This window comes from Plutella xylostella, chromosome 6 (assembly GCF_932276165.1).
Source record: "Plutella xylostella chromosome 6, ilPluXylo3.1, whole genome shotgun sequence".
Lineage (NCBI taxonomy): Eukaryota > Metazoa > Arthropoda > Insecta > Lepidoptera > Plutellidae > Plutella > Plutella xylostella.
In genome coordinates this window covers 3592334-3736512 of record NC_063986.1, presented here as the reverse complement: position 1 = coordinate 3736512, position 144179 = coordinate 3592334, and the positions used below count along the sequence as shown (strand labels likewise).

At 38.4% G+C, this 144179-nt stretch overlaps 8 protein-coding genes and 1 long non-coding RNA gene across 11 annotated transcripts; 5 read left to right on the top strand and 4 right to left on the bottom strand.

Moving 5' to 3' along the window:
- The first annotated feature begins 31462 nt into the window (after positions 1–31462).
- Positions 31463–33901, top strand: LOC105389540 (UDP-glucosyltransferase 2). The gene is made up of 4 exons (XM_011560670.3): positions 31463–32516; positions 32783–33005; positions 33109–33328; positions 33546–33901. The coding sequence occupies exons 1-4, from the start codon at positions 31680–31682 to the stop codon at positions 33823–33825; spliced, it is 1560 nt and encodes a 519-aa protein (XP_011558972.3). The 5' UTR covers positions 31463–31679; the 3' UTR covers positions 33826–33901.
- A 33478-nt stretch (positions 33902–67379) lies between these two features.
- On the bottom strand, positions 67380–80730 carry LOC105389541 (WD repeat-containing protein 36). The gene is made up of 8 exons (XM_048621616.1): positions 79646–80730; positions 79276–79445; positions 78722–78958; positions 71033–71215; positions 70492–70690; positions 70087–70165; positions 69233–69395; positions 67380–68105 (listed from the first exon to the last, which is right to left on the bottom strand). Exons 1-8 carry the CDS (start codon positions 80587–80589, stop codon positions 67402–67404), a joined length of 2679 nt encoding a protein of 892 aa, XP_048477573.1. The 5' UTR covers positions 80590–80730; the 3' UTR covers positions 67380–67401.
- On the top strand, positions 72292–78693 carry LOC125488611. The gene is made up of 3 exons (XR_007266343.1): positions 72292–73309; positions 73517–73518; positions 78499–78693. It is a non-coding gene; the product is annotated as an uncharacterized LOC125488611 (long non-coding RNA).
- Positions 80731–81121: 391 nt separating the features above from the next.
- Positions 81122–85905, bottom strand: LOC105389542 (splicing factor 3A subunit 3). The gene is made up of 12 exons (XM_048621666.1): positions 85670–85905; positions 85335–85382; positions 84975–85133; positions 84678–84750; positions 84416–84507; positions 83958–84179; positions 83485–83645; positions 83057–83185; positions 82593–82785; positions 82130–82210; positions 81756–81876; positions 81122–81322 (listed from the first exon to the last, which is right to left on the bottom strand). The coding sequence occupies exons 1-12, from the start codon at positions 85763–85765 to the stop codon at positions 81189–81191; spliced, it is 1509 nt and encodes a 502-aa protein (XP_048477623.1). The 5' UTR covers positions 85766–85905; the 3' UTR covers positions 81122–81188.
- Positions 85906–88257: 2352 nt separating this feature from the next.
- Positions 88258–90391, top strand: LOC105389543 (glucosidase 2 subunit beta). The gene has a single exon (XM_011560674.3). The coding sequence runs from the start codon at positions 88347–88349 to the stop codon at positions 89919–89921; it is 1575 nt and encodes a 524-aa protein (XP_011558976.3). The 5' UTR covers positions 88258–88346; the 3' UTR covers positions 89922–90391.
- A 2714-nt stretch (positions 90392–93105) lies between these two features.
- Positions 93106–96763, top strand: LOC105389545 (ATP-dependent RNA helicase DDX18). The gene is made up of 9 exons (XM_048621557.1): positions 93106–93443; positions 93522–93671; positions 93801–93965; positions 94258–94396; positions 94753–94915; positions 95233–95385; positions 95712–95879; positions 96180–96357; positions 96627–96763. The coding sequence occupies exons 1-9, from the start codon at positions 93194–93196 to the stop codon at positions 96653–96655; spliced, it is 1395 nt and encodes a 464-aa protein (XP_048477514.1). The 5' UTR covers positions 93106–93193; the 3' UTR covers positions 96656–96763.
- Positions 96764–101953: 5190 nt separating this feature from the next.
- LOC105389544 (probable ATP-dependent RNA helicase pitchoune) lies at positions 101954–108578 on the bottom strand. The gene is made up of 11 exons (XM_048621554.1): positions 108377–108578; positions 108083–108169; positions 107769–107912; positions 107119–107379; positions 106591–106740; positions 106154–106318; positions 105422–105563; positions 104416–104575; positions 103872–104024; positions 102940–103110; positions 101954–102425 (listed from the first exon to the last, which is right to left on the bottom strand). The coding sequence occupies exons 1-11, from the start codon at positions 108483–108485 to the stop codon at positions 102096–102098; spliced, it is 1872 nt and encodes a 623-aa protein (XP_048477511.1). The 5' UTR covers positions 108486–108578; the 3' UTR covers positions 101954–102095.
- Positions 108579–108892: 314 nt separating this feature from the next.
- LOC105389546 (probable ATP-dependent RNA helicase pitchoune) lies at positions 108893–112799 on the top strand. Of its 2 annotated transcripts, none has more exons than XM_048621555.1 (9): positions 108893–109219; positions 109331–109483; positions 109626–109787; positions 110018–110159; positions 110505–110667; positions 111135–111287; positions 111677–111844; positions 112271–112448; positions 112699–112799. In XM_048621555.1, exons 1-9 carry the CDS (start codon positions 108976–108978, stop codon positions 112782–112784), a joined length of 1449 nt encoding a protein of 482 aa, XP_048477512.1. In that variant the 5' UTR covers positions 108893–108975; the 3' UTR covers positions 112785–112799. The 2 variants fall into 2 exon arrangements, with proteins under 2 accessions (XP_048477512.1, XP_048477513.1); XM_048621556.1 differs by having other exon boundaries at positions 109073–109212.
- Positions 112800–112918: 119 nt separating this feature from the next.
- LOC105389548 (modifier of mdg4) lies at positions 112919–118211 on the bottom strand. Of its 2 annotated transcripts, none has more exons than XM_038119664.2 (5): positions 118084–118211; positions 117781–118015; positions 117077–117222; positions 116147–116759; positions 112919–114132 (listed from the first exon to the last, which is right to left on the bottom strand). In XM_038119664.2, the coding sequence occupies exons 2-5, from the start codon at positions 117983–117985 to the stop codon at positions 113831–113833; spliced, it is 1266 nt and encodes a 421-aa protein (XP_037975592.2). In that variant the 5' UTR covers positions 117986–118015; positions 118084–118211; the 3' UTR covers positions 112919–113830. The 2 variants fall into 2 exon arrangements, with proteins under 2 accessions (XP_037975592.2, XP_011558981.3); XM_011560679.3 differs by lacking the exon at positions 112919–114132 and adding an exon at positions 114980–115854.
- Positions 118212–144179: the final 25968 nt, after the last annotated feature.

Here is a 144179-nt window from a genome sequence, read left to right as displayed (position 1 = left end):
TCGGCCATATTATCACCTATCATACCATATTACACCACCATATTACCAGAAAATATTATCTAGACCTGGTTTGAACCCACCTCTCACATAATTATATCACAGCATTTTTTTATAATAAGTGGGAATCTACATCCAGCGGCTTCCCGCTACCTTCCGCAGATCATCAGACCAACGGGTTGGGGGGCGACCGACACGCCGTTTGCCGACACGGGGTCTCCACTCCAGAACCTTTGGGTGTTTGGGTTTGGCGGGTGACCGTTTGGGGTGGCGATCGTTAGGAGAGGCCTATGTCCAACAGTGGACTACAGAAGGCTGAGAGAGAGAGAGAGAGAGAAGTGGGAATATCTCACACATACGGTTATTCGACCGCAAGCTAGAACTGAATCGACAGGGTCCATATAGTTCTTAATTTAATATATTTAACACCTGTAAAACTTACTTATGGATGCAATAAAAGATTGAGTATTGAGTATTGAGTATTGAATTATTTAAATAGATAGATACAAATAACTGTATTTAAACAAATATCTGTCCCGGCCGGGGATCGAACCCGGGACCTTCGGACCACTAATCTTTAATATTTAGAAATCAAAACACGGCTTTACTTTTCGGTTTTAAACAGATAATATAACAATCTTCTTGGATACGTTCATTAAAAGTTTATTTAGTTCAGTGTGAGATTTTGTTACAGTAACATGCAATTAAAAGTTTAGTTGATGTTGATGTACACCTTGTGCTCACAATAACGTCCGCGACTTGTTTCCATATAGCCAGCCATGTTAAATCCAGAAGCCTGATGTGTCGGTGTATCATGGCTTCATCACCCAAAGGACAGGGGTTCACCTCCCGGTTGTGATTAATAATTATAGCATGAAGGTTTCTAATCAATGAATTACATTCACGGGCAATGAAAAGATTCCACTGAGAAAAGTACCAAATTACTTCTAAACGGAAAAGGCTAGCTTAATGACGTTTTCTGTAACATTGAAGTACATTTAATAGAGCACCAACTAAAAATAGTAATATTTAGTTCCAATATTAAATTAAATATTAAAAGAAGCGTTCGTAGTCGAGCGGGCCTCAGTGATCGTAACTGATCGCTGAGGTTAAGCAACAACTGACATGGTCAGCCATTGGATGGGTGACCAATTTCAAGTGGTGCTTTTCTGGACGCTTCCGTGCTTCGGACGGCACGTTAAGCCGTGGGTCCCGGTTGCTGCTTCGGCAGCAGTCGTTAAGCCTAGTCAGAGGCCTTCGGGCGGCTTGAAAACATCTGACAGTCGGGTTGCCCACTTACCCGACAACTCTCTCAGCACAAGCTTGCTTGTGTTGGGGTCCACCAACCCGCACTTGGCCAGCGTGGTGGACTAGGCCTAAACCCTTCCTTCATTGGAAGGAGACCCGTGCCCCAGCAGTGGGGACGTAATGGGTCGTGATGTGATGATTAAATTAAATCTTTAAAAAAATTGGGGTCGTTTGGTGTCATTTTGTGAGTGGAACTTTTTCATTGCCCGGGAGTGTATAATACTCGTATCCAATCCGAAAATATTTTATGCCTTTTAAAAGCATAAATCATAATAATTACCTGAAAATTCTGTAATATTTTTTCTAATCACATGGTAACAAGAGTCTTTCAGATAATGTAGTAAAAAAGTAATGTAGTAAATCTCTCTCTGACAACCACGCAGATACTTTAATAAGTAACAACGTAATATCATTCGAAGTAATTACAGCTAATGGCAAAGTAGGGATTAGAATCTTCAAAGTTTTTTTCTCCATTCGATTTTCGTCTGTTATAGAGTTGGGATTCTGGAGCAGCTGTCGGTTCTAAATCGAGGATAATGTGAGAAACCCAGGTGTAGTTCAGGATTTTCAACAATTATACCATTACACAATGATGGTCTTTAGTCATAAGACAACGTTTGGATGGATCAGAGATAAACATTATTTTGACTAGAGTGTTTTTTTTTAGTGCAGGTGTTTTTTAATCACGAAGTGGTCCAGAATAAGGCAGCCGAGAGGCAGTAAACGGTAACTGCTAAGTGTTATGATTATTGGAGGTTTCCTTCAGTTCTCCTCACTCTTATTACTGGTTAGGTGTGTGGGTACATTAAAGATCTAGTCAGAACAGAAAACATTACAGAGGGTGCTGCAAAAATGATCGTGTAATTGAACTTCCAATAGTCGTGGAACAAAAATTGCCCCGAATGCGGTCTTAATTAATAGAACGTGGTCAAAGGTGTTCAATTTAAATTTTGCGACACCCTGTATATATACTGTGCACCCCTATGTCCAGCAGAGAACGCTTAGGGTCTGAAGATGATTATTGAATCTTTTACTGTCCAGGCCGTATTGTTGTGGAATGATTTACCCACAGATATTAGACTTGCACCATCGCTTGCATCATTCAAAACTCTGCTGAATAAACATTATAATAAATTATTATCCTTGCCAGAATAATATTTATTTATTATATATTTAATAGTATGTATATATTCAAGTATATAAGTATGTTTTATGTATTTTATATTACCTATTACTAGGTATAGATTAGGTGTTATAATATTATTTTCCTGTAAGTATAAGTTATGTTTGTAATTTTTTTGCACTTTCCCCTTTTCTTATGTGTAATTTCTCTCCTCCAATGTAGTCTGGAAGAAATTACTCTTAGCAATAAGGCCGCCAATTGTACCATCTATGTTGTGTATTTCCTCGTGTAATTTCTGTGTTTGTGTGCAATAAAGAATGATCTATCTATCTATCTATTGAATGAATATTTTAAATATTTATTTATTTTTTTATTTATTATTGGCCGCCTTGAATGCTAATCATCGATATAATAATATGTCTTTCAAATATTTATACATAACTTTCCGGCATTATCATGATTAATTTTAAATAGACACTTGAAAAAATAAATAAGTACCTATAGGTTCTTATTTTAGAAAGAAAATAACTTTAACTGTAACCTCTTTTAAGTATTATAAACCTCACCTCAGAAACCTCGCTTATTATTTTCCTCACCACCATCTATTAGAGAATTTCTGAACGAACTAATTTGTGTGTTGTCTCTTGCAATATGTAGTCATTGCGATTAACAATCGCCTATTCGTATAAACTTACCTCTGGTGTAACAAAAAAAGTACGCGTAGAATACGGACGGACAGACAAGACAGCATGAATAAAGTAACGGTTATATTAAAAAGTGGACGGGATGCCCTTGTACCTAGTTGTGACAGATTGCCGTGGCGATGGCGGAAGCTACAACGACAAGAGAAAATCTGAAAAATTATTTATTATTTTTTTTATTTACCGAGTCATAGCGAAAAGCAGTAGCTACAGCCATATAGCCGAGATTTACGAGTACATTTATAAGCGGCCATTTGCATAGCACTAAATAACTAGTCTGTCGGTTCGCCACCGCTTATTTAGACGTTATAAGCTGATTACGCACTCGATAAGCCACCCACAAACATATAAACGTCCGTTGGATATACTGCCGCTACCGGAAACAGAGGAACGTTCTGTTTTTGAATTCTGATGAGTGCGTGTTTATGGTCGGATAGATTGATCGAATCTATCTTGTTTATGTTTTATTGAGCCGCTTAAGGCAGGTTTTTAAGGATTTTGACACTGCTCACCTTCTCAGTCCCTGCTATGATACCACTCCCATGATGTTATCCTCTCGACTCTGGCGCGCGCTTTAAATAAATTAATACTACAGACTAACTTACATCGGTACTTCAGTATTAGAAATATAAATTAGCAAGCTGATAGCTATCCGCCACTGGCTGGCTGTGTGCTTGACCATTTTAATTTGCTATTATATTAGCTACTTATATTATCTTAAGTCGAAATGAAATAAATCCACTCAAGAGATCTACTTGTGGGTGCTGACGGTTAGGTTATGTATAGTTAGGTATGTCTCTAAGCGGTATGATACGGGTGCATATCGGCAGATACCTATTCTGTGATTATATCAACACCTTATCTACCTACCCGTGAAACTTGGAGTTTAATACATAATCATAATAGGCAATGTTCAGTACTTACTATGTTAGCTACAGAAATACATAGGATCTGGTTTATGCATATTTCAATGAAGCAACCCCAATGCATCCCCATGACTTTATTGGCCTCATATATTACACATTACATAACACGAGCATAACACATAATATATATGTCAAACCTGTATCCATTGTAATAATGCATAACACATAATATATATGTCAAACCTGTATCAGTATCTATAGATCCCCGTCCTTTAAAAATCCAGACAATTTCCTGAATTCTCTAGACGAAATACTAACCAGCGAAGACTCAAGCCCAAACGTGGTTCTTGCTGGCGATATCAATATTGATATTCTTCCCAACTCACATGATCCTCGGAAGAATGAATATTTATGTTTAATGGCTGAGCACGGTTTAAACCCAGCAATCACCATCCCTACTCGAAGCACTTCCTGCATAGACCACATATTTATTAAGTCTAAATTCAAGGCTGAAGCACTCGTTTGTACAACTTCAATCGCGGATCATGATCTACCCATGGTTTTTATAAACACAGGAATTAAACATAGGCCCACTCAAAAACGACACAAGACCCTGGTGGACTACTCTGGTATATCAAAGGCATTGGAACTTGAAACATGGTCGGATGTGTTATCTACTGATGACCCTAGTGAGGCTTCAGATAAACTAACAACTACCCTAAACCAAATTATAGAGCAACATACGAAAGTCATAACTGTCAGCCGATCTAAGCACAATATTAAACCCTGGATCACTCCAGGCTTGATAAGATGTATGAAACATAGGGACAAATTACACCTAACATGTCGAAAATCACCAAATGATCCTACGGCCAAGCTTGTTTACACCCGCTACAAAAACTTCTGTAACGACCTTCTTCATCAAGTTAAAGCTAATTACGAAAAACGATTGCTACAAGATAATATGAACAACTCAAAAAATCTTTGGAAATCTATAAAAAGTATTTGTGAACTCTCAGCTAAAACAAAATCCCCAAACGAACTTCTTACTTGCGATGATACTCCATTACAATCACTAAATAAATGTAATTCTTACTTCTCGACTGTGGGTGCCTCCCTTGCTAAAGATCTCATGCAGAAAATTAACAAATCTGAATCAGAACTTGCATCATCCATAGCAACAACCCCATCACATGTTTCTTTTTACTTAAACCCAACTGATGAAATCGAAGTAGAATCGTACATACGTCTTCTTAAAACAGACAGTGCTCCCGGTTTGGATGGATTTCGTAACAGTCTCATCAAACATATTTCTAAATACATAGTTCCTCCACTCACTCACATTATAAACTTAAGTTTAAAGACCGGCATATTCCCTGATATATGGAAAACAGCTGTGGTAACTCCAATACATAAGGCGGGAGACAGAAAAACACCTAGCAACTATCGACCTATCTCTCTTCTATCCGTCTTCTCTAAACTACTGGAAAAAATTGTTAATCTGCGACTAGTCAAATATCTTGAAGCTAACAACATACTCTCTCCAGTTCAATATGGATTCAGACAAGGCAAATCCACAGAAGACGCAGCTTCCTCTCTCATTACTTCTATATCTTCCCGTCTAGATGAAGGACTACATTGCATAGGTGTTTTTCTGGATCTCGCGAAAGCATTCGACACGGTGTCCATAAAAATTCTTTTAAAAAAGATGGAATGCTTGGGTATCCGTGGTCACACACTAAACTGGTTTGAGAGCTACCTTACTAACCGTAAACAACGTACTAAATGTAACGAGCTTTTGAGCGATCCTATGCCTGTTAACTTTGGTGTCCCTCAAGGCAGCATACTCGGACCCACCCTTTTTCTCATTTATATTAATGAACTAGGTTCTACTCTACCTCCTTCTTGTAACGCACAAGTAATCTGCTATGCCGATGACACCGCACTTCTATTTTATGAGAAAACTTGGGAAGCTACTATTCTAAGTGCGGAGAGAGGCTTATCCATAGTTTCAAACTGGCTTGACTCTAATCTTCTCACCTTAAATACAACTAAAACTAAATTTCTATCCTTTCACAAAACCTCAGCATCCAAACCCAAATTCATTTTACAGTCCCTTAAAATTCATTCAACTAAGTGCAATAACCTATCCCAACACTGTGACTGCCAATCCATCACAAGAGTTGATTCTCTTCGGTACCTAGGAATTATCATTGACGAGAAGCTATCTTTCTCCCAACACATTACTTCTCTATCAAATAGAGCAAGAAAGCTCATCAACATAATGAGGCTTCTCCGAAATAGTGCTGACATGCAAACACTTAAAAACGTATACACTGCCTTATGCGAGTCCGTCCTAAGTTACTGTATTCCGTGCTGGGGCGGCTCCACAAAATCACAAATGATAACCATAGAACGTGCTCAAAGATCCATACTCAAAGTAATGCATAAAAAACCCCGAAGATACTCAACCTTTAGGCTTTTCCAAGAAAGTGGAGTCCTCTCAATCAGACAATTGTTCATCCTTAAAGTCACTTTATCCCAACATCGTAAATCAATCTCTTCTTCTGACTATTATGACAGACTCTCTCGTCGAACCTTCAAGCTTCCAACTATTCGTACAAATACCAACTTCGCTCACAGATTCAGCAAGTACCTACACCCGCATATTTATAATAAAATCCAGTCACACATTAATTTAAAACTTGACACCATACACGAAGCCAAAAAGAAAACCAAACGATGGCTCTCTAGCCTGAACTATGAAGAAACTGAAAACATATTAAAATCATACTAAACATAATTATAACTTATATATAGGTACTTATCTGCATTGCCTACCTTGCATTATGTATTTCTAATATATACACTTATATTTATATATACATATATTTATTTATAACATAGGTACACATATGATTAGCTTTTATCTTTCAATTAAGTAATTCTTATTTATATTTTTAAATAGTTACCCTGATTAATGTTAAATATTTCCCTTATTTTATATTAAGTAGTACTAAACAAGTAGGTATTACCTACGTAAGATTTTGTTTTTATAGTTTTTAAGCACATTTTTACTCAAATTGAGAAACTGTTTTTATTTTATTTTTGTTTGCTTTATTCATTTTATTATGTTTTAACATTTGCATCCTAAAATGTAAAATTTGTTTTATATAATTTAAATTTCAAATTTTTAAACTGCGCCACCTGTTCTATATTTAAACAAATTGTTAAAAACCTGTTTACTGGCTGTCCACGACACAGGCCTAGCCTAGTGTGGTAGCCCTTGCTACATCACCACCTTTAAATTGTTAACAAACGCTGCAACCTCTATTTTTTGTATCTTCTTAATCTTTATTTTAAATAAATATTTTTTCATTTTTTTCATTTTCATTGTTTTTTTTAATAAATGATTATCACTCCACAGACTTTATGTCCGTGCCTTTTGAAGAGTGGTAATTTTTATGAGATAGTTTTTAATTCTTTTATCTACTTTCTACTCGGTAAGGAAGTTTCGCTTATGTATCCATTGTTAAACATCACCAGCTTAGAAAACACAACAATATTTATCTCTCAAGACGGCGATAAAAACTGTAGCGAAACAAAATGCTCCCCAGTGTCGATTTTGTCACCTTCTCACTACTCACCCGGATTCGCACTTGACAGCCAAAGCCATGTCATGGAATTTGATGTAAGTTAACATTTTTTTTTATGAAATCTCTACCCTAAGAAGACATAAATTAAGTTGTAAGTATAATCGTTTGCAATAGAATCCAACAATCATGTAAACAAACCAAATTGTCACGATTACTCCGTAATCACATACATTTGACGAGCAATTATGAACATAGTCTGATTTCAACGAACGCACCATTGTTTTTACATTATCTTCAACACGGTTTAACTTGTATTTATAAGTTAAATTTGTTAAAACATTTGCAACGTAAAAATTTCGAAGTATTTGACAAGCTGTCATCTTAGTTTTTTACTCATCGAACTCTATAAGTCATTGAAAAGTTAGTGTTGTTCGTAATCTGAAGTTATCTTTTATTTTTAATTTAATAAATTATTTTAATTTAATATTATTTGAATACAATAAAAAAATTTTTTCAAGAGCTTAATATAATTAACCAAAACGAAAAAAGGAAGAGGAAGAAATGAAAAAGCTCGACGGCATTTTAGACACGGCAAGCGATGACACAGTGGTTCCATTTATAATTACAGTCACCGGCGACACTTCTGATAGTGATGATGACGAAGATGAAGATTTAAATTTGTTTTAATAAACACTTTTTATATATAATCAGTTTTATTTTATAGTCTATGGCTTATATATTTAATCTAATTAGAACACTATGACATCACTATGGGCATAAACAATACGCTGTCAATGTCAGCCCGCCATATTTGTTTACATGATTGTTGGATTCTATTGCAAACGATTATATATTAATTTTTTTATCTACTTACAGTACTTAGTAGTATTGGAAAATATTGTTCGGTTTTCAAAGTTGCCTCTTTGATTTAACTTGATTAAGGTAGAGTTTAATAGAAGTTTATTAAGAACTGCAATTTCTTACAGTCATACAATTAATACTAGGTACATAATATGCGATCGATTTTACTAGAACTTCACCAACCACAATCAAGCCACGCAGTAGGTACAGAGTTGTCGTCGAAAGATTTCCGAAGAAGCGAAATTCGACGAAACGGTTTTCGCACTCGAGTAGGAAAGCAAGAAGCCACTCACGAGGCGATAAATCACAGCGCACACTCCACCGTGACGCTGCATTTTATCTGTCACTTGTCACCACCGACTAATTGATGATTACGCGACGAAAAAACACATTATCAGATGTTACCCACTAGCGCCACTTCTGCTGAACTAACAAGCCATTTCAGCACTGAATAGCTCACCAATTTCAAAGAGTTAGCGGTGTATTATGTTGGAGATTCTTTGAAATACATTATGTGATGTAGTTTGATATTATGTTGTATATGTATACTTACGTAGTTACAAGAACGTGTAACGCCTTTCTAAGAATATGTAATTAATCATGGTTTAAATACCTACAGCAAATTAATGAATGTCTGGTACTGGTACTGGTTTAAGGAATTATGTATATGTCTAATTATTGCTTGAACGCGTGCATATCTACTCATATATTCACATAATAAAATCTCTACATATTTATGTCGTGAATAACTTGAAATATTCCTAGACTTTCACAAAGCGACAAGCATAAATGACACAAATGAAAGTCAGACTTTAAAACTCGGCGAGTTTTCAAAGGCGACTTTTATCAACAGTCCTCGGGGACTTAGATTTTATGTTTGAAGCATCCATCTACTTGTTTTTATGCCGGGAAATCTGCGCGAAGCTATTCTCGTTAAAAAGAAATTTAATGTGTTCAAGTGTCGGAGCCACCACGAGTCTTTGGACCTTTTCTTATCTCTCCGGGGTTGCGGAGGCCGAGAATTGCCTGCAAAACGGTTCAGAAGTAAGCCCGGACTGCCCAATTGTGCATTTTGTTTACGCAAGTACCGCCGAGATCATTGTGCCGGCGACGGTACAGTGAACAAGTAAATATATTCGTGCCTTTTGTCCTCGGCCGCGCGGCTACTATCGCCATCTTTACCTCGCCGTTCTTGTTTTAAGTTTATTTCTGCGGCTAGCCTATTTCAGAGGCGACAAATAGTATTTTTGGAGATTCAGTTAAAATTTGACTGGGTTTTTAATTAAAGTTTATTCTGAAACTTTTGCTATATTAAAAAAAAAACACACACGCACTCACGCCTTGTACTAATGTACTCCCTTGCGGGGTAGGCAGAGGTGCATTGCTGCACCCACTTTTCGCCAGAGTGTTATGTTAGTCCCAATGTAATAGGGGGCGGGCCTATTGCCATTTTACGGGCACATCCAAGACCCGAGAACTAATATCTGTGTTTAAACAAATATCTGTCCCAGCCGGGAATCGAACCCGGGACCATCGGCTCAGTAGTCAGGGTCACTAACCACTACGCCATTCGGTCGTCTACCACTACGCCATTCGGTCGTCTACCACTACGCCATTCGGTCGTCTCCACTACGCCATTCGGTCAACTTTTGCTATATTGATTCCATAAATTCGTAGCATTATATTAAATCTATATATCTGAGTCCTATCTACTTAAGGCTGACTCTTAGTGGAAAAATATTGACTTGTCTAGCTAGACAGATAATTTGCATGCCGAGATTGCTATTTATTATAACCATTACTAAGAATCCAATAGTCTGCGTCTAGTTATTTTCTTTTCTCTTTCTGTTTAATTAAGTCAAATGAAATTTTGTACAAATAATAAAACCAATAAACGAACATATTAAAATCGCTTTGGATTTGAAAACCAGTCAGCAAGTTATGTATTCGTATATTGGGGATTATTTTAATACTTACCTAAGTAAACATTATTTTATTAAATGTGTGTTGTACTTGTTTTAGACAGAAAAGCATTTTAAATTGTTTGCTTTAGAATCGGCCTCATTGTCGGATCGCTCGAAGATTCTGCAAAACGCACAACAAAATTATTAAGTAGCGAACTCCATCTGCACAAACATCTTTCACTTGCGCGCTCAAGCTAAAGTTTTTGAATTAATTTGCCAAATAACAACGAAACACAAGATTCGTGCCTCGAGACAATGCTGCCTTCTTCCAACTTTCCTTGTTAAATGTTAATTGTTACTAAACGGAATACACAATTAATTCTTTCAAACTTTCCATTTTGCTCCGACAGCTCCGTCAATCGACTGAATCACGTGGATTAATCAACTATTGTCTTCAAATGTAGTCATTAGGGTTTGATAAAATTGATAAGGAGAATTCAATTTTGGGAAGCGGATTCATGAGACCTCATTTGTTTCAAATGGAAATGGAACGTCGTCGATAACTGCCGCCTTGTTCCGCGCCATTAGCTTTTTAATTCACCACGGACTGGCTGGCTGGGCGGTAATGACGACTCTCCACCCTGCCCAGGCCCTACGTCTGTCTTCTCTATGGTATTTTACTTGAACTGTTTGATTTACTTAACTGTTGTGCAAGTTATGAAATAATCGCTAACACGACTATGATAGCAGTAAGCATAACATAAATAATAATGGCAAATTTCAGGCTCTGACGGATAGGACGAGAATACCTTTTTGTGTCTTTAAAATTATGTTTTAAAAAAGTAGACGGGCGTGCCTAATTTGGGGTTTGTTCCACGCAGTCCCGCGCCGGCCGGATTACGCCTCATAATATGCTCGTTGTTTTAGCTCCAGTTTAATTTCTTGAGAGTGGTATGCGGCGCCCCCCGACAAACGAACCGAGGAAAATAACGTTCCCATGAAATCCCAGATCAGAAATTAAGAACACTTTTGTTTTACTAAACCGACCGGAATAATAGCTGAAGTTTGGCGTTGTTATGCCGACAAATGCTGTGATGAGCTTCATCAAGAGTTTGAAGGGGGATAATGTTCGCTTTGCCTCAGCCGCTTATATATAGCCGTCCCGAGTGGGGACTGGGGACCATCATACATAAGCGGCTAGCTATATCTAACAGTAGCAGTACACGCTCTGATTCCACTGAATTGGGATTAGTATGTTTTTCTTAGTGTAAAGAGGGTTGCAATCTTCTAGTTCCCTTTATAAGTTACATTTTGTCGGGCCTTGAATGGAGGCCAGTCTCTTTGAACGTATTGAAAGAGGAAATACTTATCGCGCCATCGCTCGTAAATAGCTGAGAGGGTGTCGAATTCGTCTACATGCTCCGAAAACACTCACCTTTCTACCTAATGCGAAAAAAGTAGCAATCTCGCTCTTATTATCTTTCACAAAGGATACGGCAAGAGCTAATAAAATACTTCTAAGTATATCGTTATAAGTTTCTCTCCCATCAATATGCGAATAAATCTTTTGTTCATAATAAACTTAGACAGCTTCGTCTATTCCATAATAAAGTTTGTAATTCGATCCCATCTTCCTTTTCTCGTATTACAGAAAAGCATTAAGTTTTAACGTTCATTGTCTCGGGAGCCAATGAACCTCACAATATTTATTTTTAGCCCTGGTAATGTTGTTGAAAATATTATGTAGCATTAAGAATAACATTTGTTTTAAATATATTAAAATAAAAGTTATCTACCACAAATTTACTAGTAGGTACCTACTAAGTTCTTGGACTTCCACATAATCCACATATTCCATTCACTTGTGAGTCACGCTGGACTACTATTTCGGGAATCACAGATGTGTACTTAGTATAATATGAAAAGATGAAGGAAAAATGTTTTTTTTAGGTTTTTTTAGGATTAAAAAATACTGGCGAAGATTAGGTGCAGCAGGTTTATGCTCTTTGACTACTCTGGAACAAGGCATGAGTGTGTGTTTATGTCTGGTTTATGTTCTTACAACCTGTGACAGTACACTCTAGTTCTAGGAGATGTATCACGACCTAATTTGGACGAACGAAGGTAAGGATTAATCTCAACTCCATAATAATAAGATGGTGAAAATACCGATCTCGTCTTTTGAAAAATTTGTTCACAACTTCACACTGAAGACCGATAGCCGCGCCTCTGTACTCAACGTACTATTATTAGAGGCTGTACTCATATTAACTCATATCAATAAATGAGAGATAGTAACTATCGTAAGACTTCACACTGGTGTCGCCAACTGTACAGCGGATTGTGACAGCTAGAAGTGATTGTGTCAGTGTTTGTTGCCAATCACGTAGTCGGCGCAGCACGCGGCGGCGGCGGCGGCGTGTTGACTCGGGTCGGTCCAAGACCCGGCCGGGTACACTAAACCAGGCCCCGGGTACGGCTTATCTACGGGGTCAATCTAGCTTATGAAAAACGAACGAGAGCTGTCACACAATCGGTACATACGTTTGGAACAACGAGCTAGAGACGTGGCCACAAAGCAAAATTTGCTTTGTGGACGTGGCTACCGTGGTTGTGGCGCTCCGAAACTTAGTTTGTGGTAAGCTAGAGTGACCATGGGCTTAAGGCCCGAGGTTGGCGGCTAAGATAATGTTTTTGGAAGCTGCAACGCTTGGTGATGTTGTGAGATTCTGTTAAGTATATGAATTTAGTCTTTGGATTGTTGTGATACCTATTGTTTAATATTTATCAGTCCTAAGTTTAAATTGTTAATGACCATAAAATAGTACAAAACAAAAATTCTACAAAATAATTTTAAAAAAATACACTCCCGGGCAATGAAAAAGTTCCACTCACAGAATGCGGACACCAAAGGACCCCAATTTTTTCAAAGATTAAATTTAATATCGGAATAAAATATTGCCGTTTTAGTTGGTAATATCCTGATGCTATGTTAAATGTACTTCAATGTTGCAGAACACGTCATTTCCGTTTAGAAGTAATTTGGTGCTTTTCTCAGTGGGACCTTTTCATTGCCCGTGAGTGTACTAACGAAAACCTTTCTGTCCATGTCAAATCTTGTAACAAAATATTACTTTACATACTTACATAATTAATTACGATACACAATACACTAATAACTTTAGAAAACCGTTTACAAACACAAGCACTCACCATCAACCATCCGCTCAGAGGAGGCTCAAATAGAGTAATTTATAGAGAATCTAATAAATCAAATCTGAGGAGACGTTTCTCAGGCCTCGGGTAGCAGGTGCATACATCCTAGTTTACATACATACATAATATAGGTACATAAGCTGTGCAATACATAACGTTATTTATAAGGCACACAACCCACAAACAGTCCACTGTTGGCCAAGATCCTCTTCCTAGAGTAGAAGGATTTTGGCACAATATCCTTATCTACGCTTGGCAGGCGTTTGGCGATACCATACAAATATTCAATAACCAGAAGACACGAGAGCTATACTATAGAACCGGAGAAGCGAACTCGCGGCCATTGGTGCAACAAACAAATGTATTTACAGCGGTGCCATGCAGCTTATTTTGTTATAGCGCGGCGCTATTAGCGCCTCAATAACTTAAATCCATATAGTACTATTACTAGATACTTTCTATCTTACCTAATATGACATAATCAGTCACGAATTGTACTAATGCATTATGGAGTAGACAGGATGTGCTTTGCTGCACCCTTGTCCCAGCGACTTTAAAACTCTAGAAGCCCCTGAAGATTTTGTCTAGTCACGCTTTAAGTTATACACTATTCGGTAGTCTTTTTTTATGAAAGAGGGGTCTCAGGTGTGTGTAGGTATTTTGTTAAACCGATTTATGAAGCGGCCTGCCATTCCGGGCACGCATACATAAAACCCGCTCTATCCGTTTAAAATCCTGGACTTTGCACCTCATACATACGTAGTACGGTATCGTCACCCTAAATTTGTAAGCTTTATTTCTATAGTGCCTATAGGGTGATATGTTATACAAAACTGTAGAACCTGTGCCTATTTTAATGAGAAACGGATGACTTATAACGTAGTCCGGGTGTTATAGAAGACCACCACTTTACAATTATTTCTTAAAAAGCTCTGCGGTTATGATTTTGTATAATTGAGTCCGTGAATAGGGGAGGGAACCCTCCTAGTATTGTCTACAAGTAGGTAAGTATTTATAAGAGAATCTTAGCTTTTACGAACAGTATTAAATATGCTAAGTAAGTGAGTACGCGGAACACAGAAATTACAGTAGGTACGTAGGTAAGTCATGGTGCATTTTCGCGTGCCGGCCCGGGCTGGGCGCCGGAAGCTTTTCCCTCGTAAATTCAGAGAAACGTGGCTCGTCCGCCCTCACCCCCACCCCTCACCTCCTGATTAAATTCTCCGACATTAGCGCATTCGCGACTACAGATATATTCAATCTTTTTATTTCACCCCCTGACGGACACGGAATGTGAAATGTGCAGGTTAGAGTTTCCTTGTGAGCTGGTGCAGGTTTGTACTTATGTGGAACGTACTCTATATCTTTTCTTTAAAAGATAGGTTTAGTTAGTTGTGTGTATTTTACGCATAATAATATATTCAATAAATAAATTTACATTTGTACTTATTTAAATGATTTTTTGTAATGTGTAATATCCTTAACAGCCGGTAAATGTGGAGTTAGTGGAGCCCGATGTCCTGTAGTAACTATTTACGGGCTGAGTGTTTACATTTTATAAATCTCCAAGGATGCGGTACTATATTTATAAATACCTAGGTGATTTTATTACGAAAAAACTGATTCTACATCGTGAGGCAACCCACAGCGTGGTGTAAGTTTCATGTAATATTGAATAGCAACAGATTGATGTAGCGTGAGAAGTCCCCATTGTTCCCTGCACCCCACACTTTCAGCTTGTAAAAGTCGTAAAGTTTGTATTAGGCGCTGCCATTCCGCCTGTTTTCATTTAATTTTACGTTCATGGAAATTTCATTATGCACAGCGAATGTAAAACTTGATCTTGATTGGTAAAGATTATAATATCAGTAAGTACATGTATACATTTTTAATAAATCCTAATAATTATTTACACTTACGATTTAATAAAGTAAGTTTTTTTTTCATTCCTCCAAAAAAATGCGTGAGATATTTAAATTCGCATATAACTTTCGTGTAAAATACATTAACACAAGTGATCATTTAAAATATATATTGATTTCAATAGTTATTTTTATCAGTTGTGATGTTATGTAAGTATAACTTTATAATTAACCTGCTTATTATGGCAGTGTTGTCGCAGCCGGAGCGATGCCGCGACGGCCAACAAAGGAGCATCACAAGTAATTATTTATTTAATGACGCAATTTATTAATAAAAGCCCGCAGGTATCGGTGTAATTATACGTTCCGCATTAAATTTACAGCAAAAATAATTTAAAACAATGCCCAAAAAAGCAGCAATCAAGCGAAAATGTAATCGGCTGGTTTCGAACCGCAAATCAGCGTAGAATCGGATTTCGCGCGTCCATTACCGCGACAGGACATTCACTATAACTGGTCCCTTAACGCCTTATTAGCATTGCAGCATTTCAAGCGAAAACCATCTGTATAACTGTAGCATTAGAGTGTAAAACTTTTGTTGACATAGGACAATATAGTTTGTGAACACGGCTGAAGCGACAGCAGCTGGTATGGGACGTCGAAAATGCAATACGCGTTGTATTAATGCGATTATACGATAATATATTGGTTATTTTAATACCTGTGGCTTTTGTTGTGGACTTGTCGGCAAAAAACATTTGTCAAAAGTGAAGCTACATATATATTCTATATAGATTGAAAATTTTATAACATTTCTTACCCATGTTCCAAAACAAAAACTAAACTCGGTCATCCAGGTACTGTAATATTCTAATCCAACGATCTAAGCGTCAATTCAACATCTCTATCTAATCGTTAAAACAAAAGATAAGTTCCAGAAACAAGTCCTTAACATTTAAGGAAATCAAGGCAGGTTCGCTCGCGCAGAAACTCTACTGTAGATAGCCAAGTCTTGGCATAATTAATTCTCCAAGTACTCTGACTGCTCTGATAGTTTAGGTATGTTTAATGGCAGAGCTAATCCTACTATCTCGGAAGTTGCTACTTGGAATCATATAATGCGAATTAGCTAATTGTATCTAATTGAAATTAATATACAGGTTGTCCCATAACTTAACGACCTCTTAACGGTAATCCCGTTAGGAGGTCATGCAAATCGCCATCCTAAACAACTTTTATGTTAGTGAAAATTGGAAAATTCGCGATATGGGACAACCTATACCTAAATGTATATATACCAACGGCTCCAACACAAAAAAAACCAACGGATTTTTATGAATTTTAACACCATCATATACTCGGGAATCATGTAATAAACTTCTAATTTCTATTGAGTATGATGTGTTACATTAAAAACTCTTATTTTAATACCAAATACAAGAACTATGGGCTTAAATTTCTTTTTTACTGAATCCTTTGTGCTGTGTTTCATCATTAACTTTTTCTGAGCTCGCTTTCCGTATTCCGAATTCGTTCTTCACATAGTAAAAGCAAGGAAGTATTTTTGACGAAATACAATATTACCTTCTAGTTTTATCAAACAACGTAGTTTGTTGGAGAAAGAGGAAAGGAACATAAGCAAAAATATGAATAATTTTACCTTGGATATAAAAGCGGAATTATTTCGGCCATGCGTAATATGGCATTTTTTATTAATTATATAAGTACTTATTGATGTCAAATTTTAATTTTAACGCTGTCAAACAAAAAAAAATGCTAGTATAAAATGAGATTTCAGGGATAGTCATAGAGTCGAATTTTAAACAAAGAATTTAAGGTTTTGACAGCATTAAAATTGGAATTTCCGCCTTCAGAATCAACATCATTATTGTACTTAATAAATTGGTAATTACACATAAATATTGTGCATCCTAAATATATATTACGTACGAAAAGCCCCGCTATTCAAGTCTAATCCTCTATAGTTGGTATCAAATGGCTGTCGACTATAATCATACTATATGTGATATGCCCAACAATAACTTTTAGTGCAAATCAAATTTCAGCAGCGCGAATTTGTATGTAACTTAACACTTTCTATAATACAATCGAAGCCACATACAGCATATCATTTGCAGTGCAATTCCATCCCTTACATTCACCGATACAAGAGTTCAAACTAGCGCGCGACCCATCCGCGACGGTACGCGAACCAGTGTGCATTCCAATGCGCATTTTAAACTTGGAAAATAAGATCCCGTGGCGGGCCTGCCCGTAATGGCTTTGTTGTGTACCGCCGCCAATTTCACGTCAGTTCTACAGAGCTCTCGAAGTTTCTCGAATCTCCCCCAGTACTCGTCATACAGTGCGGCATTATGTAATTGGACTAGGAAGAATGTTTGCGGCTTGGTTTTAGGAGGATATAAGAATCTTGGGGAGAAGTTTCGCTGGAACTATTTGTCGGAATGGTGATGGCGCCTCGTTTGTGGCGGCGTGCGGTGTGCTTATCGTTTATGCATTAAGTTTGGGCGCTAATACTTACATAGTATTGTAGGGATTTCTTATTTGTGATATCTAATGAACTTATATAATAGGGTTTTATGTATCATTATTGAAGTATAGCAGTTTAATCCTACATCTACTAGTCACTATCACTACTATTCAACATATTAAAATTTGCCTGCTACCTTAACGCTTTAGAATCTAAAATCCGAAATCATTTTATGAAATATGTTCAAACAAAAATTAAAGTCACCATTCAATCCATAGAGGTATAGCAAAGCAATAATCCGCTCAACGGACACAGTTTAGAAAGCCAATGGAATCGTCCGGTTGTTTCATCAAAATTGGCTCAACACGTAACAAGGCGATGCCGCGGGCCCGGCACAAACGAGGACCGGCCCACTGCCAGCGGCCGACGCAGAACGAAAATATTTACTCACAAATAATAGACTAAATAAATCTTTCTACTAACTTTTTCATTGACTTCTGCACTTTCTGCAGCTTTTGTAGCGAGATAAAAAAACGGATATTTTTCATAAATGCAGGTTGCATATGAAAATTGAGATTCAGAGATTGACCCCTTGAGTCACTCCCTTTCAGCTTAGTATGTCTACCACTTTTGCAACATCTGTATAATAATGTAGATACTATTTTCAGAGCATCCATACTTATCAATGTTATCATTAAGTACCTATATTCTTTCAGCTATTTATCTGTTTATTATAAGTGCTATTGATATTTCCTGTAAACACATAACTATTATAGGATAAGTAACTTTTAATGTCTCGTGCATCTCGAGATTATAAGGCCAACGACAGTCGTAAAGGATACTTAGTATTATGTGGGAATTACCACGAAAGCAAAGCTTCACTAAGTAATTAGTAGAATAAGTAATATAATCATTTGAGTAAGCTGTTTCCTAGTTGACGTTACAGTAGCAGGCAGCAAGTAGGTTCGAATGCCCAATAAGTCCGATAATTGTTTGACAGACGCCCCGAGCCGTGTCTAACTTATTTCGGTCCTCGTCTGTCGATAACACAATCTGTGTAAAGGCTAGCTCACATAATCGTTCCTTTCCCCATAATCAAACTCTGGATAGCTCTGATTCGATTATGGTCACGATCCATGAAGCTGGAAAGGATTACCTTATCTCAATATCAATGCCCTATATTCTGTGTCAGAATAATGGCCTGTATACATCTGTAACTTTGTTAAGTTTATTTTGATTTTGAGGTCCAAATAAGACGCTGTAGACCAACCTTAACAATGTGCTTACTGTTACAGCCAGTTAATGAAGTTATCTTAATGAAGGAGTTCTTCCAGGTGAAACACCGAGCGAAAGTTTATTCTTTTTCTTCCCCCGTCATGTAACCATTCGAAACTTTCGCGCATACAATCACAATCTAATCCAATAAGCCAGTAACACATCAAGCCACCTACAAACAGAGAAGAACAACTGACAAAGCTGACTAACTAACAGCTAACAGGCGATAGTTGCGTTCCACATGTTGTAACACCGGCAAACAGACTAGTTAGCCGCTAGACAAACAAAACAAGTCGTCAAATTAGACGTCAGGTAGGGCGTGACGTCAGCGGCGGAGCGCACGCCACAAATCAGCGGGAATCTGATTTCGAACGCGCCCCTGATTGCAACTGAAATGAATTTGTGTCGTATTGTGTGTTGTGTTGTGTGTCGTGTTGTGATGCGTCGCCTGTGGTCGCTAACTGCGTTTAGACGCAATCGGATCGCTGCGGCTTTGATTTTGGTTAGCTTTTGTAACTGGATTTTACACAGCTTTTAAGCTGTTTTAGGAATAATTTAGGAATCAACACAGCTTAGTTATGATTTGTTATTGATTTTATCTATATAAAATCAATCGACATAAGAGCAAGCCTCCAACACTGGTGCAACCTTGACTTGGCGAGCCCTGGAGGTAAGAAAATTGTAATTTCGTCAACAGAGATATTGGAAACTCTTTATTGGACAGATGAACCAGTCAATATTTTCTCTGCGGGTAAGATGTGGATTGGAGAATAAAATTTAGTTTATACCAGAATTAAGTAGTCGTAATGGAACGTAAACATTAATACAGGGAGAATGGAATAATAAACCCTATTATAAATACCATGAACCGGAAATGTTTAATGCTTATATCGAGAAGCAATATTTTTTTCGAGTTTTCATCATTCATAGAACAAACGCTGTTTATAATAATGATCTGAGTAGCCTTCTTTCGGCTTACTATACCATTTTCAATACCTACAACAACAAAAAACTACAATATAACACAGCACATACAACTGTTAGCTTGCATTTCATTAGTTCGGGTCAACATTACCGACTCCTAATTATCTGCCTCGTGTTTACACTTTTGTGTAAATCTGTTTGTTTGCAGCAAGTTGTTTCGGTCAGCCCGCGGTCTGTTTGTTGGGTTAAACTGCAGTGCCGATTATGTAAAGGTACCAATTGGCCGCTGACGACATTAGGTTGAAGGAGACGACCGACGACACGAAATCTCTATGAGATTTGGCGACATGATTCGCGACGGCACGGAAGTGAAGGTAGATTGAAATCAGTGAAAACGTTACGATCCGTAGTCTGCCCCTGTCTCATGTCGTCTGCCATAGATTGGCACCTGTACTCATTGCAACATAGATAGATGGATAAACTATCATACTTATGTGAATGCATGTATATTGTTGGACGATAGATATAATAGAAGATAATGCTTTTACTAAAATTACTGGATTGTAAAAAATATAGGAATCTATTTGAAAAATATGATGATATTAACCTTTTTTGTCATTTCTATCATCAATATTATTTTGAACATCTATGTACCAAAGTACTTACATGATAATATGCATACGTTATAAAAAAAGTTATTAAAAACCCCTCAACGTGCCAGCGCCAGCCAATTACTCTCGTTCGGAACGCTTGAAAGCAGATACGGGCAGGACCTTTCATCCAATCGCGGCGCTGAAGAGGCAAAGCAACGAAATGCGCTCATTCGCTCATTCACTCACATGGGGGTGCTATTGAAGTCTGCACCTACCGCCAGCGCCTATAGGCATACATTCTATTAGCTAATTGACACTGCGGTGGAATATCAAATAGAGATAATTTATATTTATAAAATAATAATAATTATGTAAACTACGGTACGGAGATTGTAACGGTCAGCACCCATAGCTGACCATTCAGGCTGCAATTATATAGGTTCTTTGATTATTAGATTTTAAATCGTATTTAACAGCCTTTTAATGCAATGTAGAAGGTAGTATTAACAGATTAAATGATATTTTAAATCCGAGGCCTGCACGCAGTTACTTTATAGTCTCCAATCATATAGTAATGACGTCTGTGCATACTAGTAACTTTCGCCCGGATAAGCGCTTTCCATTTAGACTTATCACAAATTCTACTCGCATTCCTCTGTAATTTAAACCGTATATATAAAAATCTGAAACGTTGTCACGTGAACTGAAATGGAAGCAGTAAAAACTATTTTTACGAGCGGATTCTAATTCACGGGGCGCTCCGGATACGGCTGGAGAGCTCGAATCTAATTGTGAAACTTTATAGTGATAAGAGTCGCATTTATGACCCGCAACTAGCCGGCAGCTTCGATGGAACGAGATGGCATTGTTTTTTCGTCCAAACCTGTGCTGCGATAAATTGAATTTATTGATGGACTTCGATCAAAATTTTGTTTCAGCTACCGAGGTAAATATATTATTTATGGTTTACTGTAGCCATCTTTTGAATAAACCAATCTTATTAGAGTAAAAATCTCAATTGTGATGTAGTTTCAAATTCATACACAAATAATTATGTAAGTAAACATTATTTTTTGTGGTAGGTACAGTAGTCGCTACAAAGTTCGTAGGTATTTATGACGGAGGTAATAAAAAAAAATATTGTCATTAGCAGCAGGTGAATCTGCAACCGTTCCCCGACGTTTAACACTCTTCTGCATCATTGGCAAAGAAATTTTGGTTTTCATATACATTTTGTATACCTTCGTAGTTCGCAGGTATAAAATATATGTACATGGTACCTCTAAAGAACCTTTTCAATTAAAGATTTGATGTTCAAGACCTTTATAAAACCCTACAATAAGATTAAATGCTCTTAACAATTTATTTAAAACAACTTTGGAACTCCTCTAACCATCAAGCCATAAAATTTCTAACAAAACTCCGGAGAAATTGGCAGAATTAAATTACCTCTATATTAAATAAAACGACGGGAAACGCAATGTCGTTTTCCTTAAAAGAAAATACATGTTTCTTTTGATGTCTCCGAGAGACAAGTTCTCATATAAACAACTGAAACGGTTGCTATCGTTGTAGTTGTGCCTAGCTGTAGCTGTACCTACTCATTGTAGATGAAAGCTAGTATAGATAGGGTTTTTATTACCTGGACCCCAATTCTCAACTAACCATTTAACTAATAGTAACCATTTTGCAATGAATTCTAACACTAGACATTAAAGACTAGTGGTCGAGAATTGGGGTCCTGGTGTTAAAAAAAGTGGTAAGTATAGTAATCCGAAAAGAAATTTGTTTTTTTACTTGTTCTTTTTTTAACATTCTATGTACTTATATGTTTTAAGTCAAACTGAATTACAGGTTTGTTATACCTAAGTTAAACTTTCAGTTTGGTTTTAAAAAAATTTATTGATTTTTATTATTTATGTAAATAGATATTAAACTTGTACTCACAAGTAGTCTATACTCTATACCGACCTGAGTCTCATTGAAATAAATGCAACTAATTTTCGGGAGGGTTAATTTTGCATTTTCTCACTGAAATTATGGCATGTATTTGTACTATTTGTGGTACGAAATTATACCAGGATGGCGGTTTGTGAGCACACATCCAATCGTCACCGTAAGCGATTACGTCCTCTTTGATCACACACTCAAAGCATAAATTTCCCTTTTCCAGATTCACGCTCAATAAAAATTGAAAAATTATGCCACGAAGATAAATGAGGCGAGTTTTTTGGAGGCGGCAGCTGTTGTCATAATGATTACTTTTGTTCCTCGAACCTTTGAATGAGAGAATAGAAGAGATAAAATTAGAAACTTGGAGGTTTCCTCGTCGTTTTTATCAAAGTCTTAGACAAAGGAGTGTTTAATGGCAGTATTAGTGGAGAGTTCATGATCAATTTCGGGTCTTTAGCGGTTCCTCAACATTGTTGTGCTCTATTCGCTATTTCATTGCTATATTTGTTTATTTTAAAGTGATCTTTGCAATAAACTTAAGAATTTCTGATTATTTGTCTAGAATACCGAATTTTATGGTTGAAATACATGCTACCATAAATCGTCACCATATTAAACGCTACGTGTATCCTGTAAAATTTTACACTTTCATGAACAAATCCAAGGAACATAATATTTCTCTAACAAAGCTCTTAACGTGTGTGTCCATAAATATACGTACTTATCTATGATCAGTACGTATATTTATGGACTAACTAATAATAGCTTTAACATTAATACTATTCCTATCACAGTCTATACAATACTTTATAATGTGATTCATTGCTAATATTAGTATGTCCATAATGATATGTTTTAATAAAAATATTATCTAGCGCAAATTATGTATAAGTACATAGAAGGTATAATAATTAGTTTAAAATGACCACCTTCAATCTTTAGTATAATACTTAGGTTTTCCTGGTTGTATCTGCCTTGCGGTGGATTGCAATGTCATCATGATTGTAACATCTTATAATAATATGTGCAGATACAAACATCTCTCCACTCGAAATATAACACGAACTATTATAATAGTTGGTAATAGTGTTGCATAAAGTCGCTAATCCTTCTTATGTGTGCTTGTATTCTATCCTTGAGTGAAATGAGACACCGTATAACTTTCGACCATTCGCTTATATTCGTACTTTTCGCACTTTTACAATTTTTAACATCAATCGCAAAATCCAAGAATCAATCCATTTCGAGTCCATAGACCAATCTTCCAAACGTCACTTGTTTTTTTTTAAAACCTCCCTTACATTATGGTGTTAAAAATCAATTCTTATTCCAACAATGTTAATGAACCTAACAATCGTCCATCCTGACAACGTGTGCGACCCCGCGCACGACGCCGGTGCGTAACCTAACAATCGGCTGGGAACATTGGTCCATGGCACAGAGCTTACAATCATCAAACCAGAAATAAACTATGTTTTATAAACTACAATTTAGAAACAGTTAACATCAGCAACATGTTTTATAATCATTAAGTTTAACAATAATATAGCTAAGTTTACTAATATTAAATTTAAACAAAATGTAATCACAATGCTTTTTTAAAGTAAATTTAAACATAATTAAATGAATTAAAGTTTATAAAAACTGAACGTTCAAGAGTAACCCAACTTGGAAGAAACAATAAATGCATTTAACAATAACAAATGAATGGGAATGTTCTTCGGTTAACACTAATTATACAAAACAATCCAACTTAATAATATATACCCAACATTTATCATTAACTAAGGAGTATAGGAAACGAACTTTCTCAGTAACCTAACTTACAACCATATTCATAATTTACCGAAACCTTATCAGTAATATAGAGTATAGGAATCTAACTTTATCAGTAACCTATCTTACAAACATTTTCATAATGTATTAAACTTTATCACTAATATAAATAGTATATGAATCTAATTTTATCAGTAATCTAACTTACAAACATATTCATAATGTACCGAACTTTATCAGTAATATATAAAGTATAGGAACCGAACTTTATCAGTAACCTTACTTACAAACATATTCATAATGTATTGAACTTTATCACTAATATATAGTATGTAAATCTTACCTTATCAGTAACCAACTTACAAACATATTCATCATGTACCAAACATAATCAGTAACATAGATTTTAGGAACCGAACTTTATCAGTAACCTAACTAACAAACATATACATAATGTACCGAACTTTATCAGTAGCCTAACTCACAAACATATTCCTTATGTATCGAACTTTAACAGTACTATAAAGTATAGGAACCGAACTTTATCAGTAACCCAACTCACAATCATCTTCCTAATATACCGAACTTTATCAGTACTGAGTATAGGAACCGAACTTTATCAGTAACCCAACTCACAATCATCTTCCTAATGTACCGAACTTTATCAGTACTGAGTATAGGAACCGAACTTTATCAGTAACCCAACTCACAATCATCTGCCTAATGTACCGAACTTTATCAGTACTGAGTATAGGAACCGAACTTTATCAGTAACCCAACTCACAATCATCTTCCTAATGTACCGAACTTTATCAGTACTGAGTATAGGAACCGAACTTTATCAGTAACCCAACTCACAATCATCTGCCTAATGTACCGAACTTTATCAGTACTGAGTATAGGAACCGAACTTTATCAGTAACCCAACTCACAATCATCTTACTAATGTACCGAACTTTATCAGTACTGAGTATAGGTACCGAACTTTATCAGTAACCCAACTCACAAACATATAATCTGAAATAAATGGATTATTATCATTATTATCATAAACAATGTACTGAACTTTATCAGTAACCAATCTGAAATAAATGGATTATTATTATTATCATCATAAACAATGTACTGAACTTTATCAGTAACCAAACTCATAAACATATTATACAATCTTTAGCAAGCAGCCTTTCAATAATAATGCCAAAATTGTTTTTACAAAATTACAATGTTTTGGGTGCTGAAAATGCCAGGCAAAGGAGCTACTTCTCTTCCTAAGACTCTTGCAACCCTAAATAGATCTATGTACGGCGATAAGAGCTTCTAGTTCTGTCCCTCATCGACAGAACAAGTCCTTGTGCATAAGTTATTATTGTTACCTTCCATTTATTTCTGAAACTGAATAATTTAAATGATAATTTGATATGGAGAGCGAGATCTCCTGGCACAGGTATTTTTATGCTTAATAGGAGGTATTTACCTTGTATTAGTTATAAGTGAAAAGTTTTTGAAATAAACAATTTTTATTTTTTTTTTTAATTAAAATTTTCTTTTACAAGTTCTGCTCATACGTTCGAAGCATACTCGACTACGCCTCACAAGTGTGGAATCCTAGGTACCATGAATGTATAAACTGGGTTAACAAATACAAAAGATTTTTAGAATACCTGCCCTCCAGGACCGGTATAGCTGTTCCCAGCTAATGATGACAGCTGCAAGCGTCATCACCTCCTCCATTATCCAACCGTAAAATAGCTGACATCATATTTTTCATTATTATTATTCACGGCTTAGTAGACAGCCCTACGTGGCCCCTTTTTTTAAATTAACTTTGTCATTCCGATCACACATATTTTTATTTTATTTTTAATAATACTTATTTTACGTGACTCTGACTATAAAGCCATGGTCATTCCTATCACTAGCACTAGCTGTTGCCTATGATCATCGCTTCGCCTTAAAATGTTTTCCCGTGGACGACTCCCGAACTACCCACCCAACAACTTGCCATGATGGTATTAAACTACTTACATGAGAATTGACAAATACTTCACTAAAAATGATTTACCAGACTTCATACGGCAAAGACTTGTATGGCAAATGGCAATGGCAAAATACTCATTTCAATTAATAATCTATGTGTTTCGCATGTAGCCAACTAACGCAATACCAAATAACTTTGCATTCACTAAAGTTGGCATGTGAATTTTCAAGCGTCTAACTTAAACGGTGCTATGCGATATCCCATAATATGACCGGTACAATTCTGATCAATAACTTTGCTCTAAATCGCGTCACGCGGAAATTTTATATTTATGCATTGAATAAAACAATTGACTCTGACCTTGACACCCCCTATTCCCCCTTAGGGGTTGAATATCCCAAAAACCCGTCTTAGTGAGCACCTAAGTTACAAAATGGACCCCATGCAGCACCAGACTCCCAGCACTTGTAGCTTCTAAGTTTTCGTAAAGACTCAGTGTGCACGTCACATTATAGATTATCATTTATTTCCAATAGGCTGATTAGTGATCATTTTGCTTCTCATAAAACTGGTTACTTTAGTTCGTTTTCTTTTTAAGTTTTTATTTTATAATGTCGTTCTCTCCTTTTGTAGGTATTGTTCATAAACAGCGGTTGTTCATAACTCTTACGATTAGATTTAGTTTATTATAGGTATAGTTAAACCTCCCTGTACCATTTAACTAGTCTACCTAGAGTAACAGTAGAGTGGAAACTTGAGTAGCATAATTTACTTTTGCATCGTTACCTATATTAAAATTTAGTTAAGTTTTCTCAGTATTATAAAATAAAATATTAGATATAGATTTGGTATATAACTCTGTAATGTAGAAAATATGTAACTTTTTATATTATTATTTGTTTATAATTATAATTAAATTCTTAAAATGTAAAAGTCTAATTCGGAATTTGTTAATTAAATTTACTGGTTTTGAGTGAACTATGCACCATGTATTTATTAAGTTATAAGTTAAGTTGCAATTGTTTCAGAATGTACATTTACCTACCTATGATAAAAATATTACATACATAATGTAACTATTATCATATGTTTAAAACAATTGTATTTTTATTTTTATTTTCTTCAAGAATTTGCACATTTATTGTTTTAAACTAATTTAATGTTTTATTTGGTTACTAGAGTACCTAACTGTTTAAGTTTAGCTAATTTCATTCCATTTTACAATATTTGGAGAAGTTACTGCTATGTATATTATAGCACAATATGAATATCTTAGGTAAATAGCTACTAGCTAGCTAATTACACTTTTCCACATGTGGTTGTAAGTGTAAGGGTCGCATTCTAGAACCCATATAAAAGATCTGTAGACTCTCAAGGGTAAATGTAGCATCAGAAATTCGCTAGTGCTGAGACTGGTTCTAGAATTCGATTCTTAGTTATTATTCATAAGCGTTTCATGACCCCAGATGTGACACACACTAACACTATACACTATTAGCTGTACTTTAATAAATTCAATCAGATAATAAAACTAGTTGAAAAAATAAACTGATTTAAGTTAAATTGTTCACCAAAGCAACTGTAAGGTATCTATTTGCATCACAATATTTTCCCTACTAAATGTAACAAACTTTGAATAGTTTTTTTTTTTTTGTTGTGTTTGAAATGTGATTAGATAAGGTCAAGGTCAGGGAAAACTATAGATCGCATCCAGTGTTATGCTTTGGGAGAAAAGCCTACGTCCAGCAGTAAAGAGCTATGCTGATGATGAGATTCAACATTAGTATTTTGTAAGCATTTGAGTTTCATCAATATCTAATAATAGAGGTAGGATAAGGGAATACTAAACATCTAATTAATTGTAACTTCATTCACAATTTGACCTATCTAGTAGTTTACATTTACCCCATTACCCTTTAATTTTTAATTTCATCTGTAACTGTAGTTTTACTATTATTGGCTTTACTAAGTCAATCATCAGTTGTGAACCCAACCCTGTTGCATTAAGTGCACTCATAACTGGCTTAGGATACGGTGAAGAAAAAACGGTGCCCCCTTACTTTACAGTCATAACAAGTCTCTAAAAGATAAGTTAAAACAGATCCAAAGTTGAGCTTTGAATAACATCACAATAGTTTTGATTGTTGTTAACATGTCCATCTTGTAACATATAAAAATATAAAGTATGTCATAATTATAAAAGAGCAGGGCCGCCTGTCCTGTAGGGCTGGAATCCCCACTGCTCATCAAGAATTGCAACAACAGGTCTAGATGAAAACAGCGCAAAACCAAATCATCCAATCTAAGTGCCTGTTTACCAAGTCAGTGTATGATATAGTTAGCAGCACACTCTCTCTCTGAACACCACATTGATTGAGGAGAGACAACCTCTCACAAAAACAAACCTCAATTGACCAATCAAGTCTTCTTTTCTGCCAAGCACCTCTTCCAAGATCTGGCCGTAATTTGTTCATACGGAACACACTTAAAAGTTTTCCTTGCCACTCTGGTCTAGTCAAGAGAATAGAGTTAAGACCTTCATACCAAATCTTAGCCAGACCTTGAAGCTTTTGCAGTGCAAAGTGAATGGTAGTGTTGTAAAGCTATCCCTTAAACATTCAAAAATATCTCTTTATCGAGACAAGACCAACCTCTTTACCTCAAACCAGTCCTTTGCTATCTCCAGCTTTCCTCTGCTCCAGCTGTCCTCTGCTACGGCTGTCCTCTCTCCGCTCCGGCTGTCCTCTCTCTGCTCTGGCTGTCCTCTCTCCGCTCCGGCTGTCCTCTCTCCGCTCCGGCTGTCCTCTCTCCGCTCCAGCTGTCCTCTCTCCGCTCCGGCTGTCCTCTCTCCGCTCCGGCTGTCCTCTCTCCGCTCCGGCTGTCCTCTCTCCGCTCTGGCTGTCCTCTCTTCGCTCCGGCTGTCCTCTCTCCACTCCGGCTGTCCTCCTTCCGCTCTGGCAGTCCTCTCTCCGCTCCGGCTGTCCTCTCTCCGCTCCGGCTGTCCTCTCTCCGCTCTGGCTGTCCTCTCTCCGCTCCGGCTGTCCTCTCTTCGCTCCGGCTGTCCTCTCTCCGCTCCAGCTGTCCTCTCTCCGCTCCGGCTGTCCTCTCTCCGCTCCAGCCTCCAGCTGCCTTCTGCTCCTCTGCAGCCTCCGTCTGCTCCGCTCCAGCCTCCAGCTGCCTTCTGCAGCCACCGTCTGCTCTGCTCCAGCCTCCAGCTGTCTTCTGCTCCAGCCTCCAGCTGCCTTCTGCTCCTCTGCAGCCTCCGTCTGCTCCGCTCCAGCCTCCTGCTGCTTTCTGCTCCTCTGCAGCCTCCGTCTGCTCCGCTCCAGCCTCCAGCTGCCTTCTGCAGCCACCGTCTGCTCCGTTCCAGCCTCCAGCTGCCTTCTGCTCCGCAGCAGCCACCGTCTGCTCTGCTCCAGCCTCCAGCTGCCTTCTGCTCCTCTGCAGCCTCCGTCTGCTCCGCTCCAGCCTCCTGCTGCTTTCTGCTCCTCTGCAGCCTCCGTCTGCTCCGCTCCAGCCTCCAGCTGCCTTCTGCAGCCACCGTCTGCTCCGTTCCAGCCTCCAGCTGCCTTCTGCTCCGCAGCAGCCACCGTCTGCTCTGCTCCAGCCTCCAGCTGCCTTCTGCTCCTCTGCAGCCTCCGTTTGCTCCGCTCCAGCCTCCAGCTGCCTTCTGCTCCTCTGCAGCCTCCGTCTGCTCCGCTCCAGCCTCCAGCTGCCTTCTGCTCCTCTGCAGCCTCCGTCTGCTCCGCTCCGGCTGCCTTCTGTTCAAGCACAGACCCTGGCCCGGGCCTCATCCTCCATGGCACCCTGGACTCGGTGATCTCGGCCTTGGGCACCTTGGGCCCTTCTTCTTCTTTTCAAACCATGGTCCTGGGACCATCTTGGTCCCCAATGTGGTGTCTCTGAAACTCGCACACAAAAAAAACATGGTTTGAATCGGCACCAGACATGTACCACCTCTTAGGCAGTATTAACTACTCTGTGTATAAGTTTTGGGACCAAGTATCAATATGTCACTTGTTTCCAAAGGGATGCTTTATGGGTCGCGTAACTAACTATATTGATATAGACTAACAGTAATGTCTAGAAAACTGATTGTACTTGCATTCATAATTAAACACAATTTTTCCTGATTTTCTAACTATTTGAGGTTATGAAAACTTTGGCATTTAAGTTTAACTTCACTCGTGGGTAAAATATCCATTGTTAATTGAAGCTATTAAGTATACTATTGTATTCCACATAAAATCGTAGTATTCACAAGATTAATAAAGTCATTATTAAGATTCATACAACAAAAATGCACGCGGAAACTTACCACTCCTGAAATGTTGCATAAAGTCGCTAATCCTTCTTATGTGTGCTTGTATTCTATCCTTGAGTGAAATGAGACACCGTATAACTTTCGACCATTCGCTTATATTCGTACTTTTCGCACTTTTACAATTTTTAACATCAATCGCAAAATCCAAGAATCAATCCATTCCGAGTCCATAGACCAATCTTCCAAACGTCACTTGTTTTTTTTTAAAACCTCCGTTACATTATGGTGTTAAAAATCAATTCTTATTCCAACAATGTTAATGAACCTAACAATAGTAATTAGTAATTATATATCGATAAGAAGAATGTTGCAAAAGTGATGCAGTAAGCCGAAAGGCGGTGTTTTGCGAATTTCTAAAAGTTGTAGAACTATATTTCATTATAATGCCCGATAATAAGCAATAAGCTGCAATATTGCCTGATAATAAGTACATTGGTTCAACTTGAAAAATGACATACTTAGTCATAGCGTAGCACATAATGTACCCACCTACCTAATCATAAAACATAACATCATAATTTTTGTCACTGGTTTCCAACTGACGCTAACTGCGTATAATCCGACTAAATATTGTATCCCTACACTTCGTACAAATAGGAAAAAAAATAGTTATTTTTATTTATGTGGTTTTTAAACTGATTATTTTAAATTACCTTGACTTTCTGGGTTCAAAGTTACACAGTCATCTAAATAGAGATACGTGATTGTGGCTTATTATCTATACACAGTAGTATAAGTTATGGTTACATCGTAGATAGACGTGTATTATTTATTATTTTGCTGATAACAAATATTGAGTAAATAGTGGCCGTACTCAAGTGGACAAAATCAATTGAGATTATCACACTTCCTTCAAAATTATCTGAAGATTCACTTCAATATAACATGTTTCATTAGCACCGTGAACATTCAAACAATACGCGGCAACAATATGACACCAATCACGAAGTTATTACTCTTATGTGTGTTTACGTGTATCGTGTCGGTGAGTAGCGGCGCGCGGATCCTGTGCGTGTACCCGGTGCCGTTCCACAGCCACCAGGCGGTGTTCAACGCGCTGAGCGAGGCCCTGGCGCGCGCGGGGCACCAGGTCGTGGCCCTCACGCCGCTCCCGCACCCCGCCCCGCCCCCCGGCCTCACCCAGATCGACGTCCACCAGCTCTCCTACCGCCTCTGGGAAGAAGGCTACAAAAAATTCCAACATGACAACGGCGGCTTCGGGGTAGACTTCATCACCACTTGGACGCAGCTAAGTCCGGTGCTGCACAAAATTGTTGAGTCACAAATCGAAACGCCAGAAATGCAAGCCATCATCAAAGACCCTAAGCAACACTTCGATGTGATTCTAGTGGAAGCTGTCATACCGCTGAGCATCATGGTAGCGGCCCGGTTTAAGGCGCCAGTTATTCAGGTCAGCTCGTTCTTCGGAGGAAACGACAACTTCATGGCCATGGGAGTGCCCGTGCATCCTATCATATTCCCAGAGTTCGGAGCTCGGAAAACCTGGAAATTTTCCTTCTGGGATAAAATATCTAGTGTGTATGATTTCATAAGAATGAGAAGATTTGAATCCAGTATTAGGGCTACTGAAAATGCCATAATAAGAAAACACTTTGGTGAGAACGCGCCAACCGTTGAGGAGTTACAGAAGAATATTCACATGTTGTTCCTAAATGTGCACCAGATATGGGACAACAATCGTCCAGTGCCTCCCTCGGTCCTGTACATGGGAGCTTTGCATGTCAAGAAGCCTAAACCAATTCCAGAGGTAAATAATCTAGTCCGTACCTAATGAGTTTGCGGTAAAGCCGTAAATAACGCTATGAATAACGTTTATGCAGCACTGTACTGTATATCAAGGTCATAATACAAAGAATAGAAGGTGCATAATTATTATAACTAGATGTTTCTATAAAATAACGGAAGTATATCACTACAGACATATTATTTCTAATTTGATAGAACGAGCACAAAGCATAATCAAAACAAAAATGTTTCAAGTCATCAACTAATCATATAACCCTTCCTTTTCAGAACTTCAAGAAATATTTGGATGCTTCCAAAAACGGAGTAATTTACGTGAGTTTAGGGTCCAAATTTTTATTCTCTGACCTACCAGACGAAGACGTCAGAGTATTTATGAAGGTATTTGCGGATATTCCTTATGATGTCCTCCTGAAATGGAACGGAGGTGATCTACCCAACAAACCACCAAACGTCCGACTGGAAAAGTGGATTCCTCAAAACGATATACTGCGTAAGTAGACATAATCACCTCAACTATTAGACTTAGGAAATATCGATCATGGTGTTATCAGTTTCTGATAATTAAAACATTAATGTTCTATTATCTTCTTCAGATCATCCTAAGATAAAAGCGTTTGTCACACAAGGTGGCTTGCAGTCTACAGACGAAGCGATAGCAGCCAACGTTCCATTGATTGGGTTCCCAGTCATTGGAGATCAGTGGTACAATGCACAGAAGTACGAGCAATTCGGCATCGGGATAGAACTTGACATCAAAAATGTTCAAGAGGAAAATTTGCGCAATGCCATCTTGTCAGTTGCTAGTGAGAAAAGGTGAGGAAATCATGCTATATTGTTGAACTCATACAGGTATATCCTTTTTCATGTGATGACTTATTTTATATATTCCATCTCAACTAGTCGATCGAATAAATTATTGTTTAATGTCGCGCTTTTTATCGATGGCCTTTCATAACAGCATCTAAAGTAGCTCCACAGAAGACTTTTACCCCATGATTCCTAAGCAGTAAAACAACAATTTTTTTTTCAGCTATCGGGAGAACATAACTCGCCTATCAGAGGTGATGCGGGAGCAGCGACAAGGCGGGCTGGAGAAGGCCGTCTATTGGACAGAATACGTCGCAACGCGCGGCGCACTTCACCTCAGATCCCCATTGGCTGACGCACCTCTCGTTGACTACTTCATGTTGGATGTTATAGCTGCAGCTTTTGCGAGTGTTCTAATAGCAATTACTGTGATATTAGTTTTAATTGGTGGCATATTTAAGAGCTTCAGGAGAGAAACGCATGTAAAAGTTAAGAGAAATTGAACAGTACTTATTTAAGAAATTATATTCAATGTACAAAATCAAAACAATATAAGTAGGTATTCATAATTGTTAACTACTGTTTTTATTCTACAATAGAAATAATTGAATGTTGAACGTTCCATCTACAGAATGCAATTAAGTTCATCATAGTACATTTATAAACAATAATATACCTAATAATTGTACCTATATACAAAATGATTTCTTATTTATAAAGCCCTAGATACCTACTTATTTTTTTTTATGCTCTATGCATAATCAGCAGGCAGATCGTTTTATATAATATTATCAGTCTAAACAAGTTACTTTAAACCAAGCTCAAGTATAGTTAGCAAAGCTAATGATGTTCGCAAGTAGGCACTAGGCATAACATAAAGTTGCAAGCAACACTATCGTGCAAACCCATAGATAAGGGGAGTCCATTAGGCGATATTCCAGTGGCAAAGTAAGTCAGTAATTGGCGCAGTAGGCCGCACATACAGAATCGCGACGCAATCGCCGGATGTAACCGAATTTATTGCCTACGCCGCTTCCACTTGGAGAACTCTGCACTACGCTCGAGTGCACCGCCAGTATTCGATTCACGGATTTATTTTTAAAGTAATTGGGTTTGTTTTGCATTCAGAATGCAGGCCAGATAAGGCAGCTTGACTGGTGGAATGTACGCGATTGAATAGTGGCGTAATTACGGTGGCTCGTTACGGGGCGTGTGTAACTGTGTATGGACGTAATGAGACGTGTTTTGCAGTGAACGGCGTGGATGTCATTTGAGACGTCTACACTATGGTTAAATTTAACGTGGTAGTTTCAGGTTGCATGAAATGGGAGAGGTAAGTTTTCTTCCACATAAAAAACAAATTATTTCAATAACACATTCTTTCACCATTCACTTTCAACACACGTTTTTCACTTATATAGAACTGCTGAATATATTCTGACCGGAATTCAGTTTTTTCCTAACTAAAATATAAAGCGTAATAAAAAGAAACGGTACCACAATTAATTTGTTAAATAAAATCAGTTAGTTCATTCTTATTGTTCGCAGTAAAGTTCTTCTACGTCTACAAGTTCAATCAATAAACTTTAATTTGTTCTTGAAGTGTACGGCTATTGAGGGAAACTTTGAGAGATATTTATTCAAATAAACAGCAGAAAGCGACTATAAAGACAACAAAAAATAAAGTCATTTGTGAGCCAGCGAGCTGTGGTCTTTGTTCTAGAGCTTTCTGTCCGACAACACCTTATTCTGGCTCGTTTTAAGGAAGTTTTTCTGTATGAAATAATAAATCTTTTCTACCAATTTTGTCACTTACAAGCAGCTTAAGGCGTTCATTAACGAACTCTACAAATAGACTACATTCTAGTTTGGAATCATTGCTGCATAAAAAAGTAGACCACGTTTGTAACGCTAATAAAGTTGGATATTATGAGTGGCCGCCCTTGTACCTAGATTAGTTGTTGAAGTAGTAGCCTCTTCATCAATAAATTTTACTCGTCAACGTTTCAATTATATTAATAAAATGATAAAGAGGTGCGATAGAAATTGGATAAGAGCTTTCTTCTCATAACATAAATGTGGGTAACAATCCCACCCGTGATATAAAAGGACTTAATATGTAAGATCATTGAAAAAATCGCCAGGAATCTGCCCATACATTGTAGATTTCAAATAGTTCTGCTACGTTAAAGTACGGAAGGCAGTTTAGACTTTTAAACTGTTTGTGATAGGTGAACCAAATGGTGCACTGATTCGAGATCTAACCGAGGCAGTAACCTTTTCACAGCGGAATGAAAAGAAGTCGAATACAGCCCCTGATCGCGTTCACTCAGCTCTTAAATTAAGAATTTATTTCAAAACTTCATACTTTCTTGTTCTCCATTGTGTTGCATCACAATGAAAATTATTATCAATTGGAAAACTTTACGTTTAAAGAAGTTGTTATGAGTAAGTTTGATTCATTTGGATTTTTTTAATAAAATTACGCTTTTAATTCGTTAGGCTTAATGTCAAGCATATTTCTAGTTCTTTTTTTTTACCTAATTATGTTTTTTATGATGATGAGATTTTGTAAAGAACCAAAAGTTTACTTAATAGCAATAAAGAATTGATCGGCAACCCCATGCCGATAGTAACAAAATATTACCTAGGTATATTATCAGGTTGTAATATACCTATAAAAATGTTGTAATTCTACACTTCGTCTTACTGCCTAATCAATCATTATAATATTAAATACGAAAGATTATTAGTAATTGCGTTATTATTCCTCCATTCAAAATTGTAATAAGTCTCTGAAACTTTATTTTGTCTTACTGAAAAACGGGACACATCTAACTTGAAATGCTATTTAGATGGCGCAAATGTATAAAGTTTTTCTTCATACAAATAATAAGTACACATATTATGAGTAAAGACATTTCGTAAGCATTAGGTTTTATTTTACGAGCAACATAAACGTTTTAATCGACGTAATAGGGCTATTCGTTGTCGTGGCTTTTCTTGCGTGTTTCTTAGTTAGGTACTTTGTAGCGCTATACAGGGTGAGACAGACAAAATACACTCAGTTTTAATATTATAAATGCTTTAAATACCTAAATAAATGCGACATATAGACAAGCGAAACGCTTGAAAGTTATTTAAAGTTAACTATATTTTATAGTTCGAAAAACCAGTAGGTATGCTAAATTGAATATAAAAAAGAAGGTCTTTGTAAGTGTTTTTTATTCACACGGCCTGTAGTAGTTCTAGCTAAGGTGAAGACAAAAAATTAAGTACACCAATTATTATACTACTTATTTATATGATAAATTTTGTAACATTTCAAGTATCTATGTCATCACCCTGTATAGCTCGGTGATTAATTATTTCAGTGTTCAGTTTGTTACAGTTATACCCTAAATATAACCTCTGAACGAAGCAGTACTAGTAACCTAACCTTTATTATCTCTTTTTTTAGTTTCTTTTATTAAGATTGGTAGGCAAAGAGACTAGCTAAGACGAACGTATTATACCAAATTTCGAGTTTGATACGGTTCATCCAAAGTTGGTTGACCCATGAACTTTTAGCCCTGAAAATGTTTCTACAAACTCGTTCGGTCGCTCGGACGAACAATTCCGTGGGCTAACAGTTCATTAGTTAATCGACTGTTGATGAACCGTTACATCCCTATGCTTAGGTATTATGAGGTAACAATAAAATAAGTCTCGTATTTACTCCTCTATTCTATTCTATTCTCTGTGGGGGTGTAAGTACCTGCACCTGGCTCTCTCAAGTGGAACCTTTATGCATATCCCCAAGGTCTAAACTGCCTTCCTAAGCTTGGACCATTTCCCACCAAGCTGGTCCACTGCGGGTTGGTGGGTTCACATATATTATCTAGATGTGCTAAATCTAGATATGCAGGTTTCTTCACGATGTTTTCCTTCACCGTTAGAGCGATGGTACCTATACAGGGTGTTGCAAAAAGGGTAAACTAAGCCGAAACCTACATGTGCAGCATTGGGCTTAGATATAACATGCTGCACATGTAGGTTTCGGCTTAGTATACCAATTTTGCAACACCCTGTATATTGTACTTAAATTCAAAGAACTCATTTATACAGTCAGCGCCGGGATTCGAACCCGCATCCGTGAGAAGCGGGCACTTACCCGACTGAGCTACCACAGCTCCATTTTATTTACTCATCCCTATCATCTATTTCACTACCAATGTAAGTAATTTGTATAAACTAAAGCACGAATTCACAGAAATGGAAACGCAAAAGATGAAGTTGCTTTCACAAACATTCAGTTCATAAACAACTGAAGTGAACCGGCGGAGCAGAAGCCATGCGAGCCTGCGGTCAGGTCCACCCGCTTAGGGTGCCAGTTGGCAGTCCACGACATGGCGTTGTAGCTGACAACGTGTCGCAACGTCACTACTGGTTTGTGTAATATATTTTCATAGCGTGTCGTTGAGCGCCATGTTGCTTACAACCGAAAGCATCACATAGAAATAGATAGAAAACAGGAGTGAAGTGACGTTTTTTCACGTCTTCAGCTGCCAATTGGCACCTTAATATTGAATAATAATAAATACACCTTACTACACTAATGTGATTCTAGTACATGATGTGGAAATCTGAATCATTAGAGCATTTATGTGTATTGTAATATCCTATCACATCATTTTATATTTAAATAATGTTTATATATAAATAATGTTTTTAAGTCTATAATTGCTGGCGGAATGCAACCACGTCTAAAATTATACCCTGAATAGCTAAATACTAAATAACGGTTAAAACAAACGTTCATAGAGAAGACGGATTTCCTGGAAAACGTAAATGAAAATTAATACAATTGGAATTTAATTTTGAACCATTTTGTGGACCGGATGCGATGCGATGGTGCTTAATAACTTCAAACTGCAATACCAAAGACCCACATCGTTTCGACAGTAACAAGTCAAAATGAGAATGATATCGTGTAGGTTTCTATAATTATCTTCATCTCCAGCAGATAGTTTCCTATAGGAAGTGCATAGGAATGTAAATTGCTATGTATATGTCGCAGGCAACTGGTTTAATCTCCTGTTTGATTGAACCACTAGCCCGTTCATTGGATGGCGCTATTCAGTTGTATGACTAAAGGACAACTCGTCAAGTCGTTGATTGTAACGTTCGACGTCTTGACTGAACGTCATTCAGCGAAGTCGTTGAATGTGATTATAGTATAGCAACTTTGTAATGTCTGGTTAGGGTGAACATCACCAGACAAGAGTCAACAAAAATACTTTGTTACAAAGCTCTTATCTCACAAATTAACTAAACAATAACAATAAACGTACCTTCATATTGTTGTTCATAATTATCCAGTTTCACCACTTTTTTTCTTTAAAACTATCCGCCCGCGGCGTAATAATAGGTAAATCCATGTTGTCACCCTATTTTAACACAAATAACGCACTTTAAAGCTAATTTATTTGCAAAAAACTAACAATATAGGTGATTTTAGAGTCAGCTGTTAGCTGTTAGACGCCATATTTGTTTTATTCACCACCTGACTGATTTTAAGTCAGCTAACTAGTTGGACGTTTTGTGACGCTTGTACAATCAACGTTCGGCCTAGTCATACAACTGAACAGCGCCATCCAATGAACGGGCTAGTGGTTCAATCAAACAGGAGATTAAACCAGTTGCCTGCGACATATATACAATGCATGTGTGCACAAACATGTAAGTATTAAAATACACTTTTTTATCTACCTTGTCAGGTCGCCCAATTGACGTGACATTTTAGCATAAGGTGGAGAGTTTTTCCGCCAGTTTCCAAAAGTTGATCAGAATGATAAACTGATTCACCCGCTTTTAAGCATCCTGTTTATAACGTTCTTTTCACAATAGTTCACAACACTCCGCATTGGGAAAAAAAGACTGCCTTATCTCACAAAGAGATGCTAATCAAGAGATACAAATTGACACCTGGCAAAGGACTACTGAAAGCCATTTCAGTATGGAAAACAAGTTGAAATAAAGACAAAAGACTGAATAAGTACTAACTTTGTTTCATATAGAACAGTGACATCTTGCTGGATGCTAAGTTAAGTTTTTTGAAGTAATCATTTATTTCTTTAACAAGGTTCCACTATAATATAGTAGTGTAGTTTCTTCGGGAGAGCCTCACTCCTAGAAGACGCGTCCCCAGGTGGCGGATAGGGGCACGCCCGTCTACTTCTGTAGCAGGGTAGGAATGAAATAAAATAGTTCCCGCGGACCAACAGGCCGGAGAAGGACACTCCGTATGAAACCACTCAGGCTGCCAGAAGCCTTGGGGTACCCCCTAAACAGACTGGCTCTGCGGGCACGGACGCACAGATGGCAGCCCCATCGTCGTGATCGGGGTGCTGTGGGCTAATCACCTGCACACCCTTAAAAACATTTGATTGAGAATTCTCCAATTAACAGTAATAACCGGACCACTTATACGACGACTTTTGGCTTTCGAAAACGGACACGGATTGGATGCTGGAATGTCAGGACCATGGCTCGACCTGAAAGGCTACCCCAAGTAGCCAAAGTCATGAACGACTACGGCATCCACATACTTGGACTAAGCGAGACGAGGTGGAATGGGTTTGGTGAAGATTCAGCAGATTACGGTACCACACTATTGTACAGCGGCAAAGAAGACGAGGACGCGAGCCGTGAATTCGGAGTTGGTCTACTTTTAAGCCGCAGTGCCAAGATGAGCCTGTTGAGTTGGAAGCCAGTTTCGGAACGCATAATCACGGCACGTTTCGACTCCCGCGCTCGTAAAATTAGCATCGTCCAATGCTACGCTCCAACTAACTCTGCTAAAGACGATGCTAAGACGGCGTTCTATGAGCAGCTCGAGCACACCCTCAAAAACATCCCCAGACAGGACATCGTCATCTTGATGGGAGACTTCAACGCAAAACTGGGTAGTGACAATACGAACCGCGAACAGTTTATGGGCTCTGAAGGAGCTACCGGAAACATGAACGAGAACGGAGAACTTTTCGGCGAGCTCTGTTCATCACAGAATTTGGTTGTGGGTGGCACTCTTTTTAAACATAAGGAGTGTCATAAGGTCACATGGGTATCCCCTGATGGTGTTACCCGCAACCAAATAGACCATGTTGCGATCAGCCGTTCCTGGAGATCCTCGTTGCTGGATGTGAGGAACCGACGCGGTGCGGATGTGGATAGCGACCACCACCTTGTAGTAGCAGAAGTGCGCCTCAAGTTGTGCACCCCAATCCGTAAACCTGAGCAGACGTCTAGAAGCTTCGAAGTACGAAAACTCCGAGACCCGGAATGGCGGGAGAAATTCCGCATATCCCTTAGGAATCAGTACAAACTTCTAGAAGAACTCGAGGACGAGGAAATGGATGGATCTTGGACGCGCATAAGGAACGCCTACACAAACGCAGGGGAAGAGGTGCTCGGTTACTCCAAGCCTCAAAGAGAGAACTGGATGTCGCAAGAACTGTGGCAGGCAATTGAGGATCGGCACCAAGTCAAAGGCCAACTACTGTCTGCAGTGGAGCCGGACGCATCTTGCTTAAGAAGCCGATATGCCCACCTACGGTCACAAATAAAGAGGACTGCACGTCGAGACCGCCGCAGAGCCGCAGACGAGTTGGCAGACCGTGCCAACGTAGCCGCTCGCCACAAGGACATGCGTGCGCTATACGACGTGACGCGACGCCTCAGTGGAAGACGCACACGACCTGCGAGGAAGCCACTCAGAGCCAGCGATGGCAGTCTATTGTGCACCCAGAGCGAGCAGCTGCTGCGATGGACAGAGCACTTTTCGAGTCTCCTAGAGCAAGCCCAGGGCACAGACCAACAAGAGCCCATCAGCATGGATAACGACAGCATTCTTCTGGACATACCAACAGCGCCACCCTCTTTCGAAGAAGTAGTTGCAGCTGTGAAATCACTGAAGCCAGGGAAGGCGCCAGGTATCGACAACATCCATGTAGATATGCTGAGGGCTGATGCTCCAATGTCTGCAACTATACTGTTCCCCCTGTTGACCCGTATCTGGGAAGCCGGACAAGTACCCGCCGAGTGGAAACAAGGACTCCTGGTGAAAGTTCCAAAGAAGGGGGACCCATCGCGATGCGACAACTGGCGCGGCATCACACTACTGCCCGCTGCCGCCAAAGTCTTAGCTAAGATCCTGCTAAACCGCATCGCGCCGAAAGTAGCAGTGACCCTCAGAGATGAGCAGGCTGGTTTTCGCCCTGGACGCTCCTGCACTGACCACACCAACACCCTACGGGTCCTTATTGAGCAATGTGTCGAATGGCAGTCGGAGCTATTTCTGGCCTTTGTAGACTTCGAAAAAGCCTTCGACACCGTGAAGTGGACCGCGTTGTGGTCAAGTCTACAACGCAGAGGCATACCAACCTGCATCATCCAAGTTATACGCTCGCTATACGAGGGCAGTACATGTAGGGTCGTACATGAAAAAGAGCTTGGGGCCCCAATACACATTTCAGCTGGCGTCAAGCAGGGATGTCTCCTGTCACCGCTCCTATTTGTTATTCTCCTTGACGATGTGATGAGGAACGTGGTTGCTATCCCGAGAGGCATAAGCTGGGCTTCAGGTGTCTTAGAGGACCTAGACTACGCGGACGACATAGTTTTGATTTCGCCAACTCTCGACCTATTACAAGAGAAACTCGTACACCTGCAGGAGGAAGCCAGAGTAATGGGTCTGCGAATAAACCGACGCAAAACAGTCGATATGCGTATCAAGGCTAAAACCTCGGACGCCTTAATACTCGATAACCAACGCTTGGACTCGGTCGATACATTCACTTACCTCGGAAGCACGGTCACCCGTCAGGGAGGAGCAGATGAGGATATAGAGAGCAGGATCAAGAAGGCGAAGGCTGCGTTTGCCCAGCTCAAACCTGTTTGGGACTCGAATGTGCTCACAAGGCGGATAAAAATCTCCCTCTTCGACTCCATCGTGAAGTCCGTATTGCTCTTTGGTTGCGAAACGTGGAGAGTGACGAAAGGGCTGACGAACAAACTGCAAGTGTTCGTCAATAAGTCCCTAAGATCGATCCTGCGCGTTTTCTGGCCGAAGACAATACGTAACGAAGATCTGTGGAAGCTGTGCCGACAATCTCCCATCGGCAAGGAAATTGCGAAGCGAAAGTGGAGATGGATTGGGCACACTGTACGAAGAGGAGCTACGAATGCCGCAAACGTAGCATTTGACTGGAGGCCACCAAATGGCAAGCGCTCCCGTGGACGCCCTGTCCAGACATGGCGCCGAAGCGTCGAAAACGAGCTGCGAGCCGCTGGACTAAGCTGGAGCGAGGCCAAAAGTACAGCCGAAGATAGGCGGAAGTGGCGGACGTTAGTGGAGACCCTCTGCACCTCTGGGGTGCCATAGGAACAACAACAACAACTATAATATAGTCAGTAGATGGTGTAGTAGTCTGTATTGGTGCTGATAATAAATACTTTATGTTAATTTGTGCAGCCGGAATGGGAACAAAATAAACTAACACAACCCACTAAGGTTATATTCGAGTATGCATACCTGCCTGGTTTAAGTGCCAAGTGCTAACACACAGAAGAGAATAAAGCCTTACTTATTATTTCTGAATTTTCAGGAACTATACTCGTAATTCAATCGCACTCTGTATTTTTAACGTGCACCGGTCGTTTATGTTTTTTTTTATTCATGGTTTATAGGTCACATTGCAACGTTTCACAGAGCTGATTCAAGGAGCTACGATACTGTTATATTGCAGGTCTACGCGGTACTGTTATAGTGCTGAAAGGTTTTATGCTGCATTTTTACTCTTCATAAAATTACTTTTCATACAAGGTAAACAATGTCAAGGAATCTTTTTATTTGAATTTATTAAAAAAAACAGATTTTACCTAAAACATAGGAATACCAATCAGAGTACCAAAAAACTAGCAAAAAATATTGTCTTTTGCAATCAACCATTTATTTTATCATTAATAATACTTTCATTAAGACACACTATCTAATGGTTTACCTTACCTTACCTGAAATACACAGAAAAATAGGCGTAAACTTACTTATCCAATAGTATTCAATTATTCTATGCACTTGTATAGCAAAATCGCACAAGAGCTGTATTGTTCTCCTGAATAGAGCCCCGGGCGGGCGGGCGGAACGACCTGGGGCGGAAATATCAGTCTCACTTATGCCCCAGTTATGTACAAGAAGCCTGGGCTATACCTGATAAGCACTCTTCAGGAACTTTACGCAGCTTTGTTTACTAATAATTATTTTGAATAGTCTATCGATTAAAGGGCATGGATTGGTACTCAATGTGAGTGATGAATAAATTTCGTTTATTAGAAATATAATTAGTGCCTTGTTGTGACGATACTATGATGACACGGCATGAACACATGACATGAATATCCAATCCAGACAGACTATTGGAAATTCCCATTTGAAAACTAGAAATAAAAAAAAACACTGAACCAATTTCCTGAAGAAAAACAACAAAAAAGGATAGATAGTCGGGCAGGGCCCGTTCCTGCAGCGATGAAGCTATCGCTAATTGAATACAGCTCTTCTTTGTAACCACAACATTCAATAAAATACGATACAGCACTACTCCAGCTCAATTTATAGTTCGCGCCCGGCGCTGAAAATTGCGAGCAATCTTAGGTAACCAGGTACTGGCATAGTTCAGGGGATTGGTACTATGTGTTACGGGTTCTGTAGATTACTTGTGATACTTTATTTGGAGGTAAATAATTATAATACAGGACATACCTGCAACAAATTATGAAAGGTTTTAGCCAAAATCTGCAAGTTTGGATAACGGTTGAAGATATCACGCAAAATTAACATACTCCGCAAGCACAAATATTTATGACTGCTGCGCCAAGGTTTCTCTAGCTTCACAAAACACGAACAAGAGCTGTCAAAGAAACGGCACGTAGTAGTTACCAATAACCACAACATAGAGCGCTCCGATTATGCGATATTTTGTTTATCGTAATCGTGATCGTAAAGTGACCCCTCAGTTCTTGTTCTTTCGCGTGTTTACTATTTATTGTTGCTTGGATATAAAAAAAAAAAAAAAAAAAAAAAACACGCACTCACGCCTTGTACTAATGTACTCCCTTGCGGGGTAGGCAGAGGTGCATTGCTGCACCCACTTTTCGCCAGAGTGTTATGTTAGTCCCAATGTAATAGGGGGCGGGCCTATTGCCATTTTACGGGCACATCCAAGACCCGAGAACAAATATCTGTGTTTAAACAAATATCTGCCCCAGCCGGGAATCGAACCCGGGACCATCGGCTCAGTAGTCAGGGTCAGTAACCACTACGCCATTCGGTCGTCTGTTGGTTGGTTATATTGATTTTAAATCACATACAAAGTACGTGTTGTGGCCACATTAGCCAGCTTAACACGAATAACATGAAAGCTAGCACGTAAAAATGTTGTGTAAAAATCTTTGCCATGCTGAGGTATTGTCAACGTGTTTTTATCGAACAAATTTAAGGCTTTACACCTGAATTATTACTCAATTATACATGAAATTATGAATTTCCTCCTATTTAAAACTGATTAAGTATGCAAATTTTGTCTCCGATGAGGAATCACTTTATCATTTAATTTTCATGTTCCTCAGCCAATATTTTATTTAATAAAACCTTAATGTAGATATGTGGATATTTGTAAAATATGACTTAATAGGTATGTAGTTTCATTGAATTATACGGACAGCAATGCACCACTGCCTACCCTACAAGCGAGTATACAGTACGAAAGCTAAAGATTTATAATTGTTTGTAACTTATTCCTTAATTTCTATGTATTTCTCAACTTTACCCTCTTTATTTTATTCTCCTTTTTAAAACAAGTGTAAATAACAACAATCCTAATTTCTCCATACATTATTAGGATTGTACCCAACATACACCGCCGCCTCCCGCAAGCAACGTTGTCGCAAATTGAAAATCACTATCTATACTTAGAACCGTAAACCTTTGTGCGAATAATTAATGTTAGTTTGGGTATATTTACTCATAGTGTGCATGTGTCATTGTGTATAAAGTGCATTAAAATGTAAAATTACCTCGCTTGTGGCTTAAGAGGCGAACAACGCAAGTGAGAAATATGATTACTTAATTCATTTTATTTAAATGATTAATTAAGAAGCTAGAAGAGTAGTCGTACGAATCGTGGGGGTCACAAAGGGCGTGGACGTGGGGGCTCTAAAACGACGAACGAACGAACAAAAATGTTGACGCAAGTGGGACCCCGGCTCTATCTGGTTGTATTAATAAATCATTTCTGGTAGATTTCGTTAGTCGATTTAGAGAATGATTCTTCAGTAGCGCTAAGGTTCTACATTAGCGTCATCGGCCAATAATGACCCAGTGCTGAACATAGCTACTGACGCGGACCGAAAACCTAGAACGGAGGCTAAAGAGCAATTTTTAAGCAAATATGTATTTACAATATTGCAATATTTATAATTAGGTAGGTTTATTCATAACTATACATTCAATACTTTAACTTTTACTGGATGAAGGCGCCTCCGCCACAGTTAGGTAAAGCGTGGTTTACTTGTCTAAGGGTAAAGCTGAAAAAGTCCCTACTGGCTGACTTCAGCAAATAGTCATCATTTTTTTTTAACTTATTTTTTTTTAAACGTAAGTAATTCAGAATAAATAGTGAATCAAATTAATTTCCCCCGGTGATTACTGACACATTATCTAAATTCATACATACATCCATGAAAGTTCATATTTTTCAGAAAATTTAAGAGTTAAAAACAATTTTAAGGAGTAAGTATAGGTATTTCAGCGTTGTTGGCTCCTTAATAAAGCGAAGTGAACTGCAGTAGACAGAGATGTAGAGATACAAAGGAAGGCCGCAGTTCTATATCACAGGCTTACAGCCTTACAGCCACGCTCCCGCGCGATTACTACAAATGCACAAATATAAGGTATTTACGAATGTAGACGTAATACATTTAAAGGTACAGATAATTAAAAGTACCAAACCTAAATTATCCATCATTAAAATAAATCTTCAAAACTACAGTATGTCGATACTACACAAAAAATTATGCTATTTTTATGTAGCTCCATAGAAAAATGAAAACAAAACAAACAAGATACATAAATTAACATTCCCATTCATGTGACAATAAGAATCATTACGAGGTACACAGTATTTTTATTTCGCAATGTAGAATATTTTGTATTAGACATCAAATGAAATATTTTTTTTCAACTTTCAATGGAAAATAGGGAACATCTTTTGTTGTAAATAAATATAGATATTTTTATTATTTAATATTATTTGTATTACGTAGGTGGTTTATATTCACAGTTTTTTTTTATCATTTTAAATCATTCACAGTCGGAGGCTTTTTTTATGAGTATGTGTTACAAACAAAATGTTGCATGTAATTCCTAAAATCATCTGAAAATTTATGCAAGTAAATATAATCGGAAATGTAATGCGTATAGGTATTTAAGATGAAATTAAAGTACCTATATTTAGTATTTAAATATGAAAAGATCGTAATGAAAGATCTAAAGATAGTTGCGAAGCGAGGAGGAACGTGCTAAGTGCGCTTATACACTTACGAGCAATGAAAAGGTTTCACCTGCCATTGCCATCCTTGTCACTAGAACTCTTTCATTGCTCGTGATTGTATAAAACCAAAGCCGAGCGCAGCGTAGCGGAGTGGATCATCTCCCACATGGCGGGACCAATACGATGTACGATATCTAGACACCAGTAATAGTGCAAATATTCATGTTGGTGTTTTACAGAATTCTGTTACCGATGCTCGTAGATCTGATAACGTTTATAAAGGAGAATGGCAATTTCTCTATAGCGCCATGACCCAGAGCGGCCATTGATGAAACATACACTGATATGTAGTCCGTGACTACAGTATATACTGGTATTAATTTTATTATTATGAGGCATGGGAGAACGAAGATATAAGTGCCGAAAGATCAAGTCTTTCTACTGTACTAGATGTTACCCTTGAGCTAAAAATAGTTTTTAAAAGTGTTCCCGTGGGAATTCCTGGATAAAAAGTATTCTATGTTACTTCGGGATAACGGGAACTTGAATAGAATGAAATAATTTTTGAAATTGATCTCTTTATAAAAATAGGTTTCCGAGTGTGAAATGTGCAAAAATAATCTTGATAATATTTGCAGAAATCAAATCATGTAATACATTTTGTGATGCACTATGTATTGGGAATCTCATGATTTAGATTATAAAACTTGTTTGTGCGTGTACTATTCATCAAAAACTTATTTAACGAAAAAAAATATATTAATTAATTTACTTTTGAACCCTAATATCTCAAGAACCCCATGGTTTAGATTTTTTTAAATATTTTTCCCTGATTGTAGACATTTTTATCAATAACTTAAAATAGGTTTGGTTAGTGGCTGCTAACTTACGCAAAGCGGGTCAGGTTTCGCCATTCTTCTTTATATGAGTTTCGAGCAGAATTTCCTCCGAAGAAACAGTTTCCCACACGATCGCCGAGTGAACATAACTCTTTGCTCCCGCGAGGGAACTACAACTAACTACAAGTAAATTGACTAATAAAAAATACAACGGGCCCTCCATTGTAAGGGTTTTCCCGGAGGAGGCAGTTTAACAGCTACATTTCAACTTGCTTACTTTTGCCTAGTTTTATTGCTGCAAATTAAATTTACCTTCTCTATAATTCAACTTTCAGTAAGTTAATAATACGTCGTACCTACTGCGATAGTTTTCAAATAACGGATAGGACATCACCAATAACTTCAAAATTGCTGTTATAAGTTATAACCATAGAATAATATGTTATAACCATACGAATTCAATTACTAAGGAATCTAAACAAAAATAGTTAAAAATTACACAAAGAATTACAAACAAAGCGAAAGAATATGAAATGCAAATGGCCATATGATTCACTGAAGAACTGAAGATAGCATCTCACAGCGGACGGTGTTGCAGCACCGAAAAAACTTTTCTAAGTATGATTTATGATGCTTTTTAACTCCTCATGAAAAAGTCCCGGGACTTTTCCGTGCTGCGTCCGTGATGGAGAGTAATAATTTACAAGGTTAAGTTGTTACTCGTAAATTATTTAAGAAGTGAATACCATAACACAACGCCACCGTACCAACTTTCTCCCTTGCAGAAGTGGGACTTTTTGTACACTTCCAAAAAAAATCGATAATATTTTAAGGGCGCTTGCACACGACCAACATTTTGTAGGAGAGAACGATTTTTTTTCTTCTCATTACTACCTACCTATTGAATACTGATTGATTGACTACCTACTATCTATTACCTATATACCGACTTTTTGTAAGACGCGTGCGTTGTACCCACCTACTTGTACATACGAGTACTATTGAATTCAGTAAGTTGTATTTACCTCGCACAAAAATTCGGTCACCGATTTTGCTGTTTGTTGCGATTTTGGTGCGGACAACCTACCTAAGTCAGAAGCGTATTTTTTTGAACAAGTACGTTATTGTTTTTATTGAAGTACTTACTCTATTCAAAATGCATACTTATTTGTATCTACCAGCGTAGTAAGCAATGTTATTTTCTACTTGTATTCAATTCTACAACTTAAAACAAATAGTAATAGCTGTTAGTCTGTAGCTGTGTACAGTCGCGTCCGCGCCACAAATCTGTTGCGGTCCCGTCGATGTTGTTTACCCACAGGACAGACGATTTGTTCTGTGACCAGTGGTCCTTATTGCGACCGCATTGAGTCTATTTTGTTACAACTGGCTGCCATTTAAACTTCTGCGTTTCAGTGTACCACGTCAGTTTATTAGTAAAAGCTTTGAGTTATTTTGTGTTTAGAACTTTAAGCTGGAAGAGTTCCTATTTATTTCGCAATATCCTCTAATTCATAATTACTTATTATATTTTTTGTCTAAAAGAAATGGTTAAAGAAAGTGAGCCTAATTTAACCCATTCTCTAATGCCTGTTACTCATAAATTATGAATTTATGGCCCACTAAGGAACTATTTAAACGTCTCATGTTTGATAAAAGAAGCAAAGCAAAGAATTCTCCAGTGAAATTAAACTGTAATTAAAGCATTTCTATTTGGCTTTTTTAAACGAGACTTTTGCTTCGTTAGGGAAAGTTTCAGTTTTAATTTTCGTGTACAGTTTTATATCTAAAGGAATATCTTTTGAAAGTTCGCGGCTAAATACGAATTTATTCGTCTGGAAAAGTGTCTACTCAACTATCTACCTTTTATTTTATTATATTTTGAAACATAAATTAAATTGATGAATTTAAGTGATTGTCTCACATGATAGAACCTGGATTTCTGCTGTACTTATAAACGTAGAGTCTAACTACGCTCACTTTGCAACTAAACTAAAACAAGTACCAATACAAAAAAAATACATATGTTGGGCTTCGATTATTATTATTATCAAGTCTTTTTATTTCAGGCACTGACGCATCCTATTTTTAACCGACTTCAAAAAAAGGAGAAGGTTCTCAATTCGTCGGGATATTATTTTTTTTTGTTTTTTTATTCATGTTCACCGATTACTCCGCTGTTTATGAACCGATTTTGAAAATTATTTTTTGTTGTATTAGGTTAAGCTCCCAGGTGGTCCCATTTTTTAGGGTTCCGTAGCCAAAATGGCAAAAACGGAACCCTTATAGTTTCGTCATGTCCGTCTGTCCGTCTGTCCGTCTGTCCGTCTGTCACAGCCGATTTACTCGGAAACTATAAGTACTACAGTGATGAAATTTGATGGGAATATGTGTTGTATGAACCGCTACAAAAATATGACACTAAATAGTAAAAAAAAGAATTGGGGGTGGGGCCCCCCCATACATGTAACTAAGGGATGAAATTTTTTTTTTCGATGTACATACCCGTGTGGGGTATCAATGGAAAGGTCTTTTAAAATGATATAAAGTTTTCTAAAAAACATTTTTCTTAAAGTGAACGGTTTTTGAGATATCAGCTCTCAAAGTCGTAAAAAGTATGCCCCCCCCCTCTATTTTTATAACTACGGGGTATAAAATTCTAAAAAAAATAGAGGTGATGCATGCTAATTAACTCTTTCAACGATTTTTGGTTTGATCAAAGTATCTCTTATAGTTTTTGAGAAAGGTTGATTTAACTGTAATATTATATTTGCTGCTACGGAACCCTTTGTGCGCGAGCCCGACTCGCACTTGGCCGGTTTTTTTTCACAATTTTATCTCACCCCCAAGGGTGGGTAAAGGGGTAAAAACAGGGTATGAATTTCCATTTTGGGCACATATTAACCGATTCTAATGAAATTTAGAACGTTAATATAGTTCTTATAACAAAAAAATATGGTGGTGACCTTGAGCTGATCTGATGATGGAAACGGCAGTCAGGGGAACTCCTCAACGGTATATAGCAACTACTTCGTGTTTAGGCTTGAATGATTCGTATTGATTAGTAGGACTTTTTGGTGTCATTTGCACCTTACTTTTGATTGAAAATTATTGCAAATAAACTAAAAACTATAAAATAAAATTATAATAAAAAAAATAAAAAAACCGACTTTAAAAAACCACTAAAATGTAAGAAATAATTTAAGTTTTACACAAATTCTACTCGTATGTGACAGTACAAATATACCTAAGCAGGAGCCTGTTCTTTTTTGAAGTTGGTGTCATATTTCTTTAGATTACTTTGTCACCGCACCAACATCAAAAAAGAACAGTTCCTGCTTAGGTATATTTGTACTCTCACATACGAGTAGAATTTGTGTAAACCTTAAATCATTTCTTACATTTAAGTGGTTTTTTGAAGTCGGTTTTTTATTCTTCATTCATTTACTGCTACAAAAAGTATACTTTCATCTTGTAACCGTTGCAAAGTTATTTCCCAACTGTTTAACTATAAAACAACTTTTACACCAACACCATCATTGCCACGACACCAAAAACAATTACAACACGGACTGTACCCAACGAACCGTGCCGCTAACTCAGCGAAATGAACTTGGCTTTGGAAATAAACAGAGAAACAGTTTTAAACAAAAGTGTAGGAAACACAAGGGGATAAATTAGCCGTCTGTAATGTTGACCGTAGTTAATGAAATGCAAGCAGCGGGTGATCCCACACTCTGCACTCTTATTACGTAGCTTGTAGAAAGAAAATTGTAATGTAAACTGTTGCATTATGAGGGTTTTCAATGATGACGTCAAATAAAAATGTAGGTGGCTCGGAAAAGACCTGAATGTTGTTGTTGAATTCCTGAAGTATTGTGAACTAAACTATCATGAGTCATAAATTTATCGTCATCAACCATCACTAGCCTACTGTTGAAGATAAACTTCTTCGACAGTATACTTTCTCATCCAGTATCTTATTCACAATCCTGTTTTACAACGACCATGTACCTACGTACTACTCACCTAAATTGTGCTAACATCATAACCGGATAAAGCACCCACTTTGTATCCCAGTACAAAAGCAACATGACACACGCAAGTGCTCACTTCAACTGAGCAACTACGTAGTCGAGGTGTCGGTGGCCACTCACTTTACTCACAGTACTCTTTAGCTCCTTGTGCCCGCTCAAAAACTGTCGCATTGTCTTTGCGATGCAGCTGCGAAATGTCTTTTCTTCTTTGTTTTTAGCGGGACCAGCTTTAAAATCCAAGTTAACTGCTGCAAAGTAACGGTATGTTAGTTTGGATGTAGGAACTTCCGAATTCTGGAATTGAATTGGAGGAACTGCTAATAGGTGTTTGGGAGAAGTATTTTACTGTAGGTAGTTTTTGTACAAGTGAGTTTGTAAATTTCCTTCTTTAAAAATTATTCTAGACTAGAGCTTTTAAGGCAAATTTTTATATATTAATTTGAAAATACTGTTTCTTGTTTTAGAAATGATCCACAAATAAAAAAAGTTTTTTTTGTCTTCGTTGGTAAGGAAAGAGTACCACATAACATGCCTTCTATTTCAGCTTACTAAGAACGGCAATCATGGCTTGCTTACCTGTACAGTATAATAATGATCTCAAAACCGGATAACAACCACCACTCTGCGGATCCCCCATAATTTACAGTCGGCAGTGTGATGCAAATTGAATGTCCGCCTTAGATATCTACATATTCATTGTATACTACACCAATATAAATATTTAAACAACAGTATAACGTTACAAGTATCATCTGAAATTTTCATAAAACTCAGTTTAATTTTTACTTTTTGAAAACTTTTTTTTCACTGACAGCTAGTAAACACGTCTACTAACATTTTGATGAAAGTTCACCTACCTAGTTATTTTTTTCTAAATCGGCAGACCATATTGTATGGGAATTACAACTACATAATACACAGTAGATATGTCAAATATGTGGCTACCCAAGCTCTAATAAATAACACTTTATTATAAAACAAAATTTGAAAATCATTTTTACCTCAAATCAACACATGCTAATCAAAACCCTTAAGGGTCAGCAAGGGGTAATCGAGGGTTGGCATTGTCATAGAATTATGTAGTAAACGATGCTCTACAACCTTGAAAAAAATCACACAGGTAGCCGAAGAGTCTAGCTAGGTGCTGAATGATTCGAATTCAAGTAAATGCTTATGGATAACTGTAAATAAAATTCAGAATATCACGAAAGACCAGAAAATCACACTCCCGTATTGTAACAACTGTGTCGTAATTATCGAGAATTTTCATATGATTTTTATCATATTATAAAGTTAAAGGCTTGGACTAGGCGCTAAATACCTTGTTTTTTAATAAACACACACTTATTTTGTGTAAATTAATCCCAAACTTGAGCAATTTTTTTCCCTCAAATCTTCATACAAATATCTATGGCGGCTTTCTGTGTTATAAAATCATAAACACAAGTGACGTTCGACTCAGTTGGCCGCTGGCCTCCAAAGAAGGGTCACGTCGGTTTAGGCAGCACTGACAGCTCGCGATCTTATCGTGTACAGATACAAAATCACTGCACATTGGTTGTCATTGCACTTTTTCAACTTTTATGACACCAACATAATTTGATTTGAAATTGAGGAAGCATAATTCTTCCAGTATATTCAATACATTAAGGGCCGATTTTTCAATGCCAGGATAAAACGTCAAATAACTATCTAACGAATTATTTTATTTGGCTCTTTATCGGCCTGGTAGTTGCTTAACCATTTTTCAATTGTGATTTATTCCATAGATAACTATCTTACCGATTTTTCTATTTGAACTCAGGAGAGATGAAACAAGTATATGGCAGACACTTGCAGACACTAGTGCTAAAGCAGGACAGACTACTATTTCAATTGTCAGTGTCAACTATCACTGTCAAGCAAAGAGCAATCAAGCCACAAGCCTCACTGACTGTTTGATTTGGTTGTTTTGATTTTGGTATTTAAATTTGTTATTTTTGAATCACAATGGTTTCACAAAAAACAGAGCGTTTAGCGAATTTTAATAATGCTGAAGTTACTGTGTTGTGAGTTTGGTAGATAAATTCAAACATGTCATAGAAAATAAAAAGACCGATGCTGCAACAAATAAAGATAAGGAGACTGCATGGAAGAAAATTGAGTTTTCTTTTAACTCCAGTGGTATAACCACAAGTGTCCGCTCATGGAAAACCCTTAAGTTAAAGTACGAGGGCATCAAAAAAACAATGAAGAAGAAGTATTCCCTGCAAAGGCAGGAGATGTACAAAACTGGAGGTGGGCCCTCAAATGCACCTCCATTTATCGATGTAGAAGAAAAGGTGTTAGGCATTTGCTCCAACATTACCATTCAACATATCCTTAATTTAGACTTAACAAATAAAAACTGAAAGAAATAATTATAACACCTATGTTTTATTATCAAGTACTGGATGGTTTCTCTCTTTTCTCCTCAGCCTATAGCAGTCCAATACTGGACATTGAGGATCATCCCGCCAAGCCGGAGGGATGTCTTAGATACTTATATATAGCATAGGTTACCTACTTATCGTAAAATGAAAAACTATATGTAGGTACCTTAATATTTTTTTATGAAGGAAGTACTGCTACATTCCTGTTTTATAAAATTAATGATTGAAAATAAATCAACATAATGTTTCTAGTCTGGTGCCTTTCGGCGATGAAATTCTTTTGCATCCCCCATACTATAATGATCAGGCCTCGTTTTGACGACTGTGACTTTCCTTTCAAATGGATTAATATATTCGTTCATTACTGCCTCTTCTTCAATCGCCATATCATCAATATCGTCGAAAATATCCATTGAAAATGACGATTATTCTCTGCGCTTGGTAGTTTAGAATTGGTATAAACGCAAAAAAGAACTTACAATAACCTCAAATGTCAAATTATCAATCGAATAAGCCCTATCTGGCGGCCCAAGCAGCAGATAGATTTATTCTCCAGGCAACTGAGTTATTGGACGAATAAGTTCTATCTGACATTTGAAAAATGTAATATTTCGCTATCTGTCGAATAAACGCTATCTAGCTGTCTATCTGAGCATTGAAAAATCGGCCCTAAATTAAATTAGATAGTGTGCAATATTCTCGTGACATTACAGCCTCGTAAAGGTCTGATGAGGAGCAGGAATATAGCGAATGGATCTAAGTGATGACAATACGCACGAACATTAGGTTAGGGATCAAAAATACAGTCTCTTGGTGCTGGTTGAGGTATGGCTGCGAAGGAGTTGGGAGACCTTGAGTCTCCCGGAGAAGAGCTGCGGCACAGTGCGAGGTGACTCCGGTGCGTTCCCCTGGAGATCCCGGAGCACCTACCTGCACTGATGGTGGCCACCGAGGGGGTTTTAGTGGGTAAAAATCCCACATATCCCGCCTTCCTCCCCCGAGGTCGGTGGGAATCTTTCTGAAGATTTCCCCCTCGTAAAAAAAAAAAAAAAAAAAAAAATGGTCTCGTGAGGATCTGATGAGGGCAGTAACACGGTGGTGGCTCAATTTTATTTCAAAGATGTTAATAGCTAAAAGCATCGAGTTTGGGCTATTAAGTATGTTTTTCAGAGAGAGAGAAAGAGATTTTATTTTTCCTCTGGATGTGTTAGGTTTACTGGGTTTACTAAGTTCATTCTGTTAATGGCATCAAGTTGTTATGTGTTCATAAGTAATAATTATTTATTAACTTAATGCTGTTGGTTCTCCACAAAAATGTAAAAATAAAAATAAAATAAATAAAAATAAATTCGTAACGTAAAATTGACAATGACGGAATTTCTTCTATAGACAGTAGCCACAAAAAAAACAAACGATAGATGGCGTGATTTGAAGATAAAGATACATTTATTCGACACATAGACAGCAACAACAAAAAAATACAGATTTAAAGAAAAGAAACACATACTTTATACAAAACAACAAAGAATAAAAAGGATACACATCAAAATAACTGGAAAAAATATAAGCCCCAATTTACTTGTGTGGGACAGGGAGTACCATAATATTTTTTTTGGGGTACTCCCCATCTATGCGAAATATCAGCTTGATATCTTTACCCGTTTCTGAGAAAAAGGGCGGTGACAGACAGTCAGTCAGACAGACGGACAACAAAGAGATCCTATAACGGTTGTTTTTTTCTTTTGACGTACGAACCCCTAAAATTAAGTAAAAATATTATGCTGCTACCAAAAAATGTACTTACAGGTATTGAAAAAGCGGTATATAGTACTAAACAAATTATAAAGAAACAAAAAACCCGACTGCACGCTAAAAAGATGAAAACAAGTCCCAATGTTAATGGAAAGTATCGTAGGCGGGGACCAGCAGAGGGTTCACCATTTAGCTGAATGTTACTTAGAAAACGGCCTTGAGTTGGTTCCCGCCTGCGATACTTTCCATTAACATTGGGACTTGTTTTCATGTTTTTAGCGTGCAGTTGGGTTTTTCGTTTGTTTATAATTGTTTTTTTTTATTTGTAACGTTTTAGTTGTTTTTATTTTATGAAATTTTACGTCAGTAGTTCATGATCATTTTTTATTTCAACAATTTTGGTGTTATTTTTTAAATACCTTCAATATGCATATTTTTGTAATGTGAAAATCAAGCCCTTTCATTTAATACCTTACACGGCAAAGTTGAATTATTATTTTTTCGATCATCACGTTATGTCCTCTAGAGGGCGCTATGTACATTTTAATGTAACGTCACATAGCCTATAACCATCGCGCCATCAATACGCCTCCTCCTTCGGCAGTCGGGTAAAAAGGAGTAAGACAGGGGTCATTCTGAACTTTTGCTCTACGAGTTTTGGAAATTAACAAAAAAAAACCTTTTTCATAGAAACTTTGTTGGACATGTGACTTTTTACCATGGAAAACGAATATTTTTTTTCGCGAATTTGCAAATCTCGTAGAGCAAAAGTTGTTCAGAATGACCCCTTGAGTCATCCCTTGTAGTTACCTTTCTACAAGTAAATACCACATTTGTTTGAGAAAGCTAATCGGGTTCCGAGTATAGAGTAAAGTGGCACCCCTATTAATTTCTACTCTTTCCTGGTGCCTACCAGTGTAAGTAAGAATTATACTATACTTACCCTAAAATCACCCAAAATGTACTTGAACATAATTGTCAATAAAGTTGGCGAGTAAAAGTTTATCGACCCACTGTGAAAACTTACATGTGTGCGTGTTACTGCGTGTGCTGTGTGAAGAGCATTGAAAACCCAAAATTGGCGCACCACGTCACCCTGTACGGGCCCTTAATGCAAACGACCCATACCTTCCACTCAACTTATCACATCTCTGTTAACATACGCGTATACAAATGGGCTCACACGAGTTATATTAAAAGGTTTTTCGATTTCATTCATTCATTCATTTGCATTGTAACTTTTTGACCGTCGAGGCCCGCGCACCGTACGCATTATGTTCAAATGCTTTTACCTGAGTGTTAACATCCTCTGAGATATATTCTGTTCGGCCCCTTTTCTAATGGAAGCTGATGAGTGTATTAATTTTATGAAAAACAAATGAGGTTATAATTTTTACCGATGCCGATGGCCAAAAAACATTGTGTGTTGTGAGACGTGGGATTGTGGGATGACATTTTTATAAAGTTTATGTAAAAATAAACATATTTAAAAAATGATTACTAGGTCTTAACTACTCTTCATAATTCGTGAAGCTTTTCAAGTTCGGTGACTTTATGAGTAATATACGTAATATTGGTCTATGGTAAGGTGTTGATGTATAGGTACGGTGGCCTGCGCCTAAAAGTATACAGGCGGAGTTTTTAAAATAGCGATCCCTGATGATGAAGGGACCAGCTACATCTGTTATAAATCCGGGGACGTGTTGTGTGTGATGTGTGTAGCAGTGGTGTTTATGTGGATGTGCTTGAGCAGCATGTGAGCTTGAGATCGCTATTTTAAAAACTCCGCCTGTATACTTTTAGGGGCAGGCCACCGTACATCATTCCTTACCTTATACATACTTGGCATAGTAGGAATATAGTTTGATAGCGCATTAGCTTGGGGCGCGGGGCCTGCAAAGCCCGCATCAAACGAACGATAAAGGGGAAGTTGAACAAATAGATGCATCTGTAATACAAAAGTTATATTGTTCAGTCCTTACACAGTGTAGTTATAGTTATATGAACAAAGTTCCGTCTTCATACAATGATAACAATAGCGAGAGTGACGGTAAGTTCCGACATACTTGCGCCAACTGCAATTATTGTTTGTAAATTCTGTGCACACTAAGATATTATTATTTACCTCTATACCTACCTAGATAATAGATAATTATCTACATATATTTACTTAAAGGATTGTAGCGTAGGTATTTGGTATCAATAATAAAATAGCTGTTTTCTATGTGTGTTGCAAAAGTTGTATGTTAAGGCCAATGGCGATCTCAAGATTAAACAATTCTTGTTCTACGACATGAAAAAAAATGGGAAAAAAAACACCATAGTAAATACATATAAAGTCACATGACCGGCAATTTTTTCTAATAAAGAAATCAAAACTGCATTCCTTCGATATGCGAAAATAGCATATTTTAGCCTTCTTTTCAGCAGTGATATTTTCTAGTTTAACTTTATCTTTAAACGTTTGGTTAGAAAGTAGAAGAGCTTTAGCAAACGCAAGCAGATTAGAGTCGGATTTATTCGTTTTGAAGACGAACGACATTTTGAACCTCTCTCGAATCGCGGGGATCGGTAAAACAAAAAACTTAAATTTTGAACCAAAGGATATAAAAGTATTTTTATAATAGTCTCTATAATTTAAGAAAATAGTTTTATTATGAATGTTATTTAAATTATACATAGAGGTGAACTTTAGAATAAAGTAATATGCCCTTATATCATGCTCAAGAGTCCACTCCAGATAAAATGTGCCACCTAGATAAAATAACTACTTTTCCTGACAAAAAATAAAAATACACTATTACGGAAGAGTCAAAATCCATTCTATTACTAAAAAGAGTAGAGCGATTTATTAAAATACGACGACGCTGTCATTAGAGCCTGGGGCGGGCACGTGTCTTCATTTCCATATCTGGCTATTAGGCGGCGCTATCTCCACACTATGGACCAGTTAGTGTGGAGGTACCTCCACTAGTGGTACAACGACAGTAGAACAACTCGGTTATATAGTGATTGCCGTGTTGTAGGGATGCATGTGGACAAATGGGAGGATCACAGAATGTCAGACGTAGTGGCCTATGTCTACATGTCCAGAAGTAAGTGTATACGAGTTACATAAAAACAGAAAAATGCTATGATCACGGCTACATGGCCTCATGCCAATGGACCAGGGTGTGCCGAGAGGGGCTATCATTCATCCACATTGCATAGTTGTGAATTATTTATATGAGTACTCCGTGAGTAAATCGTTCTTATTAAATGTAACGCTAAGTATTTTTTTTTGGAAAACATTCTTTGATCTTTTAAAAATGTAACCGCAAGTAAAATAATATATAATATATCGAGTGGGGCCACTGCTCGGTGCATCTCCGCACGGCGCTATCGACTTACACTGAACTCTGAATGCAAGCGTCTGCGATGAAATCGAAATTAACATCTAGTCTTCTTGTTGAGGATGTCGAGGATAGATAATTTCGCTTATGTGGAAACTCGCACGAAGGATCGCTTTGCCTGAGAGAGAATGGAAATAGTTTTGCATTATATTTTGCGATATGTTTTTTACTTTTAGTACTTACAAATATCGTGGAAGCAGCTTGTTTTTAATGAATGATTATTGGCCCACGGGTGACAATGACGTGACAAACATGCTACAAATAATGCTATAATTGACATACTGAACATGTCATTGTAATGAAATGAGTGACGATGACGAAGTTACGAACGTCGTCGTACATGTTACTACAACCAACGTTGCTACGAACATGCTACGACCATGCTACGACCATGCTACGACCAACGTTGCTACGAACATGCTACGATCAACGTTGCTACGAACGTGCTACGAATAACGTTGCTACGAACCTGCTACGATCGACGCTACGAATGCTATATATTTGCATACTGAAAAAAGGAATGCTAAGAGTTAGAAAGGCAGACAAATCACTCCGAAAATAACATCATTACACTGCGCCATCGGAATTATTGGTTATCAAAACGTTACTGAAACCATGAACACACAAACATCTGATTACGCGATTGGGAACCAATCGATCAGAAGCCTCGATCTATTTCCGTCTCTGATTGTATCTAGAAACTTTCCCATACACCTCCCATTTACCTGGACATGATACGCATACTCTTGAAATTAACGCATTTTCCAACGACATAGTAGGACAATATGAATAAGTATTTTATAAGATAACTTTATAACGCACGGAGAAGACTCTGAACGTATGTAAAAATGTAGATCTGTATGTTTTTTAAATGCGTTTTATTAGTAACTTATTCATTATAGTTTCAATTTCGAAGATGCTCCTTTCGTGCACGCAACCAGCGACCCACATAGTGTTAGTGATTTAAAGCTAGTATAGAATCACATAGTATAAACACCTACTGACGCTATTATATTAATACTTGGTTAGTTATTTACTAAAAGACTATGTAGTATTTGGTTTCATGATAATTAATATTATTCCCAGCTCTTTTGTGCACACTACAATGAACACTTCACTTTAGCTCAAACAGCATTTAAAGCAGCCCTAGCTGTTGTTATGTTGTTTAATACATTTTCGAATAACATATTACCAAGCAATGGACCATGGTTAACCTATCATTAATCGTTAAACCAGGGAGACGTCACATTAAGTGCCAATTTCTTCATAGTCGGTTAGAGCATAACCAGGTATTAGTGGTTGACTTTTGACACATCTGTCAAGAATTTTATATGGAGATGACGTATAATTGACTAACCATCAGGGTGTCCACTCAGAATGCTCCAAAAAATTCCCTGACTTTTCCCTGACCATTTCAGAAATTTTGCCTGACCAGGGATCAAAATAAACAAAAGCTTGTTTTGAAAGTTTTCCGTTCATTTGCTTCACACTAAAAAATATTTATACAGGGGGCTGCAAAAAGTGTATATCATGCCGAAAGAGACGAGAGTGACTCAGACAAATCATTTTAAAAAACATAAAATTAGAAAAAATAAACTTGCAATTCCATACTAACTTTCAGGTCAGGTTTTACTATTTAGAAAAAAAACGCGAATTTCAAAAACTCGTAGAACAAAAGTGTTTTCGAGGGACCCCCTGAGTCACCCCGTTTCGGCTATGTTCACCTACCACTATTGCAACATTCTGTATAGAAAGCAACGATAAATTAAGTTTAAATTAAATAATTACCTACTTGATTTTTTTGTACAATAAAGTTTAAATACGTTTATTTTGCCATAACGTGTAATTCTTTTTTGTATTTGCAAAATTCGGTATGTTAAGTATTGTTATGGTATTTTTTAAATCATTTCTTATTGAAGTATGTGGGAATTTGAGACACTAATTTGAATGTTTTTGATTTTGATGCTCTGGTTATTTTTTTAGATTTTGTTTAAAGATCCGCTCCTTTTTTACAGCATTACGTCACGCGTTACATTACGCGAAATTTATTTTTAAAATAACTCTATAATGCATAATAACACTATAAAAGAGGTGTTCTGTGGTAATTTATTATGGTTTCCTGTCTGTTTGATACACTTATAGCATTGTTAACTATTGTAATTTTCGAAAATAAATATTGAATCTATGACCTTGAGGAGCGTCTTGAAGGACAAGGTATATTTATGTTTTTGTTAATAAATTCGGTCTCTATTTTATTTTTTTATCAATGAAACATTTATGGCGACCGAATGGCGTAGTGGTTAGTGACCCTGACTGCTGAGCCGATGGTCCCGGGTTCGATTCCCGGCTGGGGCAAATATTTGTTTAAACACAGATATTTGTTCTCGGGTCTTGGATGTGCCCGTAAAATGGCAATAGGCCCGCCCCCTATTACATTGGGACTAACATAACACTCTGGCGAAAAGTGGGTGCAGCAATGCACTTCTGCTTACCCCGCAAGGGAGTACATTAGTACAAGGCGTGAGTGCGTGTTTTTTTTTTTTTTTTTGAAACATTTAGTAGGAGGACATCATCTCGAAATGGTTTTGGAATCAGCATCATTTAATTTTACTTTACATACCGAATTGAGAAATATTATTTATTTTTCAAAATATCATTTTACTTTCGAAAAAAGTCATTAAACACTTATTGATGGTAGGCTTAGTACAGAGTGCTTTAAAAGTACGCCTGCTCATTTTTTTTTCAGAAAATGTGAGGTTGGAAGCACGTTGATAAAATAAACTTTTACATTTTGGATATAAAACTTGTACTAGTGCCAGGGGTATAGTAATCTTAGGGCCATCAAAACCGAAATAACTCGAATAAAGCGTGTTTAGCTTTATAAATTCAGAACTTAATTTATTTAATTACTACAAAACCGAAATCAAATACTTTCGAATGGGCGCGACGCTTAAAAAAAAACATTAGGTGCCGCGTGGAGGCACGTCTGTCTGCATGCGCTCCCGCTGCCCGCGCAAAGTATGAGAATTTATAGATGAAATGAGCGCCGATACAGCGCGTCTGCGACCAACACGTTATATGGGAGCTTATTTTTCATCACAAACTCCTAAAACTCTTAAAACAAAAGTTGTGCAGAATGGCAAGCTGAGTCACACTCTTTTGAAATAAATTGAATTAAGGGGAGATCATTTAACTATTTAACAAACTATGAACTGAGTCTGGAATCTGCCTAACGAGATTTAATTTTATAACTTATGTATTTTACGTTTAAAATAGAAAAAAATAATAATAACTATTAAAGGAAATAACTACAAGAAAATGCTTAACTAGTCATTTTTCCCTGACTTTCCAGGTGGCCCATCAATTTCACTGACTTTCCATGACCACCTTGAGCTTCCCTGACTTTTCCCTGACTATCCCTGACTTTCCAGAAAGTGGACACCCTGACCATCCTTGGTCGGTTAGATAACCGACTATGGAGAAATTGGGGCTAAACTAATACAACCGATTCCATAAAACTTACATTTTCAAGTTTATACTATGACCTTGGGCGGAGACGCTGATCATTGTACCATCGAGGATTTTACGAAATGATTTGGAGAGTGTTCCGCAGGACTGGACAGGGTAAACTCAGTTTGCAGTTTGTTTGCTTTTAATTAACCCTGCCCTGGTCAACAAGAGCTCTCGGCACACATTCCGTGAAACAATCCCACTGCATAACTTATACACAGGGTGCCCCGTCAAACCCACGATGGATTATAATCGTAATTAAATTTTACCAACTTTAATTAAAAAGTTGTGGAAAGATTTGTAAGTAGCGATGTTGTATTTAGTCTTAAAATATTGTAAAAGTTTCGAGATCATTTATAATTTTCAAGTCAAAATACAAAAGGGCGATGACTTTGTAAGTGTTTTTTTGTTATTTCATTAATAAACGTAATTATATTATGTAGCCATACAATAAGTTGATTCAAAATTTTACTACAGCAGGTACAATTGAATTATTTACATACCTCTATTAAGTAATAGCAGATTTAAATTATCAGACTAATTGATTGATCAAAGCAATTATTATGATATATTAATTATCACCCAGAGCCATTGTATTTAAACAGTTAGTTAGGCGAAGGTACAACCTTCATAGCATAACATAATTTTATGTAGTGAATTATCAAAAGTTTTAATAGCCACGACCTAAGTTCATTTTAGTTTTTATTCAATTTCAACAATATAAGCAAACTTAATCTCTTATTCTCATATATTCTTGTGAAAACTGATATTTATAAGTATTTCACAAATGTGCCTTTGCGAAATAATATCTTTGAGAAGCCATCTCGTACGGGCTTCGACCTATCGACAATCTCTGTATATCAAATAGCTCCGATTACCGGTAGGATTATGTTGTTCACTAGATTACAGAAGACGAAAATAAAACTGCTTTATTTACAGGCTTTTGCAAAAAGGGTATAGTAAGCCGAAACAAAGTGTCATTCAGAATAAATTTAGAAAATTCGCGTAAAAAAAGCTCTACATAGTAAAAAAGTAACGTGACAAACATAGTTTATGTGGAGCAGCAATATTTTTTTGAGTCACTCCCTTAAGGCCAGTTTAGGCTTACTATACAACTTAAGCAACACCCGGAAGAAAATTTCAATCGGAATACGCTTTATGTTTACGTGGGATACCTAGATGATAATTATAGTCTTTGGATTATTAGCTACCTACATTAAATTAATAACTTTTACCTGTACATTTTACATTCATAAAGTATTATCTACACTCTATCCGCTTTTCAGGCGCACAATATGCAATTAATACTTAATAATGCGCATTAATTCACCGCCCGATCCCATCCAATTAGTCGATAAGTGTGTCCGACGAAAGATAAAAGCGATATAAACATATATATGACAAGGTATTCCACCTGTTTAGATAAGTATTATAAAAGCTGTATAAAAGCCTCGTGAAAGGTCCCGGAAATTTTATAGCCGGTGCTGTAACCATTTTATTTATACTTAAGCTTTTCGTGTAATTTATTGACAAATAAATCATATGAAAAGGACACAGATGTTACGACAGGTTTTTAGTTAGATACTTACTACCAAACCTCCAAATCAATAATAGAAATGCATATAAGTAGGCAGGTAGGCATAGTATAGTTATTTTAAAAAAACTTTATAGTGAATTAACTACTAACTAAATACACATCTCTACTATCTTTGTATATCTATTCAGATATCATTATCTTCCCTTCGTTATCAGCACACGCGGGTTATTTAACAAAAACTAGGTAAGTACCTACCTGCTAACTAAAACATATGCATTCTATGAGTCAGAAGAACGAAGGTAATCTCTCTCGATCTTAAGTTTTCCGCAACGCGACGGTCATGAATTCGAAACTTAAAGTTCTGAAATTGTTTTCCATCAATGAGTTCACAGAGCAGAAAGATTAGCAGCCAGACACACAGAACTGCCGAGTGAAATCCAAGTTTCTGTAGAAAATGTTAAATGGTCTGGAATAAATTGCTGGTAATAAAGAATGGACGACAAGTCTCATTTCCCTACGCTCACAGGTTAAATTCAATTCTTTGCCGAATGAATATTACTTACGCCGATTTCTTGTGCGGACAGATATAAATCGTAATCATTATGTTTTGGACTAGGCCTAAACCCTTTCTTCATTGGAAGGAGACCCGTGCCCCAGCAGTGGGGACGTAATGGGTCGTGATGATACGGCAGAGACGAAACGGTACACATTTCGCTACTATACCTATGTTAGATAAATATAATAAATATGATATGCTCACGTAGTCACGTCGAAGGTCCAGGGCTCGGCTAAATCCGAAGAAATCTTCATGTGCACTCACAATATTCACTTTTCTGTTTATAATAAATTCACTTTTTTGTAAACAAATATAATGCGTAATGGCAACTGGTGATATTTAACCGATATTTACCGAATTAACTATTATTCCGATAGTTGCGACGACGGTGCCAATTAAAGCAGAACAATCAGACGAAGACTGATAACGACTGACATCTTGTCAACAAAATGAATAGATTGATTTCAATCTACCCACATACAAATATTAAAAGTGTTCGACCAACGGTATCGAACAACCCATAAAATACCTACATATATTTATCTATTCATATTAACTATCCATTAAACGTGCTGAATTTTCGAAATTCGTTAAAAATACCACTTCATATAACTAAGTGGGTTGTAAAAAGTCAAGTGACCAAAATATAGTTACTTACTACAGAATGATTAGTTAAGGAGTGACGATGACGTTGAGAAGAAGCGAAGCTTTGGAAGCTAGTATTTGTACAAATCAGAAAGCAATAAAACCGCGTGCAAGCACATTATTTCTGCAACTTCCGGTGACGACGCGTCTCACGCGAACAAAATGAATAAAAATCGGCGGGAAAACTCCGGAAATTAACATTTTATAAAGCAGTTCAAAGTGCTGTTGCGGAACTTGGGGTTGGATTTATAAGGGCGCCGGCGACGCCGGAGTTGTTTTATTTCTGCGTACGTGTTTTACATGATTTAGGACCTATTTTCTATTACAATATATATACTTTTACCAGCCGATGCCCGCGAGCTTCGCTTTGCCTTAAAATAAGTTTTCCAGTGAAAATTCTGGGTTAAGTATCTTTAGCTTGTCCACCTACTACAGAAACAAGATTATCTATTCTTGGACCAACAGAGCGCCTATCTCAGCTATTGCAACACCCAGGCTTGCTACTCCAGTTTACTCAGGAGCTAGGCTGGCTGAGCTGAAATCAAGGGGATATGTACAAAGGTTCCACTCGAGAGAGCCACGTACAGGAACTTCGCCCCCTACCAGAATAGAATAGTATAGAATAGAATGCCAAACATCATTAAAACTGCTTTAGCAGATATATACCGTAAAAGAGTAATAAACATCCATCCATATTTACAATAAAATAATAGAAAAAGAGGATTCGGGTGTGATGCGTAAATCCATGATTTAATGAAAATTATTATCATTATGTCTTATGGAAAATAGGCAACATAATTTTTGGGATACTTTGTAGGTAGGTGCGACTGTTACTTAAACGAGCAAGTCAGTATTTATAAAGCTGCACAAAGCAAATCTTCAATGCTGCCACGCAATCAGATTTTCGTTTGATATGCGCCTGGCGGAGGGCAGAGGGGGTGAAATGAATACTTATTGCGAAAATGAAGCTGAGCCATTAACGTCCGCTCAACCAATCTCCCTCGATTTAATTCCCTAAGAAAAATATTCAATAAGCGTTGCAGAGTCCCTCCCGGGATCATCGACAAATAGACCGAAGGTTCTTTAAAACCAGCGGAAAAGCAATATTAAGGTTCTCAGAGGTTTTATCTGTTTTATGAATGAATGAAACTGGATTGCTATCACTTTTTCCTTTTGAGCTGGTCGGCGCTTTTTGAACGGCGCTCTTTGAATCACTTACTGAGAAATGACAAGCACTAGGTATGACTGCAATAAATACCTTCCTAGATACGTGTGCATGTGTTCTTCTACTATGTATTTATACATTTATCTACTCATGAACTTTAAGTATATAGTGGAACAGGTTCCACAGCACGCTTTACGTAATACACTTAAGTTCTGCTTTACTGTGGCAGTAAATGTTACTTTGTTTAATGTTTAAAAGCAGCGTGTGTCTACAATATTATGATAGTATACACACAGTTTGAAAGTGTCTATTCATAATATGAAAGTAATACCTTTCTGAAACTTCAGCAGGCTCTATGCGTTAACGCTAACAATAACGCTCAAAGAATCATCTATTATACCCCATTGTTGATTTTGTTCAAGGATAGCTCCCTTTCACTTATGTATGCGAGATAGCGAATGAAATATTATGCCTAACATGTAAGTGCTAGGTTTTGTATTCTCTCTTTCTAAAATATAACCCAACGTACTCATTTCAACATACCTACCTAATAATTACAGATAGCAATCTTTATAAAATTTATAGCCTTATTACGTTTGGACAATGGTAAAATTACGAAAACGGGAATGAAATTTCAAAATATCTTTATTCACATATCTTTAAGGGCTTTAACAACACAGATATTATACAACAGTAGGTTTTGTAACCTCGTCCACGATACGGCCGCAGTCGCTTCCACCGTCTCTAGAACATTCCTTAAATCTCTATTCTGAGATATAAACGGCGCGTGTGTCTTTAAAAACAGGCTGAGATACGACTGAGCGAGTTCAAAGTCCTTATTACTTTTCAACATAGCGTCTATTAGCAGTAAGAACTGCTTCATTACTTCTACGGTGCCGCCTGCATCAGGCGCCATACTGACGACCTCCGCCTCAATAGCGGCTGGTGATAGCGTCTTCAACTTCTCTATACACTTGACATAGTTCTCTTCTGTCTGACACGCGCTCAACTTCTTCCCAAACGCCGTCAACGTCGTCAGATCCTCTGGAATCAGCATCTTAGTAGTGTCATCTCCATCTTTGTCTTTTTCCAGATCAAACTCTAGTTCTAGACTCGGTATGGTGGGTAAGAAGAACGGGGCAGATTTTGGGACTGTGAATGGTGTTTTCGGTTTGTTTCTTCGCTTGACCACGTCTAGATGGAGTAGGTTGAGCCAGCGGGAGGTGGGCTGGTCTGATAGAGTTATCAGCTCTGCACTGATTTGGTCAGGAGACTTGTATTCCGGTTCGTCTCCTAGGTCTATGGTACCGATGTCCTCGATGTCTGGCTTCTCTGGCGCGGCTGTTGGCAGTCCTGTGGGATGGAGGTTATGTTGAAGATATTGCAGGTTTTGGTAGGTATGTGTGTGGGATTGTCATCAGATTACTTAAAAACCCCTCCGTTGTTGTGGGATACGGGGTATTGCAAATGATGTAGCATAGTAAACTGAAAGGACATAACACAGCAGTCTTGGCCATCATTCGTGAATTCGCGAGTTCGTGGGTTCGAATCCTGCCACGTACCAAAAAAATATTTATAAATAAGGAATTTCAGTACAATTTATACCACATACTCTTACGGTGAAGGTAAACATAGTGAGGAAACCTGCAAATCTAGTATACTAAAAAGTTTTAACAAAATATTTTAGAAGTAAAAAACGAATTTCCCATAACAGCAACAACGGCACTCACTCAGTCTGGGCACCGCCACGGCGTCTCTGTCGATGGGCTTGAGGAACGCTCGCTGGTGCAGCAGCTTGTTGGCCCACAGGAACACGCCCAGCTCCCCGCGGTGCGTCGTGGCCAGCCAGTCGCCGGTGGGACATGCTGAGAGACTGTTATACTGCTGCTGTTCCTACCTTGTATACTTACATTTACATTACTAATACAGCTGTATATTCGACTCGAAGCCAGCTGCCGCGCTTCCGCTTTGGAATATCACGTGTCGCTCTGCTGTCCCGTTGCTACTTTTAGGTACAATATATGTAGCAGCACGACATACTTACTTGCCTTTGCATTACTAATACAGGCTGCATGTTCGATTCGAAGACTCGACTGTTTTGCGCTTTGGTAAATCATGTGTTGCTCTCCTGTGCCGTTGCTACTTTTAGGTACTATATCTACAACAGTGCGAAAGCAACGCAACAGTAGCGCGTTAGCAGAGCTATTATTATAACAGCGCGTTAACAACGCGTCTCTTGCTGCTATTATTACGCTGCTCCCGCACTACTGGCGACCTAATTATAAAAGCGCTCTCATAATCACACCACAAAAACAAAAGCACTCACTCAATCTGGGCACAACCACATCTTCTCTGTGGCTGATATAGCAGCGCATTAGCATTGCGTCTCTCTTCTTGGTATTGTCACTCTGCTTCCGCTCTGCTAGCGACCTAATATGTAGGCGCTCTCTTCAATCTCATACAAAAACAGGCATACTCACTCAGTCGGGGCACCGCCACGGCGTCCCTGTCGATGGGCTTGAGGAAGGCTCGCTGGTGCAGCAGCTTGTTGGCCCACAGGAACACGCCCAGCTCCCCGCGGTGCGTCGTGGCCAGCCAGTCGCCGGTGGGAGACATGCTGAGTGAGGAGGCTGGGTCTGGCAGCTGGAGGGGGAAGGGGGTTAATAAGGGTTTCTGTAAGTTTCTGCGTTTGTATGTAGATAATGGGAAGGAAAAATGCAGAAACTGAAAATTCCGGAATTAGGGAGTTTTATTATATTATCACCCGTAAGGAGACCCGTATTTGTAAATGATTTATTATCATCAATAATTTACAAATACTGCTGGGGTACGGCTCTCCTTCCAATGAAGGAAGGGTTTTAGGCCTACTAAATAGTTACCTACTCCCTGCTATTGCACGATATTTGTGTTATTAGAAAAACAAGATGCGTGATAATTTTGTATATAGAAGTCCCGAACGTAAAGATGGTCCCTCACTATTACATTGTAGTAGGGACCTAAGGTAAAAATCCCTAAATAAGCAGTTAAGTGAACATAATTATACGTATTAGCGGTGACAACATTGATAGTACTCTACTTTATAGCATACTCTTCAGAAAGTGGTGAATTGGGGTTATCTTTCCCAAAAGAAACTTTGACAGCACAATCGAGTGTGCTTTTCAGGTTCTAACCAATTACATTATTGGGGAGAAAAATGGCGACTGAACCAACCAATTCGAACTGAGGAATCGGGATCACTCAATATTGGTGAGTTGACATCTGGAATCATCATTTCTCCGCAATAGACTGCATGCCAGTCTACAATATTATGTACAATGTAATCAAAGCAACTCACTTCGAATATGTCGACGAGCGTCGCGGTGGGGATGTCCCATGTGCAGATTGTGCAGTCGTTGGAACAACTGATCAGCCACCTGAAATTAACAAACATTATTGAACTTATCCAACGCCATCCTAAAATAGCAAGATATAGGTAGTTAAAAGTTCATCTAAAAGTTGCAATGTATTTGTCTTGTAAAATATAGACACCGTGAGCTATGTTACGTAGAATAGTAGGTAGAGCTGCTTTACTAATTAATGTTAAAATAGACCCAGTGTAATAAGGGACGGCCGTAAATACCTATTTTTTTTATATACAGAGCCGGAAATCAAACTAGTAACCTATAAATGAGTAGGCCCGACGGACAAGAAATAGATGACTAAACGTATGGACTCTATAAAATAAAATAAATTCCCATACCTGCTCTGGCTATCAAACGCGATGTCGTTTATCTTCGACCGATGCCCATCAAACTTCCTCACCACGGTCGTGGTATCTATATCTATGAGGGTGATGGTGAAGTCTTCATTGGCTAGTGCTAGCAGGCCGCTCTCCCGGTGACACTTGGTCACGGAGACTGACTCTTCTAGATGCATGACGTGGTAGGGTGCTGTGGTTGCTGTAGGGATGAAGAATACATTCAAATTGGTACGTTTTTGTATTTCTTCATAATGTTTAAATTAATTCAAAATCTTGACATAGAGGTATGTTGAACCTTGAAAACGTTAATTGTTCATTTATGGTCTACAAAAAACTGGGATACAGTCAAATATAAATGATTAAGTAGTACTTTTCTGGAATAATATTATGGTAATCAATATTACAAGAATTCAGTATTTATAATGGAAGTTACCTCAAAATACCTAGTTTTTCTTTTGGAGATACAGCCGTCCAAACACTCCAAACATGTGTTATAACTTATACATAATGTATATTATGCTCTTACACACACAATACTCACAAGACTTAAAATGCCAGAACTTCAGCCTGTCATCAGCGCCAGCCGTGATAACCCTCTGGTTGCACAGGTCGGTCTCGACGCCCCTCAGGGCCTTCTTGTGCGCGAGTCCCTTCTCCCCGCCGTAGTGGCCGCGGTGGAGGCCGGATTGCATGTTGAACTTGTGCACTTGGCCGTTGTTGTAGCCTGCAGGGAAGGGTTAGATAGTTAGATAGATAGATAATTCTTTATTAAACACAAAGATAAATTACAAATGCACAAGGTAGACGGTACAATTTGGCGACCTGATTACTAAGAGTAATGTCTTCCAGACTACTTCGGAGGAGAGAAATTATACAAGAAAAGAGGGAACTGGAAAAATTACAAACAGAACATACATATTTAATGTTATTCGGATCATTGTTGTTGGGTCCTGTGATGCCTGGGGCATAGGGCTCGAAGTGTATAGACCTGCGTTCAGCATTGGACTTCATTGTAGGCATGAAAGTATAAATTGTATTGGTAGGTAGTTAGTAGTTAGCTACTAATTATTAGGTGACTAACCTATGTAAGTTCTATTATATCTATCAAGCGATAGTTTTGTGAAAGTTATAAATGTTGTGGTAATTTTGTAAAAACAACCTACAAGTCAAATAGTGTAACTCAAAAAGCAACAACATTATTTGTTCTGAATTAACATTATTGTGAATATTCAAGTAAGCTTCTGATTTTAAGAATGCTGTCTTGCGAAAGTAATGCAAATTATGCAATAAAAAATCTTGAAGCATTTATTTGAATAATGTTTTATGCAAGTGATGGTAAGTTTTTATACAGCAGATGCCCGAGTTACAATATAAAATAAGGTTTCTTTGAATACTAAATGAGATTTTTATCCAATTTAAATGAAAAATAAATTGTTTTTCTATTTTAAAACTACATTACTACCCTTTACTGACTGTCTAGCTTTGTACTCTGAACGTTTAATTGCGAGCTAATTTCTACCTAACCACCTCCTTTACTGCATTTTTTATTTTTTTATGATGAATTAAACCCTTCACTACCTATTCAGTCTATTATCGCTCGCTTGCGAGTTCAGTTAACTTATTTATACCTATATAATTTAACTATCACTATGAGCTTCAAAACAAAACTGAGTTGCAAATTGCATTGCACTCTGATGTTCTCATAGGAGATATTGAAATGGCACTGTTGTTGCAAGCTCGCATCATTTAAATTTGCAGATGTGAACAGCCCTTTACCACAGATGAATAAATAAGTTTTTAGGGTTACAAGTGGTGGCTATGGGGTTGATGGTAAATGACGAATGCAGGATTTCTTGAGGCCAAACTATTTACTGATTTTACCAATTACATTTTACAAGTATGTTGTCTAAGTGACGGGCGCGAGACGACTAGCGTCTGCGCATTGATCGCTACTGGAAGTTACTAGAAAGCTGACATTGCAAAACGTGACTATAACATGTGTCGCTACATCACTTCCCCCGTTTTTCAAAATTTTGTCAAAAATTTTCAAGTACAATACGTAATACCTATGTTACAAAAGCCTCTCTTACGGAGCTTTAAACTTGAAACATACAATATCAAACAAAACAGAAATCACAAAATTACATTTCAATACTGATACAAAATTAACAAATCAAACTTATAAATCTCACACAATAACCACTCGGTATAACTACGTAGCACTTTGTTCACTCGCGACGCGCTTATCACATTCCGCTGACCGTGCAAGATGAACGCTGCTACCTCGGTTCTGCGAATTCGACCTCGTGTGTGATTGAACCATGTTGCAAGTTCTGATCTAAAAATAGCTTCTTTCTTAGCATCTCTCATCCATCCTGGCGGGAACTTCCATGAGGACCCTCGAGTGAGCCTCCGCGTGGGTGACCAGTCCACTATGCTCCAGCTCGGCAGCCTCGCAGCGAGGAAACCGCCCAAAACTCGCTAACTCCAGAAGCGCCGATTACCGCCCGTTGACCTTCCGTCGTGAACGCGCAATCGTACCTTCTATGTGTTCCGCTCGTCCAGGTCCTGACTTGAGATGCTTCGATACGCTGATTTCTTCTTTGATGCGTTACCAAAATTTGTGAAGGGGTGGTGCACTTCCAGTAGATGATTTTCTATTTCTTGATGTTGTCGCCTGTTACCCCATGGCCCTGCTGGGGGAGCCGTCTCGTCCACGCCGTTCCATGCTGCGCCGCGTCATCGCCGTGCTGACTCCATCGTTTCTTCCAAAGGTTCCGTGTTCAGTTTGTCGGAGGTCACCAATTTAGGGTTACAAGTGGTGGCTATGGGGTTGATGGTAAATGACGAATTTAGGGTTACATTCACAACAGAGGTATAGCAAAAACAGTAGGTCATACAAGTCTTATCACGTTCACATGCTGTTCTAACAAAATAAAAACAATAATAAGTTCCATATCTTATTACATTTAGCTAAGCTAATGAAATGATTCTGCGAATGTTAATCAGTTGATATTCTAGCTAGAAGTATTGAAACAACAATGTATGCAAGTTTATATCTACCTAAGTTTAACAAAGGAATACGGTGGTCTTATACGTTTTGTTCACTGAATTCACCAATTGACTTTTCACTTTCACTTTATGTAGGACACTTTAGCACTGACCACGCTCACTAAAACTAACTTAAAACTATGCGCGCGCCTAACCTAATTACATCATAACTAATATTAACTTAACTTTTACATGTATGGAGTTGCAGAAGGCATCGTCTCAGCAGGGGTCGCGGGCTTGGCTTGCTGCTGCGGAAACTGTGCCCTGTGCAACGGCAATTCGGTGACTTGGTAACGCAACCAACTTTTAATGCTCTTGCAAGTCCGGGTATAAATGAAGTATAATATAATTAATGCTAGTAAACCAGCAATAACCAGCTGCCACGTACTTAACCAGTTATACTGTTCTATAACTTTGCCAGACGATTGGTCTTGAGCGACAATTACTTCAGCTTTGTCTTGGTAGTTTCCCATGTTTAAGGATTTTTAAAAAAAATATAAGTCTGTACTTTAAACAACTGAGATGGTTTGCAAGATACTGATTGAATATTGATCGATAATTGCTAATGTTAACGTGACCTAACCTACTTAGCCTTAACATAAACATACACACGTATTGCTTACCTACGCAAACTATAATGCTATTTACCGAGGTTTATCTAGTTTACGAATATACCTAACTTAAAATTAAGCAATAAACTAACATCTTAAATTCTACCTAAAACGTACTGGTGGCTTGATAGCGCGACCACTTCGTGTCACACGAGTCGGCGGCGACGCCGACGTCAGCGACGACGGTTCATTCGTAGAATCGTGAGAACGTAGCGTCGGTTGTGGACTACCTACTGGCGCCTCTCGAGCGGCGTCAGCGGGTGTCACATCGACGTGGTTCTGAGTACTGTCTTCGCATAAAATGTACGCGGGTTTGAGTCTGTCTATAGATATTGCTGCTTGCCTATTTGGGTACTGAATAACGAAAACTTTTGTCCCTTTTTTAACGACGCGGTATGGGCCGTCGTATGGGGGTTTCAAAGGTTTACGCACGGTATCGTCCCTAACAAATACAAACTCACAATTTTGTAAATCAGGGTGTACGAAAAATGGTTTTAAGCTACTATGTGAGGTAGTAACGGGTTTAAGCTGATTAATATTATTCCGTATTTTTTCGACTAAGCTGTAATTATCGCTTGATACATTCTGTGGGGAGGGGTCATAAAAATCTCCTGGTAATCTTAAATTTTGGCCAAATGTCATTTCTGCTGCGCTAATGTTACAGTCACTGCGACCGGCTGCTCTAAGGCCTAAAAGAACTGTCGAGAGCTGCTCTACCCATGAACCTTTTGTCGATATCAGACGCGCCGAAAGTGCCGCTTTTAAAGAGCGGTGCCAACGTTCGACTGCGCCGTTGCTTTGAGGGTGATAGGGGGTAGTGTGGTTCCTTTGTATTCCTAATAGTTTCATTAGTTCTCTGAATAAATGAGATTCAAATTGTCGGCCTTGATCGCAGGTCAGGAAAATTGGCACACCGTACCGGCATACCCACTGATCGTAGACTACCTTAGCTACCGTGTCTGCCGAAATGTCTTTAACTGGTATCGCTTCCGGCCAGCGACTTGTCCGATCAATAATCGTGACAAGGTATCGATATTCCTCTGGGGATGTAGGTAGTGGTCCTACTATGTCTACATGTATGTGTTCGAAACGTTTAACTGGTTCAAAACTACCTAAAGGTGCTGATGTATGACGGTTTATCTTTGCTCGCTGACATTCTAAACATGTTTTCGCCCATTCGTTAACATCTCGGTTCATACTTTCCCAAAAATATTTCGAAGTAATAATTTTTCGGGTGGTTCTAATGCCAGGATGGCTTAAATTATGTAAACTATCGAAAACAATGCGTCTAAACTTTTGCGGTAAGTATGGTCTGGCTGAGGGCGTAGAAATTTCGCAGTAAATATCTGTATTGCGATGTGGTAAATAAATCTTTTTTAATTTAATTTTACTATCTGCATTTTTATTCGCTAATAACCGTGTTAAAAATTCATCCTGTACTTGTGCGTCAGCCAACAGTTCGTAATTTAAAACTGAAGGGCTATGAACGGTCTCGATGCGCGATAAACCATCAGCGAAACTGTTTTTCGCTCCGCTTATGTGTCGTATGTCCGTAGTGAATTCGCTTATAAAGGACAGGTATCTAGCACGTCGTGGTGTTTCGCTTTCGTCTTTAGCTAGTTTCGTAAACGCGTAACATAGCGGTTTGTGGTCGGTATAAACTATTAATTGTTTACCTTCAAATGACTTCCTAAAATACCTAATAGCCATATAAACAGCTAGTAACTCGCGGTCATAAGTGGAGTACTTTTGTTGGGCCTGTGTAAATTTTTTAGAGAAGTATCCTAGAGGCTGCCATACGTTATTGATTTTCTGTTGCAAAACCGCTCCGGCGCTTGTGTTCGAGGCATCGGTCATCATCGCGAGCTCCGCGTGCGCGTCTGGGTGCGACAATGTAGCGGCCTGTCGAAGGCCAAGTTTACATTGCTCGAACGCCTCCTCAGCGCATTCCGTCCATGCGACCGGCGACTTATCGTTTTTCTTGGACGAGCCTAGGTATTTATTCAACTCGGATAGGTACGTAACTGCGTTAGGTAAATGATTACGATAAAAATTAACCATACCTAGAAAACGTCTTAGTTCTTGTACTGTTTGGGGTTTCGGAAAATTTGTGATTGCTTGCACCTTTTCTGCTAGTGGCCTAATTCCTTCCGTACTGACCTCGTAACCCAAATATTCTAATTTCTCTTGACCAAAACTACATTTTGATAAATTAATAGTAAGACCGAATTCCTGTAATCTTTCAAAGACTAACTCAAGATGATCCCTATGCTGCGACTCGGTGTCCGATGCAATTATGACGTCATCGATATAACAGAATACAAAATCGGAAGTAGGTTTAGCGTGGCTTCCGGTTTGACAACGGGGCTCTTGGTTTAAACAGTCTAGTACGAAATTCATAAAGCGCTGAAAAGTTTGGGCTGCGTTACGTAATCCAAATGTCATCCTGGGAAACTCGAACAACCCGAAAGGTGTTATAATAGCAGTTTTTTCAATGTCTTCCGGAGCCATAGGTATGCAATGATATGAGCGATTGATATCTAATTTTGAGAAATACTTTTTACCAGATAAATTAAATGTGAAATCTTGTAATCGTGGAATAGGATATCTGTCGGGCTTCGTCTTTGCATTCAACTGTCGATAGTCTCCGCACGGCCGAATGTCGCCGTTTTTCTTAGGAACAATATGCAACGGGCTAGACCATGCACTTTTCGAAGGTCGACAGATACCTATCTCCTGCATTAAACGGAATTCTTCTTTAACTTTTGTATACCTATGGGGTGGCAATGGGCGGGCTTTAGCGTGAACCGGAGGTCCGGTCGTCTCTATATAATGCATAACATTGTGCGGGGGAGTTTCCCGGAATGACATAGGTTTGGTTAAATGCGGATACTTAGTTAGTATACTTTGATAAGGTTGATTAAGGTCATTCGTAGACTTTATTGATGGGTGTTTTATGGACTCTACTGCAGCTACAACATTTAAATCAGTCATCTGGTCTATAAGTTTTCGAGCTGATAGATCAACTAATAATTTGTGGTGGGTTAAAAAATCAGCACCCAATATCGGTTGTTTGACATCTGCTAAAATAAACTCCCATCTATAAGGTCTACGTAATCTTAAATTTAACTCTAATGTCTTAGTACCGTAGGTCTTTATCTCGGTACCGTTAGCTGCGAAAAGTTTATAGTCCGAACTCACGTGTAAACGTTGCTTCCGTGTTGCCGGTAGTACGGAGACATTAGCTCCTGTATCTACCAGAAAACGATATCCGGAGTTCCAATCAGAGATGCATAGTCGGTGGCAGGGAAGAATGGCACATGCGTCCACCGTCGCATGTATGCCATTCAGTTTTCCGGTTTTTTCCAGGCGCAGGGTGACGAGCATTTTTGGGCGTTCTCCCGGAAGCGATGATGGTAGAAGCAGAGCCAGTTGTCGGGTCGACGGCGGGGTGAATTACGCGATGAGCTACGGGACGTATTACGGAACGTGTTACGGTACCTTGAGCGATTCCTAGGTCTGTCGTTCCTGCGTGACCGTTCCATACCCGACAGCTTCACGTTTATCTTCGCAATCTCGGCCATCACGAGAGAGACGTCGAATGATGTGCTGGGTTGCTGCGGCTGCGACACGACCGATACGTGCTGGCTTCCTGTAGCTTCCATCACCTTATCAGCGACGGCTGCCAGGTCCTCGAGGTCGGTCACCGCTGAAACTGCGAGGACTGCGCGCACCTGTTTGGGCAGACGGTTCTGCCAGATCACGCTGAGGGTTTCGTCCGGGAACTTGTTCATCGCCTTTTCTCGCATGCGCCGTAGTAGCTGGGACGGCTTCTGATCGCCCAGCTCGAACTCGCTGATCACCTTCTCGATCTGGCGATTGTGCGACTCCTCGTAGATCGCAAGAAGACGCTGCTTCAAGGTGTCGAACTTCTTAGTTGGTGGCGGGTTGATCAGGATGTCGGTGACGTGGTTGACGACGTCCTTGCCCAGCTTCTGCACAACTAGATCGAAGCGAGCCTCGTCGCTCAACTTCTGTGGCCCTAGGATCGCCTCAGTCCTGACGAACCAGACCCGTGGCTGATCAGGCCAGAACTCGCTGACCCTGGAGGCTAGCGAGATGGATTCCACCTCACTGCGCGCGGGGGTAGGTACTTCCTGGGGTGACAGCACAGGCACTTGAATGTTCGCTTTAGATGGGTCGCTTCCGCCGACTCCACCGGCGGCGGCGGTAGGGTGGCCTGCCGGGTACATCTTGCTGCACTCACAATTAGTCCAAAAAATAATAATGTTCTGCACTCACTAAATGCTAGATCACGTCGGGGTCACCAATTTAGGGTTACAAGTGGTGGCTATGGGGTTGATGGTAAATGACGAATGCAGGATTTCTTGAGGCCAAACTATTTACTGATTTTACCAATTACATTTTACAAGTATGTTGTCTAAGTGACGGGCGCGAGACGACTAGCGTCTGCGCATTGATCGCTACTGGAAGTTACTAGAAAGCTGACATTGCAAAACGTGACTATAACATGTGTCGCTACAAGTTAAAACGTAACCTATACTCACCAATAACAACAAAGTTCCCGCAATGCGTCACCGTCAGACACGTAGCCACAGTCCCTTTATCAATCTGCGGCGGCTTCAGCTTGTGGTCTCCCATGCGTATCTTGTTGTAGGACCAGGTGGTGCAAACGAACTTGCCCGCGTGGAGCGACGCGATGCTGTCCCACTGCTTGTCCCGTTGCATGCACGAGCTCAGCTTGACGATGGGAGGTAGGATTAGGTTGTCTTTCTCTAGACGCTCTGTAAGGGAGAATGTGTTATTATTTGGAGGAATATTTTGGTATTGGAAATTGAATAGGAGGGTTTACAAGTAGGTAGTTGTTTTGCTGATGATGATTAGTCTGATATCCAGACAGGATTTGGGTGTATGTGGCAATAATAGCTTGGTAAGCTTGCAAAAATAGATAAAAATAAATAATTTCAACATACAAACACACATAAAAATATATGTATTGCCTACAATATTAAGTGAAGATATTATTCCTTATATGTGTTTTTTTTCTTTTCATAAGGCATTATGTTATCTGGCATTCTTGATTCGAAGACATCACACTTACTTTTCCTCTTAGAAGCTTTTCTGTTATGCGAGGCGCGGCCCATGCTCTTGTTGAAGGTCTCGGTGACGGTGTTCATGATGTGGATGCTGCTGTCCCGGCCGGCCGCTAGCAGGTTCTCACCCGTCGGATCGCAGTAGTGCACCAGAGTTGGGGGTCGGGAGTGGCCTTCCCTGTTGGAGAAATGGGTCATTTCTTGTGTTTGTGAATGTTATAATGTAGCAAAGGTTTTGTCATGTGAACTTAGGAGCAATCCTGGAAACTTTACTATGCCTAAAAGAATAAACATATCCAGGATGAAAACCAACATTATGTGCATTGCAGCTCCCACTTTATTATAATGAATGCTTAATTTTAGATAGAATTAGTTTACCTTTTCCTCAAAAGCCTTGCTCCTCCATCAGGCATATCAAAGATCCACAGCTTCAGTGAGTTATCTTCAGAGTTAGTAACCATGAGCGGTTCAGACATCAGGCACTGGAGACCATTGACCGTGCCCGAGTGTGCCGACTCTATTTGAGACATCACCCGTCTCTCCTCTAAATCCCACATGACAATGTGACCATCTGTGCTCCCGGTCACCATGACGGGGACTCCATCCATTCTGAAGGAAAGACTACTGACTTGCCCCCAGTCGTGAGTGAAATCTGTTATTGTCTGGTCGTAGAGCAGGTTGTGAAGAAGAATCTTCCCATTGGCCAGAGCTATAGCTACTACATCAACTGCTGGGGCAGGCTCTAGCACAGTTACTGTTGATCCCCAACCTTTAAATGTATACAAAAGTTTAGATGTTCTCAGATTCCAGAGAAGCAGCTGGCCTTGTTGACTACCTATCAATATTTTGTTCATATAAGTTGGCGGGTGGCAGAATGCTGTTACCTCAAAGCTTTTACCATCAAAATTCTGTTCCATAAATATACTCTCTTCCTTGATATCAAATACTTTCATACAATTCGCTTCATCTATGGAAATCAGATGAGGGCCAAACGGGTAGATTATTTTGACTGGTGCCTGGTGTCCTTTATAGACGTGCTTAAGCTCGCAACCTCTCCTCCAGGCGTAGATGTTGTTCTCACTGGCTGTATAGACATGGTAGTTGTCACCGGCCATACAGGTGATAGGGCCGGGGTGCTCGCCGCTCACGCTCAGCAGACGGAACTTGTCGCAGCCATACGTGTGAAACCACTTGCCTACACTCGTACAAAGCAAGGTTTCACCGCGTCTCTTGATAAATCGCGCGACGAAAGGGACATGTGTACTAACATAACCTAAAACTCTAGACCCGTGAAATATACGACTAGTCGGTTTTTCCGGCATTTTGATTGGTTTTTAACACATTTGTAACAGGAAAGAATAACTGGGAACACAATTTTATCTTCTATTCATTAAATATTTTCCATAAACGTGCAATGTTTTCAAAAAACACGACGTGCGGCACGACAGCGATACGAAACGAATGTCAAATAAAATACTCTGTGAACAGTAAATGTCAAATTTGAAGCATTATATTTATAGGGATGTGCTCATGGTGGGTTTTCGCTTACACAATCATAATCGATAAAAAATAGGTGGCGATACATGACAACTGTTTACGGTTCACATACCTAATTATTATGGTTTTTATAATTTTATACACAAAGGGCGCCGCTTTTCTTAACACATGGCCATTGTGGCCATAGTAAATGGTCACCCTTCAACCATCCTATACCAAAATTCAGCAAAAAACCATAGGAACGCACAAGGATATAATCTGAACTCAATAAGTATGCAAACAAAAATAGTCCAGGACAGATTTATCTTCAGAGAGGTACCTAACAGTACAAATGTAACTATAAAATTAAACTCAAAATCACATCCTTAAATTTATTAATTAGCATATTATTAATTATAATCTATTCCTCCACACAAAACACAGATTACAAGAGTCCCTGTCGCTTCAAGTCCTCGTATGTCTTCCGGTTGACGACGTTCCCGAGAGAGTCTTCGTACTCCTCATCGTTCTCGGCCACCCACCGCTCGTTCTCTTTTTGCTGCTTGATTTTCTCCCATACTGCAATAGAAATTAGGCTGCTTTAGGTTTGAAAGGAATGTTGATCTTGCGAGGATTGCAAGGTCGTCGTTCTGACTTCATATTACCAAAATTAGACGTTCTTCAATATCACTAAATAACCTTTCACTGCTGGATATAGGTCTCGGAAGGAGCATGACAACTCTCAGACCTCTTATCCGTACACTACCGGCTGTCAATCGATTCTGATATCAAAAAATCGTATCATCTGCAAGCTAAAGTGGGTCGGCAACAAGTTTATGACTTATTTGGAAAGACCCTCCTCGAGTAACGTATCACCTCACCTGCTCCTAATACATATACGCCCCGTACAGGTACTCTGGGTATTCAGCAACTAACGCTAATATGCCTGGCCAATTCTTTTACCACGGTGACCAAACCTAGTATATCTCTCATTATAGCTGAAGGTACTTACGCGCTAGAGCGTCCTCGATCTGCGTCACGTTGGCGAAGTGCGCCGTGTTGGGGATGCCGAGGCAGCGCATGCCGTGCGCGTGCCGCCACTCCGCGAAGTGGCGCTGGAACGCCTTGGGACCCTTCAATAGAAAGAAATAATAATGTAGGAATATTCTTTATTCAACTTTTTTCAATTATTGGCTTATAAGTCTTATGGCTAAGAAGTAAGAACACTAGGGGTAACATTATCTATGACCCGAAAAAAACATAACGATATTATATTCAGCAGTTTGGGAGCTACGCTACCACAGACAGATACACGTTAAAATTATAAAAACCTCCTTTATGCGTTGGAGTTCAAAAAAGAAATGGCGAAAGATCATTCAAAGTTACCTTGTAGGTGTAGTTGCCGCATATTTCGCAAGTGTAGCTGATGTTGAGTCCGTGCAACTTGTACAGCCAGTACGGGATCGGCTGTGAAGAAGAAAAAGGAGTTTAGAGTGAGGGTGTATTACTATGGGAGAATTTGGTTTTCACAGGGTGTAAACATTTTGGTCTCTAGTCACTCGCACATCGTCTTGTCTACGATTAATTATTAGCTCACGCGTGGATGACATTGATATAACTTTACAGATTGTTCAAGATGGCGCATTACGTTCTCTATGCTACCTCGAGCTCTATGGTCGCCCGAGAACGCAGTTTAAATGTGCTGCCATGCCGCTTCATAAGGCTGCCGCCATTTTGTTTGAATGAAATTTAAAGACGGACGCCATTTTGTTTTATGCTGTTTCATTCAAAATGGCCGCCATCTTGTTTCTTTTAGACTGTAAATTGCTAAAGTCGCTAGTAAAGTTACCTTTCCGTCCCACCCCAGCGGCAAATTCTTCGGGTTATACGGCACGCTGTCATCATCACTATCCGCGTCGTCGGCGCTCTGCGCGTCGCTCTCGTCGCCGCTCTCGTCGCGCCTCTCGCCGGCGGCGCGCGCTTGTCGCCGCGTTACGTTCTCGATGGTCGCCGCGCGTTCGGCTGACACTGTTGACGCGAATCTGAGGGGCGAATTGATAATAATATGGATATAAACACTGCTAATAACATATGAGTCGGTATTCGACCTTATACCGGTAGTGGCGAGATGAGGAAGGTCGAGGACATAGTGTGGAAGAGGCTTCTTTCGGGCAGGGGATAGTTGTCAAATGATAATGATAGTTGTGATAGACTTCAAGGTCATGAAAGGTGACAAGGAATCGAACACTCCTTTATCACCACAATGCATATATATATGACACCTGCAACAGTAATGATGATATTTATTCATACCTGTAAACTTGTGCTTCGATCGCAGCAATATCTTTGTGTCGGTGTTGCGTGGACGCCTTGGCTTTATTCGCGCCTTTCTTAGCCACAAGCGACTTGTCTAATGCCGTCTGCCCTTTCGTACTGAACAATCTGAAATTTAATTTAATACTCAGTTATATTTACAGCCTATTTCACAAAGTTGTTAGGATTCGACCAAGTAAAATTTCAGGGATAGTTTATCTGGTGCATATTACGCACTTTTCAATTCCATGAATAAATTGGAAGCATTTTTTATATGAGGAAGACTGAGGATAATGTTGTGGCTCATTGGGTCAGTTCAATAACCTCTGACTGAAATATATGCCTGTAGGATGTAAAATGGATACCGATAAACCGATTTGTAGTGCAGGAAGGGATTAATTAAAATAAAATAGGTATAAGAACCATACCTCTGAGCGCGTTCCTCCAAAGTGCCTCCACACTTGAGTCCCAAAGCCATGAGGGCTGACTTCAGTCTGTCCAGACCGAGGGAGGCCAACTCTTCCCATGAGGAGAAGGCTGAGAGGTCCAAGTGAGCTCCCACGTTGGTCAACGCACCACCTGTTTCTTTCTGGAATGGATGATGTCAGGTTATTCGTAAATTACAATAAGATAGAGTGAATATGTAGAAAACTTGCCATATAAGTTGGATGATCAAGAAAAATCACTCATTATACCATAAATATTTTTTTTCAAATGTGAAATGGCAGCCTGTAGCCTTGCACTGTTTAGCTAGTTTAAATTAATCATCTGAATCACTGCTGAGCTGCTAAAATCGGTGCTAAATGAGCAAAAACTTGGTAACAGTCAAAATGCCAGCATTATACCTGAGAGGGGCTTATCGAAACAGTAAGCAAAGACACAAATATCACAAAACTCTTACCGGCCACCCAGGGAAGGTCCCTGCATCCCACTGCCTGACAAAGTCCTGGTGAGCAATACCCAGCTCTTGCGCCTGGTCCAGTAGCGGCTTGACCCGACTCACGAAGTCTTTCAGATACGCCAGCAGAGCCCTGATGTAGTTGCGGTATTCACTGTTCTTGCGCTCCCGTGGGATGTCAAACAGATGGTCGAAGAGGCCCAGGTATGTTATATAGTCCACTTTCTGTACAAGGTTTTAGTATTAAGCACGGAAAATGAGTTTATGTTGAATGAATTGCTCAGTGGTAGATTTTTTGGTGTGGAAAATCAGTATGAGTTAGGTATAATGGTATAGGTAATGGGCGTAGCCATAGCCATATAAGGAGGCACTTGCTTAGCAATTTTATGATGATGTCTGTCCATTCAATTTTAGCTTTGCTTTTATAGCCTGATCAGAGTCATACAAAAATATAAAGTTACCTCTATGCCCTTCAGGTTGATGAACTTTTCGTAGCACTCATGCAGATCCAAGTATTTTCCATATCCTTCTTCATCCGTGAACTCCACTGGAGCTATAAACATCAAACATTAGTTTTTTTTTTCATACAATGTTTTTTTATGAAAGGAATTAGATGTCCAGTGATGGATAAAGCTTTACATTAATATTTAATAATGTATTTTATGTAAAAACTATTATGTAACTTTATTGTTATACTTACTAATTTATGTAAACTGTACTTACTGGTATAATCTTCAGCTGGGTTCTCCCTTATATTGGCCAACTCTTCAAACTCTACAGACATGGGCACACAGATCTGAAATAGCATGGAAATATGTTATTTATTCTTATTATTGGTCTTTTTATGCATGTTTAGAGTGCCATAGAGAGGAGAGCAGATTTTATTTTGCATTACAAACACAACCTTGTTACAATGACTCAAGTTTCAACGTGACTTTTTCCTCTCATTTTCAATTTGAATTCTCTCCCCTACAAGGTGGTCTGTGTAAACAGATCCTAAATGTACAATAGTATAATAACCTCATTAGGATGTTTCCTGTGGAACTCTTTAATTTGCTTCAGTCTGGCATAAAACTCCTGGAACTCATTGGGCCCAGTCAGAGAGGCAATTTCCTCCTTTCTCAACCCATCTTTATCTTCATACAGCTCTTTCAACTTGATTGAGGACTCTATGTATCTCTGAAAACAAAATTCAAATGTAACAAAACATATTTAAGATTTATAAATGCTAGCCAATCAAGGTACAATAGTAAGGAACATTGAGACTATGTGTTATAGTTATAGCTAAGATTGGTTAACCTAGATTTAGAACTTGGTCCAAGCTGTATCCAAGCTGAGATGGGAATTTGTATAATTATTGTACTTCTTAAGTTTACTTACGTCATGTAAATTCTTCAAACGATGATCTCCATGAATAGTCTCACGGTGCTGTAAAAATAAGATTTATTTAACTAAAAAACAAGCAATTAATTTTACACTAGACCTTAAAAATAATTTTGGTGAAAATTTATTTATTTATCCTTTTATTGCACAATATACAAATGTTATTATGTACTATCAGGTGGACAAAATGGTACTGTAGTTTTCTATTGATTGTTTATAACTATTCGAACAACAACACCAAGTTAAACAAAACATAACCTCGAAATCTAAATATTTACACCTTATTTATTGCACGATTGTATCAGTCTGGCAGTAGTATAGTAAATATTTACCCCAGTCTTCTTGTGAAGTATTTCTTTCACCATAGCATCCATGGTACGCTCCCTTTCCTCATGATAGCTGCGTTGTTGTTCGAGGATAGTCTCCATTTTGAACAAGGCTTACTGGTCGCTATAAGTTTGGATATCACAGTATCAAATGGAAATAGTATTAGAAGGTATTTAGTAACACAGTAAATTCAGCGAAACTTTCAAAATTTTCTAATAAAATATTTTTCAGAATCAAATGAACAAACTTATTGACATTTGGTGAATGAATGAAATGAATGAAATCCATAGAGAAAAAATAAACAATTGTGAAAAGAGTGCCATCTCGAGGAGTTTTTTGTCATACTCTATACGTCATACTGAACAGCGCCATCTCTTTATATTTCTCAGCCTCATTGTACATACATACAGGGTGCCCTGTTGGGACACCCTATATATACAGATATTGTTATCACAAGTTAATAGCCGGATCTCCAGCAAACGATCCAATGCGATCCGATCGCCCGATCCAAGAAGTTTAGTATGTAAGATTCCTTGGATCGCGCGATCGGATCGCGTTGGATCGTCTGGTGGGGAGCCGGCTATTAACTTCAATCTATAAAGATATAAGACATATTTGCCTTAACGTAGTTACACCACACAACAGTTATTACATTTATTAGCTAAATGTAAGTTCAATCTATTTATGCACCTACCTACATGCAACAATAAATAAAAAACAAATTATTATATAATTCTTTATTACCTCGCATATAACAATGTTTCAGTTCAGTTTTGTTCATGTCACTTGTAAAATAATATGCGAGTGGGTGTGTGTATTCCTTGTTTATTCCTTTCACCATGAAAACCAATTCATGTTTTGCTAGTTTATGTTTCCCAAGAGAACCAAATCTTGTCACTTGTGGTGATAAAGTCATTTCGTCCAATAGTGCATCATTTATCCTCGCGAGGCAAATCTCTGACGACATTTATCAGTTTGGTACACATAGTATTTTAATCTTCAGCGGATATGAAGATGTCGATCGCTCTTTGCCAGTGCCGCCATTTCAGCTCGGTTCCCGTGGAACCACATATATGGAACCTGGATCCATATGGAATCTGTCAGTTCACAAGAATTTCGTAAAAACACTTTTTGCGGATGGAGATGCTTTTTCTTGACACACCGTGTTTATTTTTATTTGTAGGTATATAAAATTTATAAATAACGATATACCGAGAGTAAAGGCTTTTATTACAAAAATGTTATTTGCGAGACATTGTAAGACAACTGAACTGACACTGACACGCAATTTCTTCATAATAGCCATAGATCATGACAATGTTAACATTCAAATACTACTTATCTATGTGTCTTGTTATTGTTCTATGGTCTTGTTCATAACGCCATCTTACATCTTTTTTGGTAGTAAGAGTAATATAAAGAGATGGCGCTACATTCTACTAAAAGTTCAGCCATTAAGGCACTGACCCCCCCCTGATGAAATCAAATGAATAAATGATTAAAAAAATCCAACGTTTTTTTTACACAGATTAATAAATCATAATAAGTGAGCCTAGTGTAAAATTTTAAAACTGATGCGACCTAAAAGGGCAAACGGAAAAAGACAGACTGTTGAGTTTGTGTGGTTTCCTATGACCTTTGTCATTGGTGATTGCCTTTGTTGGTGAGGATGGGATGGGATTAGGACACCTTTTTCAACATAGGAGTGTTTTTAGAGAGAGTGTGGAGGACCTTTTTTAATCCCTTTTGTCTGTGTGATGTACAGATTGTCTATGACGATGGCATTTAGTGTAGTGTAGTGTAGTGCAAGTGCTCTTCATCTAAAACTATCGATAGAATAATTTCGCAATCTGCTTTTTTATGCTTTTAGTACATTTATATTTAAGTCTTTATTGTACAATACAATACTATCTATGTTTCATGGAAATAAGACACAGTTTTTTTTATTAAATATAACTTTAACAACCACATGCACAGTTGCTCATCCAGAGTTCGTCACATAAGACATTGAATTTTATCAATATGTATGGACGGATACTTAAATACCAATATGCAAGCAATAAAGAAGTAGCAGTCCATTCCAATCCGTAGATTTAAGGCAAATATGAAGTGTATTAATTTGATTTAATTAAATGAACTAGATTACTCAATTGATGCTTTTAAGTGTGGGTCCAACACAACATCTCCAGAGTTTTCGAAAAATGTGTCTGGTTTCAGTTGCCCGAGCACAGGATTCGAAACCTCCGTTTACGTTGCGTATTGGTTGCGTATCGTCAAATGTCACTGTCAAAATGTAAGGCAAATTTGTTAGTTCCAAAAGTGGCATTTGTTTTTTCCATGTTAGGTGGAATTTCACCAAACGCTAAACGTATTTAGTAGCCTGTCATACGTCTGTCAGTTAGTACAAAATGTATTTAAAATTTGATTTAAATACGTTTAGCGTTTAGTAAAAGCGACCCTTCGTGTAGATTCGAAAATAGTATCGAATCCTATGCTCGCGCCTCAGTTTCAGGGGTGTTCTTGTTAAATAAATAAACGTTTTTTAAATCGATGATGATTGAACTACACATACACAACAACACTAGTCCAACCAAAGCTGTCATTCGATTCGTCAACCACTGACATTTCTACACGTTTCATATTTCGTAAAGACCGGTGTATAGCTAAATTATTGGTAAAATCATGGTCTATTTTAGGTGGATTTATAAGTTTTACTCATTTATCCTAGTAATTAGCTATTCGGTAATATGTGCCCAGTCGGACGTGCCGCGACCCCGAGGGGTTTCCTTATCTAAGGCTTCGCTATATTCACCGACAAAAGACTTTACGTGTTTTGATGGCACAGTTACGATTCCGTTTAGTTATGTGAACGACGACTACTGCGACTGCTTCGACGGCAGCGACGAGCCTGGCACGTCGGCTTGTTTGAATGGAGTGTTCCACTGTACGAATGCTGGACATCGGTCGCAGAACATCCCGACATCTCGGGTCAACGACGGTATCTGTGACTGTTGCGATGGCACCGATGAATATGCTGTGCCTGGAACCTGCCAGAACACCTGCGAGGAGCTCGGCAAGGAGGCCCGCGCCGAGGCAGAGAGGTTGGCTGAACTCCTCAAGGCAGGCAGTCAAATAAGAATGGAACTCATAGAGAAAGGTAACAAAAAACGAAATGATATGGCGGAAGAGCTTTCCCAGCTTGAAAACGACAAAACTGAAGCTGAGAAAATAAAGGAGGAAAAGGAAGCCATCAAATCTGAGTTGGAGGCCAAGGAGAATGAAGTGCTGAAGGTGTACAGAGAGGCTGAGGAGAGGGAGAAACAAAAGAAAAATGAAGAAGAAGACAATAAAACTAAGGCTGAGGCAACTGAACATTTCACACGGTTTGACTCTGACAGTGATGGCCATCTGACTATTGCTGAGTTACAGACCAGGAATTTCTGTGACAAAGACAAAGATGGAGAGGTGTCAGAAGAAGAAGCAAAGTACTTCCTCGCTGAGCATGACAGTGTTGACCTGGACACTTTCATTACACAATCCTGGCCATTGCTCAAACCTTTCCTTATGTTGGAGCATGGATTATTCCGAGGACCCAAGGTTGTTGAAAGCGATGACCATGAGCCTGAACATGAAATAGAAGGTGAGGAAGCAGGTGATATGGAGCATGAGGATATAGAGGATGTGGACCAAGCAGACATTGACCCATCTCAAGATGATCATGAGGAAGAGGCAGAACCAGAACCCACCCAGCAGTATGACCCAGAGACCCAGCAAGTAGTCAACGAGGCAAGTGAAGCCCGCCGCCAACTAGTAGAAGCAGAGCGCACCGTCAGAGAAATAGACTCCAACATCAGGAGCATCAAGCAAAACTTGGAAAAAGATTACGGGCCTCAGCAGGAGTATACCACTCTGGATGGGCAGTGCTTCGAGCATGAGGACAAGGAATATGTCTACCGACTGTGCATGTTTGACAAGGTCACACAGAGGTCCAAGAATGGTGGCTCTGAAGTGGGTCTGGGTAACTGGGGAGAGTGGGCAGGCTCTGACGGCAACCAGTATGCAGCCATGAAGTACACTAACGGAATGGGCTGCTGGAACGGTCCTAACAGGGTCACCACAGTAAATGTGAACTGTGGTTTAGAAAATAAAATTAATTCCGTTACTGAACCATTCCGTTGTGAGTATAAAATAGAACTGAGTACCCCAGCAGCTTGTGATGACTCCAGGCCACAACATGCGTCGCATGACGAGCTGTGAAAATTAGCATTGCTCAGTTTTTCACACCTTGGTTTGTGTTGTCAGCGTCCATGTTACCCCTTAAGTAAAGTGATATAATAAGTCACTGTTTGAATGTTCAGCACATTTCTCAATTAGACAAATGTGTGGAGATCAAAATTAAGTTGAAAGTATGTAGGTTTTGAAACATTGTGATTGATTCACATATTTTAAAGATAGGAGGTAGTTTAAGTAGAAAATGTTTTTTTTTATTCACAAAATGTTTTTGGAGTTAGTTGTTGGTAAAATTGTATCATTATTTATTCAAGATAACCATAAATAAACCTTTATACAGTATAAAGTTAAGACTGAGGTTTTATGAAATCACCCACAAAACATTTATTTTACAGACATTCCACAAATGAAAGGCTAATTATTAAGTAATCAATAGTGGAATCAAATTCATTAAGTGATCAAAGTATGTAAGTTTAAAATAAAAAGGTTTTTTCCAAGTTTTTTTTTATTGCATTCCCTTAAAAAAATGTGTACCTATTTTAATGTAAGTAGGTAATGAGTTGGTACATAGGAGGACCCAATATTTTATACTGACTTACATTTTATGAGTAGAAAATAGGTAAGTACTTAAGCAAAAGTTTGCAATGATTGACCGAAATTTACAGTTCCTAATTTTCAGACCTCGTTATACCCCATCCACACGCTCGGCGAACAATGGCAAACAGCAAACAGCAAACACTTATACCCCATCCACACGCTCGGCGAACAATGGCAAACAGCAAACAGCAAACAGCAAACACTGACGTGTGGATGGGTGTTTGTCGTTGTTTGCCTGTTTGTGTTTGTGTTCGGCATCGGTGTCGGTTTTTCTTGCCAGATCAAAGGATGTTCGGCGAACAGTTCGCTACGTATCCACACGTCTGGCAGTGATCAGTATGCGCGCTAGCATTGCGGGAGGCGGACGTATCAACTTGCTACACTTTTTCGTTGGCGCGCATTTTTTTTATGTATGTTCACCGATTACTCCGCCGTTTATGAACCGATTTTGAAAATTCTTTTTTTTTGTATTAGGTTGAGCTCCCAGGTGGTCCCATTTTTTTTTTCAGAATTTTATCTCACCCCTAAGGGTGGGTAAAGGGGTAAAAACAGGGTATGAATTTCCATTTTGGACACAAATTAACCGATTCTAATGAAATTAAAAACATAAATATAGTTCTTGTAACAAAAAAATATGATGGTGACCTTGAGCTGATCTGATGATGGAAACGGAAGGCAGTCAAGGGAACTCCTCAACGGTATATAGCAACTACCTCGTGTTTAGGCTTGAATGATTCGTATTGATTAGTAGGACTTTTTGGTATCATTTGCATCTTACTTTTGATTAAAAATTATTGCAAATAAACTAAAAACTATAAAATAAAATAATAATTAAAAAGAAGTCAGTTTTTTTAAAAAATTATTATTATTATCCCACCATCATCTTTGCTTTCTTCTTATTTTCCTTTTTTGTTTCTCTTGCTTTAATTTATATAATAAAAATATGTCAACCCGAAAGTAATAGCTCGTCGTCCGCCGTGTTTGCCGGTTCGGAATGTTATGAGCGTTCGCCGAGCATGTGGATGGCTGTTTGTGTTCGGTGTTTGTGTTTGGTGTTTGTGACTTTGTTTGCTGTTTGCCGTGTTTGTGACAAACAGCAAGCGTATGGATGGGGCTTGACGTGTGGATGGGTGTTTGTCGTTGTTTGCCTGTTTGTGTTTGTGTTCGCCAGTGTTCGGCATCGGTGTCGGTTTTTCTTGCCAGATCAAAGGATGTTCGGCAAACAGTACGCTACGTATCCACACGTCTGGCAGCGGTCAGTATGCGCGCTAGCATTGCGGGAGGCGGACGTATCAACTTGCTACACTTGTAGGGATATTTTTTTTTTTTATTTATGTTCACCGATTACTCCGCCGTTTATAAACCGATTTTGAATATTCTTTTTTTGTTGTATTGGGTTGAGCTCCCAGGTGGTCCCATTTTTTTTCACAATTTTATCTCACCCCTAAGGGTGGGTAAAGGGGTAAAAACAGGGTATGAATTTACATTTTGGACACATATTAACCGATTCTAATGAAATTAAGAACATAAATATAGTTCTTATAACAAAAAAATATGATGGTGACCTTGAGCTGATCTGATGATGGAAACGGAAGGCAGTCAAGGGAACTCCTCAACGGTATATAGCAACTACCTCGTGTTTAGGCTTGAATGATTCGTATTGATTAGTAGGACTTTTTGGTATCATTTGCATCTTACTTTTGATTAAAAATTATTGCAAATAAACTAAACATAAAATAAAATAATAATTAAAAAGAAGAAGTCAGTTTTTTTTTTAATTATTATTATTATCCCACCATCGTCTTTGCTTTCTTCTTATTTTCCTTTTTTATTTCTCTTGCTTTAATTTATATAATAGAAATATGTCAACCCGAAAGTAATAGCTCGTCGTCCGCCGTGTTTGCCGGTTCGGAATGTTATGAGCGTTCGCCGAGCATGTGGATGGCTGTTTGTGTTCGGTGTTTGTGTTTGGTGTTTGTGACTTTGTTTGCTGTTTGCCGTGTTTGTGACAAACAGCAAGCGTATGGATGGGGCTTTAGAGAAGTACAGTGCTCCAAAATTGATAATGCGCATAGAAATCTTTGACAGATCGGTGGTTTTTGATTATGTGACACATGATATTGACTCCTATTTCTTTCGAACAAGGTGCAAAATGCAAGTGTTTTTTTTAAGGCTCTTACGATTTAATGATTTGGGTGTGAAGATCTGCATGTGCATTATTAATTTTGGACAAGTGTACCTACCTAAGCTGATAATGATGATACAATCACGGATAACTAGATACATTCATATTTAAAATTAGAAGGTTTGATTCTCGGCCTGCACCGATTTGTTCTAGACCCTAGTGCCCTAACCCTAACACATACGGACCCTAGGGTCTTAGATGTTAGCTAACTATCGTACCAGACAAATGAAAATCGTGTAGAGCAGCCCCCTCTAGTGCCACCAAACCATTTTGCATTGCCATCAGCAACAACACAGCATCTCTCAATGATTCAATGCCTATATTATTATAGTAGTGCGAAACCAAAATAATAAGACTGATTGATTGTGTCGAGCAATCATTATCATACGCAACACGTTCTTTGTAGCGAATTTTGACGTTTGTTATTGTAAATGTCATTTTCATGTGAGAATTTTTAGGTTATAATTTTGTTGTTATTGCTCATTTATTCTACTTTTCAGAAATATTCTGAATTAAAATGGACGTGGAACAGTTTATAGAGCGAACAAACTTCTCCATGCTTGAAGGTAAAATAGACAGAAGAATTCTACAAGCCCTAAACTATATGGGTTTGCAGAAACCTACGGTGATTCAAGCCCAGGCCCTACCACATCTTCTCCAGGGAAAAGACTTCATTGGGGCCGCAAAGACTGGCAGCGGCAAAACACTGGCCTTCCTCATTCCAGTGGTAGATCAACTGATTAAACTTGGGTTCGCTAAGAAACATGGTAAGTACATTTTATCAAACTCAGGCTAAATTACTAAAACAGAATAATATCATGACTGAAAAATTATTTGTCCTTCAGGCACAGGATGCATAATACTGTCACCGACGAGGGAGCTAGCTCTCCAGACTTGTGCGGTGCTGAAGAAACTCCTCGTAGACACAGATTTAACTCATGCTCTTATTGTTGGAGGGGAGAAGAAATTAAAAGATATAAAATCTTTGAGTGGAGGTAAATTAATAAAGCTGTTCAGTATGATAGTCAAAAATAGAATAGGATGGATAGGGATTCTTATTCATATAAGAAGTATTGCTAACATTTCCTAAGTAAATACTGCATTTATTTTTGTGTTCCACACAGGTATAAACATAGTAGTGAGTACACCAGGCAGATTGCTAGACCACCTGCAGAGTACTAAAGAATTCAACTGTAAAAACCTGAAATGCCTAGTAGTTGATGAGGCGGACAAACTTCTAGAGGCTGGCTTTGAGCAACATGTTACAGGAATTATTAAGCTATTGCCAAGTGAGTTCTTCATATATATTTTTTTGTTTTATCCATGACTTACTGCTGTGCATGCGCAAAGGTCTCCCCATGCTTACTCCACAGGTCTCTGTTCTAACACCATTTGGACAACAATCTTCTTAGTTTAGATTTGTGACCTACTTAATATTTATAAGGACAATAACATATTCCTTTAGAAAAACTAATCAGTTTAAAAGCACTCTACCGCTCAAAAGAACTGCTTATGGTCCAACCACTGATTGCATGGTAGAACATCAAGGAAAAAAAAAATATTAACTGCCCTTACTTACAGAGACTCGCCAAACAGTGTTATTCAGTGCAACAATAGACCATAAAGTTAAGAATCTAGCAAGACTGGCACTGAGGAGTGATCCTGTAATAGTGTCAGTTACTGATGAGCAACAATCTACTGTCACTGGACTGCAACAGGGGTAAGATATAAAATTGTTAATCCATTTTCCTCTAGGTAATAGGATCATAAATATGTAACCCTCCCCAGTTAACATATGATCACATTGTATGATGTATTAGTTCATGTTTCTGTACCCATCGTGGTAATTACTAATCTCTTACAATCTACTCTAGTCCCTGTGGCATGGCATCTTTATGTACACAAAACATATTATACTTATTATATTCTTATGTATCCGATTCAAATATAATTTTATTACAAATAGTAATATGTCAATGTAATTTTGGAACATGAATTAAATGGGTTCCTCAATGAAGAAATGGTGTCTACAGTTACCCCTGTTTCAGTTAATAATCTTCCAATTATTATTTTCAGGTATTACATTTGTCCAATGGATATGAGAATACCCTGGTTATTCAAGATGCTGAAGAAAAGTAAAAAGCAAAAAGTCATGGTGTTCTTTTCTTCATGCAAATCTGTAGATTTTCACTATGAGTTCTTCAGGAATTATTGCAAAGCCTCTGTTATTAGTATTCATGTAAGTTTTAGTATGATACCATACCATAACATAATGGACTATATCGCGCAGAACTTTCAAGCGTACAAACTACATTATCGACTATTTCGAGCGACTTGAAAGCATGTGCAGTAATATGTAGATAGGGAGACATTTATAAGTTGTTCACTCACTATAGGTAGAATGCGCTAATACGATACGGTAGTGTAACGTTCGCACATAAAGAAACGATATTAAAATGCATTTTCACAATGTTTATTTATTTGCGTGACCTATATCTATTGAGTAGTTTCGAAAAATAATCAAGTTTAACCTTCACTCAATCGATTGCTCCACAGGGTAAGCAAAGCCAACCACGACGGAAGGAAGCATACCAGAGTTTCGTAGAAGCTACGAAGGGAGCCCTGTTCTGCACGGACGTGGCGGCGCGCGGCCTGGACATACCAGCCGTGGACTGGATCGTGCAGTACGACCCGCCTACTGACCCTAAGGTATGATTTCTGTGTCTAAAGATTATAAGGCGTTCGTAAAAAAAATAAAATAACACGTGACTGGGCCATGCTGGCGCTGCTAAGCTTACATATTCCGGTCAACCGGTCCCGTAAAATGAAACTTATAAGTTTGATTAGGTAAGCTGATGAACCTAAAGTACGCTTTGAGAGATGGTGATAACTCAATAACTCAGTACGTACCTACTCATACACTAGTTTACTTTATCTAGGTAAAGTAGATTCATCGAACATAAGAGCTAAATATTTGGTAGGTTGGTATACGCCTGCTGTAACCAGTAAAACCTATTACTTACTCTTTATTTCAGGAGTACATTCACCGAGTGGGCCGGACGGCGCGAGGGCTCAACAACACGGGAAGCGCGGTGCTGTTGCTCAGGCCCGAAGAGGAAGACTTTGTCAGCTTCCTCCAGAAACAGAACGTGCCATTAGATAAATACTCCTTTGAAGAGCCATCTGATGAGATTCAGAAAATGGTAGGTACTTTCCTACGTTGTTCATATAGACAAACTGATGAATCCCAGTGGCTCCCCCTGGCTGCCATGTGCCATAGGGCCTCATTTAACAATAAGGTTATGGCCATAATCAACAAACATGCAATGCATGCATGAAATATATAACAAAACATCCAATTCCAATACCCTATTTTGCTGTCTATAACGGGGAACTATTGCACAATAGCAGTAGGAGGTAGAGCGATTTTATTTCCGGAAATCAACCACCCCTCTATCGTATAACATGTGATAATGTGATAAGAATATTAATTTTAATTGCAGTTGCAAGATTTGGTGCAAAACAACGGAGTTATAAAAACACTGGCAAGAAGAGCTTACCTCTCGTTTCTAAGATGCTACAAAGTCCATCCACTGAAAAAGATATTCAACATCAAGACCCTGGACCTGGCCTCGGCAGCGAAGGCATTCGGATTCTTAGACCCACCTCATGTTGATTTTCGTATCCTTTTACAAGTATTTTTTCATAATCTCATTTAATTTACTTCAATGGCCTAAGGAGGTACAGGATCAGGAGCGGTGGTCAATTTATAAGGCCTTAGTGGGACACTACACAGGCTACATAAAAAAACTCATTTAATACGTTTACAAATCAGTGATTAAAATTACCATCAAACACAACATTAGAAGTAAATTAGTAGATAACTATGTACCAATAGAACTTAGCTTAACAAGAAAACATAATTTATTTTCCTGAACTATACCGAACAGTAACTCTTGGAAAAAAGAAGAAAAAATGACGTTATATGGAGTAGAAAATGGATCGAGTATGTGTACAAGTACAACTACGAGTTGCGAACAGTTATTAAACTTATCAAGCATACATAAATTGTGATTACGAGTATTTACAATACAATACAATACAATAATCTTTATTTGCACACCATAAAAAAAAAACTTAAATCTAACTTAAATAACAGAGATGCACAAATGGCGGTCTTATCGCTAAAAGCGATCTCTTCCAGACAACCGTTGTAAGAAAAGAACTAAACATAGAAAAGGGCATTTACAAGGTGTATTTACAAATAATATTTTAAAAAGAAAAATACATATCCAAATAACATTGATACTTACTAACTATCATTAATTAAATACTCATATAAATACATACAATAAATACATAAATAAATAAATATATAATATATATAATAATATATTATATACATATATAGTATGGATAAATATACAATATACCTATATCAGCTCAAAGTACGCTTAATACAACAAAAAATATATTAGATAAATAGAATTTAACATAGATTAATAAAATAATATATTTATTCTTGAAGATAATGGTTTTTTACCATGCGTTTGAAAGATGCAGGTTCCAAAGATGGATGGCTTGGACAGTAAAAGAGTTTGAGTAAAAACTGGTTGTATGGGACGGAATATTTATTCGCAGGTTTTCATTGGAACGCAGATTTCTATTGTGAGTCGTGAAACGAAACTCAAAACGTTCCTTAAGATATGCAGGTGAAGATGGGTTAAACAGTATCGAATAAAGCAGAGAGAGAATATGGGTATTCCGGCGAAGGCGAATAGGGAGCCACTTGAGTTTGCGACGAAATTCAGAAACATGGTCATATTTGCGCAAACCATATATGAACCGAATGCAGAAGTTTTGTTGTCTCTCAAGTTTATTGAGTTGCTCCTCGGTTAAATCAATATAGCAACTGTCGGCATAATCAAGAATAGGGAGAAGGAGAGATTGTGCGAGCGCAATTTTGGTGGCTGTTGGGAGAAAGTTCCGCAGTCTGCGAAGACACGCTGCCGAAGCAAACACCTTCCGACTAACCTCTCCAACCTGAGCCGTCCACGTCATACAACTATCAATGATGATGCCTAGATTTTTAACTTTCTGACTGAACTGGATCCGAACACCATCAAATAGGACCGCTGGAAGTTGTTCATAATCAAGTTTCGATACTAGCCGGGGGCTCCCGAGTATAATTACTTGAGTTTTCGATGGATTCACCCTTAACCCATAGTTATTGCTCCATTCCGAGATTCGGTCCAGATCATTATTTGTATCATAAATAACTCTATGCAGTTCAGACGGGGAAGTATGTGTGTAAATTTGAAGATCATCTGCATAAAGGTGGTAGGAGGAAGTTAATTCATTGGAAATACTATTTATGAAAATGGCAAATAAAAGAGGAGATAGCACGCCACCTTGCGGGACGCCTGCCAGGGTATTGCACCACTGTGAGTCAGAGTTCTCAATACGAACTCGTTGCCGGCGTCCGTGCAAGTAACTACGAAACCAGTCAATAACTGTTGGAGATACGTTAAGAGATCGCAACACTCCGAGGAGGATATCAAAATCTACTGCATTGAATGCGTTACTAAAGTCAAGTAGTGACAGAATAGTTAGCTGACCGTTCTCCATGCCCAAGCGAATATCGTCAGTGATTTTGATGAGTGCCGTGACTGTACTGTGTCCAGGACGGAACCCAGATTGATACTGGTTCATGAGGTTATTTTGGACAAGAAAATCACTGAGCTGCTTATGTACCAGGCGTTCCATTACTTTGGACAGGAAAGGGAGGATAGAAATAGGACGGTAGTCGGATATGGTAGGATTTGGTTTTTTGGGTAAGGGTATAATCTGAGCTTCCTTCCAGGCGGTTGGAAATGTGCTTGAGGAGATTGAGGAGTTAAGGATGTGGGTTATGACTGGTAGGATTATATCAAGTATGGGGAGGATCATTTTGCGACTTATACTGTCACTACCGACTGCATTCGAGGTGATTGTAAGAATGCTTTTCTTAACGTCACAATCAGTTACTTGACTTAAATTGAAAGGAAGAAAGTCAGGAGTTGGTATCGAGGAAAGATGATTAAGGGTTCTTAGCTTGGTAGTACTATCCATGGCTGAAACAGATGTGAAGTGTCGATTGAGACTATCCAAGTCTAAGTCTTGAGGGATTGAGTCAGAACGTGATTTACCAACTCCCAGTGACCTCAGGAAATTCCAAACTTTAGCTGGGTCTCCGTTCTGAACGGATTCATGGATATGGCGTCGCTGTGCATCTCTACACACCCTATTGCAGTGATTTCGCAATTCTATATACTTCCTTTTATTTTGGTTGGAGGCTTTAATCTTGTACCGGGATTTGGCTGCTGCTTTCTGGTTAAGGAGACATTTTATATCTTCAGATAGCCAGGGCGCCGGTAGATGTTTCATCTTAACAGATCTTATAGGTGCATGAACATCGTACAGCTCAGTAAGGAGAGAGTTAAAGACTGAAATCTGCTCGTCAACAGTGCTAGCATTTAGAACAGTATCCCAATTGACACACTGTGCATCACTGCGCAGGTTGTGTTCAATCATAGCACCAAAATTACGTTGCAGAAGGGTTCTTGATTTGGCCTTAGGGGGGCGTATTTTATAGGAAATAAATAAAAGATCATGGTATGAGAAATCATCAGCCCCGCACTGGCCATGTTTCACAACATGATCTGGAGAAGTGACTAGTGATAAATCTAACAAGGAAGGGACACAATTTGGAGAATGGTGTGTAGCACCTGAAGGTAAAATTGACATGTTGTTAGCCTTTACTATGGAAGTTAGGGAAGAAGATCGAGTATCGTTCTTAAGAAGGCAAGTGTTGAAATCCCCCATGATAATGGTGTGTTTATACTTTGCAACAAAGTCTTCTAGGAGATTTTCAAAGGTCTGAAAATAATTTACAGACGATGAGTGGCTGTAATAAACGCCCAGCAAAACCTTGGTGTGCGATAAGCTAATTTCGACCAGTAAGTGTTCACCAGCATTGGCTGGCGGCGGCTGAGATGACAAAGTTACCATGCTAAAAGGAATTTGGGAACGTAAGTAAATTGCCACTCCGCCTCCGCGAGAGCCGGTACGGTCATTGCGAATTAGATTAAATCCTGGTAAACTATATGATGCTGAAGTGTGGTGTGGCTTGAGCCACGATTCAGACACTAAAATTGCCTGAATATTTCTATTATTATGAAATGTTGCTATTAATTCAGCGTAATGAGCCGGAATACTTTGGGCATTGATGTGGACAATATTAAAATTGTTCAAGCCAGAAAAAGTAGTGTTAAGGGTGTCGCAAAGTGCGGGAATGCTATGGAAACTATCATCACTGTCATTTTCGTCGACACTGTTTAACTCACCTTCGGAGGAAGAATGAAAGGATTCGTATAAATTACCGTCATTATCACTATCATCTGAGCCCAATATCATACTATATAATAAAGTATAATGTATATAGATATATAAATATAATTATAAAATAATAATAATAAATACCTATAAAAACTACGACTATTTCTAACAGCTATGTAATTTAAATTTCTTCTGCCAGTTGTTATAGAAAAGATACATTAAAAATAAAGCATAAGTAAATCAAATGTTTTAAATACTAACTAACAATAAACATTTCAAAAGTTAAGTACCTACTTACACAAAGTTTACCTGCCACAATACAAATAACAACAACTTAATACTATATAATTTGCGTACAACTGAACGCAGCCTAAGAGTTCCTACAAAACAGACCTCAGAATAATGAATAAAAAAAAATAATAATAATAAACATATTAAAGCTACTCTGTGAACAATTTGACATTCAGTTGACGTCTAACTTTGACTGCTTGTGACAGTTAACAAAACACGAAACACGTTACCCACAATTTAGTTATACTAAAATAATAATTTTACTAAACTGAAATAGGGTATTGCGCTTTTACCTAAAGAACTAAGTACGAACCCCCATGAAGATATCTACTACTTTTTGGATGCCCTCTGAGGTCTTGCGGTTGTGGCTACTGGCTTATCAGCCCTGCTACTGGGTTTCGTTGCCACACCTCCGCCGGCGCCGTGCAGCTGGGTCGCCGGACACACCTGGTTGAGCTCGGCCAGCGTCACGACGCGGCTCTGCTTGCCGTCGGCGCCCTGCACCACCACGCAGCCGTCCCGCGTCCAGCAGCGCGCCACGCCGACCCGCTGTCGCGCAGCCATGAAGACGTCGTGGCGGGTCTTCGTGAGGAATTCCGACAATGTGTATCCGCTGCCCTTCAGCTTCGCCTTTGAGAACCAGACCTTCGTTCGTGTGGAATGATCCTTGAACTTAAGAAGGATAGGCCTTGGCTTGTCCCTCAAGCGTCCCATCCGATTGCAGCGAGCAATATCGTTGGTGCAGATGCGTTCCGGGTCCTTGATGTAGGTTGTGATGATCCGAACTGCTGCATCTGCGGTATCCTCATCCTTCTGCTCCGGGACACCATGCAGCAGCAACATCTTCCTGCGGCCGTGCATGTCTATGCGGTCCAGGCCCTTCGCGAGCATCTCCACTTGCTGCTGCAGACTGTTCAGTGCCGTGGTGATGAACTGCCGGAAGCTCTGGAACTCTGCGGCCAATCCAGATGTTGTTGTGGATGCGGGCGTCTTGTGCAGCTCCTCGTGGAAAGTGTTCATTCTGGTGTTGAACATGTCCATCAACTCGCACATAGACTGCTTAACCTCTTCCATTGTTATTGTGTTGGTATCTCTAGGGCGTTAATTAGTGCTGATTTTACGGAGATAACAATTTCTGGCAGGTATTTTATGTCAAGCTTTCATGTTATGTTATTTTAATTATTTTTATTCTTCTATTTATTATTTTAATTAAAAATTATAAGCTGAGTAATATGTGTACTTTTTTACACCTACCGCCCAAAAAAAAAAAAAAGTATTTATGGTCGTTACAAAGTAACCGAACCATAAAATAGTGATAATTTACTGGGCAACTTTAAGAAGGCGATTAATACTTGTAGATATGTTTATATTTTAATAAATTAATGTGCCTACCAAAGGTTAAAATAATATTTTGGTAGTATTCCAATCTATAGATGTATTCATATATATTTTTTATGAAGTAAGTGAAGTGATTGGCAAAATCTCTTTTAGTATCATGTGAAGGTGAAGGTGTGCATTGGCATAAGATACAGCCAGGAAAGTCCCAGAGATAAATGCCATCAAATAAGTCAAAGTGCCTACATAAACATAAATAAAATCAACAGATAAAACTTATGAAATAGTTTTATTCATATAACATCGCACTTCATGAGTCATAACTTTTACATCTTTATTATGTTTTCCAACGGTATTGTAAGAGATAAACATAAAATAATTACCATTAATTAAGATACAAACGTAAACATAACCTCTCAACTCCGGTTCCCGCCTTTTTGACCTTTTTGTCTGTACACTTTTGTTTTGTTTTCTTTTTTCTTCAAACCAGCCGGCGCGTTGAGGGACTTGAAATAGCCATAACCTCCGCCTCCTTTCCTTTTCTGTGGAGGTCCCTTATTGGCTACTCGTAATTCCATGGCTGGCGGGACAGTGAAACCGAAAGCTTTAGCAACTTTAGCCAAGTCTAATGTGTCGACATCGAATATGGTCTTTAAGTGATGCGAGTCGTACGCTCGCACGTAACTCTTCATGGCTTCCTTTGCCGACTGATTGAGGAAGTAGTTTCTTGATATCAGCTTTTCCAACTGTAAATGAAGATGAGGGGTTAAATTTTGTAATCATGAATAGGACAAAAAAAAACATAATTGGTATAGTGTGAAACGTGAACATACAGGTTTAATTTGTGCCAAAACAACGATAAGGTTCACGAAATATACCTACAACGAAACGTAACCTAACTACCTACCATACGGGACTAAAATATTCTGAACATTAGTTCAATAGAAATACTAACGGCGACTTGCACAAACATATTAAATCTAGATTTTGTTAAATATATTATTTAAGATAGATGAGATAAGATTTAAGCCATAAATTTGTATGGATTGACCTTTCTTAAATCGAGAATTGACACTAAATCTAGATTTATTATGTTTGTGCAAGTGGCCCTTACTTGTAAAAAGGAACTTTAAGCTGATGTCGGAATTAAATCTATTACTGCCTTGCTTTGGCAGTATAAGGAGATTTAATGCCGACATTAGCTTATAATGTTTCTTCCTGCAACTCGGCATAAATGTAAAAAGTAGCTTCTCCACTCACCTGCATCTGTATATCGCTAATCTTGTTCCACGAGAACTCGAACTCGTTAAGCGACACCCTCGCCTGCTTCAGGTACCGCAGGAAGCCCAGCTCCTCGGGCCGCAGTACCAGCAGAGCGTGCCCGCTGGTGCCGAGCCCGCGCGCCGTACGGCCCACGCGGTGGATGTATTCCTGTGGACGGACGTTTGGGTTAGGTAATGATAATAAAAGTGGTTACGACGTTAGACATCTCATTGAGTGAATGAGTATTGGCATTTTGGCTGTATGTCCAATATACATTAAAAGATTATCTAGCCGCTTTTAGATCGCTTAAAATATGTAATACACTTTATATGGATGGAAATAGGTTGTGATTGAGAACCTGTAGAATCCCGAAAAATCAGATTGAATTAAAAGTCTATTATGTCTTACGGTCTTGCGCGATGTCACGCTTTCAGGAGGATTTTATGAAACAAGTGTAGCAATTATTTTCAATAGTCTTGCCATTTAAAACAGGACTATTATTATGAGAGCAGCGATAGTTTACCCCGTGCTTGGCACTCGGTCATTCCACTGAAGGGACAAGCCAAGCGTGGCGGAATAATACGGGGATTTCCAATACATTTCCAATTCTAAATTAACTTTCCTTATTATTTACAATTTCTTACATATTCCTTATTGGGAAAATCCATTCTAAGCAAAATAATAACACCAACGCCATAAAATGATACCGGTGTTAAAATTGCTACGAGCTACGAGTTATAAAAACGAATGAATATGACTATATGTATTGCGTGAAATCTGTTTTTTGCAGTGTGACGAAAAACTCAAATTGTATAGTATTTTTCGCGAATTTTCAAATTTCGAATAAAAGTAGCTCAGGACTCCCTGAGTTTCTCCTTTTCGGTCTTACTACTACTATACCACTTTTGCACCATCCTGTACACACTGACCTTGGGATCGTCGGGCGGGTCGTACTGCACGATCCAGTCCACGGCGGGGATGTCCAGGCCGCGCGCCGCCACGTCCGTACAGAGCAGGATGCCGCTCTCCGCGTTGCAGAATTGGAAGAAGGTTGTGGTGCGTTTGGTCTGCTGTTGTTTGCCCTGGTGGAGTGTGGTGATGGTTGAGAAATGGCATTATAAAAACGATTCATTATGAAATAAACTTAAATTACTTATGTAAACAGAAGTGTAAGTTTTGATACATTATGTTTACGTTTTCATCGGTCATTTATTTAATCATAGTGGGTGTAAAAGACGTTACTTTGTAAGAAAGACTTTATTAAAAAAAATCCTATCATGCAATCTGCACATTATAAATTGTACATTCGAACCGACAGCTTTATCATTGAAATCTCTTCCAGGCCATGGACAAACAAACAACAATGTGCTATTTTTGTTTCAGAGATACGTGACCAAGGTTTGTTAAAATCCGTTTACCCATACAAAGCCTTACCTTTATAAATACCTCTATTTAAATCAAATGCATACTTACATGTATAGACATGACGGGCAGGTCGATGTAGTTGAACAGCTCGTGGTGGTACTTGACGGACATGCAGGTTGAAAAGAACACCATCACCTTTTTCTTCCTGTTCTTCTTCAGGAATGTGAATAGAACCATCATTCGCTTCTCCGATGGGCAGACTATGTATCTGTGAGGAGAGAAATTCACATGTTATTTTAATGTCTACCGTGATACAAATACAACAAGCCCAAAGATCCAATATGGGAAATACGGAAATGTGGAACCTTTATATGTAAGCACACAGTTTCTGTGCCAAGATTAGGCCATTGGCAATGGCTATTTGGCTAGTATACTCTAATAATGATGTAGTTAGCTCAAAGTTTACAAAAAAAATTATAGGTTTTAATATTGTTGCAATTACGCGTAGGAAATCCGGTTATAACAAAAACAGAACTCCATAAAAATAATTGCACTAATATACCCCATATTTGGCACTCAGTCGTGTCATAGAGGACAAGCCAAGCGTGGCGGAGTAATATGGGGCTTGTAACAAATAAATCTTTATTTTATTATGCGCCCAGTTAAAGAAACAATATGAAAATGGCGGCTGTTACATAAGAATGCTTGCGTCTTTTAATTTTTATCTCTATGCTATCTCAGATAAATTTGGTTTGCCTCCAAATACTCTTGTTCTAAAGAGTTGATGATGGCCTGCTCCCTATGTTCATCCACGCCCTCTTGCTTCACGGCCAGGGGGATCACTCTATATGACGAAAAACGAAGTTTCGGAGCGCTGCTGCGCGAGCCACAACTCTATCTCGTTGTTATAAACGTGCCGATTGCACGACATCCCTCGTTCGTTCGTTTTCCTTCAGTATATAGAGTAACCTTCCAGGGCCAGGGAAGGTTATACCCATTCCACGGGGATAGTCATCTGACACAAACAAAAACTAACCTTATTTGAATGTAATAAGGGTTCTGTCAGATGTGTTTACCCGTGGAATGATGCTTACACAAGTAACCCTTCACATACCCCTGTTCCAAAGAGTCGACGGTGGCCTGCTCTCTATGATCATCCACACCCACATACACGGGTTCTTGCTTCACGGCGAGTGCTGTGAGTGCTTCTGTCTTCTTCGTCTGGGTCGCACTGAACAGCATGGTTTGACGGCGTTCTGGGTAGGGAGGGGGGTGGGTTAAAGAAATTGTAATGTCTGTATTCGATGAGTGTGAGAGGCGAGTTACTATGTTCTCATGTGTTTTAGTTATATTATACAGTAAACACAGATAATTAAATATGATAAAATGTAGGTTTTTTTTTCGTATTACAATGTTCAGTACCCGTATCATGAAAATTCGAGCTAACGAATAGAATCGAATGCGAGTGCCACTACTGTCAACTTGACAGCACTTTCGATCACTTTTTACCTTTCGAATGAGTTTCGAAAAGAATGACCACAGAGTACATAATATTATTCTGACAATGACCTATGGAATGATAGCTGTCAAACTTTCGCAAATCTATACACCGCCATTTTGTTGTTGACAGGTTGACAGCACTTTCGAATAGACCATCGAATAGAATATGCTGCGGTTTTTCGTAATACGGGTACAGATGTCAGAAAGAATTTTTCACTGCTGAACATTGGCTTCTCTCTAGGAGTGCCTAAAACGCTGTTATCAACCTTGCTCATCCAGCCACCACAGGCTAGGTACTTGTCAAATGGTTTCTCTTAGGCCACAAAAGCTACACACAAATACTTACTGGGCAATAATTTAATAATCTGCTTGACTTCCTCTTCGAATCCGATCTCCAGTATTCTGTCGGCCTCATCAATGACAAGGCACTGCAGGTTCTTGTACAGGAAATCAGGTGTGTTCTGAAGATGATCCAACAGTCGTCCTGGCGTAGCTACTAGGATGTTGATGCCTGAAAGGAAATAAGGTTTTCTATTATAAAAGTTGAACGCAATTTGCACTACCTACTACTTTTACGATAGTTTATGCCTGAAGATTCATTTTGTATGCAGAAAAGCAGACAGTTTATTAATTTAACTATAAAAATCTTACTATGCTGTAGTACCTTGAACAGCTGGTAGGACCGAATAAGTTTTAAGCTTAAGAAGCAGTAAATTAACCTGATTCTCGGATAACTCATAAATAACACCATCTTGTAGAGTTATAAAAATGGTCAATAATTACCTTTAGACAACTTTTGTGCTTCAGTACTTCTGTTGGCGCCTCCCATCACTAGCCCGTAAGTGTGATGATGGTGCGTCATCAACTCTTTCAACACTCCAAACGTTTGCATAGACAATTCTCTGGTAGGAGACAGAATTATAACGCCTGTGCCTGTTGGAAAACAAAAGAAAAGATCTTCAGCATTGTTTCAAAAAAATAAATGTAGTGTTCTATTTTTAAAAATGTTTCAGATATCCATTCTCTGTTCACGAAAGGTCTTCTTTACATGTTCCTGTGATGCTGATTTAGAATTGGAAACAAACGAGCATCAACAGTTTTCACCGGATACTCCAGTTTGTAGCAAATCCTCAAGCAACACCATTATGGGAACATGGAGACCGTTTTCATATTCGCCTTTTTGTCATCATTTAAAGTTTATCAAGTTGTCAAACTGCTTTTGTATTTAGCAGGAATTAATAAAAATATATTTTTTTTGTTCTAAGCTTTCATAGCTTTAGTATACTCTACAAAACACATAAAATAACTTACCATTACGTGGCATAAATTTAAGCTTGTATATCAGCTCAATAGCTGGTATCAAGAAGGCCAGAGTCTTTCCGGAACCAGTTCTGGCTGCACCAACTATGTCTCGTCCTTCCAACAGTGGAGGGATGGCTTTAGCTTGGATCTCTGTCATGGTGGTGAAACCCATGTCTTTGACACCCATGAGTGTGGCCTCACAGACTTTGCCTTCTAGAGCTGAGAACTTCTGATCAGAGAGGATTCCCAGAGCGAGACTTGAGCCTGGTACTGTAAGTGAGACAGAATGGTTAATAATATTGCAGAGCTGATTTAGTATGCCATTAAATGATACTATGAAGTACTTATGTTTTCAAATACAGATAAAAATTATTACTATCACAAATATATTTTGTATTCAGCTTGTTATAAGTTTTTTTAAAGCAGGGCTCTGATGCCTTTTTATGACTATACATCTATAACATTTATATATCACATATTTTTGCAATTAAGAGTTAAATTAAGATATGAATATACTGAAATGATATTGAATTTGAAATATGCTGCTGCTATTTACTCCTTTCAATTCGTATTTATTTTGTTTAATTTTCTTTGTACTTAACACAAATTCAATGTTGCAGGACTTAGGAGCAACACCTTTTCAATCCAAATATACTTACATTGACTACTGTCTTCTTGGCTGACATCATTAGCCTTCTCTTCACCGTGGCTGTCCCCTTCCTCATCGCTGCTACCGGCTGGTTCATCTTTGATTTCTGGTTCCTCTTTCACTTCAACCTTTTGTTTCTTCTTCTTTTGTTTTTCTGTGAAATACCATGCTTAGCATTATTTCTATCTAAGTAGGCGATCACAACAAAGTATTCAGATAAATTTCAATACAATTACAAGATTTTTAGGAATTACTAGGAAGTTAAATCCTCAAGCAAAAGATGTTACTCTCTGGTTGGTATTATGTGAAATTGTGATAACTTACTTTTAGGAGTAGGATTTTGTATGGTGCCATTTTCTTCAGTCGGTCTTTTGGTAGCTAATTTAGTTGGCGCTGGATCTTCATTCGCATCTGATAAAGAATTGCAGTTTTTTAAATAAACTTTAAGGACTGTGCACTGTGTTGTTAATGATGATAATTATAAGTATAGATATTTATGTCAACATCAAATTGTTAGTTGGGTTAAGATGGATGTGTTTCTCGAGTAGGATATAAGAAGAGTTATTGCAGTTACAATATCAAGAAATAACATGTGAAACAATTTTAAGGTTATGTTACCAGAAACGTTTTCCACGGCAGCGCTGTTTGTTTTCTTGGCTATGAGTTTTTGTTTTTTCTTCTCACGCTGTTTTATTTTTCTCATAAGTATTTTATCCGGTGTAGGCATTTTTCACTAATTAAATATAAATAATTAAAGATCACACATCACAACAAGCATGGGCTGATTTTGGAAGAGCACCAACTAGTGATGTGTTTAAGTTTTAAAGTTAAATCGATTATCATGGCTATCGACAAATGTGGTGTCGATACCCATCAATCGTATCAGCCAAAGATAAAATAAAGTCTAGTTAGATAGCACAGCTTGCTATGATGAAAATTTTGATATATTAATTCATATGCATTAAAGATTGCTGGTAAGCAAATTTTGACACGATGAGTAAAATACAGTATATGACTTATCGATTATTAAAATGATACAAATGTGTACAACACTAGCATGTCATTATTTCACAGATTATGTTGCGGATGCTCTGTGCTATGAATAAAGCACAGAGTAAAATTTATTGTGTTCACAGATAAGTTCGATAGTGTTTTTGAGTTTGTTTGACATGTTTTCATTTTCAATCTAACCTCTAAAATAGGAAAATCGTAAAATTATGGAGACAAATAATGAAAACCCAAAGTTTTCCAGCCTAAAAGATGTAGTTTCCAAAAATACTTTAAAAGCTTTGAGAGAATGGGGATTTGAACACATGACTGAAGTGCAGGCGGAGGTTATACCGAAGGCTTTAGACGGTGCAGATGTAGTGGCCACAGCCAAGACTGGATCTGGGAAAACCTTAGCCTTCTTGATCCCAATAGTAGAAGCTGTATGTAAACACCTACACAATGAGGTACAAGGTAACATTTGTCTTATTTTTTACACAAACTTTGATGAAACTTAGGATAAACACTAATAGGTACAAAATATTTTATAGTAGGCATCTTTACTAATATAAATGTATATTTCAGGTACTCTCTGTATCATAATATCACCGACCAGAGAGCTAGCTATGCAAACATTTGCAGTGCTTCAGGATTTGGCAGCATATCATGAGAACATCACCTCCGCTTTAGTCATAGGAGGAGATAGCCGGCAGAAACAGGCAAATATCTTATCAAGAGGTAACCTCACTTGGTTTATTTATTATATTTTTCTCCACTAACTTAAAACTTGACGATTATTTTTTAAACACAATTTTAGGTATTCTAAAAATCAATGACATGATAAATCCATTATAAATAATAGTTTATCTCTTACTTTCAGGTGCACACATAGTAGTGGCTACTCCAGGGCGACTGTTTGACCACATGCAGACCAAATACTTTAAGTATAAACAAGTCAGCTGTTTGGTACTGGATGAGGCTGATAAAATACTCCAATATGGATTTGAAGAGGATGTTAATCAAATTATTAACAGGCTACCAAGTGAGTGTTACCATGTTGAATATCTCTTAGTCCTAGAAATAGGGTTTCATACGAAAAATACAAAAGCTTTGTAGCTATAGTACTGTGAGAGAAGTGATCAACACTTGTAATCACACTGGTGTAACATAACTTTATTGGATTGTAAGTTTGTAGCCTTATTAAGCTGACTATGACTGTATAGCTGCTGATTTGTTAAAGCTGTAGGTATTTTTTTTTTCTATTATTTTCAGAAAACAGACAAACAATGTTGTTTAGTGCCACCCAATCAGAGAAAACCCAGGCATTGACTATGACTGCTATGAAGGAATCTGTGGACTTCATCAATACCAACCAAGACAATACTGAGGCCACTGTCGAGGGTCTGAAGCAAGGGTAAGAATTCAGAATTTGGTTCTTGGTATCCCAGACCCCTGAAGTGGGCCAAGGGCTGACACAAAAGTTTTTGACCCCTGTCTGTCAACTGCAGCCAGCTTTACATCAGGCCAAGTTATTCCAACTTCCTTTTATAATGCATTCATAAGCTGTTAAGGGAGTTGGAAGAAGTTGGTACTAAAAGACCTATAAATATAAATAGGCAGCATGATATTGGCCACCATCTTCATATTGTTTCTTTATTCGCGAGACTTATACCTCCTGTCTATGCTAAATGCAAACTAACGACAAATGTTAAAAATTTCACAGCTATTTTAATGTAACTCTTTTTGTTGTATGCCTTAGCTACGTCATATGCAAAACAGAAGACCGTCTCTGGTGGCTCTTCAAGGTGTTGAAAAAGACGAGAAAGCAGAAAGTCATGGTATTCTTCTCGAGCTGCAAATCTGTGGAGTTTCATCATGAGTTCTTCGGCAAACACTGCAATGCGCCTGTACTTTGTATACATGTAAGTTAGCTAAAATTGTAAGGTATGTCACATATGGTATATTTGCAAATTATTATGCTAACGACTGTAACCCTCCAAAGGGTAGTCAGAGGTGACTTGGAACCTTTTTGCATCCTTTTAACGAATTTTCAAAATAAATAGTTTACCCAACGTTTGTCACCTAAGGTAGTTTTCTTTACAATGTTAAATTAAAAACAGTACAGTTGTTTGTCTTCCTATTTTTTGGGTAATGATATCAGCTGCCACTACACGGGTTTGTTATCGACGTAGATCACTATATCACTAGTAGGTCACTATATCGCGATTCGCCATAAATACGCCGCAGTGTTTGATGGAACGCGCATTAAACGTATTTATCGACGTCGATGACTGACCAGTGTAGCGGCCGCTGGTTACCAAATAAATAAGTAGGTACTTACTCCTTTCCTTACTTTGTTGTCTAAATTAACTCTCTTAAAACATTCCAGGGTAAGATGAACCAAGTGCACCGTACGCACACGATGACGCAGTTCTACGAGGCACAGAAGGGAGCTCTGTTCTGTACGGACGTGGCGGCGCGCGGGCTCGACATACCGGCCGTGGACTGGATCGTGCAGTTTGATCCGCCGGGCGATACCAGCGTATGTTGACCTGTGTAATGTTTGGTAGTTTATTCGCGCGAGCTTCGCGTTGTTTTGAGGGATTTCCCCTCTCACACTTAGTTTAACTATTCCGCTCTACAACTCACGCTTATCAATAGTTATCAGTTTTTCGGTAGGTATACTACTAATGAGTACTCTTCGCATGCAGATTAAAAGTACCTTTCGGCATCGTACACAACAGACGCATCGCATTTATTCACCGTATTCCTTGTCTAGAAATTCACACAAGTGCGTCTACTTCATCGGCATTGCCGACGCCGTTTCTCCATACATTTATGAAAATCCATGTCATGGTCCGTTGCGTACGATACCGATAGGTGGACGATTATTACCTTTAATCAGTACCTAATCGATATTTTTTTCTACAGGAATACATACACAGGGTGGGCAGAACTGCGCGTGGGCTAGGTGCTGTTGGAAACGCAGTCTTATTACTAAGGCCAGAAGAAAAAGAATTCCTTGAACACCTAAAAGAGGCCAAAGTTTTCTTGGAGCTATATAAAATGTGGGATGATTTCGATAACCTTCAGCCTATGGTAAGGAAATCATTCAATTTAGGGCTGATTTTTCAATGGTCAGATAAGTGTTATCTGAAGAATAAAATTGTTGCTGTCATTATCTAATACACACATTCAGATGTGACATCAACAATCTTATTCCTCAGATAACACTTATCTGACTATTGAAAAATCAGCCCTTAATTTTAAGGTGATTTATCTAGCGGTTATTGCACCATAAACAACCAAGTGTGCTAATAAAAAAATGGCGTACCTAACGGATACTGGTAAAGAAACAATATAAAAATATCGGACGGGCTCATTCGTCAATAACTTCCACTTATACTACAAATGCCTCAGTTTTCATATACTCAGCTTTAACTGCCTGTCCTACTCTGTAGAACGTTATACTTGCCTTTATGTTAATAATTCTTCTGATTGTAACCTTACCTACTTACATTTCAGTTACAAGAAGCGGTGGAAAAGGATGCTGAGTTCCACAAACTAGCATTAGAAGCTTATGAGGGCTTCATAAAGGCCTTTGAGGTTCGCCGGTTGAAGACAGTATTCAACATAATGACGTTGGATCTAGTGGCCTTGGCGAAGTCGTTTGGACTGAAAGACAAACCTGAAGTTGATATTCGTAAGTACATTTACGATAACAGTTATTATATGAATTTAGGTTTTACATGCCCATCCGACAGCATGGATTATTAATTTGACGATGCAGATGCACTTGTAATATTTTATGTTCTAACTAAACTAGGAAACGGAAATAACAATTTATAAGCAATTTAGCCCATCCAGAAATCGAATCCGGGATCGTTATATCGCGTTATTATTATTCAGAATTTGTATAGGTACCTTACAACTCAGCTTGTTTAATGTTTCAGGTGTTGGGTTCAAGAAGAAACACCGGCCTCGGAAAAGGGCTGTGGCTATGCTGGAAGAAAGTAGCTCAAAGAGTATCAAATTATAACATTTATTATGAGCATCTATTTAATTTTAATTATATATTGATCCTTCTGCTAAATCAAATCAATCGAAGCGTCAAAGCCTTTCAGACTTTCAGAGACCAAGGTTCGTTTTCCAGTTGAAAATGAAAGTACAATGTTAGTTATAAAATAGCTTCTTTATTACTTCGTACGAGGTACAGACAGATCCCATTCATTTATTAGATAATTATTAGTTTTTATAATTAAATTACTGAACTAAATAACCTATACTCTTGACTAGTAAGATAAACCAAGCTTATTTACACATTCAAACACGCAGACGGAACTATAATTTTGCCGCAACATCCAACCGTTTAGGAACTTTTGCATTACAATTTACTTAAATTTAAATATTTAAGGCTTAATTTTAATGAACTTGACTTCATGATTCGTTATAATTTTAGTACCTAGGCTAGGCTAGTAATAGTCTAGCAGACATGATCTGCGATTTGTATATTTTTTTACTGTCGGTCTCTGAAATGAGATCACGATTTAGTTTTTTTTGTGTTTATGTAGCTATTAAAAAATAAAATCCCCGAATCGCTTGAATATTTAGTAAAATATCCACCTTTTAAAACGCGTTACATAATCTAGTAATACTTATTTTCGTAGTAGGGGTAGGTGAAACCGATCTAAGCCCACATCCCGCTTCAACGTAGGTATCAAGCCTATGATACTCTCCGTTAATTCCACTTCCACTGGGCTCAATGAAATGTAGGTGTCCTCGACTGGAGCGGGGTGGTAGAAAAGGCATGGCAGAGCGTTAGAAATCACGTATGACCAATGACAGGACACTTTTTACCTCCTCTTGGGAATGCGGATGGACTGTGTCTCAAAACCGCGCGACGCCATTGGTGCGCGCTATGCCGCTCAGCCCCTATTGGTCTCTTATCATTCGTTCATTCATGCAACATGGCCGCGATTTTGGCCTACATACTTACATGATTTCTCTTCGCCACCTTACACATTTAAAGTAACACGAGGTATTATTTCTCCTTTACAAATACTATCCGAATTCCACTCTAGCATGCTACTTCGACTCGCTCATCTCATAATAAATATGGTTTTTAGTTAACTTCTCATAGCAGTCTTCGTGATTATGCTGGTGGTTTGTGGCATATATCATGGCGTCTATAGTCTCCACTGTGGCAGGACATCGGTTTAGGGAGAAGTATTGAACGCATCGCCACGCGGTCTTACCGTGAGACGTGGAGTGTTTAGTGTAAACAAAGTTCATATGAACAAGTTGCTTGTGGCCCTTCCGACTGAATATGTACTTGTAGCGGACCGGCAGCTGAGATTCGGTCCCGTTCACTACTAAGGAGAGCGCATCTGGAAAAGAATGAATGAAAGTGGTAAAGGTTTGTTTTTTAGAAGCAAAAGATTTTAAATGTAAATGATTATTACTACATAATAATAAGCAAAACTTAGTTCATGAGGTTCATGATAGGGAATATGAGAGAATGTTATGTTTTTTAAAACTTTATTGAAGTCATTAAAATCATATAAAATACACTCAATAAAAATCACTCGCTTATCTTGTAAAAGTCACGCAAAATATAAAAATACCTATTACAGTAAAAAAAATGCCCAATAAGAGATTGTAGGAATGTTGTAAAACAAATGAAAATAATTATTTTAATCAATAAAATTAAACCTATTGTAAAAATTGGTTGATTGACATAAAATAGCATACATACATAGAAAATAATCCTGAGCATTTAACAGTATTCTTATTGAGATCTAAAAATTTTGAGAGCTTGGTCTACAAGCAAAGATGCAGGACTGATGCTAGTAAGAAAAGAGATCATACAAACTAATTCCTAAAATTATTACAAAAAGTTTCATTAGATGTTACAATTACAATTGAGTCCTTATTTTAATACAAAACAGACTAGAAGATGAGCAATAAAATCTTCATCTAATGAAGTTATGGCGGAAATTGTATAACATGGCACAAATTGTTCAGATGCAATATGCACAAAGAAACAGGAAGCTTTCAGTTTTAATCTTTAAGCACTCTTGCTCTACTTAATTCAGTTAACCAAGAAGACACTGTTACTTCTGCATGGCTCTTTGATATATTTTTACGAGTATATCTAAGTCATCTACATACAGCGCACATGCTGGCATAATGGCTGGATAAAGTAAGTATTGGAAATTGAATATTCGCGCAGCGAAAATTAATAGTTATTTTATTGCCTTCTTTAAAGAAATACAGTCTCAATAAAATTACAATCTCATATTATGCTATGATTAAGGTATAATTAATGCAAAGGATACGTTTAAAAGCTTAGTTGGCACTGGCACAGGAGCAGATTATGCTGTTATCACAGGTTATTGCTAAATTGTGCTTCATACAATACAATATAATCTCTTCTATAAATACTTTACCGAACAAATCTGTTTTACCGTTTTGTAAGCTAATGACTGCCGATTTTTTTTCAAGTTGCCTAAGGCACCTTACATAAAATTTATCTCACTTAAGTGATGGAATAATTTCGATTAAATTAATTTCCTTAACTATGCAGCAAGCTATCTATAGCTTTTAAATTTCAAAATATTTTGGTCCCATCTTCTAAAATTAATTGAATCCATGATTCAGCGATAGACAACCCTCTATATCTATACAACAAGCTTTATCTTATCCTAATTATTATTTAAAAAAATATATAGATAGATTGTTCTTCATTGCGCCTTAGGCAGAGTACTTATAGTCTTACGTAGCGTAGTAGTAACCGTGCAGTTGTGATGCTTTGACCATGTTGTTGAAGTGTATTTCGAAGCAGGGTGACTTGCAGAAGGGAAGCTCACAGGCCGCACACATGAACCGAGTGTCCCGCCTCTTTCCAATCTTCCAGCAAAGCCTACAGGACCTCTGCGGATACTTTTTCTTCCCATCCTCCTTCTGAGGTATTGTCACAAGCCGGTGGTCCATCATACTTCTAGAATAGTCTTCGTAAACGTTCCCTCTTGCTATGTCGTGCTCGTGGGACGCTTTACCGTTCACTAAGTTTTTAAGGTCCATGAACAATGAACTCAGACTGCTACAATCTGAAATCACGATGGGCATTTTTTTCATTACAAATCTCGGCATTTTATTAAAAAAACAATATCCAGTAAAATGCAGTAATGTTGAAAATGCCATCGTGTTTTCACAAGATGAAGGCATTGCAAAGAAAAGGTGGAAATGTGTAACATAAATGATTGCATTTTCAACAATCTATACTAGTTTATAAAAAGCGTTATGTGAAAAATATTTACTACTTGTGAGATTAGACTACTGTTCTAGGCATTACTGATATTGAAGCTTTGTAACTAAAGTGGAATAGTAAAAGAAACTTACTGTCTTGTGGTGTTGGATAATCTAAGTGGTCCTTTTGTATTTCTCTGGAGCCATCAAAGCTTGTAGGAGTGGTACATATAGCTGGGTCGGTGACCACTATGTCACTGTCTTCACATTCAGTTTTGACTTCTGTGGTGCAGTCAATAGGAGTTGTTTGTTCTGCATTACTAGAGTCCATAATATCTTCTTTACTAGTCTTATTTGGTACTGCTTCTGGTTTCTGATGTGTGTACTTTGTGGAAGCGTCTAATACATTATCCTCATACATTTGTCTATACTGAGATGTATAGTTATTTTGAACCATATTACTGTTTTGTTTGTCATTGGCTGGCTTGTCTTTCTTTTGTTTTTTATCATAGTTAAATAAGTCTGGGGTAAAATAGTTTTTTTGAAGAAACTCTTCGGATTTTCTCTTGAGGCTGCTAAATCTTTGTAGTCTTTCTATAAATTGCCTTTGTTTTAATAAGTCCAGCTCATTGTTTGGTGATGTTTCTTCAGCAGATGGTACATTCATTGGTTCTGGGGCACTGGTGTCTATGTCTGATGTGCTATTCTGTGTTTCAGTGCCATGCTTTTGTAAATCTCGGTCTTGTTCACCATTTTCTTCATCAGTCTGAAAATAATATGTGGTATTTTTATTATGAATCTTTATCTATCTGTAGATACCTACAACTGGATGTAGGCCTCTCTCAAGGAGAGTAACAATACTCTGTGAGAATGCTACAATGTCATAGAAAAATCACTAAAATTTAAAAAATCTATTGTGTTTGATATATTAATGGGTTGGTGGGATATGAGCAGTTATAAACGGATTTTTTTGTTGATTAAGGTTTCAGCCTATAAAATAAACTGAAGCCTTATCATATTCCATTTGTGGAGATGAAAACAAAAAACGTCAATATTGCTTCAGCTTCAAGAAAGGACAATTACCTGTTTGTTTGTTAATCCTTTAATCTGTAGCACTTCTGCTGTTCCTATAAAGCTAGTGAGATCTTCTCTTTTGACGCTGACCTCTCCATGGTACATAAATTGCAATAAATCCTTCATAGCTTTGTGACTCACATCCCGTAGAACCACTGAAAATAATTATGCATCATGTTGAAACAAATGACAGACAGAAATATTAGTAGTGGTCTCCATACGCGCAAGGAAATAGTGACAATACTATCATTGTGCCATGCGTTTATACACTCTCTTTGAAGGTGTCTCCACATGTGATTCTCTCATCTGTAGAAGTAGAGTAATACTATGACAGATATTCACTGCTATAATAGTAGGAGTACAAGTACCTACAAATTGCTGATGTTCTGGTGTGTAGCAATACCAAATTTTCTGACCCATTGTGGACTTACTACTACTACTATAAATAATACAATTATGAGAATGCATCTTCACATCAGAACCACCCATAGGTAAGAAGTAAAAGTAGATTTTTATGCACCTTGTGTCATGTGTATAACATACATATCTACCAAAATCAATACAGAGTAAATCAAGAGATGTCTTAGGTCAAGAGTGTGACTCATAGAACTTGTATAAGAGGGTATAGTCTAACCCAGTAAGGCTAATATTTAGCATAGTGCTGCTTATATAACTAGTTTCCAGTATCCAGTAAGACGTTATGCCATACATACCAATTGGATGTTGACATGGGTTCAATTGAAACATTTTCTTGAAGTAGGGCGAACATATTGACAATATCACTTTGTGTGCCTGCAGCAAATGTCCTTCTACAGCTATAGTCACGTCCACAAACTCGCCATTCCCCAACAATCCGGCAAATCCTTTGCTTAGATTACCATGAAAATTATTCCAAGACAATGAAAATTGTTGCTCCATTTTCTAATGCACTTCAGTTCTCGGTGGCATCTGAAAATAAAATGATTGTTAGTACATTAATAGAAAGGATAGTGCACAAAATAGTGTAGTTTACTTACTATTTTCCGGTATTTTTTGTTATAAATTACAAACACAGAAATCATACGACTCCGCACGCATGAATTGTCAATATTGAATGAATGAATGAAATCATGAAATGAACGAAATCTAATGTAAAAATGACAGTTGCGTAAATGTTTCTCTGTTTTATTCGCTTGAGGGCGACACTATAGCGCGTCATGTAGTGTTGTACCAATCAAGCATAACAACTTAATCAATCGATTTAATTTGTTTTTTTTTTCCTTAGGTTGGTTTCTCACGGCAGCAGCCAGAGATAGGGTTTAAATTTCCGACCGATATGTGCCTATATTTATCAGATCTGCCGAAGAACCGATTACCGTTGGGGTAGACGAGTTCTCGAGTCGAGACCCCGAATAGGCCAACGCAGCGTGGGACGCCCTCCTGCCCGCTGGACCGAGTCTTGTGGTACTGCTTGAGAGAGCCCTAACAGTGGATGATTATTGGCTGATGATGATGATGACGGTGTCAAACACTACTTCAGCTAGTGACGTATGTGTAGCGTCGTATCGTCTTTGTGGCGCTGGGAATTTAGTAATTTAGATATTATATCTCATTTACACTGTCAAGTTCTCGTCGCGCCTACACCTCGCCCGCGTATCCACCGCTACTTCACCTCGACTTCTTCAGTAAGCGTCGATCTGGGGTTAGCCAATAGAAAACATAGAGAAGTCTCTTTGTCTACCATGCATGGAAATAGTAAGACTACGTCCGTAACTATTTATTACTTCCATGGGATCTACCTATTATCAATTTAGTCAGACGACTTGTAACATTAATTCGTTATTACTCAAACTTTATGTTAAATTTCATTTATTTGTGTCCATTGTCTTTACATATATACTTTACTTCTTAAATGATGTGTAAATCAAATATTTTGTTTTTATAATATACTAGCTGTTCCCGCGCGCTTCGCTTCGCCTTAAAAAGTTTTCCCGTGGGAATTCCGGGATAAAAAGTAGCCTATGTTCTTTCCCAGGGTCTAAACCGTATGTATACCAAATTTCATTCAAATCCGTTCAGTAGTTTTTGCGTGAAAGAGTAACAGACAGACAGACAGACAGACAGACAGACAGACAGACAGACACAGTTACTTTCGCATTTATAATATTAGTAAGGATTATGTTAATAGTTGTTTGTTACACACACTTAACTAGACATTTCCAATTTGTAACGGCACCTTAGTTTTCGATTAATTAGTGTCCAGCCGATAATTAATTAATTTGTTTAAGAGCGGCTGGTGTCACTGTCACCAAAGTAGGTAACTACCTAACCCCTACCCTTTACCCCTGTTGGATCACCCTAGGGTAGAAGGTAGAGACACTACAGGGTATCAATGATGCACCATCACACAAAATGTAATGAAAAGTTGGCTTGCTTGGATTGTTCCTTAAAGGTTCCTTAACATTCACTTCAAAACAATGGTCACGCGGTTTAGAAAAAAAGAAGTTTCTAACGTTTTCAGAAAAAACAAAATTCCTAAGCTTTTTTTCAAAATTGAGTTAGGTACCTTGCCCTGCGCGTACAGTGTAGAAGTAACTTTCATTCTGCGTTCGCAGCGTCGATATATTTATTCTGTTCTGTTTAAAGCTGTACCCTACATATCTACATACCCGAGTCCGGGTAGATACACATGTCGGGAGGACCGATAGCCAAATAAACTAGCTGCATCGATTACCTGTCACTGGCAGGAGCTGACCGCCGCACGCCAGAAGGGTCACTCTATACAGTCGAAAAACGAACGAACGAGAGCTGTTGTGCGGTAACGAGAAACCTGACTCTCCTCTCATAGTACAGTCTGCGAGGGGTCAGAGTTATCTGTCTTATAGGTACTGTTCTATCAGCACGTTTAATACAATGAGATAGAGTCGTGGCTCGCGTAGCAGCGCACCGAAACTTAGTCTTTCGTCATATAGAGTGACCCCTCAGCCTTCGTCCGCGAAAAGGACCGATACCACTGTGATATCGGGAGGGTTACTCTATACACAAGAAAGGAATGAACGAGAGCCGTTATACTATCGATACATTGCGCACCGAAACTTCGTTTTTAGTCACATAGACTGCACCCCGGTTACAGGTTACCGGTATGGCTTGGCAAAGAATTGGTTATGAGTTGTCAGTTTTGTGAAGCAGAGCAAAACACCTATTTTTTGTTTTATGTACTTAACGCGATATGACTTTGTTTGTGGCAATCATAGAACAACGCGGTTTCGGTTGTGTAGTCTACCTACAGATCAGAAATTGATGATGATGATCATGCTCTTTTCACGCTTTTTTTTAAGTGGATGTAATAGACTGTATAAAAACTTTCATGAAAATGAAAAATGGCATGGAACAGCGCACGTTTTTTTTTCGTTAATTTTACTTCATTAAAAAAATGTAAGTACCCACATACGTACAGCTGAATATAAACATATGAAACACATCAACTCGTTTGCGGTTCAAAGAAATATCGCGATAGTAGCGAGGCCTTTTGCGGGCTGTCAACCGTGATCAAGAATATTGGGATCTTTGATTTCAGCTGACGAGATAAGAACGTGTCTTGTGATTGAGTTAGCAAGACGGGGTTTCTGTTTACATCCAAGTTGGGTTATGTAACTGAGGACACTGAGGTACTAACTTAGGGTAGTAGTACCTACCTAGCAACAGTGGGCTAAGAATTAAAAAAATTGAAACCTATTTAACGTGTGGTTTATGACCCTAAGTAAGTGTACCTATAATAAAGGCTAGCTATGTATTGTATTGTACCTATGTACTTATGAACGTGAAATGTAAATATTCACTATTGTTACTTACACTATGCATAAAATTCTTTCCAAGTAAGCAAACAAAATGATGGCAGTCTGAGAAGATTTCATACTTTCCATGAATTTATCGAACTCCTGGTCGAAGCTCACTGGTCTTCTGAAGGCCCTCCACAGGCAACTGAGGTTCACTTTCGACGAAAACAAAGTTCTTAAATGAATCCCGTCTGTCCTGCATCCGTTCGCTGCAAGTTGCTTTTCTTTCACATGTGACGTCAGCTAAATTGCGAATTCCGCTGTCAACAGTCGGCACAAGTCGGTATTTCTCGGCAATTCTCGGCCACGCACGGACGCTGGCAACATTGCTCCTATGCTGGCAACACTGGCAAGTGTCAAGACGCCATGTCTGCCAACGTTACAGTTTGAATGCGCGCTACAGCCATGTCGTCATGCGTGACGATCGGGAAATTACATTTTCGAGAGATTAGGTTCGAGTTTCTGTTACATAACTTGAGAAAGTCGCATCGACAAACTATTCGTTTTGTTGAATAGTGACGTATAAGTATGACTGAATTTCAGGATCCAGCAAAAGATATGTGATAGTTTTTGCAATAAAACGATAAAAGATAAGATTTAAAATAAAATCGGCTTTTTAAACTTAGATAGATTAGATTTAGGGGTTTTTTCTGTAAATTTCATTGCATATCCAGAAAAGGCTCAACGCATTCATTAAAACCAAAACCGCCCCTAAAAATGCCGGGCGAAATCCGACGCCGAATGTTTATTTGAAAGAGGTGTTATCCAAGTATTAACTGGAGTTATTAGCGTCGGCGATCGGCAGATGGCGCCGACATCTGCCTGCGAGCAGACGACAGAACTTTCCCGACCCATTTATAGAATTACCTACAACACTACAGAGTCCCTCCAAACAACATTCTACTCTAACTTCTCAGCCTGACGGTTCGAAGCTATCTGAAGGGTGTGTATAGTATTTAGTGCAGTGGTATAGAGAGTAGATCGCATCGCTGTGCGATGCTACCTGTGTAACTTTCAGCCAGTGTTTGCTATCTGATGTTTGCGTGCTGCCGATATACTTGCACTAGTCTCGTTTAATTATAAATCCACTTGGTCACGATGTTAGAGAGCTTTTAACTTTACTACGATCGCAATTTTTAGCTCATGCATTATGATAGATAGATAGATATTATTCGATCGTACCAAGACAGAAGCAGGACACGATTAAATAAATTAATCAAAGTAATCATACATGTATGAAAGTAAAGAAAGTGGTTAAGTATTTCACTCGTTGTCTTTCGGCACTGATCTATTTTCCTAAAATTTCCTATATCTATGTACCTAGGTGCTGTAACATGTAAAACAGCTGCTAATGTATAACAACAGCTAGTGAAGCAGGTCTATCTAGGCACCTACTTAATCTAACTTGGCGACAATCGCGATGTGAGCGCAACTAGGTGCGAACTCTGTGCTGGCTCGGGTTCAAAATAATTGAGCGAATTAAAATTACAGAGCGAAGTAAGGGAAAACAAATCTTTGGTTCTACCTTTTTTTGCCTAAGATTTATTTGCCTAATCTCGTATTGCATAGTAACGTTTGGTCAAAGTCTCGTTTCGCCGAAAATCGTATGGCATAAATCTCGATTAGAGAAAAAATTTAATTTCGCATTATCTTGTTTAGCCTAATAATGGTATGGCCAAATCTTGAATAGCCTAATAAGCCTTTGGTTTTGATGAACATGTGCATCTAACACGCTCCTCCTCGCTTTGCTCGTCGTCGCACCTATCTTTAGGTTTCGATCTCATGGGGTTTGTAATAATTATATTGCTCGTTAACTTTCGATTTTTTTATCATTCAATATCGTGATTTTCGGGATGTAGGAGAAAAATACCTACCACAATTTGTACATTTACTACATACTTAATATATTATTTATTAAGATAACATTAGGAGAAACAAGATTATACATAGGTATAGACGAACATAAATTTGAGCAAACGAAACTTAGGTCTTTAAAGATTGTGCCTAAAGAGTTTTAGACGAAACGAGCCTTATGCCACATAAGTCTTGGCAAAGTGATGGTTAGGCCAAAAAAGTTTAGACCATACGAGTTATGCGAAATGAGTTTTGGTCAATAAAGATTATGCGAGATGAGGGGAACCACAAATCTTTAAACAAAAATTAAGACAACATTTTTGGTAAATGTTAATTTATTGGGGATGTACCTACTGACTTTGTTCTAGACGTTGAATTGACATACTTAATAATTAATTTTCGTTTCAGTACCTAACCTGGATTTTACAGTTTAGTCGTTTAATTTTGTGGATAAAGTTAATAATTTTACCCAAAATCCAATGCTGTCAACTATCTCAATCTATCATTAGCGTTCGCCAATCATACCTAAGCACGTATACATTAACCAAATCAAAGCAAAGAACCTCACAACTTATCTAATATAGAACATAGTTTTGGTGTTAGGAATCAGAGAAGAGTTCTCTTTAGCAGTCTGAGCCGGCATTGAGACTGACAATAGCGGCCAATCACGGAGTCGTAACTTGCCACTTCTTTCGCGAGCACGACTTCAGTTTGTCCCCCCCCGCCCCCGCAGCGGCCCCCGCGCCCCCCGCGAGCCCTCGAGGGTAAGCGGGGCTAGCCTGGAGGACCCTGATGAATTATTGTCATGCTGATTGAAATAATTGGCGGTTTATTTGGGTTGAGGCACTTTCAGTTTGAGGGGTTTTTATAGGGAGTTAGTTATGTACTTTGGTTTGGTATTGCCGCATCGCGGTTGGGTTGTTTAAGCGGTGACTATTATAAAACTGGGCAGGTTTTTAAAATTTAGATCTGTGTTGTCGGCCTGTCGGGTGCTTCTATCTTTTTTTAATAAATCATAAATATCACAAGCGAAATACGGTATAATTAACATATAAAGTAATCATTGTTGCATGCATGGTGTTTTATGATGTGAAATAATTTATATGCCAAGCAGATGCCAACCTTATTATAATCGAATACCCTAACCAGATTAATGACTGAAAAAGTCATTTCAGAAGAGCCAATTACGAATTTAATCAAAGAAATAATGCTTTCCATCTTCGATCCCTCAGAAAAAAGTTAAATCAAATCTTGTTGTCGAGTGACCGCTTACCAATATCCCAGCTGAATGGACCGCAATTAAGAATGTTCCTAAGCCCGAGGAGCCGCAGATCCAACCCGAAAGTAAACGGAGAATATGACAATCAAAATGAAGATTACATCCGCTCCAGCGGTGGATTTTTTATGAATTATTTCACCGAAAATCCATAATCCAATTTGTGACACTTCGCGTCACGTTTGTGGCGATAAATTTATTCAATATTTTTGTTCGCCAAGAATTATTCCTTTTGCTGTTCGTGTGATATTTATTTTATTGTAGCTGCGAAGATATGTAAGACCTTCTCAGCTCAGTTTATTATTTCTGTTTCTATAGCTACCATGTTACTTGTGAAAATAAACCCTAGCAAGTAATAAAAAATACTGTCTACATTTTGTGCCGACTGTCTTTTAAAATAAACAATGCGTATTTTTCGAACAGGCTCGCCGAACGTCGAACGACAATGCCCCATCAAAAGCCGGTGGCTTTTTATCTTCGTATTGGCCATTTGGAGCGATATTTGGGAAAGATCCAAAGAGGCGATAGCCGGCTTTTACGAAAATTAGTGCGAAAGCATCTCCCATAGCTGCCACCCGGCGCAGGAATTAAAAAGCCGAGAGATGGCTACTCGTTCATTTGCATACACTCTGAATGGAAACTTTTAGAGCTCATGTATGTATTCATATTTAAATGACAAACGCTACATTTAAGTCTCCTCCAGGTCAACAAGTCACCTGCTCTGGACGTTTATAAAGAGCTTTTTCGTTAAAAGCTTTTATCGGAAAGGCTTTTCCTTGAATGCCTGATGGCAAGTTATTTTAGTGACCACAGAGTGACTATTATATTATTTAGTGAGGTAAAAAGAAAATATTCCGCGTTTATTATTTCCTAGATTTTGCCAGCGAGTTTCGCTTCGAATTTAATATATTACAAAAAAACCATACCGGATACTACTTGCTGTTAAGTATTTAGGTATATAAAAAGAGTAGGATAGTAATAATCTAGGTACTTACTTATAATTTGATATGTTTATTCACTATAATTCTCTTTTAATTTACAATAGTTTACGGTGCTTTGTACCAGAACCATTCGTAGATCTAGTAACTCAGCTCGAGTGATCTGGTAGTACATTAAAACCTCAGATTCACAGAATATCCCTCGTAACACAGATCTCTGTGACTGAAACTTGGCCACCGGACCTCGTTCCCACGAAGATAATCTGTTAACTGGAAATTATCTCCATAATATTATACATGGAAAGAAACCTAGCGCATTACGAGTAGTACTAGCTCTTACCTGACATTAGAATTGATTACAATACACTATAACTTTATGGGTCATCACAAAAACATACAGACATTACATAAAGAAATAGAAATAAAGAAAATTAGATTAAAATCACAAAGCAAATACATTACAATGTATTATTTGCCTTCACGGGTCAGTCAGGTACGAAAATGACCCAATACGCGATTATTCGAGACTGGAAAATTTAAAGCCCAGCTAAATAGTTAGCAGACAATTTAGAAACTGGTGCAGCATTCAGCATTGAGCAGTCGAATTTCAAATTCCTGTTATCTCGGCCTGCTAAGCAGTCGCCAAAGACGAGATTAAGTGGTGACCTTGTTACAATAACAGTGAGAGCACTCAGCGTTACGAAGTGGATATAGCCCGGGTCCTAACTCCACGGAGGGGAGTAAAGCCTGCGTTTCTCACAATGCAGGTGCTTAGACCGCGGGATAATGCCTTTTCAGTGGAGGATTATGCTGCGAGCGATTCCGCTTATCGCCGCGTACCTCCGCTGTGCACGGTGTTGCCAGGGCGGGCAATCTAATTAATTCATTTAACCTATACTAGTAATTAAAAAAGTTTTGAAATACGTGAAACTTTGTGATTATGTTTTGTTACTCAATCACAAGAAAAAGGCTCGGCTCTAGGCACTTATCGATGTGTTTTTAGATAGATAGATAGAATATTCTTTATTTACTCTGTTTTTACTGACTGAGTCAGTGATTTTTTACTATGGCATTCTGATTTTATTTTCGGGCTTAGATATAACATGCTGCACACGTAGGTTTCGGCTTAGTATAACATTTTTGCATTATTAATATTATTACTACATAAAGAAAAAGATAATTAATTAATTATTAAAGGTAATTTTAGTGTATCCAAACTTATTAAAACGAGGAATAATCATCAAAATTCCCCAAGTTGCATTATTCAGGGAACTGAGAAATATCTGGCAACACTGACATAAGCGCAGTAAACAGAGGGTGGACTTATCTTTTGCGATTAGTGACTTGAGGCAAATGCAACCGCTCGCTCTTAGGAGGTTACATTTCAGAATTTCTAGAACGGATTTTAATATGGTTTTTGTTTGGGCTAGGTTATTAAAGTTTTTGTGCAAAATTCAAATATCATGCAGCTGTAAAAGTAAAAAAAAGCAAAATTTAAGTAGAAGTAGACAAAACACATTGACCAACTTTCGCTATAAGCTACCAACTCTGAAATCGCGAAAAAATGAGCTTCATGATGTTGTGTTGCGGTGGAATGTACATTGTACACTGATGAAAATCCACCCTGTATAATAAGTATGATTTCTATTGTACATCTACATACCTACTATTGGTAAATATAGTAGTAGTATTTCAGCTAGTAAACGTCGGCTCTTCAGAGATTCCAGTGAAGTACTATTTTGCTTTCAGTTGGTTTCGTCTGTTGGAGTTTCGTTGACACTTCGACCAACTTAAAGGGAAAACTTTTTATTTTCTTCCTCTATTGGCTTCTTTCGCGTAAGTTCGAAGGAAAATCCGAATGTTATACTTACCTATTAGTTCTGAAGAATACTGTGGGAGAATTATATTGAATTTGGTGGGGTATTGATATCAGTCTAAACGTAACTTTAAGTTTTAATGTATGTTATCGTAATGTAACATGTTAATCGGATTTTCTTCCATCCAAAAGTTGTCTGGAAGAAATCAATTTTAGTGGTAATTTCGCCTTTATTTATTTATTTATGAACACTGCATTGCAAACAAACAGTCAATGTATAACATTGCAAAATGAAAACCTCCTTAAAAGTATACAATGGCTGGCTTAAGTATTATGTAGTCTGAGCCTATCTGAAACCTAGTTAAACATTGGGAGATATGGCGTTTCGACTTTCTCCGTGTTCGGCATCATAAGGGTCACAGTGACAGTTAAATAAAGTCCATTTTTCTCTCCACCTTTAATTTGCAAGGTGCGGGTGCCTATATAAATAGAGTGAGTCGCCCGCGCGCCTCAGTTGGTTTTTGATTTTTGAAGTGAACACTTCGGCAAAATGGCTCAATGTAGCCACGGTTCTCGTCGGCTTCGCTCCGACGGGGAAAAATATAATATTGAATTTGCGGAGTCCTCGCTGCCGGGAGCTGTAGCGTGATGCGGACCAGGCGGCGCGGGGCCTGCCGGCTGCTGCGCACGCAGCCATTGCTGAGGATTTCGCAACGAAGGTTTGAGTTGATAAGCCGTGAGTAAAATGCTATTATTTACTGCTTTTAAAAACTCAGCTACTGGTCATAATGCTCCGGCGCTTGGGGTTTTTTCCCACGCAGTAGGGTCCGATTCAATAGTCGTGGTGATGATTGATCACATACTCCGGTCCTACTAGTGGCGCTTGAGCTAGATACTTACATTAATGACCGCTTTAAGAAAAGCATATGTTAATTTTATACAGGAAAAAATTATAAAAATATATTTTTCTACCCTCAATTTCTAATATTTTTAGAAAACAGTTGATAAAAACTTTGCTATTACAATAATGCACTTGATTATAGCTTATGTAAGGCTTTACAAACAGGAGCTTTCCAGGACCGTCATAGGATTTTTTACAGGAAGCACGTGGCTCCGAGTTTCAGTATGTTGGGACATTGTGGCATGTGCGGCGAGTAATGTGATCCGCCGGTACCTACCCGCTGAGGGTAGGCAGACCGATTCGGTGAAATTGAAGTTTCGTGTAACCTGCACCCGGCCCTGTGCTCCCGCGCTGGCCGCCGTCTCGTGGCACCTGCATCGCAGCGCACACCCGGCCCTGCGCTCCTGCCCTGGCCACCGGTTCGTGCCACCTGCATCGCAGCATACACCCGGCCCTGTGCTCCTGCGCTGGCCGCCGTCTCGTGCCACCTGCATCGCAGCGTACACCCGGTCCTGGCCCTGGCCACCGGTTTGTGGTACCTGCATCGCTGCATAGCAGCCATGCACTCCTGCCCTGGCGGCTGTACACCCGGTCCTGGCCCTGGCCACCGTTTTGTGCCACCTGCATCGCAGCGTACACCCGGTCCTGGCCCTGGCCACCGGTTTGTGCTACCTGCATCGCTGCATAGACCCAGCCATGTACTCCTGCCCTGGCGGCTGTGTTGTCCCACCTGCATCGCTGCGCACACCTGGCACTCCTGTTCTGGTTGCCAGATCCAAACGCCCCCTGTCTGGGAAGAGATTTTATGCTCAGCGGAAACGCCTGCACTATTGCTAGCACGGTCATCATCATCATCAGCCATCATTATGAGTGACTTATTTAGAAGGTATCGAGTAACGTGCGCTATTCATCAGTGATTTTGGCATATGCAGACGAACGTTTACTGCCAAGGTTGGTCATGTTAGCCATACAAGGGCACACCAACGAAGCCTGAGTAACCACCTGCAGTCGCCGTAGCCGCATCGGCATGGATGACGACAAATCGGGTAACGTGCACCGCTTCTAAAAGTGTTATAGCACTTCAATTTGATGCCTCCGCTGAGGTAGGGTATTCTATTAAAGCAGCTTTCTTCTGAACTACCCAAAGTGACCTGTAGACTGCTCCTGGGGATAGTTGTGCAATCAATTTTTTATTTCGATGTCTCTGCTGAAGAAACTGTCTAATGCAGCTTTTGTTCTAAACTGCCTTAAGATCATTGGACTGCTCATGGGAATGGTGACGCACGGTAAGTACAGGAGCGTTACTCTATACTGATGAGAAACGAACGAACGAGAGCTGTCGTGCAATCGGCACGTTTAATACATACAAACAGATAGTTCGTTTTTCGTCATATAAAGTGACCCCCCAGACACTATCTTAAGTGTCATGACACATCGGCAGATTCCAGCTTTGAGTCTTTTCTTTTCTCGGCTGTGAGCAAAGTGAATCCCACCGGCGAGTGTTCAACCTAAAAGCACTGAGCTAATTCCTGATTTCGTGAAAGTCGCTGTTGCTATACCATACCGCTTCACAAGTTACCGAATTTATTATGATCCTACTGTCGGGTGATCATGATCGGAGTGTCATCGCGGTTTCTGAGTGGCACCATATTAGCTGTCTTCCTTATGTCCCAGTGGATTGTGAGTGTGTATCCGAGCTCTTTGTTGAAAAATGCGTGAACCTCCTACGCAGCAGCTGTCTACTAGTTGTGTATCGAATAAATCGAGTAACGGTGCTCTTGCACGAGACGACTACCTTTTGGTAAAATTATAACTTCCACTATTCTGGGAACATGCATATACCTACTGTGTACTGTGTATCACATCACGTGTAGCCGCAGCCCTATTCAATGTACGGAGCTAGATAATAAACAATGGCAGTCGTCATTAAATTTCTATGAATTTCGAAGGTCATCATTTGGAGCACAATCCAAAGTGTGAAAGTACCTATTCATGCCTAAACGGCTTCTCTAATATAAATGTATTTTTAATTCGATTCTGGCGCAAACGTTTCATAACTATTTTTCAACACTGTATCTGCTGAAACTACTTAGACTGACTGGTTAAGATGCAGACGTGCCGTTTTCACAATTCCATTTTGAGTAATCCTCAACTGTTTTATGGATCTTTCAGTTAGTTACGTAACTAGTTACCAAGTAAAAAATTACTTGTGTCATGCTCGTACTCGCATCTCATTTAGGAGCTCTCTGGCCTCTAGCTGAAGGCTAGAACTGGTATATATATCTACTAAGCTAGTACAGAGTTATAACCGGGCAGCGGTGACGTGGCAGCTGCTTGATTTATTAGAGTTTGCTGAAAACTTTCTAAATAAGTAATAATTATTAGTCATAATATTAACTCTTTGCAGTTCTCTCAGAATGCAATACCAGGTCGCTGAAGTAGGTAACCTTCCTAAGCTGGACAACAACAACAACAAGCCTTTTTGTTTTAAAGAATGTCACAGTTATTTGCCGTTCCACTGTCATATCAATATCCAAGGACTTTTTCTTGGGTATAGCTAACTACCTAAGTTTACCTATAGATAGCCGCAAGCTATCTGCTGTTGGCGAACTGTCAGTTCTGATTGATAAGTCAGGCTCGAGGTGGCTCGTCCAACTGTCCATGTTCCCGCCACCATGATTGTTGCTTCCACAGATTAGAGAGTCTATGTTGGCTGTCGTTGCATCAGGTCTGATCAGGTACAACTAACATCTTTACGTACCATCTTTATTTAATCGAGCTATTTTATTTTGTTTTATCTAGGTTGACTTAATGGTTTCAAAATCGAACCTACAACAATGTAAGTAGGTACCTACCTACGTACCTTTGAAGTTGCAACAAGGCGAAGCCTTAAGGTTTTGGCCGAGACCTGCCCTTAGTGTTGACGAACATACCTAAAGGTGACCTTGTTAATGTTTTTCATATGAAGTACTGAACATTTTACTTATCCTGGTGGCATGACTGATCATTTACTTACCCAGTTAAGACATGTTAGCCGGGTTTCATTTATCAACTATTATAATTGTTATTGTTGTGTTAATCAATCTTTATTAATTGATGTCATCTACCAAGGAATGCTGCCAGAGCTCATAATATTCACACATGTTGATACAGAATGATAGTAGCCCACAAAATGGGTGCAAAGGCTTATAAAATAACTTTCCTTCCTAGTAGGACTGCACAGGAACTCGTTAACCGCCGAGTTAGTTAGAATACAAAATTAGACTGTGTGTTACTTGTCAATCTAGAATATGAATATAGTGACCTGCATCATGTTTTGAAAAACTGAATACTTAGTTATCCGCCAGCCTTCATCTAATATTTTCCAGTAGCTGATGAGGCTGAGATATTTAGTAAAATTATCTTCCCTTCAAGCACCACTCCTCGTTCCAAGGACTAGATGCCGCGCCAGGTGTTGCAGGCCGTGTCGTCGTACAGGGCTGACTGAGCAGGTCCTCGAGGCTCCAGGGTCGGCTGCTGCATTTCTGAGGTCAGTCCAGAATTACATACCCTAGTCAGCATGTGCTGACCTGAGCCCCAGCGGCCTGGATCGATATTCTACATTTTACAGCTTTTAAATATTGTTGCAAAGTATTTCACTGGTTCCATCCATTCGGCTAGTGTATGTTAAAAATATTGCCTTGACAATAACAAGATTTTGATCAATAATTACTTATAAGTATTGCTTTCGAAGAGGCACTGTGTGTATCCATATGTATAAATACCTACCTATATGTATAGGTACATACCTTCCATAACTTTCTGACAAGTCAGGAATAATAAGGAAGTACTTAAGTCTTATGTATACTTATACCTTTCTTTTTAGTATATCTATTACCTAGAAATCTATGCATTATAAATTTATAGATTCAAATATTTATCTACTGATATACTCATCAGTAGCTTATGGGTCACAGTTGGTTTTCTCTCCACCATGCGATAATAAACACATCTCACAATGTTTAACTAGGTTTCAGATAGGCTCAGACTACATAATAGACGCATTTTTCCTGAAATAAAAATGACATATTATGTATCTAGCCTATCTGAAACCTAGTCATTTCTGCATGGTGATATTACAACTGAGGCGCGCGGGCGACTCACTCTATTTATATAGGCACCCGCACCTTGCAAATTAAAGGTGGAGAGAAAAATGGACTTTATTTAACTGTCACTGTGACCCTTATGATGCCGAACACGGAGAAAGTCGAAACGCCATATCTCCCAATGTTTAACTAGGTTTCAGATAGGCTAGATACATAATATGTCATTTTTATTTCAGGAAAAATGCGTCTATTATCAAACATTATTTTGTACATAATTTATTAGAATAAGTTCTACACTGATACTATATTAAGTTCTGTTTTTGTGTAAGTACGAAACAGTAAAAGTATGTAGGTATAATCGTAGAACGCATAAAATCCTAAAATAATGTGACTAGAAAAGGTAGGTGTTCAATTTAAAACACAATTCCTTCTTACACCTGCAAAACTCGTGTATGTAATTGAATTCCTCCAGATTCCAGTGCTGAACACGTGCAGACCTAGGCTAGGACATGTGTACGATCCTGTTTTTATCTAGAGCTTAGTTCTTGTAGCGGACGGGTAGCGCGGCTAGATCACCTAGGATTTGTTTGTGCAGGTTCAATTATCTACAGATTATTTGTTTGTTTGTTCTGTTATTCGAAACTAAATAGGGAATTAACAAATTGATTTGGAATAATGTTTTGGAATTATGCTGTATGTTATGTATGTAGCCTCGCTGTTCAAGTTAATTAAAATAATACACACACACACACACACACGCACTCACGCCTTGTACTAATGTACTCCCTTGCGGGGTAGGCAGAGGTGCATTGCTGCACCCACTTTTCGCCAGAGTGTTATGTTAGTCCCAATGTAATAGGGGGCGGGCCTATTGCCATTTTACGGGCACATCCAAGACCCGAGAACAAATATCTGTGTTCAACAAATATCTGCCCCAGCCGGGAATCGAACCCGGGACCATCGGCTCAGTAGTCAGGGTCACTAACCACTACGCCATTCGGTCGTCAAACTATTATGATTTAATTTATAATGAAAAACTTCAGCACTAAATGCTTCCATAGTCAGGGTGTCCACTCACAATGCTCGAAAAAATTCCCTGACTTTTCCCTGACTTTCCCTGACCATTTCAGAATTTTTCCCTGACCAGAGATCAAAATAAACAAAAGTTCATTTGAAAATTTTCCGTTTATTTGCTTCACACTTATTAAAAAAAACTTCGACTGAGTAAAATATTTGTATATTAAGCCGAAAGAGAGTGACTCGGGCAGGAATTCCGTCATGAAGGAAAATTTTGAACAACATAAAAAGTTGTTTCCACCCATTTCGGCTACATAAATGCAATGATAAATTAAGTATAAATTACTTGATTTTTGTGTAAAACAAAGTTTAAATACGTTTATTTAGTCATAAGTTATGGTAAAATAAACGTATATTCAAACTTTGTTACATAGGTACACGTTAATAACGTGTTCTTAATTATTTTTTGCATTTACAAAGCTGAGAAATATATATTTTTTACTTTTCAAAATGATATTTTACTTTTGTAAAAAATCATTAAAATTTAGATCCACTTGTACTACTGCCAAATTAAGGGCCTTCAAATCCTAAATATATCGAATAAAGCGTGTTTAGCTTTGTAAAACCGTAGCGCCTAAATGAGCGCGACTCCTTAAGAAATTTCATTAGGTGCCGCGTGGAGGCAGCACTTCTGCATGTGCTCCCGCTGCCGGAGCAAAGTATAAGAATTGATCGAATAAATGAGCGCCGATACAGCGCATTTGCACCAACACGTTATATGGGGACTTATTTTTCATCAAGAACTTCTAAGTCTTAAAACAAAGTTGTTTAGACAGGCAAGCTGACCAATTTCAAGTGGTTCTTTTCTGGACGCTTCCGTGCAGAAAAGGACCACTTGAAACTTCAGACGGCACGTTAAGCCGTGGGTCGCGGTCGGTGCTTCGCCAGCAGTCGTTATGCCTAGTCAGAGGCCATCGGGCAGCTTGAAAAAATCTGACAGTCGGGTTGCCCACTTACCAGACAACTTCAGTGCATTGTACTCATTCAAAAACGGCGATACAGCTCTTGACCTATCACCTGAGTACAAAAATACAGCGAAAAGCGGGACTACCCCTTCGGGGATTACAGTCGTGAGCATATATATGTATGCAAGCTGAGTCACACTCTTTTGAAAGAAATTGAATGAAGGAGACACCATTTTACTATTTAACAAACTAGGAACTAAGCCTCGAATCTGGCTTAGAAGATTTTATTTTATGACTTACGTATTTTACGTTTAAAATAGAAGAAGAAAAATAATAACTAGTAAAGGAAAGAACTACAATTTGGCAAAAAAAATATGCTTTACTAGTCATTTTTCCCTGACTTTCCAGGTGGCCCATCAATTTCACTGACTTTCCCTGACCACCTTGAGCTTCCCTGACTTTTCCCTGACTATCCCTGACTTTCCAGAAAGTGGACACCCTGATAGTTTTTATTTATTGAACTTATTTATCAGGTAGGATCTTAAATAAATCATAATGAAAGTTTCCACGACGGTAAAGCTGTATGAAGACATAATCATCATCATCATCCGCCCGTAATCATCTACACCAATCTTATAACATCCTCCTATTTTCGGTCAGTGGCTAAAAACATCACGTTTTTCAGGATATCATTAAAATCTGCATACAGATTTCTGGGTCAATAAAAATGGAGAGGCGTTAGGTAAATAGAAGTGATTTCCAATTTCCAACATGTGAGCTTTTGCAATAGCCGTAAAATCAGTACCTTCAGTTTACAATATAATACAATACAATACACTTTATTTGCACCAAGAACAAAAATTACAAAAAAGAAAACAAAACTTAAAAAATAAAACAGTACAAAAAGGCGGCCTTATTGCTTATAGCAATCTCTATAAGACAACCTTTAGATGGAAGAGAGTGTGTCTATATGTATACGATTGTAAGGTAGTTGTGGTGCAAGTGTATACATATAAAAATCTAGTTAGTTTAGTGCGTAAATAATAAAACCAAAACATTGTCTATATGGATAAAATATAGGCGATTGTACCTATTTAAATACAGCATAATTCCAAATTACAAATAATATTATCTTTTAATTAATTCGGTTTGATTTTGAATAACACAACAAACAAACAAATAATGTGTAGATAATTGAACTGGCACAAACAAATCCTACATTGGTACTGAATTTACAAATTAATTACGTCTACTACTGTCAAAGTAAGCCCTTAGCTTTTGCGTTATACCTAGAATTAGGATACCTGAAGGTGATGTGGATAATCACAACATGTGTGTACTCAAAGTCACCTTGTGCCGGGTCAATAACAAATTAACAGTAGATTAAATTCTGTATCAGCAATAGCTATTATTGTACTTAGCTTTAATGCATTGTAAATGGAGTAAGTTAGGAGAGTACATGGGTTATGGAATAGGTACTTATTATTAAGTTTAAGTATTAAACTCACAGTTTATGTATGTACTAACCTAACTAAGAGTCGATGATAAAGAAATGATCACACAAATTTCACCATAGTTTTTTTTTATAAAAATGAATTCTGTTTTACGTATTGTACATATTATTACAATAATAATAATAGTCTTGGGGTTCGAATTCCGGTTTTGGTCAAAAATAATTATATTGCAATGAACACACACATCCAGAAGATGTAAACAATAAAACTAATTCAACAGTAAAGTTTGTAGGTTCGTTGAAGTCGCACTAGCTACTGGCAAAGTATAGAGAAAGTATAGTTCTCTTGTTAAGTTCTTATATTATAGGTACCTATAATATAAATCATGATGTCACATTTAGTTTTAAAGATTGTAATCTAATTGCGTACATATAACACATAGGCTCAATGCTACGAATAATGCTCAATGAGTGTTATCGCTCAAATCGATGTCTTCCATTATCTCATTATCATCATACGCCTGCATTTGTCTGCTTTGGACATAGGCCTCTTCCAAGGAGCTTCATAACACTCTGTATTCGCTCTACCCGCCACAGGTCGTGGACCCAGCAGGCCGTAGGGCGTCCTACGCCACGCTTTCTGTTTGTGGTCTCCAACTGAGAGTTAGTTAATTACCAGTCATCAGTTCTTCGGCATAGATGGCAGGACTAATACCATTTGAACTTGTAGATTTGATGACTTATTGCCAGTTACAATAACTCTAGCTATCAATAGCTGACAGACCGTTTTTATTATCCGTGGTAAACTTTAACCATTTCTATTAGTCAAGTCATCAAATCACGTATCAAGAAGGACAGCTGCGTACGAATTTTGTTGGTCCTAACACTTTTAACGAATGGATATTTTTGATCAATGGCTAACTACGGATTAGAAATTGGCCCTAATTCTCAAATCAGTTTCCAGAATGCCAGCCTGTCGGAGCGCCGCCACCGCACCCCCAGTCTGCGGCGCGCGGCCCCGCGGCACGATCTAATGAGCATCCTGAGGCTCACAATGTTGCCAGATGACAGAGCGCGCACCACTATTATTATATTCCGAGCCCCGGGCGCTCAGAATAAGCGAGCCGAGCGGCTCTAAGCGAGATCAAACATGTGGACTGTGGAGGGATTTTTTAGACTCTAAAAAGACTCAAGGTAGAGGGAAAATGGGGTTTCAGATTTTACTTTTACTGCCAAGGCTGGTAGACTGCTTGCTTAATTAATTTTATGTTGCTCGTCTGGGAGTGTAAATTTTTCATGAGTAATTTCAGGATGGTTATCTATTTCGTTTAATGATGATTAGATATATAAAATAAACAGATCCCGACGAATCTCTTCCTTTTTTTGAATTCGGTTAAAAAGAGAAAACATAAGGCCAATAATGGCCCCCCAAAGTTATAGCGTGCAACAAAAATCTGTTGAGGTGTTTTGTGAGCACAAAATAATTTTGAAAAGGGAAATGAAAACTTAGAAAGGAATACACTATTACCTACGTTAGGTAATGCGTAATGAATACAGTTACACCTACAGCTTAATAAGGGTACGATGAATCAATGATACTCTCAAAGGTTCGTTTGTCGAAGATTCAATTCAAGATGTAGGTGTACTACATCCATCTTTTTCTGGAAATTTCCTAAACTCTACCTACGCATACATTTATAAACAAGTATTTGTTCAGCTTCACGGTAAAGCTATTCTGGTATAAGAAGACTTGTTCCGGCCCGATATTTACCGAACTAACCTTACTGGATGGGTTACTCTATACTGATGAAAATAAATAAATATGTGGGGACATCTCACACACGGCCATCCGACCCCAAGCTAGGCAGAACCTGTGTTATGGGTGTCGGACAGCTGATATATCTACACAAATACATAGATAGATAGATACTAAATATAAATATCAACACCCAAGACCCGAGTACAAATATTTGCCTTTAAACAAATATCTGCCCCAGCCGGGAATCGAACCCGGGACCTTCGGCTCAGTAGTCAGGGTCAATAACCACAACGCCATTCGGTCGTCTAAAAAACGAACGAATTACGCTACCATGTAATCGGCACGTTTAAGGCTGTCACTAAAGCTGGAAGAAAATCAGAATCTGTCAAATCTAGTGAGGGGGGGTTGAGGTATGCGGGGCGTTCTACGGACAATGACATGAAATTTTAACATAGTACTCGAAAACATAAAAGTGAAGACATGCCACTTTGTTAAAAATATACTAAGTAAGTAATATTGTTTTGTGATACGAAAATATTTATTTTTATTTGAAAGTATTTTTAATATTTAATAATTAATTATATATAAAGTCGTACCCGTGCCGATATTCATACAGGTTGTTGCAAAAAGGGTTTAATACTATGCCGAAACCTACGTGTGCAGCATGTTATTGATGTTATTTCTAAGCCAGGAAATGAAATCAGAATGTAAAAAAATCGCGAAAATATTATCAGAGTTTAATAGTTCAGGGTGTTGTATTAAACTCTGCCCCCGTGTGAGGTATAAGAATAGTAAATAAAAAAAGTATAGTTAGCCGAAAGGGCGTTACTCAGGCGTCACTCTGAAAAACTTTTATCCTACGTAATTTTTTATATTCGTGAAAAAAACGCTTCTTCATATAATTTTTTTTTGGTCACGTGACCTTTTAGTTAGACGACCTGTTTTTTTTGGTGTTTCAAAAGCAGAACAGTAGTTTGCAGAACTCTGCATATACAGGGTGTCACAAAAGGTTACGTAGCTGGCAAAGGGATATGGGGAGGTCACCAGAAAAATAATAACATGTAAGTACCCCCGCAAGGGAGTACATTAGTACAAGGCGTGAGTGTGTGTGTGTTTTTTTTTAAAGTACTTATGTGTATTTGGGATATGATAGAAATAATATTTTTGTTTCTTAAAAACCAAAAAATTTACACCTTGCTGCGCTCTTTTGCTCACTGTAAGTACACCTACAATTACTGTATTAAAAACAAAAGGTTATTTTCATGTCAAGGAGTCATTTACCTAATTACGATTTCACTCAACAGCAGGTGAACTGAAAAAATAAGTTCTAGTTCTATCATCACTTTAGATCGCAAACATTGTAACTCCACTTTTCTCGGCGAAAAGTACTCTTTGGTGTCAATAGAAACGTTTTTTGAATTCACATGTTTTCCTCTTTATTCGAAAAAAAACTGTATTCCGCATTTTACCATTTGTTTTCCTCTAAACCCCAAACCGTGATTTTTAAACAAGAAAACTTAGTAATTACCCTTTATTCTCATATACAACGTGCGATGTAGGCGAACGTGAACGAAAACTATGCAATAAGCCTTTGTTTTTATTACTACTTTAGTAAATTACAATAACATACTCAACAATGTTAATTTTTTTTTGCAATGTTATGTTGTTAAATTAAGATCTAATATTTTATTAACATGAAGTTACTTTCAACTTTTTTTGCATCTATGCGTCGAATCACAGCATGACGGCTGCTGCAGCTTCCTGCTGTCCTGTCCTCCAACCAATCCCACCAGTACTGCAGGTTGCGTCGAATACGAGCCATTCTCTTCGACTTGACTAGACAGGTGCTCCCGGAAGGATCATAGATCGCACGGAACCCGTACCGTATAGAGGCAACGGACTCCTTTGCAACAGCCCCCCAGATTCGGAAGTAGCCCATGCACTGCATGGCGAGCACAGCTGCAGCAATTTTTTCGTAATGAATCATTGGGATGTCATCCCCGAAGGAGGCTCTCAGCCAACCTCACGACCTGTGTGACATTAGAAAAATGCACTGTGCTAACGCCGTTTGCGAGCTTGATTTGCAGGACCGCGTTGTATGCCAAGTTCCACAGCAGAGGGGTCCAAGACCTACCGCTGTGGAACTCCGCAACTGAACTTCTTCTGTGAAAACAAACCCTCTCTTTTCGCATCCTTAATGTACTTGTTAGACACATATGACCTCTGTCAATTTTCTGCAGATAAGAAGACAAGTGATGGTATACAAGAGCCGCCCTAAAGGTTCGCCCTCTAGGGGATAGAGTTGAACGCGGTTACTATTTTTAAGCAAACAGCCAGCGCAACAACTCGCCCGTGGTTCTTATCCTGCTCCGACAGTGAACGAACGCAAAGTATTGTACCCACTATTCGAATCCGCATTTCGGATGCCAAACTGACTGTCCGAAAGGTCGAAACCGTACCACCACAGAGGTATGACTCGTTCGAAGAGCTTATCAGGCTCTTACAGCAATCAGATGTGTCGGTACACTGAAAGATAATCTACAGGCCTGCTTTATTTATTTAGGAGCACTAATGGCCTCCTTTCAGTCATTGAGTCACTGGCACTCAGGCTGCGGTTGAACAGGAAGATAGACTGTCTAAACAAATCATTTTTAGGCTAGTTAAAAAAAACTTTAGGTGGGTAGTATGCCAACTAGAACTACAAATAAAACAGTATTTTTGTCTCCTCTAAAATTTGGTCACGAGGAGTTACGATGATTACGATCTAAGGTGACGCTGACGATATTTTATACAAGGTATTGAAAAAAGGGTATAAAGCTTAGCCAAAAGTGGATTTAGGTGCCATTCTGATCCACTTTTCTTCTACAATTTTGAAAATTCACGTAACAAAACCTTTTACATAGAAACTTATTCGATCACGTGACTTTTTACTATAGAGACCGAATTTATTTTTCGAGAATTTCCAAAACTTGGAGAACAAAAGTTGTTCAGAATAACCCCTGAGTCAAACCCTTTCGGCACAGTATACCCTTTTTGCAACATCCTGTATAGGTAATATCAGGTTTATAAAAGACCTGGGCCTGTAGAGTGAGACTCGGCATGGGGAGTCATAATTTATAGATCTTTTAGGTCGCAGTGGCGAATGGGCACTGGTAGCCCTGCCCTTTTCTATAACTATAGGTAATTTTATGGCAATTTAAAAATGGTATAACATTTATCTATTTGAAAAAATCATTAAAAATATACATTACCTATCACCCTTATTTAAAAAAAAAACAGCCCTTACTTTAAACTTATAACACCCCTCTATTTCCTTCAGGGGTTAAAAAACCTGTTTATTTAATATTTTCTTATGAGTTTTTTTTTAAATACATAGTTATACAAGACATAGTTATATAATACTCTTACATAGTTGTACATAATATTATGCGGTATTTTATTCCACTTGTAACGCATAAAATTCATAGCTACAGTAAACATTTCATTTTTTTCATGGCGAGATACAGTCGCACTTAACCGCTTTTTTGCAAAGCTTGTTAAATAGATTTAAAAAATTATGAAAATTTTAGATCTCCAATTTTTTAAAATACTTACTTATTTTTAACAACCTGTAGTGTACCTACAGACTACCACATCTTAAAAGATATATATTTTTAATTAACTACGGTTTTTGGTTTCAAATAAAACAAATTATGAACTTACTTTTCAACACCCTGTATATTGTGTAGCTTACCTACCATACACAACCGTTAAAATAAAATAAATTACCCCTCAGAATATAAACAGGCTCGCGCTTTGGCATACTGCATTGACCGTATAGTTCTTATTCGGAGAATCTAATAAGTGTCATTATGTGCAATGTTTACCTTTATCTATGCATCTGTAACTCTATAGTAAAAAATGTAAACAAATCGAAAAGGCGAAATGTTTTCTAAGAATTTTCGGCTTTTCTGCATCTAAAATGATTAGAAAATTAACTTTCCATAGCAAATGCATATGTATTATAATACTTGTAGTCATAATTTGTTGATTTAATCAGTTTTTGTGAAATATTTGATAAAAAATAAAATGGCGTGGGTATCGCTCCTAACAGGCCGCCACCAGGGCGACCATAGAGAAAAGAACACTACGTTTTAAGAGATGGGAGTACAAGGGAAAAAAAAGAAAAAAATACTTGTATTATTTTTTTTTATTCACGCGTACTAACAGAGGGTACCAACAAAACAAAAATTATGACGTACAAAACTGCCAACATAGCCCCGCTGAAATAGTGATGTGCTTCTTATGGATATTTTTTATCGATAACTAGTAAAAAAAAAAGTGCGAGTGTATGTATTACTTTAATTTCAGTTTTACACAATAGGATTTCAGTGTTACACAATGACACCAACGTTAAGTCTCGGTTCAACGTTATGTTATGTTCCTATTTGAACACAAAAATATAATCCATAAAATAAACTCTCTGCTATGATATAATGTTGAAATAAAATAAAAGTGGAAAAATATAATTATATTTATTTATTATAAAATAAAGTGTCTTAAAATGTTGTGGTAGAAAATGATTGCCACAAATTCGTTTAAGTTGATGTAGCTTTTCAATAGGCACATAAACCAGATCCTCCTTACCGGTCATCTTAACCCACTGTTTACATCTGCAAACAACATTTTTATAATTATTATTAAACAATTAAATATTATTTAAGTAGGTATAATAAAAGTCACTGGTAATTTTTGTATGGAGATCCGAATTTGATTTTCGCTAATTTCCAAAACTAGTAGACAAAAGTTGTTCTGATTGATGAGCTGTGCGTACTAATGATAAATAAAAATATCGATATCGATAAAAAAAACATTCATGCACTATTGTTGGTTGTGCTGACCCTCCAGTTATTTTATTAGACTTTAACTTTTTTATACATATAAATAATCTAAATCCTATGCTTTAGCCTTTAATTGTAGCTTACCTTTCCTCATCCAGTGGAAATTTGGCCATGAAAATTCTCTTTTGGCCATCTATACGACCGGCTAGCGGCTCTTAAACCACATATTTCACAAGTTTTATAAAACATAATTATTATCAATAATGTCAAGCAACACTAATAGTTAGGTACCTCCACACAAACACTGCACTTATCCACAGTAATAATAATATATAAATAACTGTTAAATCTTAATTTATTTATGATTTAAAATTATTTTTCAAACTAAACGATTGACTGACTGACAGTACTGACACTGACAGATGACAAAAGCCAAAAATGTCTATGATAGCGTAAAAAGTACTCTGTGAGCGGTGCTCGCCATTATTTTTCGTACGCGTTCCATACTTATTTTTTTCCAGACTGTCTTTCGCCAGACTGAGGGCGACGACTGAAGAAATCTGAAATCTGTCACGGTGTCATCATTTTTAAACCGGAATTTATTAGTTTTTTGCAAAAAAAGTTGACTTCTGGTCCATTAAATCCAACTCTTTAAGGTAACTTTGTTAAGAATTTAATTACCTACACATACATATAAGATTCCATGAAAATGGGCCCTCTGATTTCGAGGGTTTTTTCATAATAAGTCGAAAAATGGCAAAAGACATGGTGTGTTTGCAATTTTTTTTAACATACTTATTATAATCCTGCACCAATTTATAAGCAACTAACATGTTCAGTATACCCTCTGCTACAATATATATTTTTATCAATGTGATAGAAGCCACCGTTTTTCCAATCTAATCAAGTATATCAAGCCGACTTTAGCATTTTAGCTTTAGGGATCCTCTTAATACAATGAGACCGAGTCGTGGCTCGCTCAGCAGCTAACTGAAACTTAGTTTTTCGTAATATAGAGTAAACCCCCTGGCTCAACAAGACCGGGCTACGGATAATTAATGTGTAGTCGACAAGTTTCTAATAGTTGAGCGCCAGTTTCGAACAAAATTAGATGTTTAAGCCACAAAGAGGTAATCTACTAGTTTTCGCTTGAACTACAGTTTTTAGACTGATGAAAGTACCTATTTCCTCAGGACACTTTAGGTGGACAATTTGACTAATGAGTGAAGACACAACTCAACACAACTAAAAGTATAGCAACATAATTCATAAGAATAATTATGTACTTACGTTCTTGCTTTAAGATTATTGTACGAATGTACACATCTTCTGAAAATAAAGATTATTATTATTAATATCTGCTGTAAAAATTGGTACTCGTATAATGTAGTAGGTACTGTTATAATAATTATTATTTCTGGTTCATATTATGAAATACGTGTCCCGGAAATATGGACAAAATAACAATTGGGACAAATTTATGTATTGTATTTAAGGACGCGTTTTCAAAAATCTTCTCTTCGATTTTAGGTATTGAGTCGTACTACTACATACGCACGGCTCTCACACACACAGTGGCATTATGCAAATCGTGAAATGAGTATACTAAAATAACTTGATCATTTTAGTATTTGGTTATATTTTCGTAAACTACAATCTATAATCAAAAGGTTCTTGTCTCTCGAGGGTCTGATGAGAAGCAGGAACATGGCGACTGGATCTCAATGATGGCAATAGCTAAGAACATCGAGATTGGGCTCATTCATTTAGTCTCAGGGTGCTGGTTTCAGGTGCGGTCTGGTGAGGGTCTGATGAGGAGCAGGAATATGGCGACTGGATCTCAATGACGGCAATAGGTAGGAACATCGAGATTGGGCTCATTCATTTAGTCTCAGGGTGCTGGTTTCAGGTGCGGTCTGGTGAGGGTCTGATGAGGAGCAGGAACATGGCGACTGGATCTCAATGATGGCATAGCTAAGAACATCGAGATTGGGCTCATTCATTTAGTCTCAGGGTGCTGGTTTCAGGTGCGGTCTGGTGAGGGTCTGATGAGGAGCAGGAACATGGCGACTGGATCTCAATGATGGCAATAGCTAGGAACATCGAGATTGGGCTCGTTCATTTAGTCTCAGGGTGCTGGTTTCAGGTGCGGTCTGGTGAGGGTCTGATGAGGAGCAGGAACATGGCGACTGGATCTCAATGACGGCAATAGGTAGGAACATCGAGATTGGGCTCATTCATTTAGTCTCAGGGTGCTGGTTTCAGGTGCGGTCTGGTGAGGGTCTGATGAGGAGCAGGAACATGGCGACTGGATCTCAATGATGGCAATAGCTAAGAACATCGAGATTGGGCTCATTCATTTAGTCTCAGGGTGCTGCTTTCAGGTGCGGTCTGGTGAGGGTCTGATGAGGAG

Coding starts and splice junctions, on each gene's coding strand:
- LOC105389546 (XM_048621555.1), top strand. CDS start 108,976: ATGGAGACAAATAATGAAAACCCAAAGTTTTCCAGCCTAAAAGATGTA. Junction 109,788..110,017: donor AATTATTAACAGGCTACCAA/GTGAGTGTTACC, acceptor TATTATTTTCAG/AAAACAGACAAACAATGTTG. Junction 111,845..112,270: donor TCGATAACCTTCAGCCTATG/GTAAGGAAATCA, acceptor CTTACATTTCAG/TTACAAGAAGCGGTGGAAAA.
- LOC105389540 (XM_011560670.3), top strand. CDS start 31,680: ATGACACCAATCACGAAGTTATTACTCTTATGTGTGTTTACGTGTATC. Junction 32,517..32,782: donor AGCCTAAACCAATTCCAGAG/GTAAATAATCTA, acceptor CTTCCTTTTCAG/AACTTCAAGAAATATTTGGA. Junction 33,329..33,545: donor TCAGTTGCTAGTGAGAAAAG/GTGAGGAAATCA, acceptor TTTTTTTTTCAG/CTATCGGGAGAACATAACTC.
- LOC105389544 (XM_048621554.1), bottom strand. CDS start 108,485: ATGCCTACACCGGATAAAATACTTATGAGAAAAATAAAACAGCGTGAG. Junction 107,380..107,768: donor CCAAGAAGACAGTAGTCAAT/GTAAGTATATTT, acceptor TCTCACTTACAG/TACCAGGCTCAAGTCTCGCT. Junction 104,576..105,421: donor GTCGACTCTTTGGAACAGGG/GTATGTGAAGGG, acceptor CTCTCCTCACAG/ATACATAGTCTGCCCATCGG.
- LOC105389548 (XM_011560679.3), bottom strand. CDS start 117,985: ATGGAGCAACAATTTTCATTGTCTTGGAATAATTTTCATGGTAATCTA. Junction 116,760..117,076: donor AAGGATTAACAAACAAACAG/GTAATTGTCCTT, acceptor TATTATTTTCAG/ACTGATGAAGAAAATGGTGA. Junction 115,855..116,146: donor TTATCCAACACCACAAGACA/GTAAGTTTCTTT, acceptor TCGTGATTTCAG/ATTGTAGCAGTCTGAGTTCA.
- LOC105389543 (XM_011560674.3), top strand. CDS start 88,347: ATGGTCTATTTTAGGTGGATTTATAAGTTTTACTCATTTATCCTAGTA.
- LOC105389541 (XM_048621616.1), bottom strand. CDS start 80,589: ATGCCGGAAAAACCGACTAGTCGTATATTTCACGGGTCTAGAGTTTTA. Junction 79,446..79,645: donor GCAAGGCTTTTGAGGAAAAG/GTAAACTAATTC, acceptor TTTCTCCAACAG/GGAAGGCCACTCCCGACCCC. Junction 68,106..69,232: donor CGTGGCGGTGCCCCGACTGA/GTGAGTATGCCT, acceptor TCCATCCCACAG/GACTGCCAACAGCCGCGCCA.
- LOC105389542 (XM_048621666.1), bottom strand. CDS start 85,765: ATGGAGACTATCCTCGAACAACAACGCAGCTATCATGAGGAAAGGGAG. Junction 84,751..84,974: donor ACAGGAAACATCCTAATGAG/GTTATTATACTA, acceptor ATGCTATTTCAG/ATCTGTGTGCCCATGTCTGT. Junction 84,180..84,415: donor TCAACCTGAAGGGCATAGAG/GTAACTTTATAT, acceptor AACCTTGTACAG/AAAGTGGACTATATAACATA.
- LOC105389545 (XM_048621557.1), top strand. CDS start 93,194: ATGGACGTGGAACAGTTTATAGAGCGAACAAACTTCTCCATGCTTGAA. Junction 93,444..93,521: donor TGGGTTCGCTAAGAAACATG/GTAAGTACATTT, acceptor TTTGTCCTTCAG/GCACAGGATGCATAATACTG. Junction 93,672..93,800: donor TATAAAATCTTTGAGTGGAG/GTAAATTAATAA, acceptor TGTTCCACACAG/GTATAAACATAGTAGTGAGT.